At 37.7% G+C, this 144,179-nt stretch overlaps 1 protein-coding gene across 1 annotated transcript; it reads right to left on the bottom strand.

Moving 5' to 3' along the window:
- Positions 1-25,692: 25,692 nt before the first annotated feature.
- Positions 25,693-142,184, bottom strand: RERG (RAS like estrogen regulated growth inhibitor). The gene is made up of 5 exons (XM_053557167.1): positions 141,862-142,184; positions 137,961-138,134; positions 41,384-41,440; positions 29,050-29,123; positions 25,693-27,599 (listed from the first exon to the last, which is right to left on the bottom strand). Exons 2-5 carry the CDS (start codon positions 138,019-138,021, stop codon positions 27,192-27,194), a joined length of 600 nt encoding a protein of 199 aa, XP_053413142.1. The 5' UTR covers positions 138,022-138,134; positions 141,862-142,184; the 3' UTR covers positions 25,693-27,191.
- Between the last annotated feature and the right edge of the window lie 1,995 nt (positions 142,185-144,179).

Below are 144,179 nucleotides of genomic sequence, written 5' to 3'. Positions count from 1 at the left end.
ACGTTATAGTTTTCTTTCGCCGGGCTGCTTTGAGAATCTTCTCTTTCATGTTAACTTTAGTGAAGCTAATTATGATATGTCTGGGAGATGGCTTATTGGGGTTGAATCGTGCTGGGGTTCTGAAGCTGTCTGCTATCTGAATTTCAGATTCTCTAGGCATGTCTGGAAAATTTTCTTTCATAATTTCATGTAGAAGGGCCTCTGTGCCCTTGGCAGCTACTTCATCATTCTCCGAAATTCCTATAACCCTTATGTTGTTTTTTTTCGAATTATCTGAGATTTCTCTGAGTGAGTGATCCGTTTTTGCTCTCCATTTCTCTTCCTCTTTGAGAGATTGGGAGCGTTCCAAGACTTTATCTTCAATGTCAGAAATCCTTTCTTCTGCTTGCTCCATTCTGTTACTGAGGGATTCTACTGTATTTTTCATATCTTTGAGGGCTGTAAGTTCTTGTTTCAGTGTGTCTAAGTCTTTGGTGGTTTTGTCTTTAAATTCGTTAAACTCTTGAGACAATTTTTGAATTTCTCCTCGAATTCCTAATTCCATTTTATTAATCTTGTCTGCAAACCAAATTCTGAATTCGACTTCGGACATCTCAGCCAGTTGTTTATGAATGGGATCTTCAGTCACATCTGCCGTATCTTTTCTTGGGGGGGTTGATCTATTCTGGTTATTCATGTTACCAGAGTTTTTCCGCTGATTCCGCCCCATGGTTTACTCCCTTTGGTTTTTCCCCTGGGGTTTTATCGAGGGCCCGTACAGTGTTGTGGCCTGAGAAACTGGGGCCCTGTCTGGTGTGGTGGAGCAAAGTGGTTCTGTCTTGTTTTCAGATGGTTTCTGTTCGATCCTGTTGCAACTTCTACTCTGGCTTGAAGTCTCAGCTGTGTGGAAAAATCAGCAATTAAGTCACCCCGCCTGCCCACCTCTGGCCCCAGTTGGAAAAGGAGAATCAAACCTTCCTACAATCGCACACCCAGGGCACCGCCTGAAGAGTCCTCAGTCTATTAGCCCAGTTCAAAAGGTCCGAATCAACTGTCTCAATCGGCACTTGTCTCGGGCGGAAGGGTTCAAGAGGTCTCTGGGAACTGGATCACAGGGGCCTGGTGACTCCTCTGACACAGCTCACCCCAGTGCAGCGTGGAGTCAGGAGGAGCCACCCAGCAAACAGAGCAGTCTGGGAAGGTTGACGTCTCCTTCCCCACTTTGCCCCTCCGTTGGACCCAGTCACTGGTATCTCTGCAGATGGCTAACCCAGTTGCCTGCAGTGAACAGACACTCCAGGGGGTTGCACCTGCCTGAATCGCAAGGAAGTCTGCCAGGCCCCCGCAGACTGCCGCTATCTAGCAGGAGGTGATGGGGCCTGACATCTTTGAGTGTTTGATGCAGGTGATGGGAAGGAGGTGTTCACTCAGGCTTAGCCCCGTCCCTGATGGATGCTGCTAACAGAACAGAACAGAACAGACAACTTTGTGAGGTTCTGTCTCTGTTCCTGTCGTCGCCTACAGGAGACGGGCTGTTTTGAGTTCAAGAGTCTTTGCTGCTGGAGAATTGCGTCTGAACACCTCTCTGGGTCGGCCCCGCCCTGGAAGCTTCCGGGTTTGTGAGCCGTGTCACCGGTGGCCTCCTCTGGTTGCCCAGGGAGACAGGGGGTGTGGCCTCAGAATATCCAGAAGTGAGCGTTCTGCCGTTAAAGAAAAAACGGCTGTTGATCTACCTCCAGGGAACTGCTGCTCTGGTGTGGGCACTCAGGCGACCCTTTTCTCCTCTGTCCCGCGCCCCAGAGTCAGCACTGAGCGGCCGCAGTTTGTGCTGGGTCCACACCCCTTAAGAGATCCCCCAAGAATCAGAACTCTTGGGGGATGGGCCCCCAGACCCCGATTGGGAGTGGGGCGGGGGAAGCTAGAGTTTCATTCAGTTTCACGCAATACTACGGTCCGGGGAGGGCTCCTGCACTGCACCGCAGGGAAGTGCCGCCATGGCTTGATTTCCCCTCAGCAGAGTGCCCTCTCCTCGCTCACGTGTCCCAGAGTCAGCGCTGACCTGACGCAGCTCAGGCACTGTGCACTCCCCTCGAGAAATCACCCAAGGAGCCGAACTCCTGGAGGATAGGCCCTCAGACCCCGAGTGAGGGTAGGGGTTCTCAGCTCTCAGCGGGGAGGCCAGAGTCTGATTCAGTCTTGGGCCCCGTATGCCCAGGGAGGGTTGGTGCACTGCACCGCAGGGAAGTGCCGTGAGGCGTGACTCCCCTTCAGCCTGGTGCCCTCTCCTCACTCGCGCGCCTCAGAGTCAATGCTGACCAGTCGCAACTCGGGGACTGTCCACTCCCCTTGAGAAATCACCCAAGGATCTGAAGTCCTGGGTGACAGGCCTCCAGACCTCAGTGGGCGGGAGGGGAGAGCCGGGGATTCAGGGTTGCCGGCAAAGGATTCCCAAAGTTTTATTCAGCCCTATGTCCGGCAGGAGAACGCCACGGCACCCCAGTAGGGGAGGTAGGTCCAGTTTTTAGAAGGTCTCTCCCGTGGAGTGTAGTGGGAGGGCCTTTAATTTCTGCCCGCTTGTTCAATTGTGGGGCTACAGAGCCGGTCTCATGGGGGAGGGGGACTCCCGTCCGCTTGGTGGTGGATTTTGTACCTTTTGTTTGCGTCCTTGTGATCACAACTTGCCTCAGCGGTGTTGATGTGCGTTCTTCAGCCTTCTCTCTTGGTGAGGCTCAAGTCCACCAGGATATTTACTAAATTCCTGTCCCTTAACTCTCCTTCTGGACGGGAGCCTTTGTTGAAAGCTGGCTTCAGTCCGCCATCTTGTCTCCCCCCGTCCTCTTCCATTTGTTAATATCCTCTGCTATTTCCTTTCTTAGGATTTCATAATTTTCTTTATAGAGGTCCTTCACCTCCTTTGTTAGGTATATTCCTAGGTATTTCATTTTCATGAAGCTATGGTGAAGGGAGTTGTGTCCTCAGTTAGCTTCTCATCTTGACTGTTATTGGCGTATACAAAGGCAACTGATTTGTGGATGTTGATTTTATATCCTGAGACATTACTGTATTTTTTGATGATTTCCAGGAGTCTCATGGTTGAGTCTTTGGGCTTCTCTAAGTATAAGATCATGTCATCAGCAAAGAGGGAGAGTTTGACCTCCTCTGCTCCCATTTGGATTCCCTTTATTTCCTTGTCTTGCCTAATTGTATTGGCTAGAACTTTCAGCACTATGTTGAAAAGTAATGGTGACAGGGGACAACCTTGTCTGGTTCCAGTTCTAAGAGGAAAAGCTTTCAGTTTTACTCCATTTGGTAAAATATTAGCTGTGGGTTTGTCATAGCAGCTTCAATCAGTTTCAGAAATATGCCACCTATGCCTATACTCTTCGTGTTCTAGTTAGAAAAGGATGCTGGATTTTCTCGAATGCTTTTTCTGCACCTATTGAGAGGATCATGTGATCTTTGTTTTTGCTTCTGTTAATATGGTGGATAACGTTTATGGACTTGCGTATGTTAAACCAGCCTTGCATCCCTGGGATGAAACCTACTTGATCATGATGTATGACTTTTTTGATGATAAGCTATAATCTATTGGTTAGGATTTTGTTGAGAATTTTTGCATCTATATTCATTAATAAAATTGGCCTGAAATTCTCCTTTTTAGTTGGATCTTTTCCTTGTTTTGGTATCAGGGTGATGTTTGCTTCATAGAACATGTTGGGAAAGATTCCTTCCTCAATTTTTTGGAATAACTTCTGCAGTACAGGAATAAGCTCTTCCTTGAAGGTTTGATAGAGTTCTGGTGGGAAGCCATCTGGACCAGGGCATTTTTTGGTTGGAAGTTTATTTATTGTTTCTTTAATCTTAGTGCATGAAATTGGTCTGTTCAGAAGCTCTACTTCTTCCTGGCTGAGTCTAGGGAGAGGGTGAGATTCCAAATATTCATCCATTTCCTTCACATTGTCAAATTTCTGGGCATAGAGTTTCTGGTAGTATTCAGAGATGATCTTCTGTATATCTGTGGCATCAGTTGTTATTTTTCGTTCATCATTTCTGCCTGAGGTTACTAGAGATTTTACTTTTTTATTTCTAGTTATTCTGGCCAATGGTTTATCTATTTTATTTATTTTTTCAACAAACCAACTCCTTGTTTCATTAACTTTCTGAATGATTATTTTGTTTTCAATTTCATTGATCTCTGATTTAATTTTGGAGATTTCTCTTCTTCTACTGGGTTTAGGCTTAGATTGTTCTTCTTTTTTTCCAATTCTATAAGGCTTATGAGTTTGATGATGCGCTCTCTTTCTGTTTTTTGAATGTAGACATCTAAAGCAATAAATTGTCCTCTCAAAACTGCTTTTGCAGTATCAAAAGCAGTTGGTAGCTTGCGTTGTCATTGTTGTTATGCTCAAGGAAGTTAGTGATTTCTTGTTTTATTTCTTCCTGCACCCAACTGTCATTCAATAGAAGGTTGTTTAATTTCCGTGCCTTCGTGTGGGGTGAATGTTTTTGTTGGAGTTGAGTTCCACCTATAATGCCTTGTAGTCTGAGAAGATACTAGGTAAAATTTAAAGTCTTTTGATTCTGTTGAGGTTTGTTTTGTGTTCTAGGATATGATCAATTTTGGAGAATGTTTCATGGACCAATGAGAAGACTGTATATTCTTAATCTTTAGAATGGAGTGTTCTATATATGTTTATCAAGCATAGTTGTTCTAGGGTCTCATTTAAGTCTCTTATATTTTTGTTTAATTTCTGTTTAGAGGATCTGTCCAGCTCTGTAAGAGGAGTGTTAAAGACCCCTGTTATTATGGTATTACAGGATACCATATTGCTCAGACTGAGTAAGGTCTGTTTGAAAAATCTGGGAGCATTTAAATTGGGTGCATAAATATTTAGAATTGAAACGTCTTCTTGTTGTATTTTTCCCTTGACCAATATAAAGTGACCACCTTTGTCTTTTTTGACTTTAGTTGCTTTAAAATCCACATGTATCTGAAAATAAGATTGCAACTCCTCTTTTCTTCTGAATTCTGTTTGCCTGAAAAATTGTCTTCCAACCCTTAACTCTGAGTTTTAATTTGTCTTTTGAAGCCAGGTGTGTTTCCTGCAGACAGCAAATGGATGGCTTGTGTTTTTTAATCCAGTCAGCCAATCTATACCTCTTCAGTGGGGAATTCAAGCCATTAACATTTATTGAAATAATTGATAAGTATGGTAGTGTTCTAGTCATCTTATTTTATGAGAGTCCATTGCTTAGTTTTATCTTTTACATCAGTGTGGAAGTTAGGTTCTGTCCTTTAATTGCTGAGTTCTTACTTTGCTGTTGATTCACTGTGATTGTCAGTGTGTAGAACAGGTTGAAGTATTTCCTGTAGAGCTGGTCTTGTGGTGAATTTCCTCAATGTTTGTATATCAGTAAATGATTTGATTTCTCCATCAATTTTAAAGCTTAGCTTAGCAGGATATAGGATTCTGGGCTGGAAAAATTTCTGTTTAAGCAGATTAAAGGTAGATGATCATTGTCTTCTGGCTTGGAAAGTTTCATTAGAGATGTCTGTAGTCACTGTGATCGATTTGCCCCTGTAGGTCAACTGGTGCTTACTCTTGGCAGCTTGAGGAATCTTTTCTTTTGTCTTGACTTTGGACATGTTCATCACAATGTGTCTTGGAGAAACTCAGTTAGAGTTGAGGTGACCTGGGGTCCAATATCTCTCTGAAAGGAGTGTGTCAGAATCTTTGGTGATATTTGGGAAATTTTCATTTATAATATTCTCTAGTATGGCTTCCATTCCCTTAGGGCATTTTTCTTCCCCTTCTGGGATACCTATCACTCGTATGTTTGAACTCTTCATAAAGTCCCACAATTCTGTCAGTGAACATTCTGCTTTCTCTCTCTTCTTTTCTGCCTCTTTAACTATCTGAGGTATCTCAAGACCTTTGTACTCCACCTCTGAGATTCTTTCTTCTGCATGGTCTAATCTGTTGTTGATACTTTCTATTGCATCTTTAAGTTCCCTAATTGACTGCTTCAGTTCAACTCTGCTATATCCTTTCCATATTCTTCATATCATTCATCTCTTATTTGATTCTGTTTTGGATTTCCTTTTGGTTATTTTCCACTTTGTCAGCAGTTTCCTTCATTGTTTTCATCATCTGTATTCTAAATTCCCTTTCTGTCATTTCTAACATTTCTTTATAGGTGGAATCCTCTGCAGTAGCTATCTTACGGTCCCTTGTGGGGGGGTTGCTCTGGACTGGTTTTTCATGTTACCAGGATTAATTTCTGCTGATTCTTTCTCAGGAGTTATTTATTTTATCTGTTTCCTTGACCTAATTTTTCTTTCACTTCCTCTTGCTCTTTAAGTTGCTGTGCCTCTGGACCAGGGGTTCAATGAGTCCTTTTGATACAGGACCAGAAGGATGAGAGGGTTAAAGAGCAAGAAGGGAAAAAAGAAAGAAAAAAAAGAAAAAAGGAAAAAAGAGAAAGGAGAGGGGGCAGGTAAAAGGGAATATTGACAAAAGGAAGAGGGGCACAGAAAGAGGGAGACAGAGCAATATAGTAGTACAGTAGGGTACTTTGACTCAACCCTAAAAACCCTGCAACCTCTGGGGATGCCAGGTTGGGTGGTTCCATTGAGGTCAGCAGCTCTTTGCTAGCCTGTTCAGACACAGTACCCCACCTCCACCACAAAAATGCTATAAATCAAACCAAAACAAGCAAACAGAAAACTTATGGGATAAAATTGGGGGAAAAACCAAATAATAGGGGTAGAAACACTAGCAAAAATGAAGTTCTAATTATTGAAAAAGGCAACAATGGGAAATTATATTTAAACTAGAAAAATGAAGAAAGAGGGCAGCGCCTGTGGCTCGGTGAGTAGGGTGCCGGCCCCATATACCGAGGGTGGTGGGTTCAAACCCAGTCCCGACCAAACTGTAACAAAAAATAGCCGGGCATTGTGGTGGGTGCCTGTAGTTCTAGCTGTTCGGGAGGCTGAGGCAAGAGAATCACATAAGCCCAAGAGCTGGAAGTTGCTGTGAGCCGTGTGATGTCATGGCACTCTACCGAGGGCAGTAAAGTGAGACTCTGTCTCTACAAAAAAAAAAAAAAAAAAAAAAAAAATAGAAAAATGAAGAAAGAAAAGAAAAAAAAGAAAAGAAAAATCTATAGGGAAAGTGTTGAAATTAAAAAACAAAACAACAACATCCACCAAAAAAAGAAAACAAAACACCCCAAACAAAGCAGTATATATCTCTTGCTGAATATTGTCTGGGCAACAGGTGATCTTCTGGGTATGAGATTTTAATCACAATGCTGATACGCCTGTACAAGGTGAAGACTGGAGGCCTCTGCTGATTTCTCAAACCCCGCAGGGTGGAGAACCTAAATTTCTCCTCAGCCCGCATAAAAGGCATTTTAAACTGCTAAACTTGACTGAGCAGAAGCTTTCTCAGGAAAGTGCTTGTTGCTGGGATCACTCCTAAAGTGGCTATCCACCTAACCAGTGTGCTAAAACTGGTCTTGCTTATGCCCCGGAGGGCTAAGGCTGCAAGGCGTCTCAGTCCCTGGCTTTAGGCTGCTCAGTTACTAAATTACTAGTGCCCACCTGATCCTTGCTCTGTGACCCTGAGGGCAGAACTTTCCCAAGCACTTCTCCCACAATAGCTCTCTGTGGCCACAGCTGAACACTATTAGCTCTGTCTGCCTCAGTGGCTCAGTCTTGGGCCCTAGACGATGCTTAAAGTCCTCCACACTCTTGCCCAAGTTCTCCCAAGGTAGTTCAACTGAGTGCCAAGTCCAAAAAAACAAAGCAACTCACAGGTAAGGCCTTTCAAGTTTGCAATCTCACTGTTGCTGTACTTATAGCTGCCAGCGCGATTAGACTGAATGAACACATGCAACCACTTGCCAGTTTTCCATTGCTTTTGTCCTCTTCCTGGGGTCCAGAAGTCTCTTGTTGACTCCCTGTGTCCTCAAAGGGATGTTTATGGGCAGATCCCACCAGCCAGAGATGCCTGGAGACTTGTCTCCCCAGGCTCATCGTGCCCAGTTGCAAGGAAGCTGTTACTTGGCCAACATCTTGCTCCTCCTCCTCATTCCAAATCCAGAACTAGTAGATTAACAACTACATGCTCATATGAGAGAAAAACACCATTAAATTCAAGTAGAGATCCGGGGTCCTAGGTGAAAGAAACAGCTACAACTTAAACTTTAACCTTACACAACAGCAAACTATGTACCCTAATTACACATATCCCTATATTAATCTGAATTAAAAAAAAAAAAAGAATAGACTTGAACAACCATAGTGAATGGTTTAAGGAGAAACCTAATACTCAAATCAAGATAATCAAAATCTGTGGGATTTTATTTAGAAGACAATATTATCAAAAATTCTCTCTTTTTCTCTGTCCCTTGAGTTGATCAGTAGTATTTTTTTCTTTTTCTATTTTATAAACAGAGAAAGAAGAGAGAATCTTGATGTGCTGTAAAAATTCCTGGATCCATCCATGCCTGAAGCCACTTTCCTTGTCTTCCCAATCATAGTTAAGCAAGATTGGATAGTTTCCATCAGCTATGACTGAAAATTTACTGACCAATACAGATCATGTGCTTTTATATGTCACAGAAATGACTTTGTCAAAGAAGAAGCGTTATTTATTTAGAAGACTTTGCAGTGAAGGAAGAAAGTAAAATATATTATACTCTCTGCTGAGCCTTGAGGCTCAGAACCTTATGTAATGAAAGACTATATGATAAATATACTTATTAATTAAGTTCACAAAAATCAAACAAATTTGATGGCAAGTAAAGAAAATGTTATTGGGTTTTAAAACCCCCTTTAGTATAAAAGGATGTCTTATATGAAATATCTTGTGTACAATGAATATGTAATTAATTTCTATATGCTATTACTTTCTTGATGGAAATTTTTATATTTCTCTCTTCTCTGCAATTAAATGGTTATAAATGTGTTTTGCATTATTGCATGCTAGTAAGTACTAAGTCTGAGCCACCTTCCATATATGTTCAATACTTTCTAGATTTTCTGACTTTGTGTTTGCATGTCTAGATCTAAGGTCCTTCTGATGTTGCAGAGAAATTCAACTGCTTGAGATGGAAAAAGCTTTGGATCACCTTTTCAATTATTTACCCATGTCTTTCCTAATACATGTTTTAAAAATCTCCATTCTTCCTCTGACAACTTTTAGATCATAGCACAAATTTTAGACATCTCAAGGCATGATTGGACTACATTACCTTTCTCACAATCACAATCTCTGAGCACTTGTTTTTTTCTCTTGTTTCCCTTCATATTCTTGTTCTGACATCAATAATGTTGTTTGGCTGTTTAGCTATCTATGGGCTGTGGGCAGAGCAGAGGGGTTGGTCGGAGCTGACCCCTTGGGGTGCTGCTTTAAGGACATCAGAAATGTATCTATTCATCCCCTATGCCTCATGCTTTAGATGTGTTTCTGCCCAATTTAAGTGAGGAATTCCCATTAAGGGATTCTGAAAAAAATTGATTTCAAGGTTGTTTAAAAAGAATCGCCATTCTAGAACACAAAAGAACAGGAAGATGGGAGATTCTGGTATTCTGGTGAATGATGGTGGTGAGTTCCTTATACGATTTGAATTAAACAGGTGTTATAAAGTTGAAGGAAAGAAGCTTCATTATAAACTTATTTTCATCCCATTTCCAGAAGCTGTAAAAATTACCCAGGTACTTTTGTCAAATCTCTAAGAACCTTGGGGAACCCTGGCTCTGACACAGTAATGTGACAATCTTGCGTATCTTTCTGGAAGTTGCAGAAAACTGAAACAATATATACATAATTTCCTTCCCCTCAAAAATCATAGAGTATTCATAAAATAGGTATTTTATATGTCTGATATAAGTTTCTTGTTCTGTTTCTTTGGCTTTACTGCTGAAGTTGGCACGCATTGATATATATAGTCACCTAGGGAGCTTGTTACAATGCAGATTTCTGGGCTCCACTCTCTGGAGTGGGTCCAGGATGTAAATCTTAAACAAGCTTCCCAGATGACTCCAGTGAAAGTGTTCTATGGGCTATATTTTGAAAAACATTTCCATAGGAAATAAAGTACTTGCCTGTGTCAAGACAGACCAGGGATTCTTACAGTTCTGCCAAGCTCAGGGCAGAGATGGATATGATGCTATTCTATTTGTCTGTTCCGAACAAATTACGACCAAGAGAGTTTCGAGAAAAAGGTCCATTTACTTAATGGAGTCAGAATTTTTCCCTCATTATTTACCTTTGACTCTCTACCAAGGTCATGTTGTTTGCAGCATGGAGAAAACATGTAGCGGATCAGAAAGCCAAGGTGTAGCCTAGGTTTTAGCTAAGCAGAATTCAGAGAGAGCAGTATTGTTTGTAGGCTGGTGCCCAGTAATTACAGTTAGTGAAAAGAGTTGCATTCTATTTTAATTGTTATTGGTCAGATCATTTATCAGCATCATATGTTTGTCAAGCATCATTTTTGTTCCCCACTGTGACTTGTATTTTTAATAGATTGAAAATGTTTACAGTCAAGGTGGTAGTAGTAGCTAGAGACATAGAGATAAGATCATAAAAGTGATCATGTTGATTCACTGCCAAATTATTTCAACTGGCAGCGTATAAAAAAAAGTATCTTTTTTGTTTTTTTTATAAAAAAGTGTATCTTTGTATGTATGTTTGTTTGTTTGTTTTTGTTATTTGTCTTTGTTATTTGTCTGAGAAACTGCATGCACAGTTTCCCTGCTTTGCTCTCACCTATTCTTTAATTGTATGAGTTTTCTTCCATAAGATCTTTCATTTGGTGCTCTGATTGACTTGGGTGCATAATATTTATTATTGCTAGGCATTAGAATAATAGAGCTAAGCTAGCAAACTAGAGACCCACTTTTTGTAAAAAGTCAAAATGGATGTAAAAGTTCCTAATCTTCCATAGAAAAGTTTGATATAGTTGTATAGCTAATTAAATGTCAATTAGCATGAAACATATTAATTTTTGAGAGTAATGGAGAAAGGCCAGCACATTATTAATTTTGCTGTGGCATCTGAGTTTGTTCTATGTTTGTACTGCTCACTTAAGTACTTCATACAATGAAAATATAGTGATAGATGAAAGAGTTTCACTGTACAATATTTGCCCTGTTTTCAACATAGCACTAAAAACAAGCATGTGGTATCACTTTATGTAGTAGAGATAGTCTGAAAATGTGTTTGCAAATTGACTTTTTGTCAAAAAATAAATCATATGCTAAATTTTCTAGAGGTAGGCAATTGTAAAGAATAATTTTGCAATAACATTTTAAAGGTAAAGTCAGAAGTTCCTTTTATAAATTCAGATCATTTAAGAACAGTATGTTATATTGGGGCCAGGATAATGTAAACAAGAAATCAAGATTACATTCCAATCCCATTTCTGTTTCATTATTTTGCTATAGAATTGGGAGCATGGCCTTAGATGATTTCTAAACATACCTTCACTTCTAATGTTCCAGGATTCCAATTTCAAATTATGAGTGTCTGAGTTTCTTTAAAATAAAAGATTCATGTTCAGTAGATGGTAAAATATTTTAAAGTCACACTATCCAATAAAGCAACCACCTTGCCACAGGTAACTATCAACCTCTTGAAATAATGTGATTGGTCCAAACTGAGAAGAGCTGTAAGTGGAAAGTACACACTCGATGTCAAAGATTTGAAACCAAAAAATAGTGAAGTACCGCGTGAATTAATAATTTTTTATTGGTTATATTTTACAATGATGCTATCTTAGATATATTGGGTTAAATAAAATATATCAAATGAATAACATGTATTTCTTTTTTGCTTCAAATGTAAATATTTAAAATTTTAATAATTCAAATTTAAGCAATGAATAATAATGTGGTAATTAGAAAATTTTCACTTCCACATGGTTTACATCATACTATTTTCATTGGACAGCTCTTCTTTAAAGAGATAGCATATCCCACAAAGGAACCTTCCCCCTAAGCAGTCAACTCTTCATTACTGGTGTTATTTACAAAAAGCCTTGATGGTGTAGAAGAAATCTTTTGAAGATAAGATGAAAGCATGATTGCTCAAAGTATAGTTCACAGAACACTAGTCCCACGAAATGCACCACCATGGCCCAGGCAGGTTAGTCAGCGCTGTGCTACTGCACCTCTCTGACTGATTCACAACACTCATTAGCATAGTGAAAGCTCCGAGAACTGCAGCTGTAATGAAATCTGCTCTAGTGGAGTTAATCATTGTTCTCCAAAATCATTTGACAAAGATCCCTTTTTATTTATTAGTGATACCCAGCAACAGTCTCTAGACTCAAGAAGGTCACTTTTGGAAATGCTGTGAATTAGGCGATCACTAAATCCCTTTTGCATGTTGTTATGTGTATAGGCAAGTTATAGGAACTCACCCTGGGAGTTAGTTGTACTTACTTTCCTGTGTATACATGCTTCTTTTCTAAAAAGAAAAATATTCTTCCTTTAATCAATGTAAAATGTTTTCCTTTAGTGTTCTAGACTATTTGAAATGTCACCAGTTAGATATGTTTGTGTTATCAACCATCCTCTTGAAAAGAATTTCTAATGTTCCCTACTCTTCAAAGAATCATATTACACAGTCAAGGGTTTGAGGTGGGGCTACCGGAATGTGTGGGAGGGATGTACAATGCTAGGTGAGGGATGCTGAAGAGATATCTGCTCTTTTTGAAATGTGTTTAATGTATTCCACACCAGGAAAAGTGCTATCTTATGGGTTAAGTAGGCTGCTATGGATGAGCTAGGGAGCCCAAATATGATTTATAACTTGTTTTCCAGGCAAATTGCCTTCAGCATTCCAAAAAGGTAATGTACAAGCAAATGTTAGCAGTATAAACATTACACAGTACTAGTATATAGACTGACTCAGATCTCAGAGAATAAAGTAATCAAATGTCTTGTATTTGTTTCAATGTACTATCTTGCTTTTTGCAGTAAGCCCTTTGTTTCTCCAAACACCCAGAAGACGGAGAGATTGATAGAACAAAGGTTTTTATGACAATGTTTACAGGATGTCACAAATCATAAAGTCATATCAAGCTGTTCTCATCACCCAGGTATGCAGGCTCACGCCTATATCCCTAGCTCTCTGGGAGGACAAGGCAAGTGGATTGCCTGAGCTCAGGAGTTTGAGACCAGCCTTAGCAGGACTGAGACCTCATTTCTACTAAAAATAGAAAAACTAGCCAAGTGTTGTGGCAGACACCTATAGTCCCAGCTGTTCAGGGGACTAAGGCAAGAGGATCACTTAAACCCAGGAGTTTGAGGTTGCTGTGAGCTATGGTGCCACAGCACTCTAACCAAGATGGTAGAGTCAGACTCTTCTCAAAAAATAGAAGTCCTCAAGTCGTCATTAAGCATTTCCCTGGATGAAAATGGGGATTTTATTCTTAAAAATACTCTTACATAAAATAAACCAAATTATTTTCTTTTCTCATAAAACATGTACAGAATAGATGGACACACACATATATACAAGCAGTCTAAACTTGAAATGCCCCAAACCCTCAGTTTTTTTTTTCTTTTAGGAAAAATAAAACTCTTTTGGATTTGCAAGGAAATAAAATGAAATATTTTCTATTGACTGGACATGGCTCAGACCAGGGAACGTGAAGAGGGAGAAAAATAAGGAGAACTTAAATAAAAATATTCTTTTAAAATATGATAGTGATACTTTATTAAGACTGAAAAAGATGCAAAATGTAAACTATGCTTAAGATGTTGGACATTTGTTTTAAGTAGAATTCAAAAAGTCTTTGACTTGGCTTAAATGCTCAAATGAAAGATATGTGTCCTTTTCTGATTTCCACTGTTGAAATATTATTTACAAATAATAAGCTTTTAATTTACAATCTGATCAGTTTTTATAGATGTATATGGTTGTTTAAGCACTACTACAATCATGATATAGGATATTTTGATTGCTCCAGTTTTTCCTTTTTTAGAACTATGTATAAATAAAATCTTATATTTATGTAGTACCTTAGTTTGGCTTTTTTTACTTAGCATAAGCTTTGTATTCATCCAATAGTTTGTTCTTTTTTTTTATTAATGTATTTCAGGGATGAGATGTGCCATAATATGTTTATTCCTTCACCCACAATGGAAAATTAAGTTGGGAGCTAGTTTTTGGTAATTGTGAATAAAACTGCTGTAAATATCAAAGATAGGTCTTTACATGAACATATTCTCATTTCTTTTGGAACAGATTTAAGAATAGGATTGCTGAGCTTTATGTGAAATACATGTTTAATTTTATAATTAACTTCCAAACTTTTCCAGAGTACTGTTCCATTTTACATTACTATTGGCAATGTATGAGAGTCGTAGAATGCAGGCATCTTCACTGACATTTTATTGCCAGTCTTTTTGAATTTTAGGCATTCTAACGGATTTGTACTGATAATACATGGAGGTTTTAATTTGTGGCACCCTAATAAAGATTTGACTATCTTTTCATGTATAATTTGCATTTGCCTATCTTTTTTAGTGAGCTATCTATTCAAAACTTTTGCTCAATTTTTAAACTGGATCGTCATAGTATTGGGTTCTAAGAATTCTTAATGTATTCTAGAAGTAAGTTCTTTGTAAACTTATGCTAGTTTTACAATCCTAGTTTTTTTTTTTGATCATTAATTTTACTTTAATTTTTGTAAAATGTATCAATCTATCTTTATCCTAGTTTTGTCTACTGTTGCATGTTATTAATGTATTTTAGAAGAATGCACTTTTAATTTTGTTCTTTTATTTTCTTCTTTTTAAATGTTGTTTGGCTATTTTAGATCTTTTGCATTTCAATATCAGTTTTAAAATTAACTTGTCAATTTAAAAAAAAAAAGTAGCCTGCTTGGATTTTGATTGATTTTATTGAATGATAAATGATTTATTGAATGATTGAATTGATTTTATTGAATGTGTAAATCAAATTGGAAAGAATTGACATGTTCACAATATCGGGTCTTCCAGACATGAACACAGTACATCTCTCAGTGAATTTAGATATTTAATTTCTGTTGTGTAGGCAACAATTTATAGTTTTCAGGGCATAGGTCTTATATAGACAGTGTAAAAAATATAATATGTTTATTGATGTTATTTTATTTTATTATTGTTAAATCATAGCTGTGTACATTAGTGCAATCAAGGGGTACAATGTGCTGGTTTCATATACAATCTGAAATATTCCCATCAAACTGTTCAACGTAGCCTTCATGGCGTTTTCTTAGTTATTGTATGTAGACATTTGTATTCTGCATTTAGTAGGTTTCACCAGTACCCATTCTAAGATGCACCGTAGGTGTGGCTCCACTCATTACCCTTCCTCCACCCTAACCTCCCACCTCCCTTCCACTCCCTTGGCCCTTACCCCATATTCCTATGCTATAGTTGGGTTATAGCCTTCATATGAAAGCTATAAATTAGCTTCATAGTAGGGCTCAGTACATCGGATAATTTTTCTTCCATTCTTGAGATACTTTGCTAAGAAGAATATGTTCCAGCTCCATCCATGTAAACATGAAAGAGGTAAAGTCTCCATCTTTCTTTAAGGCTGCATAATATTCCATAGTATACATGTACCACAATTTGCTAGTCCATTCGTGGGTCGATGGGCACTTGGGCTTCTTCCATGACTTAGCAATTATGAATTGGGCTGCAATAAACATTCTGGTACAGATGTCTTTGTTATATTGTGATTTTTGGTCTTCTGGGTATATACCTAGTAAAGGAATTATAAGATCAAATGGCAGGTCTATTCTTACATTTCTTAAGTATTCTCCAAATATCCTTCCAAAAGGAATGTATTAGTGTGCATTCCCACCAGCAGTGTAGAAGTGTGCCCTTTTCTCCACATCCACGCCAACATCTCTGGTTTTGGGATTTTGTTATGTGGGCTACTCTTACTGGGGTTGGCTGATATCTCAAAGTAGTTTTGATTTGCAGTTCTCTGATGATTAAGGATGATGAGCTTTTTTCATGTGTTTGTAGAACGTGTGTCTGTCTTCTTTAGAGAAGTTTCTCTTCAAGTCCTTTGCCCACCCTGAGATGGGATCACTTGTTCTTTTCTTGCTAATACATTTGAGTTCTCTGTGGATTCTGGTTATTAAACCTTTATCGGAGGTATAACCTGCAAATATTTTCTCCCATTCTGAGGGCTGTTTGCTTGCTTTACTTACTATGTTCTTGGCTGTGAAGAAGCTTTTTAGTTTGATTAGGTCCCAGTAATGTATTATTGATACTGCTTCAATTGCCTAGGGAGTCTTCCTCATAAAATATTCACCCAGGCCGATTCCTTCAAGAGTTTTCCCTGTACTTTCTTCAAGTATTTTTATAGTTTCATGTCTTAAGTTTAAATCTTTAATCCAGTGAGAGTCTATCTTAGTTAATGGTGAAAGGTGTGGGTCCAGTTTCAGTCTTCTGCAGGTTGCCAGCCAGTTCACCCAGCACCATTTGTTAAATAGGGAATATTTTCCCCACTGAATGTTTTTAATTGGCTTGTCAAAGATCAAATAACAGTAAGTAGCTAGATTCATCTCTTGGTTCTCTATTCTGTTCCAGACATCTCCTTCTCTGTTTTTGGGCCAGTACCATGCTGTTTTGATCACTATTGATTTATAATACACTCTCAGGTCTGGTAGCGTGATTCCTCCAGCTTTGTTTTTATTTCTGAGTAATGTTTTGGCTATTCGAGGTTTTTTTATGATTCCATATAAAATGAAGTATTATTTTTTCAAGATATTTAAAATATGACAATTTAATAGGAATTGCATTAAAATTATATATTGCTTTGGGTAGTATAGACATTTTAACAATGTTGATTCTTCCCAGCCATGAGCATGGTATGTTTTTCCATTTGTTAACATCTTCAGCTATTTCTTTTCTTAAAGTTTCATAGTTCTCTTTATAGAGATCTTTCACATCCTTTGTTAGATAAACTCCCAAATATTTTATCTTCTTTGGCACTACTGTGAAAGGAATAGAGTCCTTGACTATTTTTTTGGCTTGGCTATTGTTGGTGTATATAAAGGCTACAGATTTATGGGTGTTGATTTTGTAGCCTGAGACATTGCTGTATTCCTTGATCACTTCTAATAGTTTTATAGTAGAATCCCCAGTGTTTTCCAGATATACGATCATTGCTTCTGCGAAGAGTGAAAGTTTGATCTCTTCTGACCCTATGTGGATACCCTTGATCGCCTTTTCTTCTGTAAATGCAATGGCTAAAACTTCCATTACAATGTTAAAGAGCAATGGAGACAATGGGCAACCTTGCCTGTTTCCTGATCTAAGTAGAAATGATTTCAATTTAACTCCATTCAATACGATATATTGGCTGTGGGTTTGCTGTAGATGTCCTCTATTTGTTTAAAAAATGTCCCTTCTATACCACTTTTCTTAAGTGTTCTGATCATGAAGGGATGCTGGATATTATCAAAAGCTTTTACTGCATCAATTGAGAGAATCATATAATCTTTATTTTTTAGTTTGTTTATGTGCTGAATTACATTTATAGATTTACGTATATTGAACCAGCCTTGAGAGCCTGGGATAAATCCCACTTGGTCATGGTGTATAATTTTTTTGATGTGTTGTTGGATTCTGTTTAGGATCTTATTGAATATTTTAGCATGAATATTCATTAGTGATATTGGTCTATAATTTTCTTTTCTTGTTGGTTCTTTTCCTGGTTTAGGCATCAAGGTGATGTTTGCTTGATAGAATGTGTTGGGTAGTATTCCTTCTTTTCTATATTTTGGAAGAGGTTTAGTAATATAGGTACTAGTTCTTCTTTAAAGGTTTGGTAGAATTCTGACATAAAGCCATCTGGTCCTGGGCTTTTCTTTTTAGGGAGATTTTGTATAGTTGATGCTATTTCAGAATTTGATATAGGCCTGTTCAACATTTCCACTTTGTTCTGACTAAGTCTTGGTAGGTGGCTTATTTCCAAGTATTGGTCGATTTCTTTCAGATTTTCATATTTCTGAGAGTAAATTTTCTTGTAATATTAGTTAAGGATTTTTGAATTTCTGAGGGGTCTGTTGTTATTTCATCTTTACCATTTCTCATTGATGAAATTAGAGATTTTACTCTTTTTTTCCTGGTTAGGTTGGCCAAAGGTTTATTTATTTTATTGATCTTTTCAAAAAACCAACTTTTGAATTTATTGATCTGTGGTATAATTCTTTTGTTTTCAATTTCATTTAATTCTGCTCTGATTTTGGTTCTTTTCTTCTTCTGGGTTTGGGGTTGGAGTGTTCTTCCTTCTCCAGTTGCTTGAGATGTCCCATTAAGTTATTAACTTCCTCTCTTTCTGTTTTCTTGAGGAAGGCTTGCAGTGCTATAAATTTCCCTCTTAGGCCTGCCTTTGCAGTATCCCAGAGGTTCTGGTAATTCATGTCTTCATTGTTGTTTTATTCCAATAATTTGGTGATTTCCTTCTTAATCTCGTCTATAACCCATCTATCCTTCAGCATAAGGTTGTTTAGCTTCCATGTTTTTGTATGGGTATGCAGGTTCCTGTTGTTATTGAGTTCAACTTTTATTCTATGATGGTCTGAGAAGATGCAAGGAATAATTCTATTTTTTAAAATTTGCTGAGGCTAGATTTGTGGCCTAGGATGTAGTCGATTTTGGAGTATGTTCCATGGGCTGATGAGAAGAATGTGTATTCAGTTTTTTGGGGATGAAATGTTCTGTAGATGTCTGTTATGTCCAGAAGTTGAATGGTTAAGTTTAAATCTAAAATTTCTTTGCTTAGATTCTTTTTGGAGGATCTATCCAGCACTGCTAACATTTCAAGTTGCTCATGTCTGTTAGAGTTTCTCTTATAAATTGAGGTGCAGTCTGGTTGGGTGCACAAATATTAATAATTGAAATCTCATCATATTGAGTATTACCTTTAACAAATATGAAATTTCCATCTTTATCCTTCCTTATTTTGGTTGGTTTAAAGCCTATTGCATGTGCGAATGGAATTGCAACACCTGCTTTTTTCCGCTTTCCATTTGCCTGGGGTATAGATGACCATCCCTTTATCTTGAGTCTATATTTGTCTTTTAATGTAAGATGAGATTCTTGTATGCAGCAGATATCTGACTTGAGTTTTTGTATCCAGTCAACCAACCTGTGCCTCTTTAGAGGATAATTTGAACCATTCACATTAATTGAGAATATTGATAAGCCTTTTGAGAGTCCGGTGGACATTTTTTTTTTTTTTTTTTGTAGAGACAGAGTCTCACTTTATGGCCCTGGGTAGAGTGCCATGGCATCACACAGCTCACAGCAACCTCCAACTCCTGGGCTTAAGTGATTCTCTTGCCTCAGCCTCCCGAGCAGCTGGGACTACAGGCGCCCGCCACAACGCCCGGCTATCCGGTGGACATTTTTAATCCTTTTGCGACTTGCGACTGTGGAAGTTGAAATTTGACCAAAATTTTCTGGGTGGGCTTACTTTTGTGGTGGAGGATTATGCTGGTCATTATGGAGGATAGGTCTGAGAATATCCTGGACAGCTGGTTTAGTTATGGCAAATTTCTTCAACATGTGAATGTCATTAAAGTATTTAATTTCTTCATCATAAATGAAACTCAGTTTAGCTGGGTAGAGGATCCTGGGTTGAAAGTTATTTTGTTTTGAGAGATTAAAAGTTGATGACCATCCTCCTCTAGCTTGAAACATTTCAGGAGAGAGATCTGCAGTTATTCTAATATTCTTCCCCTTGTAGGTAATGGTTTTCTTTTGTCTGGCTGCTTTCAGAATTTTCTCCTTCATATTAACTTTAGTGAAATTAATTATGATGTGTTTGAGGGATGTCTTATTCGGGTTGAGTCATGCTGGAATTCTGAAACTGTCTGCTATCTAAATTTCAGAATCTCTTGGCATGTCTGGAAAGTTCTCTTTCATAATCTCATGGAGAAGAGACTCTGGCCTTGTGAAGCCACTTCATTGCTTTCAGGGATCCCTATAAGATGAGTATTGGTTTTCTTCAAATTATCCCAGAGCTCTCTTAGAGAGTGATCTGTTTTTGCCCTCCATTTCTCTTCCTCTTTGAGAGTTTGGGGGCGTTCAAATGCTTTGTCTTCAATGTCCGAAATCCTTTCTTCTGCTTGCTCCATTCTACTGAGGGATTCTTCTGCTTGCTCCATTCTACTGAGGGATTCTACTGTGTTTTTCAGATCTTTGAGGGATGCAACGTCTTGTCTCAATGTGTCAAAATCTTTGGTCATTTGGTCTTTGAATTCGTTGAATTCTTCAGACATCTTTTGGGTTACTGCTTGGAATTCTAGTTTGATCTTATTTGCTATCCAGATTCTGAATTCAATTTCTGACATCTCAGCTATTTGTTTCTGCATGGGATCTTGTGCTGTGTCTGCCCCATTGCTCCTTGGGGGAGTTGATCTACTCTGATTATTCATATTGCCAGAGTATTTCCATTGATTTCACCCCATGATTGTTTTTCCCCATTGCCTCTGGCCATCCTCAGAGTTGGGGAGGTGTCTCTCCAAGATTATACCCCAGCGGGATCACTCTATTGTTGCTGGATTGTTGTAGGGAGTGACCCTGTGTAGCTCCTCTGGGGCTGCCCCAGCCAGGGAGTTCTGGTTGTCGGAGCAGCTCCGGTGTTTGGCACACCTGAATCCAGGAACAGGGTGGAGGTGGGGGCGGTGCACACAGTTCTTGGAGTGCCTGGCACTCAGTGACTTTGGCACAAAGGTCCCAAGGCTCTACCAGTCTCTGGCCAGGAGAAGGGCTCTGTGCAGTGGCAGAGAGGGCTCTGGAGGGCACACGGCTACCAGAGTCCCTGGCCAGATGAGCAGGCCAGTGTGGAGACATCATTTCTAACTTTATATTTCTTCAGTTGTTTGCAGACAGATCCACAGGTCTTATCTGACCCTGCCCCCGGGTGGGACCCTGACATGTTTCATCTGTTAAAACTTTGATAAGAATTTTTGTGCTTAGGTTCAAGAGGAACATTATTCTATAGTTTTCTTTTCTCATGATTGTTATTTTTTTGGTTTTGAAATACCAGTATTTCAGAGTAATACTGGTATCAGTATAGTATGTTGATTTAGACATTTTTTCTTCTCTAATAAAAGATGTTAGTATGTTCAGTTTTTCTCTAAGCACAGCTTTAGCTTTATCCACAAATTTTGATATTTGATGTTTCCATTTTGATTCTGTTCCAAACATTTTCTAACTCTCAATTGATATTCTCTTTGATCCATGGATTATTTAAAAAGTGTGTTAATTTCCAAACATTTGTTTGTTTCCTAATGATCTTTTTGTAACTATTTTTACTTTAGTTTTGTTAAAGTCAGGGAACATCCTGAAAATTCTTTTAACTTTACTGGAATTTACATTATGGTCTAACATGGTCTGGCTTGGTGAATGTTATCTGTACACCTAAAAAGAAAATGTGTTCTGCTTCTCCCCGCCACCCCCCACCAGTGGAGTGTTCCAGAAATGTCAGTTCCAGAAATGTCAAGCTGGTTGATAGGTTTTTTTATGTCTTCTAGAATCTTAGTGATTTTTCATCTATTTGTTATATCAATACTGAGAAATATCCAACTACAATTATATATTTGCCTATTTATCATTTCATTTCTATCAATTTTTCCTTTATGTATTTTGAAGCTGTGCTACCAAGTGCATGTATTTAGAACTATTGTATTTTGTATTTAGAACTATTGTGTTCATCATGGCCAGATGAACAATAACAAGATCTCTTTTAGTTCTTATCAAATTCCTTATTATAAAATCTATCTTATCCAATATCAAAATGACCACTCTAACTTTATTTTGTGTTTGTACAGTCTATATTTCAGATTGTATATTTTTTAATCTATCTGCATCTTTTTATTTAATATGGATTTTTAAAATTTAATGTGGATTTCTTATAGACAGAATATAGGTGGTTTTTGTTTTATCTAATCAGAAAACTTATGATGTTTAAACTATTTACATTTAATATATTTAATATATTTATAGATATAATTATTTTGCTTTTCTGTCCAGTTTTATATTCCTTTAGTTATCTATTACTGCTTTTTTCAAGAATAAGTATGTTAAATACTACGTCAAATAGTATGACAGTATTTGTTATTCTATCTTACATACGCTATTGGGTTATTAGCTATATCTCTTTAAGTTATTGTGCTAAGATTTATAATATACTCACTGAACATTGGCTATCTTCAAATACTATTATGATACTTTACATATAGCTTCAGAAACTTAAAAATATATTCCTGCCCTTTCTTTGTGTTAATGTTATTATATATTTTACCTTTATATATGTTATGAATCAATAATATATTGTTCTCACAATTATCATTTACAGTGACAAAGAAATTTAAAATACCTTTTGTATTTATACATACAGATTTCAATTCCAGTGCTATTCACTCTTTGTATAGATAACATTTACAGCTGTATGTTTTCGTTCTGCCTAAAAAATGTGCCTTACACTTTCTGGCAGTATAGATCACTGGTGGTAAATTCTCCTAGATCTTTTATCATAGGAGATAGTGTTTATTTTGAAAGATATTGTCACTTGAAAAAGAATTGTAAGTTGGTATTTTTTTCTTTCAATAATTTAAATATGTCACTCCAGTGTCTCCTGGTTTGCATAACTGTGGAAGCGAAGTTGGTTATCATTCTTGTCTTTGTTCCACTATACATAATGTGTCTTTTTCCTTCATTGTCTGCTTTTACAACTTTCTCTTTGTCACTGCTTTTCAGTAACTTGATCTTGATGTATCTTCATTTTTTTCTTTGCTTTTCATTCCTGGAGATCTTTTGAGTATCTTAGATTTGGGCATTTATCGTTTGGAATTTTTTCAACTATTATTGTCAATTTTTTTTTTTTGGTCCCACCATTACTCTCCTTTACTTCTGATAGTCTAATTATGTATGTGTATGTTACATTGCTTGGTTTTATTCTAGAGATGATTGAGGATGTGTTCATTTTTGTCTTTTTAGTTTTATTTCCTCTCTTTTCTTCATTTGGATAGTTTCTATTACTATGTCATCAAGCTGACTGGTTGATTCTTAAGGGCCAAATCTGATTTTAATACTATGCCATGTATTACTATTTTATATGCTGTATTTTCCATCTCTAGAAATTACATTTAGGCCTTGTTTATAGCTTTCATTTCTGTCCTTACTATGTTTATGTATTGGTCTTCCTTCTTGAACATAAAGAATATATTTATTAAAAAAATGTAGCTGTTTGGGCAGCACCTGTGGTTCAAAGGAGTAGGGAGCCAGCCCCATATGCTGGAGGTGGTGGCCAAAAACAGCAAAAAAAAAAAAAAAAGCTATTTTAATTTCTTTTAATTTCTTTGTTGGCTATGTAACGTCTGTCATTTTTTTGTCTCTAATGATTGCTTTTTGTTCTATTAATGCATCGTATTCTTCTATTTCATTGTGTGCATAGTAATTCTGACCTTGAAAGTAAATCTTAAATTGATCAGAATCCAAGTAACTTGATTTTGTGCCAACCATTTTAAGTTGTATCTTTTTGGAGGAAGGCTTTCATTGTATACTTTTGTATAATCTGTTAGTTGTTGTGTATGACTTGTATATTACAAGATCTTTTTAATGTGACTGTACAGAATGCAAACTATTTCCAGCCTTGTATATAGTTGCCCCCCAATTTTGACCTACAGCTTTTCCATGCTTCTTACTGCACTGTTGGGTAGTTTCCTGTCATCGTGTAGTGGTTCATACACAGCCAAAGAATTCTGCAGATCTCCAGAGCTTTATCTCTGTGAAGTTCCCTTTTTCCAGGACTTCTAGCCCACAGATTCTTATCAATTTGACCTCCCCAAAGGCTTATTTTTGTATCTTCAACTCATTGTGTTTGGGTACTTACTTGTATTGCTTCTTGGAACCTGCCACAGGGCAGTAAGCTGATGCATTCATAGGGTTTATGGGCTTACATGATTTCTTACCCTTCTCTTGGGAATCACAGCACAGAATTTTTTGTTTTTCAGTGTTTGAAAACCATCATTTCATATATTTTGTCTGCTTATTTTTTGTTTGATATGTAAGAGTAAATCCAGTCCTGTTGAACGCTATGTTTTCAACACTAAAAACAAAACCCTATCCCCACTCTTTACAAAGTGAATCTTGCATCATTGGAGTTTATAAAAATGAAGCTCGGCTTCCAAACAAGTCATATTAACTTGTTTATAACATTCATTTGTGGAGAAGACTGAGGTATGAGAGAAATAACTAATTTATAGTTGTGCAATATAATGTTCTTCTATAATTACTTGTTGGAACTTATACCAGTGGTTCTGTGATCTTTTTACTGGTCTGGATTTTATTCAAATGTCTAGGATAGTTGCTGGTATTGGTGACTGTGCATTTAACTTCTGTAGTTTTTAACTCAAGAGCAGCACCCTTGTATTTCAGCATGTCTCCTTAACAGCTTGCTTTTAACAGGAATTGGCTGAACTATATTTCCAAGTATAGACATGAGAAAATGAAGAAGGCTCTTATTCTAGAAGATAATAAGGTTTCAAAAATAATTTTTTTTGCTTCCATTTCTCCCATATTATCTAATTGTACCTTGCCGAAAATGAATCACAGCTAAGTTCATTGATTTGATCCTTTAATAAATAGGCACTTGCCTATAGAAATATAAATTTTTGACATTTTTCTTATCTTCTTCTCCTATATTCTTTTTTCTTTTTCTTTTTTTGATTCTTTCCTTCTGTTATCTTTCCCTTTCACCCTAAATATGGTATATGGTCATCAAAAGCCCTTTTAATTACAACATTCTTCATCACCTTTCATGCTTCCATATTTTGGTTCCCTGATATTTCCTTTGCCTACAATATTTTTACTTTCTTTCTTTCTTAGACAACTATCAATATTCCTTAATGCTCAAGTCAGACACTATCAAATAGAGTAATTTGTGTCAAGTTATGTGTCCAACATATATTTATACACACACACACATGCGCACACACACACACACAAACACACACTCATGGAGGGTGCCAACAAAGGTATACATATTTCAAGAAAGAAAAAACTGCATTAAATTTGTAATACTCAAGTAACATTTGACTTCTGCCATTACAAGAGATGCAAGACACAGTATACAAGATAACAAACATTATTGGTATTTATTGAGCATTATAATTTTAATACAGTTTTTCCCTTGTGTATACATTTTTCGGGTACCCTCTGTATAGTTTGAATGAGTGAATAAGAACATAAATTAAACAAATCTTTCCTAAATTATCTGCTTTGGGGCCTTCATCTCTGTAGCTCAAGGAGAAGAATTATATAGTGAATAATAGTATGGGAGCTAGAGTCTGATTCTTCGACTTTTGGTGTTTAAATCCTGGTTTTAGCCACTAAATAGCTATGTAAACTTAGCTAAACTACTTCTTTGCTCTCAATGTCATTATCTCTGAGATTGTGATCATAGTACTACTCTTGTATAGAGTGATTATGAACATTTGGTAACACATAGCATGCATAAAATAGCACATAAGCACTCCAAAAATAGTATTATTATCAAGAGGAGCTAATTTTAAAATATGAGTTTGCTGATTCTTAAACTCTGCAATTCAGTTGTCCCCTTAAGTCTCTCCTCAAATTATGAACTTTGCATGTTATCACAAGAAAGACTACCCAAATGTGACACAATGAGAAAACTATGCTTTTTATTATAGTCACTAAAATAAAATCAATTACACCAAGTTGTCCAAATGTACTGGAGAATTAAAGCTTCCAAACTTTTACAAATTTTTATACATATATTTATAATGCATTTATAAATACATACATATGTAAAAGATACATATTTCTACTAAAATAAAGTGCCCAAATCTTGATATATTGGGGCATAACAGGGACAAAAAGAATCATAAAGTTTTATCAGTTATAGACTGTACTTTCACAATACAACAATCTGTTTTATACCTATTTATTCAGATGTAGTGAGCTTTAATCACCTACTTTTTTTCTGAATTCTAACTGAATTAACTTATCCAAAATATTAGAAGAAGTCATGTTGTTAACTAAATGAATGAAGGGTAGTTTTTTTGACTGTGCCTGGCACAAAGTCTTTGCTCCAATAGAGGGGTAGTTAAACTCTTTTCTCAATTTATCTGGCTTATGGACTATTGTTTTTCTGCTAAGGTGATAACCAGAGGGAGAAATGAATTATATCTAATTCTAAATCCTCTAGTAGCATCCAATAAAGTCAGGGTTTGGTGAAACATTTCTAATATCTTTGCAGCACCCTGGGCTTAATAAGAAAAGACCTAGCAGTATTTTAATTCTGTGTCCTGCTGCCTTTTGTATAATTAAAATCTTGCTTGAGTCAAGGAAGAAAAATTAGGGTGTAATGATTAATAGATCATTGAGTTCTTTCAACTCAAATTGAAATGAATTCTCCACTACAGTGAAAAATGTTAGTGAAAAAATGCTTGAACTTGAAAACAAAATAAAAGGTTAAAGAAAAACTAGATGATATAATTCAGAAAATCCTCCCTTTGGGGGCACTTAATATTCATATAAATGTCATGATGGGTTTTTGTTATTTTTTCAAAAGATATCATTAAGATGCGAATGCACTTAATTCCACTGAATTCATTGAACATTACAAATTTTATGTTATGTGTGTATGCATTGTACCACAATAAAATTGTTTTATGGGGGGGGGGGAGAAAATCTTCACTTCACATGAGAACTAGTTTTCTATTCTCTGTTCAACTATCCTTCCTGAGTTTTTGCCAAATTTTCTGCTATCTTAGACTCTTAAGACAATTTTTGGTAGTTTCTGACAAGAAATACGGGTTTTAAAATGCCTTCAGGAAGACTTTTTAAGCTTAGTAGGAACGCAGCCATTTCAGAATCTCTGGTGATGATTACATGTTCTAACTGCATTGGAGTAGATCTTATTCAAGCAGCAAAGAGAAGCTGTCAGCACTGACATTGCATAAAACACTCTAAAGCTTCCCAATACACGGGAAACTGAGAACAATGAGAAGCCCAGATATTTTCCAGAGTCAGAACAAGAAAAATATTTTATTTTATTTTTGGCAGAGAGAAAAAAAAAGGGGGGGGGGGCAAGAAAGTGTTTCCGATTTCCGGGCCCATCTGAGAGGGGCCTGTGCAGAAACCAAGCTGCCTAACTACTGATCTTGGTGAGCATCTTGTTAATGGCTTGCTTGACGTGGGTGGTGGAGCTGCGCCGCCTGGTCTTGCCCTGCACCATCCTCCTCCGCCTCACCTCTCGACACAACTCGTAGAATATCTCTGTGATATTCCCTTCTCCTGTGCAGGCAGAACATTCGTAGAAGGCACAAGCCAATTCTGTGGCCAGCTTCTCCCCTTCCTCTGTACTGACCTGTCTGGAGTGGTCCAAGTCAGCTTTGTTTCCAACCAAGATCAGAGTCACATTTTTCGGCTTTTTTATCTCATCTAGGATGTTCTTAAGTGGAAGCACTTCCTCGAAGCTCCCTCTGTCGGTAATGTCGTAGACCAGCACAAAGCCTTCCCCCCACCGCATGTGTCCTTCCCTCTGAATAGTGTCTTCCTGTTGGCAAAGAAAAATGGCAGTCAGGGGACCCGGAAGTAATTGACAAGTATAGGTTCTGCTAGCTGTTAAGGCTAGTGGGAAACCCTTACTTTCTATTCTTTAGATCCACTGTCTTGAAGAGGTCTTGCTAGTCTGCATGTACAAGCTTACTTTCTCAGTCAGTTTAAAATAGAAGCATTACTTGTACCCAGATACTTAAAGGAACTGAAAATTTTCTAACTTCAGAGACTTTAACTTTCTGCTTTTAACTTTTTCCTGCCACATCATTAAATCTGTGATCACAAGAACATTCAAGAAATTATAATCTGAATTGAGCATATCATCTTTGTGAGACTTTTCATCACAATTAAGAAATTAATAAATTGACCTCCCACAAGTAGTCCTTATTTACTCTGCACTTTAGGTATGGGAATGACAGCCAAACTTTAACAAGTTGTCTTTTAGGTTTATTTATTTATTTATTTGGTTTGTTTTAATTTCTCTATCTTCAGATTATAGACAGTTAGCCCAAAGGGACAGAAAAAAACAATGGTAGACTGCGTAGAGTCCAATTTTAAACTAGGGATGTTGGCTTTTTCTTCCTATCCCGGATACCTCAAGAATGGTATGTAGTTATTAACAATGATAGCAACCCATTTGAAGTGATCCTCAAAGGGTCCCCTAGGAAGATAGGGTGCATGATTTGAAAAAGCATTGCCTCCACAGGTTCAAATGACTTACTCTGGAGGCTGGTACTTTCTTGCTGTCTCTCTCTTCAGAAGCAGTGCTCCATGAAGGTCAGAAATAAGGAAGTGGGGATGAGATGGAAAAGTATATAATTCATGTCAAGAATACTTCTTAGATTACACCCTTTAATTCAGGTCTTCTTGGGGTCACAGGTCATTGATTTAGCACCACAGAAACTCACTTTCCTAACTGTCATTCCCGTGGTCATTTCTATATGTGGACAAAATTTCTATATGTGGAACACTGACCTCAAAGCAAATGTACAAAGCAAGTATTATAGGAGAGATTCCTAAAATATTCTAGAACAAACAATACATACATATCTCTCTCCTAAAGATTGACCTTACCCATAAGTATATAAGAGGCTCTGAAGATTCTTTCAGTAAGGACACCTGTTTAACTTTGAACATTTCAAAACACATTTGACCATGAAAACCTATTAATATTTCACTGTACCACAAAATATAAGGGAGAGATTCTAACCTAGATGATATGTGAATACTACAGTATTTTCAAAACCTTCTTGAAGCACTAGGCAGTTTGCCTAAGGACAAATACATAGACTCCTCCAAATATGTTAATATAAAAAATGGCTAGGTAAGTAGAGAAAAAAGTTTTTAGGCATGCAAAAGTTGAAAGAAAGTGCTTTAATTTTGTTCATGTTATGTATGTCTCATGTTTATGTGATGCAGAAAATATTTTAGCTGAACTCCTTATTCACCTGACCAGCCGTATCTAGTATCTCCATGGAAACAGCTTCATCATCGATGGTTGCTTGGTGTCGATAGGTTGACTCTGAAGGAATAAGCAGAGAAGACAAAAAAATAAATAAATAGATGATTTAATTTGATCCTTATAAGTAGAAATTGGGTATGGGAGAAGTATTAATATGTCTGTTTTTATAGCTGAAGGGACTGTGTAGTCTAGGAAAGAGAGGCTGGATAGGCAAGAATGTGGGTTCTCTGTACACATAGAACTTTTAGAAATAACAAGTTCTAATTTGGGAGTCATGAGCTTTCTGAGTACAGGATAAGGGAGATCTCTCTGCCTTTTGCTTCTTTATCTTTTCCCCTTAAGATTCCATGTTATTTTTTTGTGAGGCCAGCTGCCTGGTGTTCTTTTCCTTCTAAATTGAGGCCTCCATAATCTAAAGCAAAAGAGTAGTCCCCTAAAATGACTTCTTTCTCTATGCTCCTAAAAATCCAGTTTCTGGAAATCAATAAGGTGACATACCAACAGGAGCGACTGATTTCCTTCCAAGCCTCAATCCTGGAAATGTTTTACAAACATCAGGGGTGGGGAATCTTACCAAATGATGTAAAACTATGAGAAACTTTTGGGGACAGTAAAAGCTGGTTGGACTCCAGAGTTTGGGGGTTGGCAAGGAACTGTAACCCAAAGCAGAGGATAGCTGGGAAACATGAAAGGGAGATGGAATGTGCAGAGTCCTCTCACTCCTATTGCCTCTTCAAAGCAGAAAAATGGCAGCTACTTAGTGCCTTTGGAAGCAGCAGGGTAGTTCCCAAGCCACGTGGCGCAGTGGGGCTGGGGGGAGGAGAAGTGAATAGGTACAAGAAGACTGGGCAGCTCTGGGTACGCCCCCTCATGACATGAATAGAAACTGGAGGTCAAAAGTAAGTGCCAATAGGTGCCACTCTGTATGAAAACTGAACAATTGAAATAAAGAATTCAGTGAGTGGTTGATTGAGCTGATGAGGGTCAGGTGAGGAACTTTCCCAGAAGTATCAGTAAATGATAATAGGAAGAAAAATGATAAAGTAAAATTTAATAAGAGGTATAGATAATAGAATTAGAAATGTTGTTATTTTTTATAAAATGATCCTCAAATGGAGAGAATGAAATAGAGAAAGGTGTGGAAATATTTGAGGTTGTAAGGACTGAGAATTTTGTTAGATTAAAGACACTGAAAACTTATAATTAAAAGAACTAATAGGAGACATGAAGAAAAAAGTCTCCTATCTAAACTCACTGCAGTGAAATTTAAGGATAGCAACAAAGAGAAGTCTAATGGGATTTAGAGCAAAAAAAGCACATCACTTAGAAAAAGACAAGTCTCAAATTGACACTGCACTTCTTGATATTGAAACTGAATTCAAGATGTCCGTGGTGCCAAACAAAAACAAACTATATCAAAAGCAACCCAGAATTACACTAGATGACTCCAGCGTATCAGGGTAATGATAAAGGAAAAAAAAGACTGCAGGCAGGTTTGAGTGAACCAACGCAGTCATCTTATTTTAGAAGATGATGTAATAAAAAAGAAAGACCAGAGAAAGTGAGTTAAGTTTGCAATGCAATAAAAGAGAAGAGGAGAAACGTTAAATTCAAGAAGACCTAGGCGAGAAATAAAAGACAAAACATCATGAAAAAAAATCAAAGCATGGTGCTTGAAAAGATTAAAAAAGGGAAGGAAAAGAATTGACAATACTGACTAGTAAATTAAGAAAGTGAAGACGCAATTAAATAAAATATGTTATAAAAGGAGTAATTGCGTCTTCACATTCTGACCTAATAATAAAATAATACCAAATAGAAAACCAGGAAATGAAACTAACATCTTACAACCACTTAATCTTCAATAAACCAAACAAGAACATACCTTGGGGGAAAGACTCCCTATTCAATAAATGGTGCTGGGAGAACTGGATATCCACATGTAAAAGACTGAAAATGGACCCACACCTTTATCCACAGACAAAAATTGATTCAAGATGGATAAAGGACTTAAATTTAAGGCATGAAACAATAAAAATCCTCAAAGAAAGCATAGGAAAAACACTGGAAGATATTGGCCTGGGGAAAGACTTCATGAAGAAGACTGCCATGGCAATTGCAACAACAACAAAAATGAACAAATGGGACTTAATTAAACTGAAAAGCTTCTGTACAGCTAAGGAGACAACAACCAAAACAAATAGATAACCTACACAATGGGAAAGGATATTTGCATATTTTGAATCAGATAAAAGCTTGATAACGAGGATCTATAGAGAACTCAAATTAATCCACATGAAAAAAGCCAACAATCCCATATATCAATGGGCAAGAGACATGAATAGAACCTTCTCTAAAGAAGACAGACGAATGGCTAACAAACATATGATAAAATGTTCATCATCCCTATCTATTAGAGAAATGCAAATGAAAACCACCCTGAGATACAATCTAACCCCAGCGAGAGTGGCCCACATCACAAAATCTCAAAACTGCAGATGCTGGCATGGATGTGGAGAGAAGGGAACACTTTTACACTGCTGGTGGGACTGCAAACTAGTACAACCTTTTTGGAAGGAAATATGGAGAAACCTCAAAGAACTCAAGTTAGATCTCCCACTTGATCCTGCAATCCTATTACTGGGCATTTACTTAGAAGGAAAATATCCTTTTATCATAAGGATACTTGCACTACACTGTTTATTGCAGCTCAATTTACAATCGCCAAAATGTGGAAACAGCCTAAATGCCCACCAACCCAGGAATGGATTAACAAGCTGTGGTATATGTACACCATGGAATGCTACTCAGCCATTAAAAAAAATGGAGACTTCACATCCTTTGTATTAACCTGGATGGAAGTGGAACACATTAATCTAAGTAAAGCATCATAAGAATGGAGAAGCATGAATCCTACATACTCAATTTGAGTACAATGAGGACAATTAATGATAATTAAGGACATGGTGGGGGTGGGGAAAGGAAGAGCAGAGAGAGGGAAGGAGGAAGGGGGTGGGGCCTTGGTGTGTGCCACACCTTTTGGGGGCAAGACACGATTGTGAGGGGGACTTTACCTAACAAGTGCAATCAGGGTAACCTGGTTTCTTGTACCCTCAATGAATCCCCAACAATAAAAAAATAAAATAATAAAATAAAATAATATTATGAACTTTTAGCAACAATTTCAAACCCTGGTAAGTAATTCTAGGAGAAAAATGCACAGATTGGTGCAACAAGAACTAGAGTCCTTGATTGGATCGATAACCCTTAAATAAATCCAAATGCTGATTGTAGGTCTCTCCCCACAATAAAAAGCAACTACGCCACGGTAGCTTTATAGATTTCTTTCAAATATTAAAAAGTTGTTCTAGAAAATTGAAAAAGTATTGCTACCCAATTCCCTTTATGGAGAATTATCCTAACTCCAATAACAACTACTACAAGAGTAATGAGAAGACAACAAAAAATGAAAAAAATTATAAGCTCATTCTGTATTTAAACATGGATTTAAAAATTCTAAATGAAAGATTATCCTATTGAATCAACAGTGTAATAAGTATGTTATGATTAAGTAATTTATTTCAGAAATGTAAATAGTGTTTAAATTCTATTGATTCTATTTAACACCTTAACCAGCTACGGGGGAAAAGCACATAAATACTTTATACATGGAGAAAATATTTTTAATAGCTTGCTACCTATTTATGATTTTTTTAAAAAGTGTTTAGAAAACTGAAAAGGGAAGAGATTGCTTAACATGATAAAGGTTATATGTCAAAACCCCACAGGAAACATCAAATGTATGGAGACATTTTAGACAAATTACCTTTCAATACAAAAACAAGAAAAATATATGCTACATAAAAATATAATCCAACATGGATGGCAAACTCCAGACAATACAACAAAATAGAAAAAATAAATAAGAGATTGAAGACTAAGAAAGAAAGTTAACCATTATCAAGATTATGGAATTAAAGGTCAATACATCAGGCAGTGCCTGTGGCTCAGTGAGTAGGGCACCAGCCCCATATGCCAAGGGCGGCGGGTTCAAACCCAGCCCCGGCCAAACTGCAACAAAAAATAGCTGGGCATTGTGGCAGGAGCCTGTACTACTTAGGAGGCTGAGGCAAGGGAATCACCTAAGCCCAAGAGCTGGGGGTTGCTGTGAGCTGTGACGCCACAGCACTCTATCGAGTGCTGACAAAGGTTATGAAAAAAATTATAAGCTCATTCTGTATTTAAACATGGATTAAATCGAGGGCGACAAAGTGAGACTCTGTCTCTAAAAAAAAAAAAAAGGAAATAAAGGTCAATACATTATCACTAGCCTTCTTCTTTGTAAGCAAACTCCACCTAGGAAGTATAAGAGAAAACACAAACTATTTTCAATAGCAGCAAAAGAAAATATATTATCTAGGGAGTAATAAAAAATGAACAAAACTGTCCAGTAGAAATCATTATGAAATAACATAAAGACTTGAAAAAATAAAATTTCCAAAAAAAAAATAACAGGCAACAATTTTTTAGAAGACATCAATCCCCCCCCAAATTAATCTTGATTTTAGTACAATTCAAATTAAAAGTCTAGTTAGACTTTTTGAGGAGCTCCACTAACTCATCTAAAATGACATGATGCAAAGTATATAATAAACTGCCCTGCTAAACAGTGTGTGCTAATATCAGAATGGGAAAATTTACCAAAGCCTTAAAAACAGACTCATGTTTATGTAGGACGTTGGCATATAACTGATGTGACACCACAAACTACTTGGGGAAAGAGTAAATTTTCAGTCAATGGTACTGGGATTAGAATCTATAAGGGAAAATGTATTATTAAATAGAAGAAATAAAGTTAGGGCTCTATAGCATGTATTTTTAAAAATCCAATTAGATTAAAGATTAGATTAAATTCTCCTAGATTTTAAAAGTAAAACAAAGTTAAAAAAGTATGAAAATATAAAAACTCATTAAAAAAGTATGAAAATATATAAAAAGAGAGTAAAAATAAATAGATCAACATTAAAATGAAGAATTTTTTGTGTGATACAAGTTAAGAACTGGAGATCATATTTGTAACATTATAAACTAAAATTATTCATATCTGAATTATAAAGGAACTATTAGAAATTAATAAAAAAGAAGAGTGAACAGAAAAGAAATACAAGCAAACTATACAAAAGGGAAATACACAAAGAGGAAGCCCAAACAGCTAAAATATATATAAAATTATGCTCTACCTGGCTATCTACCAGGGAGAAGCTTGTAAAATTATTTTATGAGCATAATATTGGCAAAAATAAGAAAGTTAGATGAATACAATGCCAGACTAGTTTAGGAGGTGGTTTTTCATACCAGCCACGGGGGTAGACTGATGTGGCATTTTGGAGGTCAGTCCACTTTTATTCAATGTGTATATGCCCTAATGATCTCAGAAACATCAGCAACACCTAGGAACTTGTTAGATATGCAAATTCTCAGACCCTACCTGAGGATTATTAACCAAGGATTATTAGTCAGAGTTCTAACATGCCTTTTAGGGGATTATAATGCATACAAAAGTTTGAGAACAACTGATTTAAAAGAATGATTTTGACAGTGATGTTAGCAGTGGTTCATGTTAGAGACAATTAAGGTGTTTATCACCAAGAGGATAAATGTGGGCTTGGCGCCCGTAACTCAGTGGTTAGGGCACTGGCCACATATACTGGGGCTGGAAGGTCTAACCTGGCCGGGTCCTGCTAAACAACAATGACAACTATAACAAAAAATAGCCAGGCATTGTGGAGGGCACCTGCAGGCCAGCTACTTGGGAAGCTGAGGCAAGAGAATCGCTTAAGCTCAAGAGTTTGAGGTTGCTATAAGCTGTGATACCACCACACTCTACCAAGGGCGACAAAATGAGACTCTGTCTTCAAAATAAAAAAAAAAAAAAAAGAGAGGATAGGGGCGGTGCCTGTGGCTCAAAGGAGTAGAGCACTGGCCCCAGATGCCAGAGGCGGCAGGTTCAAACCCAGCCCTGGCCAAAAACTGCAAAAAAAAAAAAAAAAAAAAAGAGGATAAAGGTGGCTTGCCAAGGTATACTATGTAAGAAACTAGAATTATATGCTGCAACACAAACGGATCTTTGAATATCTCATTCAGTTGGTTAAAAATAGATATATTACACAATAAAATTTATATAAATTTAAAATATATACATCACAGAAAAACCCTTTTCTTCTATATATATAAAGCTAGCACATATATTTGAATAAGAATTGTTCTAAAAATGTTACTTACGTTAAGTTTTTTAATTCCCACAAATATTTCATCAAATATATATTCCTATTAGTTCCTTTTTACAAGAGGAAATTGAGACATAATGAGATTAAATGACTTGCTCAAGGACACACAGATGGTAAAATGGTAGATGTGAGATCTGCGTCCAGGAAGAACGGCTTTGGAGTTGAGATTTTTAAATGCTATACCCAGTGTCAAGTACGTTAGATTACAAACAAAGGGAAAAAGGAGGGAAATAGATATCAGAACAAGGGATTCAGGTAAAAATAAAGTGGAATAATACACAGGCCTTATCTATAGGGTGTCCATCAAGTTGTGTGCAATTTAAAATGGATTATGGAATTAAAGGTCAATACATAATCACAAAAACGGCACACTATTTAAAATCACACCCAAACTTTGGATACTCTGTATACAAAAATGGCACAGCCCCATGAGAAGAGTCATATGATTAACATGATCATTAACTCAAGTCTTTGAGATCCCCCCCACCCCAACAAAAAAAAGAACCATGGAAGTTACTGCTCCCATCGATGTGGCCTGCAAGCCAGCGTTTATATTACTTTTTTTAATCTATCCACCTCATGTTTCTGACTTTGATTTCATCAACTATCTTAACTTTTTTGACCATAATTTTGTTACTTTGCCAAGTAAGTATAATCTGTCCAAAATATAGACTGCAAGAAGGCAGCCTAAGTGGCATAACCCGGCCTCCTCCCTGCCATGAGGGATATGTACAGCGCTCATTACCACGGGCATGCCTCGCCAGGGCACGCCACTCAAGTATTTTCCAAAAAGTAAAATTTAAAAACGAGATTATGTTCAATACGTGTGAATAAGTGTATTTTACATCACTGTCATTCTCCTAGAGCATGGGGTCCGTGCATAGTGTTATGTTTAGTGATCCTCAATCTAGAACATTCCGTCCCCTTGCTCTTTTTAAACGGGCTTTCTATGATTTAATGCTCTCAGTTAATCAGTGACAGCCACTGCTTGTCTCCAGGGGTTCTCTCCATGGGCTCCTTCTTGTCTTCAGCGCCCCGGCTAGGCAGGAAGCAGACGGGACGGCATCACGTGTGCCGCAGGTCCCTGCCCTTTGCATCGCTCCCTCCACTGCTCTTGACCGTCCTTTGTGCGACTTCCCTTTTTAAAAGACTGGCAGTAGCCCTGGAGCCTGGAAAACAGAGTTCTGGGCTCTCTTCCATGTCTTTGCACCAAAAGTTGTCTGAGAAACAGGGACATTTTTCTCTGTTCCTTCCGTGATAAATAGGGTATGTAGTTAAACCACAGAGGGCCGCAGTAGGAGGGAAATAGAATGTAATAAAAATTGTATGAAGTTGTGTGATTCTTTGCCTATTTGTTAACTGAAACAAAAAGGATGAAATGCCGGAAATGATGGAATGTCTGTGGCAGACACAGCAGCAGGGGGTAGCAGTGATTTCATCTAAGCTGAATACTGGTTTCATACCATTTTGAACAGTTTTTCTTTAAACTTCTCTCTCTTTCTCATTAGAAATCCATTCTCTCTACATGTAAAACAGTGAAAGTATTTCCCACGGAGGCAAAATGTTATACATCTCTGCGCTCGCTTTTCCAGAATTAATTTCTAAATATATACTAATTACTTTTTGGACTTCGACTCCACTATTCATTTGAAAACACAAAAGAAAATGTGTTTGTATTTAGTTGGAAGTAGGAATACTTTTCATTTTGTTCATACTAACAGAAAATGATCATTTGAGCCTTTTTTTTTTAAGGGTAGGGAGATGACTGTTTAGGAGATACTTCCAAATGAACCAGAATGTTATATACTGAAACACAAATATTAGTTTCAAAATGGAATTCAGTATATTAAAATTTCACTGTATATGGGAGATACATGATTTCAAACCTGCATGCAGTAACATTTTAATAAATAGTAGTAAATTTATTAAAATACTGTAGGAAGAGTTGGATATTCAAAAGGATGCTGTATGTGGTTAATCCCTTAACTAATTTAGATTTTTTTTCCAGGTTTAAACACATTAGTATGGACACTTGGCCAACACACTAACAATAGCAGTTAGCAATGTTGATTTATGCTAGAATGGAAACTGTACTGACTTCAGCTCTGTTGCTGTTCTGACCACAAACTAGCCATGTAATCTTGAGTAAATTTACTTCTTTGGACCTGTATCCCTATTTGTCAAATGATCTCCAAGATCCCTGCAGTGCCAATATTAAATAGTTCTGAGTTGGTTAATGCTGCTTTAGTATCCAGTGGAGAGAATTTTTCCTGGGTGTGTCTCTTGTCTTTTTATGAGCCTTTCTAAGCAGAGGCAAGAAGGCAGGTAAGAAGAATCAATCACAGAATCAAAGTGCCAGTAAGTCTAATGTCTCCTGACTTCTCCCCTCCCTCCTGCCTGAGCATTTATTAAGCAGTTTCAAACACAGTGCCTGGTGCCTCTGATGTATCCCATGGTAGCAATCACAGGCGGTGAAATCAATCTGTCTCCTCCTCGCCAAATGCCTCCAAACACACACACACACACACACACACACACTTATACACAATCACACACAATCTAAGTTTTTGTCTGTATTCCTTGCTATGACCAGCGTTTTTAGAGGGTAATATGATTCTTGGAGGTGGGGATTCAGCTCTTGCTTGGGATCCCATCAGAATATGGATCCTGTTGTTCTACAACCATAACGTTGCAGTCACCACCCGCAGGGAGTTTTCTGGGGTACATGGTCCAAGTTCCAAATCTTATAGCCTTCCCTAGTGGTTTTCAAATGAGGTTCATAGACCAGGGCTGGCAGCACACACAGATATTATTGGTCCATGATAAAATGGGAAAAATATAAATGACACTAAAATTGTTCAATAATTCGACTTTTTCTTAAACTATATCCTTCTAAACACTTTGAGGTTAACATATTTCCCTTTTTATGAAGTGTGGGTAGAAGTAGTATGCAGGTATAGTGACCCCTTCACCTTTTGCCCCTTGCTTACACCACTAATTAAATTCTCAATATAGTTCCTCTCTATAAAAAGCAAACCAAAAACAAAAAAACAAAACATTGGGCCTGAAATTTAAAAGTCTGGGGGGGTCACCTGCTACTACAGTAGCAAGCATTTTCTTCACTGAATTATTTCAAAGCAGTACAAATTCCAATTTTTTTTTCATACGTGGAAAGGTGTTTATGATGAAGGGGCTGAATTCAGAATTCAAGTCTGCTTTTAGTAAATATGCCACTTTGCTTTTAAAGGTACCTATCTCTTTGGGTTATGATTTTGAAACTTTTCATTAAAGCAGGGACATACTAAACAAAGCATTCTGTCTTCTCTAAGGCAGTGTGAAGGTAAGCCCAGGAAAAGCTAATTTCCCTTGAATCAAAGGGATTGGAAACTCCTCTAGGCTAGAACACTGGGTGACTTTTAGCGTCTGCCTGCGCGCACACACACACACACACACACACACACACACACACAGAGTCTCCAGAGGGAGAGAGTTAATGAAGCCCTCACCTCGGAGTGAGTCATCTATCTGTTATTCCCGAAGTTTGATGAAAGTGCTTGTTGCTTAGCAGCAGCCATCCTTTTTAAGTGGTACAGCAGAAGGTCACTTAAAGTTTCATTATTCTGAGTGAAGGAAGCTTGCATTATAGATCCCCGATGCAGCCAGATTTCAGTTAATAGCAGTTGTTTTTCAGAATGAATAAATCAAAAAGGAAAGTAGCTCAGCTTAGACTAATTAAACATAGTACCATTAGTTACTGGAACACATTCAGAGAGAATTCAAAAATTTCATGAGATCATCTTTAAAAGCTTCATCTTTCATTGAGATATATGGGTAGAGCAACAAAATTAGCATTTTCCTACTAAACTCCCATAAATCATTAAGATTCTCAGATAATCTCTGTATAAGTATAATCTCTAATACAATAATCTCTGTATAAGTAGTGAAACTATAAGAAGAGAATATTTACTTATGTGGGAGAAATAAGAATAATTTTGTAAAATAAGGTGCATTTTTAGATGCAAATATATCTTAAAATTAGAGTGTGGTTATATTTAAAAACAGGTTACAAATTTTTGACATGAAAAGCTAATTTAAGGCTGGGCGTGGTGGCTCATGTCTGTAATCTGGGAGACTGAGATGGGTGGATTGCCTGAGCTCAGGAGTTCAAGACCAGCCTGAGCAAGAGTGAAACCTCATCTTTAAAAATAGCTGGGCATTGTGGGAGGTGCCTGTAGTTCCAACTACTTGGGAGGCTGAGGCAAGAGAATTGCTTGAGCCGAAGAGTTTGATGCTGCTGTGAGCTATGATGCCAGGACACTCTACCACGGGCGACAATGTGAGACTCTGTCTCAAAAAAAAAAAAAAAAAAAAAGGAAAAGAAAAGTGAATTTATTTGAAAGTAAAAAGAGAAGAATAAAGTGTAAACGTGGAAACATGCTATTCTTCTACATTTAAAAATTGAATATTACAATAAAGATGTGAATCTTCTCAAAATAATTTACAGTTCTAGTACAATTTGAACCAAAATCATGTTATATTATGACAGAGTTTCTCAAATTTACCTGGAAGAAGAAACTGGAGAGAGTAGCCAAGATAATTCTGTAAAAATATCTTCTCTACTAAGCATCAAAATGTTCTAGAGAGAATATAATTAACAAAAAAGTATGCAAGTCTAGAATTGTTATAAATGAAAAGACAGTGTTTGGAAGTAGTGAGGAAATATAGTGGAAACTCCAACAAGAGTGGAGACTATTTACTAAATAGTAGGAGGAAAATTGGTCAACTATTTGAACAAAAATGTTGGACCTTCACCTTGTATTTCTCATGAAAATAAGTTCCAGATAGATTAGAAAGTCAAATAAGGGGGGTGGCGCCTGTGGCTCAAGGAGTAGGGCGCCAGTCCCATATGCCGGAGGTGGTGGGTTCAAACCCAGCCCCATCCAAAAACCACAAAAAAAAAAAAAAAAAGTCAAATAAGAAATCCGGAAACTATGAGATCCTTCTCTATTTCCTTCCTTTTTCAGTTTTCCCTCACAGCACGTCTCATTCTCTGACATATATTAGTTTGTTGAGTCTTCTCTCTTTACTAGACAGTATGCTCAGAAAAAGCAGAAAAAACTCTACTGACTGAGTTATTCTCAGCATCTAGAATTATCTGACACATAGGAAGCATTTAATAAATGCCGTAGAACCTCTGTAAGTCGACCACCCCAGGAACTATAACAAATTGGTCAACACACGGAGGTGGTCAACATAAGGAGCTAGGTCTACTGTACTAATACAGACATGTGGTGCATGTCTGGTCTATGAAAATTTGATCGACTATAGGAAGTGGTCAACATAGGGAGGTGTCATTTATGGAGGTTCTCCTGTATCTGTACATGAATGAAGAAAAACAACAAATGAAGGCACAAGGCAGGAAGAAAGCTCCCTTTTAAAAGGAACATAGGTAACAACACCCCCCCCCAAAAAAAATCCAAGAATAGTTTTGCCCACTTTTCATGCATCAATATTACCACTACTTTCAAGATCCACAGACATCAAAGTTGCTTCTTTTTTTCTTGTTTTGCTTTTTTCAATGGATGTTGATCAGATTTATTGGAGAGGGGTGGGGAGAAACCTAGCTTATGTTTGCACTTTTCTAGCATCAGTATTCAGAAATTTTACTTTGCTGTTATACTCTTCTCAGCAGGCCATTCCATCCCTCAGCAAGTCTGCCATGTTCATTTCGTCCTATTTCTCCCAGTTGAATGAAGCTGCATTTTTCCAATTTGGGTGAGCAGCAGATTGTACCCATTTCCTTCTTGCCTTTGATTTGACCTAATCTCTTCATCTAGGCATTAAAATTCTGCAGGGTTCTGAGCACAGATAGCATGAAGCACACATCTAGCCTTTTTGAGGGTTTCTTTGCATGATTCAATAAAGCACTTGCAAACCAGCTGAAAGGAGCTTAAAAATATTGCAACAGAAAACGTCATTTCTTTCAGTCTACAACTTCGATTGGAGAGGAGAATGAAACAAAATTTGACCTACCGAGGGTGGGATCATATTCCCAGATGAACCGTTTGGTCAGAAATCTCACTACAAGAGCTGTGGAAGAAAAGAGCAACATTTCAGACAAATTAGTTAATTTGCTTAGTGTTCTTATCCTTTTAAGGAAATGGAAATGGTCCATAAAACCTTTTATGTGCTTTGTATTTCCTTGAGATATAAACCCAATAATTGCTTCTATGTTATTAAAATGCTTTTCCAATTCCACAGCCTAAAGACTGTCCATAATATTTTAATGGTTTTATTGTGCATTAATTAACAGCTTAAGTTTGTTCCATTACTTACCAAGTTAGAAACAAAACAAACAAAAAGTACCACAACGTGAAAACTGCTCACATATAAAATTTTCAGCAAAACAATCAATTCAGGTACAAAGGGTCATAATACAAGCATCTGAAGCTTGAATATTGGTAAGAATTGAAAAAGGTGAGTTAAAAATGTGATAATTTGCACTGTAATGGAAGATCATGAGCATGTAATCTGTATCATAAAAAAGTAGATATTCACAATCAAGGATTTTTTCCAGGGATTCATTAAAGGTCATCAAAAGCAACTCTAATAAAATACAGTTAGAATCAGGTTCTGGAACTGTGCTAAGCACTTTGCTTGCACGATCTCAGTTCTCATTCGATCTCTATGAGGCAGGTAGTATGATTGTTCCCATTTTTCAGGTAAGGAAACTGAGGCTCTGAGAGGTTAATTAATTTCACTGAGCTCATCTAGCTAGTTACAGACTGGTAAAGATTTAATCCAAGAAGTCTGTTAATTTATTCATTGTACCAAACTGAATGTAAATCCTAGGCCATCTGGATAATATTTAAGTGGAAGATGGGTTGGAGAGAGAGAAATGCTGAATTATGTGGCCTCTCCTGCCCTTAAAAATTGATCAGACACGTGATGAACATTTTCTAACACTTGTACTATAGTTGAAAATGGTTTTAATCTTTTTCAAATAATTTTGGAAGGTGTTGTCATAGACACTTTAAAACAGGAATGAAAGTACTCAATTCTTTTCCTGGAGAAAAATCACATGTATACAACTGGTATATAATTTTAGCAGACTCATCAGCTCTCCAAAGACCCTGTGATGTCTCCCTGGGATCCCACTGACCTTAACCAAAGACTCATTGTCTATCATATTTTATAGTTTAAAAATATCTATTAGTATATTTTTATTTTTACTGAATGCCTTGACTATAGTAGTCAAAAGATACTCTTTGAGGAAATAAAAGAAGTTAGTTGAAGGTTACTGCCAGTCTTTATCTACTATCACCTTTTAGGATCAGCAGAAGTACATACCTCCTACCACAAAGTCTTACAGAAGAGACCAACGTGCAGAGGGCAAGGAGGCCTTTGCAAAACAGAGCTCAGCTACACATACGTGGTCTCCCTACTGGTAGCTAGAGACTGACAACGGCAATGTTCTTTCTAATTACAGAGTGTGAGGCTGAATTTGAGCCAACATATTTGCAGTGCCTAAAGTAGCAAGGCCACTGACCCCTGTAATACTTCCCACAGTGAGTGCCCTTGTGGTTTTATCCGGGATCTTCAGAGTCTGTCACTATTCACTCTCTTGAGACTGAGATTTTTGGTTTTTGCATGTAGGAAGTCATAAGCACTAGACAGATATTTTTCTTTTTTAAAATTAGAAAAGTTAGTACACATTGAACTGCTTGTGGAATTTAAGGAGTTTCATCTTGTGTTAGAATATGTAGTTTTCACTCAACCCAGAAAAATTAATTATCTTCAGGAAGGAGCCATTAATAGTCACAATTTTTTTTTTTTACATAACTGAAGTTTGAAGTTCCCCAGTTTCAAAATCATTTAAACTTTAATCATTTCTCAAAATCTTTTGAAAAATGTATTAGGCATGCCAGGCCTTTCTAAGCCGAGTATACTGAACATAATTGAATCATTTTATACGACCAGACCTTGGTTAAGAACACTGATGAGTTGCCTGTACAATTACACGGCAGCAGTACTTTCTGAAGCTGCAGTGTGGATGAAACAAAATAACCCCAGACTTTTTGAACAGATGTAAATTTTTCCTCCGTCTCATGTATCATAACTGCCGCCTTTTGCTGTCATCACTGACATACTTTAAAGACCCATCTGCACTTCTATTTTGTTAGTTTTATTATACCAAGGACTGATAAGCTATATTTAGAAATTTGTTATAATTCTGGTTAATATAGGAATAAATTAGCTCTGGAGTTAGGGAATAAGGAACCTTTTATTTTGATATGAACATTATTCTCGTGCATCTTTGAGACCTCGTGTTTACCGTTAAGTTGTTCCCGCGGCCATATGAGTGAATGCTTAAGTTTCTAATAGTCAACTACCGAAAAATGGGTAACTTTCCAATAGTCACTGCCTTCCAGTGAGCCAATGTGGCTGGGCTTAATCCTTGCAATCAATCTTAACATTTTCATTGCTCTTCTTTAAGAGATGCACCTAGACTATATTTTAACAATAGAATCATCAGTTTTCAGAAATCAGTTTATTTCAAGTCCATTAAACAAAATCTAAAACCACTTCGAAAAATTGACTTGTTGGATGTATATTCTTTGAAGATGTGTTTTCATGTCTCTATCACAGATTATTTACAAAAAAGACTTTTGGTATACTTTTAAGTGTTGGGTAATATTTTAATTAAAGCCTTTGGCTCAAAGGAGTAGGGTGCCGGCCCCATATACTGGAGGTTTAAACCCAGTCCTGGCCCAAAACTGCAAAAAAAAAAATATATATATATTAGTCTAAAAAATTAAAATAATAATTTTACACCTATAGAAGTGTTAACTGTCAAAGGCTCTATTATTATTAAAATTGTGATATTCAGGCTTGGTGCCTGTAGCTCAGCGGCTAGGGCTCCAGACACATACACCAGGGCTGGAGAGTTCACACCCAGCCTGGGCCTGACAAACAACAATGACAACTTCAACAACAACAACAACAAAAATAGCCCGGCATTGTGGTGGGTGCCTGTAGTCCCAGCTACTTGGGAGGCTGAGGAAAGAGAATCACTTAAGCCCAAGAGTTTGAGGCTGCTGTAAGTGGTGGCACCACAGCACTCTACTGAGGGCGACATAGCGAGACTCTGTCTAAAAAAAAAATAAAAATTATGACATTCACCATTTACTGATATAATTATCAAACTCTACCAGGGTTATCTAGTTTCAGATTTTATTATAACTTTCTTATGGGATATGATTATCATATCTCATAATAAAGCTGTAGCACTTCTCACCTGCTCCACCGTGCTCCTTCTCTGTGTGTGGTTTCACCAGTGACTCTACAAGGGCTTCCTTAACTGTGGTTTTACTTTGTGCACTCCGACACCACTCTCAGCTCTGCAGCCAATGATTTTGTTAAAACCTAAGCCATCTTGTGTCATGTCTTTGCTCAAAATTCCCTCTGACCTCATCCCATTGACCCAATTTTTATTGCGTGCCTACTCTGTACCAGTGTCTATTCTAGGTGTTTGGAATACTATAGACAACAATTCAGACAAATATCTCTGCCCTGATAGAGCTATCTTCTACTAGGAAGGAGACAGATTAAAAATAAAAATAATAAATACATTGTATAGCAGAAGGCAGGAGGAGAGGGCTAAATTCATACCTAACAGGTACAGAGCACACTCTCTGGTAAGGGGCACCCTTACAATTTTGTTGTAAACTGTACAAAAGCCATTTATGTAACCAAAACGTGTGCCCCTGTGATATTCTGAAATAAAAACAAATAAAGAAATAAGTAGATAAATAAATAAATAAATAAATAGATTAATAAATAAATTACATAGCATGTTAGAGGTGGAAAGTGGTATGAAATAAAAGAAATAGATCAGGGGGTCAGCATTGAGAGATAAGGGTGTGAGAGCTGTTGCTTAAGATAGGGTGACGTCCACTTTGAAGATGAGACATTTGAAAGGGATGAGGGAAGATGTCTGGGGGAATAGAGTTCCAGGGAGAAGAAACAACTGGTGCAAAGGCCCTGAGGCCTTTGAGTTTAGCATACTTAAAGAACATTAATGAGGCAGTGTAGTTAAAACAGAATGACCAGTGGTGAGTCTAATCAGAGATGAGGTCATTTCCTGTCATAGTTCAGTCACTGCTAATACACTAGTTCCGTACTGCAACCACCATCACTCCAACCACCACCACTAAAAATAATAATAGCAACACACAACTCAGATGTTAATGTACTTATTTATCACTGTTTTGCTTGACTCCTTTAGAATGCACATTGCATGAGGACATGGAATTTGTTTCATTCATCATTTTTTTAGTGTCTAAAACATATCTGGTGCATGACAAAAATACTTGTTGAACAGATGTAAAAGGGATGCCAATACATGGCATAGTTTATTCTGCTTTAACATTTAAATAATAACCAGGCATTGAGAAAGTAAGCAGAAAAATTGACTCAAGGGAACTTAAAACATAACCATGCCATCTTTTTATGATTTTTCTTAAAAGGTTATATATATAGATATATAGATATAAAGTGGTATATATATATAATATAATATATATATATAATCTGAAATACCTTACAGTGGATATTTCACAATCCTCACACAAATTATACTTCTATCATTTATTAAAATTGTTACCACAAAAATGGAACTCATTTTAAATTTCTGCCCTCTCTTCATTCCAACTATCCTGAGCATAATTTTTTTTTTTGAATTAAAATAGTGGTATGGATAGTCTTTCCTTCCACCTGGAATCTGATTTAAGGCCTCATTCCTTCAGAAAGTTTGACATATTTGATTAGTTACTGTTAAGTATCTGTATCCTGAAATATTTTATTTTCTTCCCATTGCCTTGGAAACCCATACCTTTCCACTAAACAAGCCAAACATGTCCAATGGTTATTTTAGGAAAGAACATTTTTTCCCCTTTTGCCTAATTTATAACCTACTTGGATAATTCTTCATCATACGCGGTTCAGTTTTACTGTTTCTGGCACTAAGAATTTCATGAATATTAATGAAAGCTGGCTTCTAATAAAGTGGTGAATTCAGCAAGTGGAGTTTATCTAAGGAAATATTCTTAAAAGACGCTTACTATATTAATTCAGTGTGATGATATTCCATTCATAAGTGAGAGCGAAAAGGCAAATTTGCTACTTTAAAATAGTCAGGTTACTTTTAAAGATTAATAAGCCTGGGCTGATTACTCAAAATAATTCTTGATGTCATTGGCAAGAAAAGTTTCAGACATCAAAAGTGCCAGATTTAATGGTCAGAATAATATTTTAAAGTGAAAATTAATTAGATATTATCTGTATAAAAATCAACTTTTAGTAAGAAGTGAACTTTTCAAGGTAAGTGAAAACTAACACACATGCTATCCATATATTCTGAAAAAAATTAAGAGATGTAAGAAAGATACAGATGTTTTAGGCTCATAGGAAAAGAATTTCTGCTTCAATTAGGAGTGTTTCAAGGAATACTGCTCATCACCTGCACATCATGGATACCTTTGGAAAATTGCCTATAATCCTGGCAACATACCCAATGAAAACTCATGATTTAATATATTCTCTAAGACAGTGCTATATTCATATAAGAATGAAAAGTTATTATAGATTTGTATTAAGTGACTTCTATTTTCATTTGGTAACTGCAGGACCTTCACAAAAAATGTATAGTTAACCTTTAAATTGTAAGATCAGGTAACTTTGAAATACTTTTTAATGGCCTTTCATAAGACTTTATTAAATTTAAGGCAATTCTGTCATAAAGAGTTTAAATATTTTTGTGAAAAAGAAAATTTTTTGTTATGTAAAAAGAAGGCAAATATGGATAATCACAGTCCATTAGGGGTTGTGATATGTAGTATATTAAACACTCTTTATCCAAACGATTCTTCTCATTTTGATTTAACAACCAAACTTCTCAATATTTAATAGCAGGAAGTGTTAAAGCTTAAAAACTACATGACAACTTTATAATGAATTTGCACAATATCCTAAGTGTGAAACTTCTTAAAATTTGGATGGATCCAGGAGGCAGAACATCTTTCTTCCCCACTTCTCCTCATTCTCCACGTTATTATAGTGCCTACCGTATAATTACTCGACCTTAATGCCAGCAAAAATCATGAGGCAATGGTGTACATTACCAAGCCCATGTGGGTTACAAAATGAATGCTAAATGGCTTTCAGTTTGAATTTTATGATCTATAGTTAAAAGGTCATAATACATAAAGTGCATTTTAAAAAATAATGGAAAAGGGAAGGATGAGAGATTTTAATACCATTTGGGAATTGTTTACTCACTTCATTAAACATGACCTCAATTTAAACAATTTCATAAAAATTACAATGGAAAAAAGTTAAAAATAACCCAACAGTGTTATTATCAACCTTCATTTATTGTTTGCACTATGAGGTAAGATGCTATGCTAGATCTTTGCAAATATATCTTTACTCTCCACTTCTGCATAGCATAGAATATGTAAATAGAGATAGGAATAAGGATATTTGCATATTGATGAAGAAGCCAAGGTTCAAGTTGTTTACATTTCCACCTGAAAGACCAGCTCACTCTTGTCTGGCCACAGGATCTGCATTCTCTCTGCATCATCCTGACTCACTAAGTTCAAGTTTGCTGTTGTTTGTTGTTGAGACAGGGTCTCTGTCGCCCTGGCTGGAGGGCAGCAGCATGTTTATTCACTGTAGCCTCTATCTCCTGGGCTCAAGTGAGTCTCCCACCTCAGCCTCCTGAGTAGTTGGGACTACAGATGCATGCCACCATGCCTGGCTATTTTTTTTTTTTTAGAGACAGTCTCACTTTATCGCCCTCACTAGAGTGCTATGGCGTCACACAGCTCACAGCAACCTCCAGCTTCTGGGCTTAGGCAATCCTCTTGCCTCAGCCTCCCAAGTAGCTGGGACTACAGGCGCCTGCCACAACACCCAGCTATTTTATGTTGCAGTTTGGCCGGGGCTGGGTTTGAACCCACCACCGTCGGTATATGGGGCTGGCGATGGGCTTTTGCTATGTTGGCCAGGCTGGTCTCAAACTCCTGGCCTCAAGTGATACTCCCTCTTAAAGTGCCGGGATTACAGGCAAGAGGCACCATGCCCAGCCCAATGCTCTCTTTACAGATGAGGAATTTGCCAACAGAGAGCTTAAAGGTCTTATTGGCATATTCCTCTATTGTTAGTAAATCCTTAATTTGAAAATTTTCATGGAAAATGTTGCATGTACTTTACATGTACAAACATCTTCACCCATGCATACATTCTTCCATTCTGAAGAAAACATATCATCTAGTCTCACTGAACACTGAAAAGAATGAAAACCTGGTAACAATAAAGCCTGAAATGTCTTTAGAAAAATGTAACATAAATTTCCAAACATTTATTCTCTTTTCTTGCCTCAGTGTGGAGCACTGACACTGCTCTCTCAATTCTGCAATAGCTGGTGCTCTAACACAGACGCAGACAAGGTAATTATCTTCCTAATACTGTTTTGTTTCATCCTCTTAATTGAGTTGCCTGTCTGCTTTTTGCAAAGTTTATTGTTATTTTTTTAAATATAGACAGGGATCATTACTTATTTGAGGTGTTCCATAAATACTTTCAGGCTGATTTTGTTTTAAGTTGGCAGCTTTAAAAGTCCAAATAAACTAGAACTAGTCAGCATATGTAATAGGCAATTCAGAAAGGAACTAAATCAAGGAAGGTGGAAAAGAAAGATATATTTAGAATGCAATAGAATCTTCACAAGATAGCATTTCTACCTGTGGTGATTAATCAAGCATCATCCTCTCTCTAAAGCTTTCCCGGGCTTTCCCAAACCACTAATCCTGCTGTATGTGACATGAAATTGTCACTTATTTCTTCTCTGTTATAGAATGTGTATAGCTTCCTTGTAAATATCCATTTATATTCTTGTATGTCTTACAAACTGGGAGTGATCTGAGATCAGAGATTAAGGCTCGCTCATCTTTATCTCTAGTGGCCAACATAGTGGCTGATACATGGTGCACACTCAGTAAATATTTGAAAAATAAATAAGAAAACAATTAAAATTTGTGTAAGTTATTATTGAGCTCCAATATTGCTTTGTACTTGAGTATAATGTGTTTTTATTACTCGAAAAACATATTCTTTAAAGTGGAACTTCCATTTCTTGAAAATATTATCAGCCACTTCTCAGCTTCAATGCCTGGCCAGATGTCCATCTGTTCAACCTACCTGGCAGACCTAAGAAAGGCAGGACCCACCACACTCCTCTTTTAGGCCCAAGAGGAACCACTGCCCTCATAACACCATCAGCCCTAAATTTAACTTCAATCCCTAATTGGTCAAAAGGTTTCAGAGAAGTTAAAAATGAGCATTACTCATAAGGATAGAATCCTACCCTAGACTTATGGAGATAGTTTATTGTTGGATGAATTAATTTTGTAGAACTAAGTATCCACTTATGAATCATAGCAGCTGTTGGATTTAAATGTGTATAGAATCTTAGAAAATGATAATAGTCGTCTTAGTTAATTTTCTAATAAACCTACCAATGGAAATTGTTAACTTTTAAAGATCAAAAGGGAGCCTAAATATATACTGGATATTGGCTACAAACTTATTTAATTCTCATAAAAATTCTTAAAAGTGGAAATCAGTATTCTTACTACACATATAAGAAACTTAAATAGAAAGGTGATAAACTTATTTATGTTTATACAGCAGTTAAGGGATAGAACAGAGATTGAACCCAGTCTTTACCTTAAAATCCATGCTTTTTCTAACACACAAGCTTACCCCTATATTTTAATATTTCTACAGATATGATTTAGTTCTGCAAGATTGAAATTTTTCTACATGAGCATACATACACGGAGAAGCATGATTTGAGAAGTAAATTTTCTTGGTACTGACTAGATTTCTTCTTCCTTAGTGGAGAAAATACCTATGACCAGAAACCACGGCAACACAGAAAAAGCATATGAATTTCAAGAAGCAAAAAGAAACTTTTAGATAAATAAGATTTATCTGCGGAAAACAGTTAAGTAGCTAATGATGCCCAGGTAAAGGGGTTTATTATATAAGCAAATGTTTCCTTAAGAGTCTCCTCAGTCATTAACAAGTTCCTTCTTTCAACAACAAAAATTAGAATGTCAGGAACCATTTCAGTCAATGAAAAAGTCCTCAAAGCTAAGATGCAGTTCCTACTCTTAAAGAGCTGAGAGTTTGCATCTGTGTTTGTCTCCAGAAAAGTAAAACGATGTGGGTAATTTAGAATATTATCTAAGTCCTGTTTCCATGCCCAGCATTTGTATAGCAAGAACTGGGCAAAAGGGAGGCCAGAGTGAGGTGAGCCTGATTCATTTTAGGGCCTCAGGGGGAGCCACAGTTGTGTTTTCTAGAGGAGAAACTGCAGTGGATAGAATTGAAATGATATGTGTCAACCTCATCACTGTTTCTATTCCCGCTTGGAGACAGCTATCCAGAGGATCCCCCTAAAATATAAGAGGAGTTCAGCTTGTTTTCTTCCATCCCTCACCTGAATCTCTATTAGCCTTTGTCAAATCAAGTCTGCAAATCAATTTTCCTATTCTTTCTCTCTGGGTCCAACACTTTCGGTCCTTCATACTTCTTTCCTGGGTCTTTCCTCAACCACTAACCCTCAAGTCTGTGTTTTTCTTGTCAGCAGTCTCTTCCTCTCTTTTCCGTGACTGCCGCGGCCACTTTAAGGAAACATGGGCCATTGTGCCTCAAATGAAGACATGAAGTATTGAGATCCCAGCATGGAGCCCTGGTCTAGTAAGCCAGGTGAAGACCAGGACAGCTCCCTGAAGCTTTGTCTTTGCTGCTTTTGGTGATGGCTGAGACCAAGAATATGCCAATTTGGAAGCTCAGGACCCTTAGTTGAAGGGGACTGCAAGCTGTTTCTAACTCCAGCTGCTATACTAGATGGGAATGAAAATGAACTGGATAGAAAATGGCATGTCAGAAAAACTCCAGAAAATTGTGTGATCTGAAATATTAGATCCTAAAAGAGGAGCTCAGTGCAAAGATGTATGTATGCACAAAAACCAGATTTCTGCTGTTAACTAACTTTAAAAATTTTTATCCAGTTGTATCTCCCATCTAATCTTTCTCTCCTCTCCTCACATGTGATTTTTACACACATTCATTTAATCAAAAATATTTATTGAGCACTGTGCAAAGCACTAAAGAAAATTAGACTGAGAGGATTCCCTAGGCAAGACATTAGAAATGACTTCATAATAGAACCATATTGGGAGCTGAGTCCTGGATGAGTTGAAGCTTGCTGTTTTAGGGAGAGCATTTCAAGCAGATGGCAACCACGTTCAAAGGTCTAGACACAGGAGAGCTAGTTCAGTTAGGAATCACATGAAGTTCAGGGTGCGTAGAGTGGTGTGTGGACGGAGCTATGTGGGGGTAGGTTGTGAGGTTCTTTAGAGCCTGGACTATGACAGAGCTCATAGGTCATACATAGGAGCATGGCTTTTGCTCTGAAGTTTTGGGGCATATAGGGGTCCTGAGTAGGAAGATGGCTCAATCAGGGGTCCTCAAACTTTTTAAACAGGGGGCCAGTTCATTGTCCCTCAGACCGTTGGAGGGCCGGACTATAGTTTAAAAAAAAACAAACTATGAACAAATTCCTATGCACACTATACATATCTTATTTTGAAGTAAAAAACAAAATGGAAACAAATTCAATCACACCACCTCATGTGGCCACGGACCGCAGTTTGAGGACTCCTTAGAAAGTTCATTAATTACAGGTGGAGAGTGAGGGAGAGGTACTAATGGAAGAGTTCCATAAAATATGAAAGTCTGAAGGTAACATTATTCTTTGAGGCAGAATATAACGGGAAAATGAGTTAAAACAAGTGATGCTGGACTTGAACATGTTGAACATGAAACATTAATGAAAACATATAGATGAGTACCACCCATCCACTCATTCATTCTTTATCCTTTCATTCATCCACCATCTATCACACATCCAACATCTAATTTATCAAATTATATCATGTGCCAGGCACTGTCTCATAAGCATCTGACATCACATCCTGAAGATGGAGGGCCTGTTTTTTGCCAGAGTGGCACCTAGTGAGTGGTAAATGCAATGGGCACGGTTAAGATGTCCCGGGTGGACAGTTTAAAGTAACCTGAGAAGACTTAGTCCAGACTCTGTTTTAAGTCTCATCTCACGGTAGCTACTGTTGCTTCCTATGTTCTCCCACACCTGAACTCTTTAAAATATTTAGTTGAACTAAAAAAAATTAACAGAGACAAAAATCTGTTCATTGCTATAGTTTAGGAAAGAGCCCCCTTCTTCTTACCCCTTATTTCACCTGCCCCCCTTGCGCCATTCCCTATAAAAGTCAAAATAAATTGACATTAAAAAAACTCTTCAACCCTATAAAAAACAGAAATTGAGCAATTTAATGGAAATTTAAAATGAGTGCAATATAAAACACATGCTTTATAATGCCAGAAGTTAAAATGAGAAGTAAATTAGTTCCAGATGGGGTGTAGGGATTGCTTTTAAATTACTGTGTTTGTTTAAGCCTGAAAATTTGGACTTGTCCTGCATTCTGACAAAAACATCACTCAGAGAGTCACAGAATAAATGTCAGTGCTCTGTACAGAGCATGTCTTAAGGCTAAATGGTGCAATCTCCAAGAATTACTAGGGGAAATAGTTTTGTTTCTGAAAATCTACCCTGTGAATCCAGCTTCGGTCCTGAAAATGAACTTATTTTACTATGGAAATGGTAAGGTAAAGATTAATGTGATACTAGCAACTGACTCTTAGGATGACACATGAGGAAGGGAGAAACAGCAGTACCATGACTTTTAATCCTCAACTTGTTTGATAGGGACTAGGGATTTGGAAATGCTTATCAAGAATGTAAAAATAAGAAAGTTATAAATTTTCAGTAGAAAATTAACATGTATGATTGAATGGCAATAAATTAAAGAATTTAAATTGAAAGAGATAAGACAAAATAAATTTTGAATGTGGTAGCCAACGAATTTGTTTTGTTTTGTTGTCTGTTTGTGTTTTGAAGGTTAATACATTAAAAGCTATGGGTTCTCTGTCCAAGATTTCAAACAAGTTTCATGTAAGTTCAAAATTATTATTTATATTAATGAAAAGAGTAATGATTAAGAAATAAATTACTAAATTGCATGTTTAAACAGATTTGTCTATAATGTTTGAAGTATTTCTTAAGTAAAGGAAATGGATATAAAATTTGGATTTTTAATTTTTACCATTATATATAAGAGGAAATATATATGGGGTTATTGTCTGAAGTTTTCTTCCTATGTTTATACTACTAGAATACATGAGAAATTGACAACCAGGGCTAAGTGTGGTGGCTCACACCTGTAATCATAGTACTCTGGGAGGCTGAGGTGGGTGGACACTTAAAGTCAGGAGTTTGAGACTGGCCTGAGCAAAAGCGAGAACCCTGTATCTACTAAAATAGAAAAAATTAATTGGGCCTTGTGATAGGAGTCTCTAATCCCAGCTATTTGGAAGGCTGAGGCATGAGGATAGCTTAAATCCAGGAGTTTGAGATTGCTGTGAATTAGGCTGTGCCATGTCACTCTAGCCTGGGCCACAGAGTAAGACTGTCTCAGCAACAACAACAACAACAACAAAACGGAAAGGAAAGAAAGTTACAACTGGAAATGCTTGGACATAAAAGTGACTAAGTATTCCAGAGAAGTGGAGAAGTATCTGGTACAATCCCCATTGGCTCCTCTCTTTTATAAATATTCAAGATCTTACAGGTTAACCCTGTTCTTCACTTCCTTTTCTCCAGATTATCCAGATTGCTTCCTGTTTATGTAGGCACTCATTTAGTCTGAGCCTATGGACCTTCGTCAGGAAGTAACCTCTACAATACAATGTCTCCATTTGCAGCCCTATTCCTGTCTTCGTAGCTCCAGAAGACATGAAACCTTACACAGTGTGGATGGAAAACTGGGATCTGGAGAGTTCACAGTGTGGATGGAAAACTGGCATCTGGAGCAATGAAGGCATAAATGAGAGGAATGTTGGGCAATTGGGCTGAAAAAGTACCCACATTATGAAGAATGTATTAGCCACGCCAAGAAATTTCTAGTTATGCTGAAAATGATGGGAAGCCATAAGGTATTATAAACTGAAAGACGCCATGACCATCTTTTTGTTTTATGAAAGTCCCTGCTGTTTCATTGACAAGATGAACTGGAGTTCATCTTACTGCAGGTAAGATTGGAAACAGAAAGGCTAGTGAAGGAGCTATTCCAGCACTACAGAAAGAAAAAAAATGTAGGACTGAATAGTGACTCTTTTATTCCTATCCTGCATAGGAAGTGTCCAGTCTTAATTGGAAAAATGCAGCATGTGACCTTTTTCAGACTAGTTCTTTCACTTTGCAATGCACATTTAAGGTTCACTCATGTCATTTCTTGGTCTGTCTTAGTGAGAATGTTTCACATAAGCTTGAGTGAAAAAGAATGTATATTTTGCTGTCATTGAATGAAGTTGTCTGTAATTGTCAAATTATATCCAGTTGACTGGTGGTGCTGTTGAGTTGAAATGTGTCCTTATTGATTTTTTACCTGCTGCTTCTGTCCATTTCTGATCAAGAGATACTAAAGTTTCCAACTATAATCATTGATTCATTCATTTCTCACCAAAGTTCTATCAGGTTTTACCTCACATATCCTCACATATTTTGATGCTCTGTTTTTAGGTACATGTACATTAAATAGTGTTATAATTTCTTAGAGAATTGATTCCTTTATCTGTATGTCTGTTTGTCTTTATCCATGATCATTTTCCTTGCTCTGAAATCCATTCTGTCTGAAATTAACACAGCTACTCCAACTTTCTATTGATGTTGGCATGTTAATCTATATGTATCTCATATTTAAATGTGCTTCTTGTGTACAACATATGATTGAGCTTTTTTAAATCCACACTGACATTCTCTGTCTTTTAATTGATGTATTTAAACCACTGATATTTAAAGTGATTACTGATATAATTAAATTGATATCTCTTTTGTTGTGTTTTCCACTCATTACCAGTGTTCTTTGTTTCTGCTTTGCCTTCTACTCTTTTTCTGTCTTTTGTAGTTTTAAATGAGCATGTAATATGATTGCATCTTTTCTCCTTTCTCAACATATCAATTATATTTCTAGTGTTTTCTTTTCTCAGAACTTCTTGCTGTGTCCTTCCATGGTGAAAGGTACTAGGAAGCTCCACTAGGAAGCTCCTTAGGGGCTCTTGAATTTTAAACTTTTTATTCTTTGTGTCATATTAATATGAGGATGCAAATGATTAGTTTACAATGTTTGCATTTGTTAAGTAGAGTCCCCGTTGTAGTTGTGTTTCATGCCCAGGAAGTGTGCCATACACCCTTACATGGTGCCTATTAGGTGGGAGCACACCAATCCCCCTCCCTCTTCACCTCTCCCCACTCTCTCTTCCCACAACTTGAATTGAGTTTTTCTCTTGTGTGGGCATGTATTATTCATCTACTGGCTTCATATTAGTATTGAGTGTATTGGATACTTGCTTTCCCATTCTTGTGATACTTTACTAAGAAGAATGTGTTTCAACTCCATCCAGGTAAGCACAAAAGATGTAAAGTCCCCATCTTTTTTCAAGCTTTAATAGTATTTTATAAGGGCACTAACTGCAATCATGAGAGCAGAGCCCTCATAACCTACTCACCTCTCAAAGGCCCAATCTCCTAATACCATCACTTTGGAAGTTAAAATTTCAACATATAAGTTTTGGGAAAGACACAAATATTCAGACCATAGCACCCTCTTCATTCCTGGTAATTTTCCTTTGTCCAAATTATGCTTTGTCTGAAATTAATATAGCAAGTTTAACTTCCTTTTGATTCATGTCTTCATGGTACCTTTATCAATACATTTGCTTTTAACCTATTTCTTTCAATTCAAAGTGTTTTTATTTTTTTGTAGACAACATATTTATTTATCCACTCTGACAATCTCTTTTAATTGGTATATTGAAGCCATTTGTGTCTGAACTAATTTTTGTCATAATCGAGTTAATATCTGCTATGTTTGTGTTTTCTATTCGTTGCAATTATTCTTGTTCCCTTTTTTCTCCTTGCCTGTTTTTGAGGCTTTCCTAGTTTTAAGTATTTATATAATTCCATTTTTGACCTCTCTTGCCATATTGATTATACTTCTTTAAAAAAAAATTTAGTGTTTGTCCTAGAGTTTGCAATATGCATTTACAACAAATCTAAGTTTACTTTCACAGGCTTCATGGGTAGTACAAGTAAGTTTGTAACAATATTCCCAATCCTTTGTCCAGTCTCTTACAACATTATTGTCAGACATTTCTCATTCACATGCTACAATCATCGAGTACATTGTTACTATTATTATTTGAACTATAGTCACCTATTAAATCATTTACGAATAAGAGACACAAAAGATTTTACATTCATTGTTTTTTTTAATGTTTCTTATTCCTTTTTAATGTAAATCTGAGTTTCTGAACTACATCAACTTTCTGTGAAGAATTTTTAACATTTTTTTTTTCAGGGCAGCCTTGCTAATGATGAATTCTGTCAGTTATTATTTGAGAAAATCTTTATTTCTCCTTCACTTTGGAAGGATAATTATATTGGATATATAATGATAGGTTGGTAATTTCTTCTTTCTTTTAGCACTTTAAATGTTTTATGCCACTCTCTTCTTGTTTTGAGTTTCATTATATAATTCTTATGCTTACTTGCTGCTTTAAAGAAAAAACGCATCTCCAAACCAAAGCTTCTTTTAAGATATTCTCTGCCATTGTTTTTTTATAGTTCAGTATGATATCCCTATGTATAGGGGTTTTTTGTTTTCTGCTTTTTTTTTTTTTTTTTTTTTGGTATTTACCCTACTTCTTGCTCTCTGCGCTTTTATAGATCTGTGTTTTGTAGCTGTCATTTGTTTTAAACTATTTTCAGTCATTATTACTTTAAATATTATTTTTGCTCCATTCTCTTCCAGCTTTTTTTTTCCAAGTATGATTATGTTATATCTTTGACATTATCCTACAGCTCTTAGATATTCAGTGTGTGAGAGAGGTGAGATGTTTATTTTTTTCCATTCTCTTTTCTTTTCACTTTTCATTCTGGGAAGTTTTTGGTTTTGTTTGAGACAAGGTCTCATTCTGTTGCCTAGGCTACAGTGCCATGGCATCATCAGACCTCACTGCAACCTCAAATTTCTGGGCTACAGTGCCATGGCATCATCAGACCTCATTGCAACCTCAAATTTCTGGGCTTAAGTGATCTTCCTGTCTCAGCCTCCCAAGTAGCTGAGACTATAGTTACATGTCACCAAGCTTGGCAAATTTAAAAAAAAGAATTTTTTTTTTTCATTATTGGGGATTCATTGAGGGTACAAAGAACCAGGTTATACTGATCACATTTGTTAGGCAAAGTCTCTCTTATAATTGTGTCCCACCCCCAAAAGGTGTGTCACACATAGTGACTCCCCTGCCCCTCCCTCCTTCTGTTTCTCTGCTTTCCCCTTCTCCCACCCACTTCCCTCCTTCCTTCTCTGCTCTCTCCCCTTCCCCACCCCCCACTGTGTACTAGGTCATCAACTGTCCTCATATGAGAATTGTGTACATAAGATTCTTGCTTCTCCATTCTTGTGATGCCCTACTAATAATAATGTGTTCCACTTCCATCCAGGTTAATACAAAGGATGTAAAGCAGTGGTTCTCAACCTTCTTAATGCCACAACCCTTCAGTACAGTTCCTCATGTTGTGGTGACCCCCAAGCACAAAATTATTTTCTTTGCTACATCATAACTGTAATTTTGCTACTGTTATGAATCGTAATGTAAATGTCTGATACACAGTATGGTCTTAGGCGACCACTGTGAAAGGGTCATTCAACCTCCAAAGGGGTTGCTACCCACAGGTTGAGAACTGTTGATGTAAAGTCTCCATCTTTTTTAATGGCTGAATAGTATTTCATGGTATACATATGCCACAGCTTGCTGATCCATTCCTGGGTTGGTGGGCATTTAAGCTGTTTCCATATTTTGGTAGTTGTAAATTGAGCTCTGATAAACAGTGTAGTGCAAGTATCTTATGGTAAAAGGATTTTTTTTTTCCTTCTGAGTAGATGCCCAATAATGGGAGTGCAGGATCAAATGGGAGGTCTAGCTTGAGTTCTTTGAGGTTTCTCCATACTTCCTTCCAGAAAGGTTGTATTAGTTTGCAGTCCCACCAGCAGTGTAAATGTGTTCCTTTCTCTCCACATTCACACCAGCATCTGCAGTTTTGAGATTTTGTGATGTGGGCCATTCTCACTGGGGTTAGATGGTGTCTCAGGGTGATTTTGATTTGCATTTCTCTAATATATAGGGATGATGAACATTTTTTCATATATTTGTTAGCCATTCATCTGTCTTCTTTAGAGAAGGTTCTATTCATCTCTCTTGCCTATTGATATATGGGATTGTTGACTTTTTTCATGTGGATTGAGTTCTCCGTAGATCCTAGTTATCAAGCTTTGATCTGATTCAAAATATGCAAATATCCTTTCCCATCGTGTAGGTTGTCTATTTGCTTTGGTTGTTGTCTCCTTAGCTGTGCAGAAGCTTTTCAGTTTAATTAAGTCCCATTTGTTTATTTTGTTGTTGTTGCAATTGCCATGGAAGTTTTCCTCATGAAGTCTTTCCCTAGGCTAATATCTTCAAGTGTTTTTCCTATCCTTTCTTTGAGGACTTTTATCATTTCATGCCTTAAATTTAGGTCTTTTATCCATCTTGAATCAATTTTTGTGAGTGGAGAAAGGTGCAGGTCCAGTTTCAGTCTTTTACACATGGTTATCCAGTTCTCCCAGCACTGTTTATTGAATAGGGATTCTTTCTCCTAGTGGTTGTTCTTGTCTGGTTTATCAAAGGTTAGATGGCTGTGAGATGTTAGTTTCATTTCCTGGGAATTTCAAGATACAGTGGATTCCCCAGTAATTTTGATTTTCTGATTGGTCCAGGAAAAGAATTTAAGTTTGTTCCAGATTTTCATTTATTATAAGGATGGAACTGATGACTTATAAGCTCATTACATTGCAAGTGTAAAAAATGGAAAGCTGTTGCAGCTATTTTGTGGGATAAGTAAGGTTCTAGAATTTTCTTAGCTTATTATTCACACCTCTTTGATATCCTTTCACTTTATTTTCATCTCAGCCATTATATATATTCCAACAATTATAAGGTGTGCAATACAAAAAGGGTGTTTTCTGGCCATCACTGACATTGTAAATCTAAAATCAAAATTCAGTTGACAAGTATTTAAGATTTTATCATTAGTTTAATTTCATTTTTTTCTAACTTTTCAAGTTACTTATATTCACTTAACTATGAATATATTTAGTCACAAACTTTTTATTATTCACTATTAATAAATAAATGTGTTACTTTTTCACAGGTAAATTTACATATGTTACCTTTGAAACTAATAATCAAAGAGTCATTATCTTATTTAAATTAGAAGATTCCACATCAGATTCACTTTGCTAATCTTATTTTCTTTATGACACAAGAATATTCTCTTGCTAGCAGAGGTATATTTTTCTAAAAGTAAATTTTCAGGCAAAACCATAATCTTACAGCTAGACAGGAACATAGAATAATGTTTCCATGGTGCTCACTGGAGTCTTTTATATGAAAATTTCACTTCATATTTCATGTTTCATTTCCTTTTTTTCAGAAATAAACTAATTTTGAAAGCTCATCAAATCATTTTTATGCTGATTTATTTTTATATACATGATCCTGAAATGGATATATAGTTGAAAAGGTTCATGTGCTATAATTTGAAAATCAATTTTGGATTGTTTGGTGATTTGTCAATTAGCCTCTCCTTATTTTACTTTTGATTTTTTTTTATCATTTCTCTGGATACTAATAACATTTTGAGATTCAATGGTGAGAAAAGAGAGAGAGTGGGAGAGGAGAAACAAAAACGTAATACCAATCTCTCTCTTCAGATATTGTAGGTAGTTAACCACCTAAAACATTCACTGAAGTGTCTTTACACACATTTTCTGAAATGATACCCTCATCTGTTTATGTTCTCATTTTGAAATAATTGGTACAAGTCTTGATATATATATATTGGTTAAAGTGCACAATTTAACTACCTTTCTTCCAGCTGTTCCAAACCCATCCTTCATAGTGTGGTTAGAGAAGTGAACCACACCATAGGGAGGAGTACATGGGAGATGAAAAGAATAGAGTAACCTCACAGAACCCTTCTTTTGGGTTTTGCTCAGTGATCCAAATCCCTCGGCACAGGGATCCCTTGGTACAAGGCTGTCTGTACCTCTGCTGGGGGTGGGAGTGTCTGGGTGTGTGTGTGCATTAATGTAGTAGGCAATGTTGGCAGCTATTATCAAATGAGTTTACCCTGTAGAGGTGCCAGGCTTTTGCTTAAGCAAACTAAAAGTAAATTCGATAATTAGTAATTCCTCTTCATGGAAAACCTCTGAACAAATACAAAAGCTATGGGTGATATATATATATATATATACATATATATATATATATTACACACTATATATAAAATAGATTTTCTATGAGTTTTAGAGTTGAAGACAACTCCTCACAGATTTAACACATTTCATTCATTCATATAGCAAATATTTACTAACAACCAACTCTAAGTGAGGGATGACTCCCATGTTTATGTCCCAAAGAACTGAAAGAATGAAATGCCATTTCCTGAGATAGGGGAAACTGTGGGTAAAGTAGATTTGAGAGTAAGGAACAAAGTTAGTTTTGAGCAAGATAAATTGCTACTATCTTTTAGACATGAGATGGGGCAATGGGCTGCAAGAGTCTGAACTTGAGTGTGAAAATCCAGGCTAGAGATATAAACTTGCAAGTCTGTCAATATAAAGATGGCATTGAAGCCACAAGTCTGAATGGGGTCACCTTCAGACAGCATAGAAATCCGTGCACCCTGAACTCTGAGGCACCCACCTCTAACTTTTAGCACATGGGGTGATGAAGTAGAAAACCACATGATGAGTGGGAAGGTGAAGTAGGAAGACCAGGAGAGCTTAGAAGCCCAGAAGTGATGCAAAGGGTTTCCTGAAGAAGGGATTGATCAACTTTTTCAAATGCTGCAAATAACTAAGATAAAGAGTGAGAACTGGATTTGGCAGCATGAAATCACTGTTGAGTGAAATCACTGGTGATGGAGCTGTGTGCATGACAGCTTGAACAGAGAGGGCTGAAGAGTTTGTGGAGGAAAGGGTAAAGCTAGGAAAGGGTGAAGCTAGGCTTTCCTGCTGTTATCAAATGGTTTTGAATTACATACAATTCACAAAGACAGATCCATTTTAAACATTTATCAGACACAATTTTGTCTGCAGATGAAATTGTGAATCACACAAATTTAACAACATCTAACTACTCTCTAGTGGTATACCAAATACAGTTTAAAAGCACAATGACAAAAAAAAAAAAGAAAAGACTAGAACAAGATGACAGAAAGTTGTAAAATCAGAGTGAGTGATAATGTGGTGAAGCATTTACTTAAGCATTTTTTAGCAGAAGATTTCTTGTATTTTTTTCTTCTCTTTTTTTCTCTATATGAGACCTTGCTGTTCACTTCCCCAGAAGAAGTTAAGCCAGAGTATAAATGCAGAGACACCAAAGATATTTATTCCTAGATTTTAACATAACAGAAGCCAAGACATCAGCATTAACAATTAAGAGTCTAGCTAGAACTTCCTCTCCCCCACCCATCCCACAAAAATCCCATCCTCAGATGCCTAAGATAAATATTCTTTCTGGACTAGAAGAAACGAGAATCAATGATAAAGGTAATTGAAGAAAATTTTCATGTAGACCTATATCCCGTCCCTCTTAGGCTAAGCAGGAATGTGGGGTTGGAGAAGAAGAAAGAGGCAGAGGAATTCCTAGTTAGTTTTGAGAGGTTTAGAACAAGGGAGAATCTCTCCTCCATATGCTGTCTGGCTCTGAGAGTCCTCCTGAAATCCCTTTGGCTAAGGAGGACATCAGGGGAGGCTCTGGGTGGTCCGGCAGTTGGATCCCAAACAGGGTCACAGAGCAACTCCAGATGGAATGCATGCAAATGTTTGCTTCACGGCTCAGAGAGTGCCACTCATGTGCCATCAGAGCCAGTGGACCTGGGATTTCAACAGCAGGTGTGCCCAAGGGCCTTAGTGGGTGGTAACACAGAGAAATGGCTATGCCTGGCCAAATGAAGACCTTCCAATGCTTGATATAAGCCCTTATAGCTGGGATCTCCCATTCGGGAGTAAAGAGGCAGCTGCAGAACCCAACGGTGGCTGAACTGGCTATAACTTCAGTTAAAAGAAATCCGAAATCACAGGCTAAATTCACATAAAATTGGCTATGTTATGTTTCACATCAGAACACAGAAGAAAATTTGAGATTGAAATTAGGTTGTATTAGAGACAAAAAATAAAGTTATAGTTGTTTTCCATGACCATGATGGTTTTTTTGTTTTAGCACTGACTATGCACCACTATTATCATTTTTTTCTTTATTCCTTTTTTTTTGAAACAAGGTCTTGCTCTGTCACCCAGGTTGGAGTGCAGTGACCCAATCAAAGCTCAATGCAGCTTCAAACTCCTGGAACTCAAGTGATCCTCCTGCAGGTACCACAGATGTGTGCTACCAGACCCAGTTAATTTCTTAAAAATTTTCTAAGAGGCTCAGCGTCCATAGCTCAGTGGTTGGGGCACCAGCCACATGCACTGGAGCTGGTGGGTTCGAACCCATCCTGGGCCTGCCAAAACAACAATGACAATAACAAACAAACAAACAAAAAAATAGCAGGCCATTATGGTGGGTGCCTTTCGTCCCAGCTACTTGGGAGACTGAGGCAAGAGAATTACTTAAGCCCAAGAGTTTGAGGTTGTTGTGAGCTGTGATGCCATAGCACTCTACTGAAGGTGAAATAATGAAACTCTGTCTAAAAAAAAAAAAATTCTGTAGAGATAGCATCTCACTATATTGCCTAAGCTGATCTTAAACTACTGACCTTAAGTGATCCTCCCACCTCAGCCTCCCAAGGTACTGGGATTGCAGACATGAGCCACTGCACCCGTCCTTATGCCAATGGTGATTGATTGAGAAATTTACCCCAGACATCTGAACGTACAATTACATAGAAACGGTGTTAATAAGCTCTTTGGGAACAATTTGTAGTCTAGGAAAAACAAAACACTGGATTTAGGATGACAAAACTGTATTTGAGTCCCAGCTTTGTTACTCTCCCTGGAATCTCAAGAAACACAATAGTGCTTTCTGAGACCTCAAATCCTTATCTGTGAAACAAAGACAGGTAAATACCTCTTACAAGTCTGATGTGATTATCAAATGCCATATATGAAAAAAAGCATTTTATAAATTTAAAATGTTTCAAAATAAAAAAATAAGGGCACTGATATCAACTGCTACAATATGTCAGGTTCCTTGTCTTATGGTAAATATCATATGTATTTCAGAGTTTATATTTAATATGTAATATAATGCTGTATTGTATCAATTATATTATATTCCTGGTTGACCTAGGATAGATTTATTTTACTGCTCTTCTCCAGACATAATTTTTTAATAATGCTCTTTTCACTCTCAAAGTTTTTGGTTTGGATGATAAATTGTATCTATAAGTTGACCACCTCGGTGTGGGAGAGTCCATTGAATACATGTGGTGCATGTCTGGTCTATGAAAAGTTGGCCTTATTAGAAATCAAATCTAGGTCTGCTGACTTAAAAGATCGGGCTGTTCTATTGTGCCACCACTCATGGTTCAATATTACTCTTTCAATTTGCATTAGAACTATGTATGTGTAAAGAAAGCCCTCTCTCTGAAGCATGGAGCATGAGACCCACCTAAGCTGACAGCCAGTTAAGAGCAGAATGAAGGCTAGTCCTTGAATTCCAGAGCAGGCTGTCTCCCAAATCCTGTTTACTTTTAACGATTTGGCCTTTGCACTGGATTGGCAAGCAGTACAAAAATATGCAGATTAGCCTTAAGCAAATCAACTTAGAAATATTATATTAACAATCCCTCTCTTCAGCTTCACTTTTATTATTATTCAAATATTCTTGAAAGAAAAACCTATATCTCCCTCAAACATGCCTTTTCTTTGGCATTCTAAAGCTTTTAATTGTGTCCAGCTTCTAAATTTAATTTAGAGAAATCTAAAAAATATTCTTTGAAAAGGCTTATGTTTGTTTCAGTTAAGCCTGGAGTAAAGGTTCATGCCAGATCTCATTTTAGCAAAATGAATTCACCATTCCCTGGTAAACACTGGATGAAACCTATAATTATACTGGTGAACAGAGAGACTCTCTAGCTATGGTTTGCAGACTGTGTGACTTTATACTAATATTATAAATCACAAAGATTAAAATCTGGATCTGTACGTGAACAACATTTCTATTGTAAAATTTACTTTGGGCAAAGAAAGCATTTTGCAGCATTCTTTCTTTCACTATATCTTTGTCATTATAAGCCAAATGAGATGGATATTTGGGAGAACAATCTTTAGTTAATTTAGGCTGAAACAATCTGAATATAGATGGAGGAAAAGTGGAGTCATTTTATAACTATAGTTCTGCCTATGTATATTTATTTTTAAGAAGAGTGAGTGCTTCTGGACATGGTGGTTAGCACTCTGGGAAGCCAAGGTGGGAGGATTGTTTAAAGTCAGGAGTTCAAGACCAGCCTGAGCAAGACAAAGCAAGATCCCCTTCTCTAAAAATTAGAAAAATTAGCCAGGTGGGTGCCTATAGTCCCACTACTCAGGAGGCTGAGGCAGGAAGATTGCTTGAGCCCAGGAGTTTGAGGTTGCAGTGAGCTATGATGGTGCCACAGCACTCTAGCCCGCATGACAGAGTGAGACGTCTCAGAAAACAAAAAAAACAAAGAATAGTGAGTGCTTAAATTAGCATCCCTTATATTGATAAAAGATGAGGGAAATATGAAACTTTGTTTTCAAATACATGTACATGTAGAATCTGTATCTGAAATCAGGCCCACTGACCCAGAACACCTCCATCAAAATGTGATGACTTGTTTAGGAACCGTCAACAGGAAACCAAATATTACTTCCACGTGATCAACTAAGGGTAAGATCTGAATGCATTAAAAGGGAGAAACACTTGAAATGTGAAGAATGTGGCAAAGTTTTTAATAACTGCACACATTTTAACTCATATGAAAAACTTTAGGATGGATAAAGTGGTATAAATGCCATGACTGTGGAAAGACCTTTAACTAAATGTAAGTCTTTAGAGTTTACGAGATTATTTATACTGAAAAATAATTACGAGTTTAAATAGTGGTTTATTATCTTTATTTATAGTACTGATATTATTGTGCACAAGAGAATTTATACTGGGGAAAAACCTTCAACAGTATCTCAATCTTTATTCGTCATTGGAGAAATCTGAATGCAGAGAAGCCCTACAAACACAATGAATGAAGAACATTTGTCCAAAATATATCTTAGGAAATACTACAGAATCCATCCTAAAATATACTTTATAGATGCAGTGAAAAACCAATCAAAAATTAAGTCCAAATACCCATGACAAGATTTGCAATAAAAAGCACTAAAGCACCAACATTTTTGGACAGTGCTGTAAACCAGAATGGTGATTATAGACAATAACCCAAAGTTAACATAATTTATTTGTATTTTCACCTATTTTCTCTCATTACTTCATTTCAAGCTTCCCCTACATAAATTGAAATCTGATATTTAATTTTTCGCATATCTTAAAATACTAAAATGTATCATCTTTTAAAGCAAAAAATATCTGCATCTTCTGTGAACAAAGTAAACATTAGTGGTAGGCACTGTTGGGAGGGACGGAGGATGATATATAGGAACACAAGATAAAATTTGCACTCCAGGACTTTGCAGTTCTGATAGGGAGAAGATTTCACTAATAACAGCAGAATGTGGCCTGAATTACATATTCAAGGGACAAAGTGTTAGTCTACAGAAGTGGATGGGAGACTCAACTCTAACACAAGACAAAATTCGTACTCCAGGGCTTTGGAGTTCTAATGGAGAAGACATTTATTAACGAAGGAAGAATATGACCTCTATTACATATTAGAGGTACATATTACTCTATAGAAGAAGATGAGAGATTTAACTCTAATGGAAGAAATTTCACTTCCAGGAATTTATACCAAAAGATCTATTGGACAAATGCAAAATAAAATAAATAAAGTAGAATAAAAATGTGTCCAAATGATTCCTACATCAATTTGTATTGAATAGCCAACTGCTTGATTATGCTAATATGCTAATCATCTTTATATTGGATTTAGAGATAATAGAAAATAAAATACTTAAAAGAAAGGGTGTGTGTGTACATAAATGATATCTAAAGCCAGCCTACAAACCTCCACCCTCCTTTTGTGCCCATGACAGGCATTGCTAATTGATCACAGAATAACTTCCTCTGTGCTCTTACTATGCCCTTAGAATCCTTCCTTCTTGACATATTGCTCCTGAGCATTACAACCAAGTGCTTCAGGTGACACAAGAGATGACGCATTTTATTATCCAGGACATGACAGTGGTTTTCATACTTCTTTGATCTGTGGAACTTCCTGAAGGCTGCTGAGAGGGAAGACAGAGCAGAGAGACAGTCAAAGTTTCTCCCTCCTGCTTTTACTATAGCTACAGTGTTAAATATGGGCTTAGAGTGGTTGCCTTTGGATGCAAGATTTGGGGGATCTAGTAAAGTTGCAGTGATGATATATCTCAAGTGTTTTTCTTTTTTTTTTTTTTTTTTTTTTGCAGTTTTTGGCCAGGGCTGGGTTTGAACCCACCACCTCCAGCATATGAGGTTGGCGCCCTACTCCTTTGAGCCACAGGTGCCACCCTCAAGTGTTTTTCAATTGTGAAAATTCATGCAGCTTAACTTTTGGATTTGTGCATTTTTCTATATTTATCAGTACAAGTTAAACAAACAAAATGATAGTTAACCCTTCACAACCAAAGGAAGAGGGCAAGCCTAAACTTTAGAGACCATCAAATCCAGGCGTGTGCTATGTTATTTAGGCTCAACAGGGTAACTTGCCATGTGACTTGGACAAATCGGTGAAGTTCTCTCTTTCATCTTTGTTCATTTTTCTTATCTGAAAGAGGGATAAAGAATATCTAACTCATGTGATTGTCTGAAGGGGCATAATGAATATAAAGAACATAACGTAATGCCTAATATATCAACATAAGACATTAATGATGATAACTAAAATTTATAGGGCCATTCCCATGTACACAGCTCTGTTTTAGGGACTTAATTTTCTCCAGAAAACCTCATGGGACAGGGCCTCTGTTCTACAAAGGAGGAAACTGAAGCCCAGACTTTATATTACTCATCTAAGACTTCATAGTTATTTAATGGAAAAGCCAGAATTGAGATTCAATCAGGCAACACACTTAACCACTGCATTATCTAGCATTATAAGGGCCTATTTCACGGTAGTTATTACCAACACAAGAATGAAACATGGAAGAGATGTGGGAGGTAAAGGAGAAGAATTGAGTGTGGGCTGAATTACTGTTTTCCAGAAAGCAAATGGAAACTCTAGGGTTAAGCTTTGAATTCATTGCTAAATAAAAGGCTGCTGTGATGATGATGATGCAATTAGCATACCTAATTTGAAAGACAGAAGGAATAAATGCAATATTACCATTGCACTTTGTAAATGAACAGTGGTGTGGAAAGGATAATGACATGCCCACCCTCAGCCCACTGGAGCCTGCACCCTCAGGCTATTCTCCTTAGTATGCACTTAGCCTGCAGTCTCCCTTAGCCATCTGTACCCCAAAATCAGGGCTGGCTTTCGTGTGACTAGTGGTGATTTTTTTCCTCCGTATTTTCAGCATTTTCTATAATGAATACACTTTACAGTGGAAAAATTAACTTTAGAAATAAAATGAAGCAAAAACGAAAACCAATCTCCGTAAGGCAATAAGAACCACATGTCTTCTAAATGGAAAACATGCTTATTTCTCCTTTGTTTCTTGGGAGTAGCTTGCCAGACACACAGTCCACGGCTTTGAACCATTTACATAAACACACCCAAGCCAAGTGTTTGCACGCAACAGCTAAATTGCCCCCACACTAGCAATGTAATGACTTTGAAGATAACAAATGGTAGAAACTTCTATTCACTTGCCGAGAATTCATCTCAGGTATTTCTTTCAAACCACAAAGCAGTGACACTTGTTTTAGAGGATAGATGTTGATATTCAAGTAACTTTGAGATAAAACTCTATTTATACAGAGATGGGAGAGAAAGTGCTCAGTGGTAGCTAAAGGGGCAAATCCTTTCAGTGAAATAGCCTAGAAAATGAGTGAGTGGTACCAGATAATTGTTGCCATCCACCAGAGGGCACTACGGGTATATGAAAGCTTTCTCAGGAAACTCTGAACACCCCTTCACCCCCTAATTCTCAGCAGAGAAAGCTAATGTAATTAGGGGAACAGAATTCCACTTTTGTTATACTTGGTTTTTCTGTATTAATCAGGTGATGCTTTTCCTCCTTATGAAGAGATCAATGAATTGCACTACCCTTACTGTTGTGACTCTTTCTTAAATTGCTGTAACCATTTAATTGCCAAACTGTTATTTTATAATAAATGCTGAGTGTGTCTCACATGGGAAACAGTGAGCTTGTCATCTTGCTTGCAGGTTGGAGATTAATGAAGGGCTTCTGAGATAACTGTAAGGAACATGAAATAACCTTAGAATACAGAAGATAGATGCAGTTTTCTTACAGTATTTAATGGTATTCTGTTAAATACTATTGCTGTTTGGTAATGGGAATATTTGCCATGGTAGTTTTGGAAAGCCATCTGAGGAAGGCACAGAAAATTGTACAAATAGAATAAGCAGAAAAGAAAGCAGAGCACAGCATTAGCAAAGCTGTAGAAGTTGAAATTTCATTGCTAGGGAAAATGAACGCTTTTTGGTTAGTATTTCTGGTTTTCTTGCACTGATCTGGAATGCTTCTAAATGCACTGATCCACCTGCTTTAGATAATGACTGATATTCATAATTTCTGAAGCTGTTATTCATGATGGTTTCCTGCTGATTTCAAAAGACTAGAGAAAAACAAACTAGAAAAGCCCTCATTTTGCTCTAAAGCAAACCACTTCGTGGAGATAGAGGTCCTCAATTTGTCCAACCGGAGCCAGGTAAGGTGCAGTAGGGTCTGGCATGGTGTCACTCCATTTGTGCCACTGAGAACCCAAGTTTTCATGCAGCCCTGCCCTAAGAAGGAAGTGTAACATGGATAACCCGAGTTGAGGAATCCAATCCACTCGGAACATCTTCCTGTGGTTTCCCGTGTACTAAGAATAGAACTTTGCTATGAACAAATATATTTTTAAAAGTTAATTTTCTTTTAGAATTTGAAGTTGTATAAAACCTTTTGATTAGACTCAGATCCAGCACTCAAGCCTAATATAATTATTACTTTTTTAAAAAAATGGATTCTTCCATCATGATTTTTTTGCAAACAATAGCACTGCTTTTTACGTTATTGAATTTTCTACTGTTTCTTATGTTATGCTACTTAGGAAAATGCTGTTTTCTTGTTAAATTAGAATGTGCAGACAAGTATTTACTCACCACACATGAACATGACCTCCTCGTAGTCATCACTCTCAATATTTATGGTCTAAGAATGAGGTAGCTCGGGTGAGTCATATATTTACACTTAGCAGAGAGATTAAGAAAAAAATTAGCACCACAATTTCCCTTAAGTAATGGGAAAAAATGTGACTTGTTACATATTTATTTTCTGGGTCAGTGTTTTTCCAGCCATTCCACAGAGCCCTACAGTCACCTAAGGTTTCTTTAGGTTTTCTCGAAAGGAAGAAGGAAGGAAATATGATGAGTGACTGACTTCCAATTTGATAACAATTATCTGCTACTTTTAGAGGACACAGTTAAACCCTGTGAAGGTTACTGTTCTGGACAGTGAAAAATATGAATATAAGTTTTAAATGTTTGAAATGAATGGCCTTAAATTAAACATCTCAAATAACAGAGCCCTTGACATGTCCTTTGCTTATAAAAAAAAAAAAAAAAGATCCTTTACCCCAATCTTTAGACATGTGCCTAAAAAAGGGAGACTCTGGTATTTATAAATAAAAGGGAGACAATAAGATTCAGAAAAATGCCAAGGAGCTCCATGTGGCAATTATAGAGAAACACTCTCCCCAGAAACTGTAGAAATAATTGAGTAGTTTTTGTAATTTGTAGAAAAACAACATCAATGGTGCATTACCTTGGGCATTCTAACATCTAAACAAGACATCTAGAATAAATACATTCATCCCAGGCGAATTATATCATTCACCTAAAATTCACCAGTAGCTGCCAATTGTCCTCTCTGGTGATTTTTCAAAATAGATAGTGTCATGAGTTGAATTGTGTCCCTCCAAAAGATGTTGTGGTCCTAACCCCAGTCCCCATAAATGTGACATTATTTGGAAACAAAATCTTTACAGATGATCAAGTTAAGATGAGTTCATGGGGCTGCACGCTGATCAGTTTTGACTGCATTGTTCTTAAGACAAGAAGGAACCAACCTTGATTTTGGATTCCATCATCCAGAACCACGAGGCCATAAATTTGTGTTGCTGAAGCCACTCAGTTGGTGGTGCTTTGTCAGAACAAGGCTAACAGCACAGAAATATATCCCCTGTACTAGTCTTCCTGCTTGCCATTTAGCCACTGTGCGTCCCTGACGATAATAGAGCAGTTTTGTCCAGATTGCCCCACCACCTGGTCTGGTTCTGAACAACCTCTCACTGTCATCCACATAAGGCAAGTTCCTTTTAAAGTTTGCCAGACCAAAGCAATTAGGAGGGCAAATCTGTTATAAAACCACATGTTGCCCTATGAAGCTGAATATAAATTCTACTTTGATTATTGTTCCTTGTGAAACGAGCAGTGTCCCCAACGATCAGAAAAGAATCAAGGATTGTCTTTCTTCAAGGAAAATTTGGCCAAGTAGCTAGAGTAACCTAATTAATAAGAATTTTGCAAAATGGGAAAAACAATGGAATTAAAAACAGCAACCAAGAACATCCATTGACGACCAAAGAAGACAGCCAGAATGAGCCCTTTCTGCCATTTGGCAAATGAGCTTCAGAGAAGTTAATCAAAATGAGATTATAGTTTCAGACATTTTCATTTGGGGGAAGGTACGTTACAAGAACATAGGCTGTAGACACTGACTCCCCACCCGCTTGAACCTTGCATCACAAGGAGACTTGGAAAATAAACTATTTAGTATACGCATAAAATGATCAATTGAGATGAGAAACTCAGCTAAGAGATAGTAAGACTGACAAAAAACCAAGTATATGATGTAAAACAAGCAATTAAAAATTAAAGGAGAAAAGCAAGGACAGTATTACAATATCTAAAGTAATCTAACACCACTAAGTTTTATACCTTTCATTTCCCAGTGTCTACGATGCACTGTAACTATCAGAAAAATATGCACACACCTGGTGCCACCTGTGTAGGTGTGACCAGAATCTGCCCGATGGAAAATAAAGGATTAAAAAAATAAAATGAGAGAAAATGACACATGAAGGGACAACTGAAGGTTCCAGAAATGCAAATACATAACCTGGTTGATGAAGCCTCCAGCGTAGTCCTCCTGAGCAGAGCTGTGTTTCCACAGGAAAATGAGGGTGGAGGGAATCACAAAAGTCTTGGCTCCCGTCCACCCCGGTGGCCTGCTAACACAGGCCCAGCTCCCCAGAGCACTGGGGTCCCTCTGGAGTCTGCCAGAAGAGCTGTTTTCATTAAAATTGAGTGAGAAGGAGGACAGGGAGCAGAAACTGGGACCTGCCAGGGAATGAGGCTTGGGGAGGATGCAGGGAGGCTGGGGGCTGAGAAAAAGCTTCCTCTTCTGATTGGGAAGTGCTGATAGGACAACTCAGTGGTACCTTAACGCTTATGTTGTTCTAGGATTTAGAGCCTTTCTCAACCCTGGGGGTTACTGCAGTACCCAGGGGACTCTAAAAGCAGCTAGTTAAGCCAGGTTATTCCACACTAAGGCTATAATGAGGTTATGTGATACAGCAGAGTCCTTAACCTGTTTTTCACTAGGGATCACTACCACTTTTTTGGTGGGGGAGAGGACAGAATCTCTCTTTCCTACGTGGGCTAGAGTCCAGTGGCATTATCATAGCTCACCACAACCTCTAACTCCTGGGCCCAAGTAATTGTCCCGTCTCAGCCTCCCAAGAAGCTGGGACTATAGATGCAAGCCGCTAGACACCATGACTGGCTAATTTTTCTATTTTCTTGTAGAGACTGGTTCTTGCTCAGGCTGGTCTCAAACTCCTGGTCTCAAGAAACCTCCCACCTTGGCCTCCCACAGTGCTAGAATTATAGGCATGAGCCACCATGTCCTTTCATGAACAATTCTTATAACATTTTTTTTTTTTTTTTTTTAAGATAGAGTCTCAAGCTATTGCCCTGAGTAGAGTACTGTAGGTGTCATAGCTCACAGCAAGCTCCAACTCTTGGGCTCAAGTAATCCTTTTGCCTCAGTTCTTCTATTTTTTTTAGCAGAGATGAGGTCTTGCTCTTGCTCAGTCTGGTCTCGAACCTGGAATACAAGCAATCCCCCTGCCTCGGCCTCCCAGAGTGCTAGGATTACAGGTGTGAGCCACTGTGCCCAGCCTATGATAACATTTGTAAATGTATAATAAAAACTAAAATATATGTAATTGTAAGTAAAACCAACTATGTTGAAATACCACTATTAAAATATTTTTAAAAATATTAATGCAGTGCTATAGAAATATTTTCAAAATAAATTGGTGATATAGTAATTATATCCTTTATAAACATATGAAATGTGATCTAGCCTCAAGTCTAATTATCATAATTTCACATTAATGATGAATATGAATGTCATTTTGAGCTATCAGCAAGAACTGATATAATTGTGATATAAAATATCTGTGATTTCTCTTGGTGACAAAGGCATGGGTACTGCTAATGCTGTGATTTGCTTCTACATTCATAATAGAAGGCAATGCTAAATATGTCACTTTGCTAGTGAAAATGAAGATTAAATGTTTACCCATGCAAGTTCACAGACACCCTGAAATATATCTGTGAACTCTCATGGGTCTGGACCTCAGGTTAAGAACCCTACCAAAGAGGCTTGTCCATCTTGATACAAAAGTTTGCCAAAATTACCATGTCAGTTTTTATGCAATTGTGTCGCTATTAAATTAACAACTATTCAAAAAGTTGTTAATTTGATCTATCTCTAATGATTCAGAAATTACTTCAAAATCTTTACAAGAAGTAACATTGTACCAAATACTCTTGCCCTGCAGACTTGAGGAATGCTTGTTATGAAACGGCTCTGTTCAGAAAACCTATAATAGTTCTTAATATTTTCTTTCTAAACCAGGATGTGTGACATGTAATGCAAGAATGAAATGGTATTACCTTGCATTGTGAGTCCTCGGACAAAGCAGAGTTGGGCGATCAATATAAGCAATAAGACACGGAGTTCAAATTTATGGGATGGTGAAGTTAGGTAAAATTTCAGTCCATTCTCAACCCTTAAACTCACATTTGGCAAGTCTTTCACTTCTCTAAACCTCAGGTATCTGAGTTACGAAATGAAGGTAAAAATAGCGCCTGTCTCATGGGGATATTGAAGGGATTAAACCAGGGAAGGAGGATAAAGCGTCAAGCTAGCATCTGTCGTAAAGCACACATTGCATGTCGTAAAATGGGAAAATGGGGCCGTCTGCAGATCTGCCTGCGCTCTCTGCGTCTTCTCTCTCAGGTACTTCTCTTGTACCTGCTCTAGAAGGTCCACTTTAGTGGATGGCCCATGCTTTTCATTTTGCGCTATAAGGCTCTTCTGCTGAAGAAGGCAGGAGAAAATAGAGGCGGCCACTTACTGTAGAAAGCAGATGTTCAGGGACAGAATAGCCAGAATAGCTTAGAAATATCTGCCAGCGGCCGATGCAAGTGTAGGTCTGGTATCAGTTTAAAATATTTTGTAATTTTGGGAAATATTTTACAATCTAGCCAACCCCAGTTTTCCTGTGCCAAAATGTCAACAGGGGACGTGCAAGGAGCTTGAGAACTAGCAAGTAATTTTTCAAATGAATTCCCACCAGTTGGGACTGACATGAAAGATGTAATTTATGGTCATTCTTAGGAAACAACCATGAAAAAGTGGTGCTAAAACTTATCAACTGCTTCCTGTTCCTAAAGTGGTAAAGCTAACTTACCATGAGTTTCCCATTTTTACTCCTTTTGGTTCCCTCCATACACTTAGAGATGCAAAATAAATAAATAAAAACAAAAGAAAAAGGAGACAGAACTCTAACTTCAAAATATACAAAGTTCAGTGATGACTAGGAAATGAGAGCTTTTGCTGTTTAATTGAAGAAATTGGGCTTTTCTTTCTCATCACAGTAAAATGCAAATGATTCCCTCCACTGATGAAGATATTTTACTCTTCAGTATTTTTGTCATTTTGGGGGGATGTATTTTCTAACTCAGAAAAAAGCTATGAAAGAAGAATACGTAACTTTTATATTCTGTCCACACACTGTTTATATTGTTTCCCATTTATCGTTCACTCTCTTCTCTCTACATACATAGATATAACATATAAGATATATAATGTACAAACATATATAGTATATAAATATACATACTACATGCGATACATAAATAGATTATGTATTATATATGTGATATTTAAATATATAATATATAAAATATGTCTATATATGTATACACATTTTTCTGTACCATTTGAAAGTAAGTTGGAGATACATACCTCCCTATCTCTAAATGCTTCAATATGTACACTTATAATACAGACATTTTAATGTAAAAATGTAATTATTAATATTAGAAACTTTAATATATAATAATGCTATTATGTAATCTGCCACCCATATTTAGATTTCTTCGATTATCTCAATAATGCCTCTTACAGCTGCTTTTCTTCTCCTTGATCCAGGATCTAATCTAGGACCAAACATAACATCTAGTCATTATATCTTTTTACCCTCTTTTAAATTTAAATCATGCTCCAGTCTTTTTATATGATATTTTGTCCTTGACATTTTTGCAGAGTGCAGGGAATCTTGAAGGGTATGTAGTTTTTAAAGAAAGGCACGCTAAAATTTTCCTCAATTGTCTAATATTATATTTTCTTGGGATTGGATTCAGTTTATGCATTTTGGGAAAATGGATAGAGGGAAAATATAAAGGTAACTATTTAGCACCTGTGACAAATTTCTCTTTGTTTAAGAAAACTGCATAACTGTTTCATTATAATGGTTAGTACAGTTCTCAGGAGTTGAGCAGTTTCCATCTGTGGAGGTCTATCATGTAGTGACGTATTTTGGTCATTTTTGTTTTAAATCCTTTTCTTGATACTATACTAAAAAAAGTAGTGTTAGATTTTATTTATTTCACCAGTCTAAGTACAAAGCACCGTGACCCTATTGGGCAGCAGTGACAGGCCATTTGACAAGCTGACATGGAACACAGAGGGATTGAAGCAGGTGTAAGGTCTGTACAAATATCACTGCAACATTGCTTTTATAGAGGCTACATTTTCAACACTTCTAAGAGCCCCATCCATAAATAATTTAAACACAGTATCTCCAGCATCTGTACCCTTTGGTCAGGAAAGTAGAAAGTATTGTAGAAACATACTCTAACCTAGACTAGAGGGAGGAATGGAAAATATTCCTTGGGAAGTATTATCTAAGCATGGACTTGAAAAATTGCACTACTGTCTTAACCAAAATGAATCTCCTATGAAGCTTTTAGGGTATGGTGAAAGAATGGGAAGGGGGCTGTCTGAGGGCAGAGGAACCCAAATCTCCTTGCTGAAATGGCAACCTACCCTGATTATGCACCAAGTGGACCAAAGCCAATACACAGCCTGGTCAAGGACTGCCACCAGGAGAAAGCAGGGGATGGGTTGATCAGAAAAAAGAAAAAAATCAGATTAGTCTTCCAATATACTAAATAGATCCTCTAGCAAAAGGAGATGGGGAGAGCTTGGGTGTACATACTAACTATACAAAATTTATCAAAAATTCCATAAATTTTTTCCCCATTGTTAGAGCAAACTCCCAGAGCGCTGTCTCTGGGGTGAAGGGATAAAGGTGACTCCTAATTAACACACACACACACGCTATTAGCCATATGCACTATATATCCACTAGTCAAGGCACAAAGGGTAAGACAAAACTGGAGTGAGAAAAGTGAGCAAAGAAAGTTTGTCTTTTCTATGCATATGAAGATCTCTTTTGTTCTCAAGGAAGGAAAATAAAGCATGAAGAATTGTTTTTTTTAAAAAAAAAAGAAGAACCAAATTTACCATATGGTTGCAACTTGTTTTTTCTGTGTTCTTAGAGACTAGCCCAAATCCCTTGTTATGAATATGTGTAAGTGGCCCCAGAAAGATAAGCCTTGCCCATCATCACACAGTCTCTTACTGCCACAGTGAAGAAGGAAACCAAAGCCTTCATACAATCTTGTACCAGATCTTGGAATCTTATAACGTCCATTTATACTGTGAATATTTAAATTCTTCCCATTAGCAGTAGCTTTATACAGAGAGTTTCATGCTCAGGCTAAACTTTTGCTAAGAATTTTGAGTAGCTTTGCTGAAACAATTTGAGTATATTTGATCTTGAGTCCCACATTGTGTTAATGATGATCTCTGGTTTCTATCTTTTGTTGAAATATCACAGAAAGTAGGTGGAGATCACAGACTCTTTCTTTTGCTGTGAGCCAACAATGCCAGAAGCACTACACAAAACCTAAGCAGATGTTACCCCTGCCAGGTGGCCTGATATTCAAAAAGAGAAAGGAATAACATACTAAAAAAAAGTGGATGACTCAGGCAACAGGGAAAAAGAAAGAATGACAATTAAAATTTATAATTTTATTTTGTGACTCATGGAGCTATTTTTCCTGAACTGTATTTCAAATAGTGCCTTTGTTAATTTTTAGACGCCTAAACAGATTTGAAAGGAAAAGGACAATGAACCAAAAGAACCAACGTTCAACATGAATGTGAAAACCTGTGTTTGAAAAGTGAAATGTTTCCAGTTGGAGATAAAATAAAAACATAAATGTGGAACTGGGAAAGAAAGTAATTTTTTTTTAAATAAACCATAGCTGTGTACATTAATGCATTTATGGGGTACAACGTGCTGGCTTTATATACAATTTGAAATACTTTTATCAAACTGGATAAAAAAGCCTTCACTGGACTTTATTGTGTTATGACGTTTATACTCTATACTTAGTAGATTTGACACGTGCCCTTGTAAAATGCACCATAGGTGTGGTCCGACCATTACCCTTCCTCTACCCATCCTCCCCCTTCCCCTCCCCTGCCCCTCCTCTTTCCCCTTCATCTTGGGTTGTGGTTGGGTTATAGCTTTCATATGGAAATGTGGGTACTTATATATTGGTTTCATAGTAGAGTTGAGTACATTGAATACTTTTTCTTCCATTCTTGGGATACTTTGCTAAGAATATGTTCCAGCTCCATCCATGTAAACATGAAAGAGGTAAAGTCTCCATCTTTTTTTAAGGCTGCATAATATTCCATGGTGTACATATACCACAATTTATTAATCCATTTGTGGGTCAATGGGCACTTGGGCTTCTTCCATGACTTAGCAATTATGAATTGGGATGCAATAAACATTCTGGTGCAAATATCTTTGTTATAAAGTGTTATAAAGTGATTTTTGGTCTTCTGGATACATACCTAGTAGAGAAATTGCAGAATCGAATGGCAGGTCTATTTTTAGAGTCCTAAGTGATCTCCAAACTTCTTTCCAAAAGGAACGTATTAGTTTGCATTCCCACCAGCAGGGTAGAAGTGTTCCCTTTTCTTCACATCCATGCCAACATCTATAGTTTTGGAATTTTGTGATGTGGGCTAATCTTACTGGAGTTAGATGATATCTCAGAGTGGTTTTGATTTGCATTTCTCTGATGATTAAAGATGATGAGCTTTTTTTCATATGTCTGTAGGCTGTGCGCCTGTCTTCTTCAGAGAAGTTTCTCTTCAAGTCCCTTGCCCAGCCTGAGATGGGACCACTTGTTCTTTTCTTGCTAATATGTTTGAGTTCTCTGTGGATTTTGGTTATCAAACCTTTGTTGGAGACATAACCTGCAAATATATTCTCCCATTCTGAGGGCTGTCTGCTTGCTTTACGTACTGTGTTCTTGGCTGTTTGCGTTTTTAGTTTGATCAGGTCCCAGTAATGTATTTTTGGTGTTACTTCAATTGCCTGAGGGGAGAGTCCTCCTCAAAATATTCTCCCAGGCCGATTTCTTCAAGTGTTTTCTCTGCACTCTCTTCTAGTATGTTAACAAATGGAAAAACATGCCATGCTCATGACTGGGAAGAATCAACATTGTTAAAATGTCCATACCACCCAAAGCAATATATAATTTTAATGCAATCCCTATTAAAGCACCACTGTCATACTTTAAGGATCTCAAAAAAAAAAAATACTTCATTTTATATGGAACCAGAAAAAACCTCAATTAGCCAAGACATTACTCAGAAATAAAAACAAAGCAGGAGGAATCATGCTACCAGACCTCAGACTATACTATAAATCTGTAGTGATCAAAACAGTATGGTACTGGCAAAAAAACAGAGAGGTAGATGTATGGAACAGAATAGAGAACCAAAAGATGAACCCAGCTACTTATCATCATTTGATCTTTCATAAGCCTATCAATATTCAGTGGGGAAAAGATTTCCTATTTAACAAATGGTGCTTTGTGAACTGGCTGGTGACCTATAGAAGACTGAAGCTGGACCCACACCTTTCACCATTAACAAAGATAGATTCTCACTGTATAAAAGATTTAAACTTAAGACATGAAACTATAAATATACTAGAGGACAGAACATAATTTAATAGATTGTCTCTGCTGCAGTCTCAGACATTTCATAGTTCATTTAAGAAGGAAGAGTGCATTAGAGAGTACCATCGTTTTTGGAAAATGGATAGAGGAAAAATATAAAGGTAACTATTTAGCATCTGTGACAAATTTCTCTTTGTTTAAAACTGCATATCTGTTTCATTATAATGGTTGGTACAGTTCTCAGGAGTTGAGCAGTTTCCATCCTAAGCAGATGTTACCCCTGCCAGGAAGCCTGATATTCAAAAAAGAAAAGGAATAACATACTATAAAAATAACATACGTATAAAAAGTGGATGACTCAGGCAACAGGGAAAAAGAAAGAATGATGGCTCGGCTCCTGTAGTACAGTGGTTATGGTGCCAGCCACATACAACAAGGCTGGCAGGTTTGAACCCGGCCTGGGCCAGGTAAAACAATGACAACTGCAACAAAAAAATAGCCGGGCGTTGTGGTGGGTGTCTGTAGTCCCAGCTACTCGGGAGCCTGAGGCAAGAGAATCACTTAAGCTCAAAGAGTTTGAGGTTGCTGTGAGCTGTGATGCCATGGCAATCTACCAAGGGTGACATAGTGAGACTCTGTCTCAAAAAAAAAAAATGAGAATTATAATTTTATGTAAAATTATACCTTATATATTTTATAATTTTTAATCCTGCTGATATGCTTAGCAGGAGCATATCATAGAACCTAGCCAGGAAAACAGAAGCCACACTAGGTCTTTCAAACAGAGGGCATTTAATAGAGGAAAATTATTGTCCAAAATGATGGAAGACCGGAGAAGCCTAGATCTGAGGAAGCAGGTAACTAAAGTCAAGCACCTGGAGCCTTCCAGGAGTAGCTGAAGGTGGTGGAGACTAGCCTGAGAGAGTTTCATTGTGGGAAGAGCATCTTTGAGCTAATTAGAACTCTAGATGAGATGCAGTTACCGCAGAAGACATTACAGGAAATACTGTGGTTTTCCCCTTCTCAGGATTTAATCTTCTGCTACTGCCTCCCATAGGCCAAACATACTAGAAATGCAAAGGATAAAGGAGCCCAGGAAGTGTAGCTCATTTGAAACAGAGCAAAGCAGGGGAAGGGCAGGAATAGATCAGAGATTAAGTAGGTAGCTGACCAGCACATGGTGCTGTTAGTGAAGTCTGACCTCAGCAGATCTATTGATCTCCAAGCCAATCCTGACTGGAGCAGGTTTACACTGGGGTCTGCGTTACCTTCTCTCTGGAAGGAGAGAAGCTGTCTTACTTCTTAGACAGCGTCCTAAGTAAGCTCCAAACCCATCATCTATTCACCAAATGTTATAGTTCCCCTAAATAACAGTGCTTGGGCCATCCATAAAGTTAACCTCCAGCTCTGCACAGGAGTCTACTCTGAACCTATGAGCACTTTTCTGAGTCCTTGGCAGCCTATGCAGCTCTTTAATTTCCTCTTCAAAATGACATGAGCAAGGCCTGAACCCTCAACTTTCAGCTAGAACATTGACCCCAAACTGTTTGATCATCTCATGCTTTGTGCAGCCACCTATTAGATGTCCTGTGTCACTACTGGCAAGTGTCCCCAGGCTCTGTGTCACCACCCACCAAATTGGATCTCTTTGATATATTCAGCAGCAGAATTTCCCAGGGGTTGTTATGCCCTAAACTGTGGGCGTTCAGTCTTGGAGGCCAACAGAACCTGTTCAGTTCCCTGGACTTGGATCATCCCTGATTCACTCGGATGTCACCCTGGATTTTCCTTCCCCACCTTTTTCTCTGGTATTTGCTATTCATACGACTGTGTTAATCAGCATAAAGTCATCAAAGATGTATGAGAGTTAGATAGAAATAAAACCAAATTTTCTTTGGAACTTGACCTTTTGCCCTGGAGAGCATCCAAAATGGTGTTACTGAAGTGTTCCAGTGAAGTGTTCTCTTCATCAAGCCAGAGTGCCACTCTAAAAATTTTAATATAGGGTAAATTTTAATGTAAGAGTAAACAGCACTCTTGGCACTGAGGATTGTGCTGTCTTTTCAAACTGCTCTCCCAAAACAGATTCAGACAGAGCTAAACGAAGAGAAGGAATGAACTGTACCCAAACCCAAATGGATTTTGAGGACACGATCAGATTCTCAGCTACTCTTGCTTGTCCCCTTTGGCACTTTAGAGCTGAAGATTTGGGGGAGGACTCCTACCAAGTCCTGGCTGCTTTCGACATAGCAGAGTAGCTACCACGCTAAGACAGCCTATTATAGATTTTTTCCTCTGCATGTGGACTGTCAGTACAACTAAGAAAGCTAGCTTGGAAGCCCATATACCAACCACTTCTAGCCAACAATCTTTTAACTTCTGCCAAGGCTTTTTTTTTTTTTTTTTACTAAAATAAAGTTGCTCGGGATCCAAAAATAACATCTGTTGCTCATAGTAACATTTTCAAACAACATAATAAATTGTACTTCCAGAAAATATATACTCTGTGCTTCCCTAAGGGAACCCACAGCTCCCTCATTTCATGTACTGCCTGCCCTTGGGCAAATTATTTAGCCTATATGGGAGGTGGCAAGAGTTACCAGGTGTCATTTAGCTTCATCTGCAGAGTACACTCTGACTGGAGTACCTTTAAATAACAGCCCTACAACAGATGCGCCTGGCATGCTTTCATTGGCTGAATATATTTTTAAACTGGGGTCATGATGCCCTGGAGCAGAAACCAAGGAGAGCCAAAAAGGTTAAACAATTATATCAATATCCATAATGCTTCAAGTACAGCACATTTTTAGATACCGAAGGTTAAGTTCATTTTCTGAATCACCTAATTCTCCCACTCTTATCTCCTGGCATTAATCCACAACCCGCTAACGTCAGGATTTTATCCATTCCATCTCCCTCTCCCGGCCTTTTAAAGATGGAAGATGGACAAGGCCAGAAGCCCTTGGCTCTCAGTCGGCTCCATGACAGTGAGCTTCCTCCATCATCTCTCAGGTATGGGTCACTGTTTACAGGAGATTGGGAAAGGATATGTAGCTGGTATGTAATCATTGTCACTGCTGGAGATAATTCAAAACACTCATTTCTATATACACAAGGTGAAAAAGGACTTAGTTCTGTGAGAACTGTCATCTCCAATTGGAGAAGAAATTCCAAAGACATTTTTATTGTTATCAGCCTCTTAAATGCATGAGAGGGCCCTGCTTCTGCCTCAATAGATTTAGTGGGTACAAGTGTTTTCTGTTACCTGGATGAACTGTATCATGCTAAAGTCAGAGCTTTTAGCGTATCTGTCACCAAAAGAGTGAACATTGTACCCAAGAGGTAGACTTTTATCTCTCACACCCGCATCCCCGCCCTCCCCAGTTTTTAGTTTCCAATGTCCACCACTCACTTTATGACCATGCATAGCCCTCATTTAGCTCCCACTTATAAGTGAGAACATGCAGTGGTTGGTTTTCTATTCCAGAGATACTTTCCTGAGGAGAATGGTCTCCAATTCCATCCAAGTTGCTGCAGAAGACATTATTTCATTATTTTTGTTCCTTTTTATGGCTGGGTAGTAATCCATGGTGTATATAGACCACATTTTCTTTATTAACTCATGAGTTGATGGACACTTAAGTTGACTCCATATCTTTACAATCATGGATTGTGCTGTGATAAATGTTTGGGTGCAGATGATTTTTTGATAAAATAACTTCTTTTGCTTTGGGTAGATCCCCACTGGCAGGATTGCTTGATTGAATGATAAATCTACTTTCAGTTAGCCTGAAAGGCATTGAAAATGAATATGCACTCTCCTGAGCTCGTGGAAAGTTTTTAAAAATAAAAAAATCATATTTATACATTTCCTCCAATTTAATCTAATTCACTGACTCTGTGGAGGTGTGATGCAAAGAGGATGAATAAATGTAACTTTTAGTATTGATTCTCCTGTTCGGCTTTGGGAATTTGGACAAGTCATTCAGCCATCGGTTTTCTGATGATGATGGTAGTGATGATGCTGTTTCTCTTCTCTAATAGATACATTCTCTGAAAATCATATTAGCATATATGAAATGACTTTATGAAAAGATAAAGTGCTTTGCTAATACTAATTATTACTGTTGCCATTTTTGTTGTTCTTGTTATTCAGAATGTTGTGATCAACCACTCTACCCCCTGACCAGAGCCTACACTAGCTGGTTCTTTTAAGAACCCTCCTGACTTTTGAGATTCTATTATGTCATGAGTCCATAGGCTCTCTCATGTTAAGGTAAAAACACTAATGAAAATACAATGTCTTCCAAGTCAGGCAAGTCTTATCAAAGAGACAATGCATAGGCAAGCCTTGGTGCAGAAGAAGATAAATGTTTTTACCAAGTGTAGAGTGTATATAAAGATTACTGAGTGTCTATCTGACTTGGCTTTCCCAGCTGGGCCCTCCTAGAGACCTGAGCAAACCAGAATTTCTCAGACGCTAGACTCAGCCTGTGTGAAATGTGACTACCTGCTAGGTTGCTCTGAGAGAAGAACAGCATCAAGATTGGCCCTCAATCTTTGTTCTACAGTGAAATCAGAAGGGATTTAGATTCTGCATCAGAAAAACCCCACTTCACCCATAGGTCAATGGCTATCTCCTTCTGGAGCAGTGGTTCTCAAAGCAGCCTCAGGAGCAGGGGAGAGTGGGGCAGTGGCTTATAACACGCAGACTGCTGGACCTCATCCCCAGAGCTTCTGATTCAGAGGGTCTTGGATGGGGCTTGAGAAATTCCATATTTAAGATGATGCTGGTGGTCCCAGGATCACACATTAAGAATCATTGTCCTGGAGAAGCCATCATATATTCTGGTATCTAAAATGACCCTTTGAATGTGCCAGAAAACCCCAAGTGGTCTTGTGAGTTTCTGATGGATGCTGGAATAGAGATACTTTTTAAAAGATAGTAGTCAATTTTTAAAAGATAGGAGGTTGAATTTAAAAATAGACAATCTAGTTACATAAATTACATTCAAATAAAGCAAATATTCTTTTTTTATACATTCTCCTCCTTTTAATGTATTTATAAAATCACAAAATCATACTTTTTCCCAACAAAAGTAAAAAAAGTAAATAGTGTTTTAATTGGTTCTTTGCCCAAATAGAGGCCAAAGGCTTTCAGATTGGCAGCACAGATTTACAAATTGTCCTTGGAAAGTTGAAAGATAATTGGAAATTATGGTCCCAAGAGAAGGTAATGTCAATTTTACACCCCAGTTTTTTCTGTCAATATACTTGCACATCTGGCTTCTGATGACCTCTCATCTTGTTAACTAATTAAGCTCTTGGCCTTTTGGTTTTCACACTGAGATCTCCCAAGTCTCCACTTTAATAGCACATTCCATCAAAATTAAAAATGTGTACAATTTCCTACTTTGCTAAGACTACATTTCCTGAGACTTATGTGCTATTTTCAAATTCAATATTAATGATGAATTAACAGGCCCTATTCAGCTGCTGTCATCACTCTGTCCATCTTACTAGCAATAGGACAACACATCAAGGGGGTACTATTGGCGTTGAGTCTAAAACCTCAGGTTCAATTCCAGCTCTAATGCTCACTGGTTCTGGAATCTTGATGAAGCCCCTTAACCCCCCAGAGCTTTTCAGTTGTAAAATGGAGTCAATAATCTGTGCCAGGACTGCTTCAGAAGATCAACCCTGACTAATACAAAAGATCCCTCTCAGATGTGTAGAGAACTTTATTTTTATGAGTTTCTAGTCAGGCATTCATGTGATACCAACTCCTGGCCAGGACTAAACTTTCACTCTTAATGATTAACCCATACTCCTTAAGGAGTCCACAAGGTGGGGACACATTAACAGAAGCCAAAGACCATATAAGCAATAAAAGCATAAGGGCACACATCATCAACTGAAAATGTGTGTGCATGCGTGTGTACGCGTGTGCATGTGTGTGTGTGTGTGTGTGTGTGTGAAAATCAAGGATCAAAATGCAGGAATTCAGGAAGATGAAATGCTAAGACTCAGTTCATAAAGTTTTATATTTTTAATCATCATAAAACCCACTAAATAGAAAGTAGGTGGAAAATATACATATAGAAATAGCACTCATAAATGAATTCAACTCTAATGGGAATAAAACTTAGGATCACTTTAACATAAAGGTGTAATTTTATTTAAATAAAATCAATGGCTTAAATTATTTAAAAATAAATATTAGAAGAGTGGAACACTAATATAAACTATGAACTTGGGTAATGATGATATATCACTGTAGGTTTGTTGACTGCATCAAATGTACCACTCTGGTACAGGATATGAATGGCAGGGATGGCTGGGGATGGGGACAGAGGGTATATGGGAACTCTGGAATTGCAGCTCAGTTTAGCTTTGAGCTTAAAAAAAAAAAAAGTTTTTTTAAAGAAATAAAAAAACTGATTTTCTTAGCACACTCTCTAAAGTTGTCTTCAGGATCACTGCTATCATTTGTATTTTGCAAACATGCAGAGGGCAACAGTCCAATCTCTGAGTATAGTACCTTGGTCTGGAGGCTAGACGCTAACTTTTGGATCCAGACTTTTGCTCTAGATGAACATACTTTGTAGAACATGCGGTGGGCAGCTGAGTTAAAGGAAACCTGCAGAATTCTGCAGCGTGAAGGCACTCTGAGTAGAAATGGCATCTCAGCTCTCGTGAGAGATGCCACAGCTTTCCCATACATTCTGCTTCCCGCCACAGTGAAGTTTTCAAAAGATAAGATCACCCTCAACAACCACTTTCAGAAATCTAAATCACCTCCCTAAAAGCCAGAGGCAGTAAGAATCAGAGTTAATATAAAACCAAGCCCTTTCTTTTTTCCTACAGGATGCCTGTGAGCGCACAAAAAGTTCTGCAGATAATACAAGGCAGTGCTAGAAAATCCTAGCTATATGCTTGCATGGGTTGTTACTCTCTTTGATTTACTGATAGGGAGAACATAATTGATGTATTTATTGTTAATCACTATAGTAACGAGAGTGATGATTTTCAGGTCTTTCTGCTTATTAAGATCCCTGAAAGGGATGCCACTGTCTTGCCTCAGGAAGCGCCCACTTGCCACTTGCCGTGGGGTGTGCATGCATCCACCCGTTTAGAAAGCTGTAATCAGAGCTGGTGACGGACCTGGGGTTCGGTTTGCTTGCTGTAAATGTATGAGTTGATTGATACTACTAATTTTTACTCTACTTTGTGGTCTTTTGATTTTTCCCCATATATCAGTACCTTGAGCCTACAGTACAATTAGTAGACACTGAACAAATACTCTGAGTGATTAATGAAATAAGTCAATTAATTAATTCAAGGTGATTTCAGAGACCAAATAATTCATATGATTTATAGGGTTTGTGAAAGAGCAGTGGCTGGACTGAGGATTGTAGACAGACTGCGGGAAATCCTGAATGGCCAGTGGAGGAGCCACTGAAGGTTTCTCCGTGGGACGGCAACATAAGCAAAGCACACTCACAAAGAATGTGATTGGAAGTCACGAGTCAAAGTAAATACCTAAGAAACAATTGTTCTCTCTCTTTGTATTTTATATTGTTATGAATTATTTTTAATTTAGTTTTAGGTTATTTAGTTTTAGGAGTTTAGCTTAGTCTGAAAAGGTCTTGAAATATCAATAAAATTAAATTGTTCAGTTTCCTAGCGTTCATAGAAAAGGCTATTTAGTACAAACTACCTTAATGATAGGGGATATTGGTTACACATACTAATAACAAAAGAATGCTGATAATTCAAATAATTACATGTAGTCCTCTAATTTTATGGAATAAATTATTTTAACATATATAAGACCTAATATTTTTACTTAGTCTTTTTTTAACTTTAGCTTTAGCTTTATTAAAGAGATATAATTAACAAGACACAGAATTCACCCATTTAAGTGTACAATTCAATGTTTTTAGTGTATTCACAATGGACAGCCACCAACACAATCTAATTTTAGAATATTTTCCTCACCCCAAAAGAAACCCATACTCATTAGCAGTCACTTTCCACTCTCGTTCATCCCCAGCCCTCGGCAACTACTAATTATTCCACATCTAGATTTGCCTATTCTGGACATTTAATATAAACGGTATGAAACAATATATATCATCTTTTGTGATTCATTTGTTTCACCTAGTATTATGTTCTCAAGAATCTTCTATTATAGAAGGAATCATCAAACATTATAGAATGTTTGAGTATGCATTCTTTTTTATACTGAATAATTTTCCATTATTTGTATATACCATTTTGTTTATCCACACAACAGTTTATGAACATTTGGTTTGCTTTTACTTTGGGCTTTTATGAATAATTCTTCTATAAACATCTATGCACAAGATTTCGTGTACGTATTTCTTTCTATTGGATAGTATATCTAGAGGCAGAACTGTATGATCATATGGTAAGTTTAACATTTTTAGGAACTGCCAAATTATTTGCTAAATTTCCCACACCATTGTACATCCCTATCAACACTGTTTGAGAGTCCCGTTTTACCCCATCCTTGCCAACATTTGTCATTGTCTGTGTATTTAATTATAGCCATCCTAGTGGGTGCAAATAATATAGCATTCTGGTTTTGCCTTATATTTACCTAATGGCTAAAAATATGAGCATCTTTTTAGGTGCTTATTATTCATTGCGTATCTTCTATGAACAAATGTGTATTAAAATATTTTGCTCATTTTTAATATAATTATTCATCTTTTTATTACTGAATGGAAAGGTTATATAAATTCTGGGATACAAACCCTATATCATATATTTGATTTGAATGTATTTCTTCCATTACGTGAGTTGTTCTTTTACTTTCTTTGTCATATCCTTTAATGCACAAAATGTTTAATTTTGATGCAGCTCAATTTATCTATTTTTTCCTTCATCACTTATACTTGTTGTGTTCTAAGAAACCAATGCCTAACCCAAATTCACCAATTCTCGTCTTAAGTTTTATTTTAAGAATTTATAGTTCTAGCTCTTATCATTAGGTTGGTGATCCATCCTGAATTAAGTTTTATACATGATGTGAAGTACAGGTACCACTTCTTTCTTTTGCATGTGGATATTCAGTTGTTTCAGAACCATTTGTTCTTAGTAAAATTCTTTGGCCACTGAATTGTCTTGGTATCTCTGTGAAGAATCAATTCATCATAATTGTAGGGGTTCATTTATGGGCTGTCAATTCTATTCCATTGATATATATATCTACCCTATGCCAGTACCACACTGTACCAAATATTGTAGCTTTGTAGTGAGTTTTGAAATCAGGGAATATGAACCTCCAGACTCCTTTTCTATTTGAAGATTGTTTGGATATTCTGGGTCTACTGTAGTTCCATATAAATTTTAGAATAAGCTTGTTAATTTCAGAAAAAATTCTGGGGGAAATTTTTATAGGGATTGTGTTGAATCCATGAATCAACTTGGGGAATATTACCATCTTGCCATCTTAACAATATTAACTCTTCCAATTTATTAATATGGGCATCTTTGCATTTATTTCAATCTTCTTTATTTTTTCAGCAATATTTTATACTTTTCAGTGTGTAAGTATAGCACAACTTCTGGTAAATTTATGCCTAAGTATTTCATTCTTTTTATGTTATGAATTGTTTTAATATTTTAAAAAAATTCATTTTTAGGTTATGGAAATATAATAAAGTTATATAAGTTGATTTTGGATTTTGAAACCTTGATGAACTCATTCATTATTTTTTAGCAACTTCCTTAGAATTTTCTATATACAAGATCATGTCATCTGACCATAGTAATTGTTTTACTTTTTTCTTTCTAATATGAGTATCTTTTATTAAAAAAATACTTTTATGCTACCTTTTATGTTTAGTTATGCAGTAACATTTACTGGTGACTTTTATTCTTCATGTGGAGATAAGCACTTCCTACTTTCAATTCTGTTTGAAGGATCTTTTTAATATGTTTCAAAAGGTGAGTATATCTGAGACAAATTTCTTTTCAGTTCTGTTTATCTGATAGTATCTTAATTTTTCCTTCATTTTTGAATTGTAGCTTTGTTAGATGATGAATTCTTGGATGACAGTCTTTTTCCTTTGGTACTTTAGATATGTTATCCTGCTGCCATCTGGCCTCCATGGCTTCTGATGAGAAATGAGTTGTTAATCTTTTGGAGGATTTTCATATACAATGGATAATATTCCTCTCGGTGCTTTCAAGAGTCTCTCTTTGTCTTTGTCTTTTGCAAGTTTGACTATATGCATAAATGTGGCTTTCCTTAAGTTTATCCTACATGAAGTTTGGTAAGCTTCTTGGATATGTATGTTAATATTTTTTAAATCAAAGTTGGGAAGTTTTCCGCCATTTTTTAAATCAAAGTTGGGAAGTTTTCCGCCATTCTTTTCTCAAATCATCTTTCTGATTCTTTCTATCCTCCACTCACAGATTCCCATTATGTGTATGTTAGTATACTTGGTGTTTCCTAAGGTCTATGAAGACTCTGTTTATGTTCTTTGTTTTTTCTTTCTCTTCCTCACACTGAGTAATCTCAATTGACCTGTATTCAAGCTCAACAACTCTTTCTTTCTAACTAAAATCTCTCTTGGTCCTCTCATCAAGTGAAAGTCTCACTTTTTTATTGTACTTTTAAACAACAGAATTTCTATTTTTGTCCCTATTTATAATTTTTATATTTTTGTTGATATTCTCTATTTGGTGAGATAGTTACCATTATGCTTTTCTTTTTTTTTTTTTTTGTAGAGACAGAGTCTCACTTTACTGCCCTCGGTAGAGCGCCGTGGCCTCACACAGCTCACAGCAACTTCCAGCTCTTGGGCTTATGTGATTCTCTTGCCTCAGCCTTCCGAGCAGCTGGGACTACAGGCACCCGCCACAACGCCCGGCTATTTTTTAGTTGCAGTTTGGCCGGGGCTGGGTTTGAACCCACCACCCTCGGTATATGGGGCTGGCGCCCTACTCACTGAGCCACAGGTGCCGCCCATCATTATGCTTTTCTTAAATTCTTTTCCCATGTTTCATTTTAGTTCTTGGAACATATTTATAAAAACTGATTTAAAGTCTTTGTGTCATAAATCCAAAATATGGGATCCCTCGGGAACAGTTTCTGTTGACTACTTTTTCCTGAATATGGATGATGCTTGACATTTTTAATAACATACTGTGGCATCTGAGATAAACTTCTCCCAATCAAGTTTTTTGTTTGTTAGCATTTTGTTATTTTTGTTTGTTTTGTAACTTTCCTAGACTAATCATGTAAAGGCTGCATTATTTGTGGTGTTTACAGAAATCTCTGTTCACTTAGCTTATTAATTTACAGAAATCTCTGTTCACTTAGCTTATTAATTTACTAATACTTTGTGAGAGATTTCTTTAACTACCTTGGGGAAAAAAATTTTTTCCCAACCTTTGTTGTCAGCCTCTACTTGTGTGTTAGGGTACGCCTTCAATATTTAGGTGGTCAATTTACAACTCTGCCTTAGACTTCACTTCCTGCTTGCCCAGGGCTTCAAAATCAGTCAGAGGTTATTAGACACACTCTCAGATATTTCCTGAGCATGCATTTAACCTTGCAGAAGAATGCAGCCTTCTAGATGCCCACCAGTATGTTACAGCTTTACAAAACCTCTATCTCAGTTTTCTTATCTTCATTTTAAGTTTCTGGACAGGTTCTTTCTGTGATGTTGAATTATTACCACTGATTGGATTGACAAATGCCCTGAGAATTAGGTTTCCTCCCCCAGCAACACCCCCAATCAGGTATTTTGAATCAGATCAAATAATAACCGTAATCTTTGAAGGGGCTTTTCCAAGGATGTGAGATAGGTCAAATAGTGATAGTGCTTTGCACGTAGAACTTGCTGTGGAGCTCCAAACCCCATCTGCCTTTCCAGTGGCCTCATGGTTGCTGTTTATCACAGCTACTGTGATTATGAGGATGCTGCTTTAACAGGCAACTACAGAGCTCAGAAAAGATTACTAATAGTAGATCAAGTTAAAATAACACAACTCTGAAGTTCTTAATGAGGTTCAGCAGTTTTTCTTGAATAATCACTTTTTAGATTGTTACAAGACTTTAGTTAATTTCCAGAGATCTAAAAATTTGATTTTTGCCAGTGTTTCCATTGCTTATATGGCAAATTTATAGAAGTCTTCATTTTGCCATTCTAGAAGTCTCTAACTATTATTATATTTTAAGGGAAACTTGAAACTGAATTTAAACTTTTCATACATTATAAATGATTCTTCATCTTTGTTTTCATCAATTTTTTTAGGTGATTATACATTCTATTTATTTCAAAATGCATGAATTTATGGCATGTGGCAGCATCCTAAATTTTCCGACATTCTTTTAGTATCTTCTTCATACTATATAGTTCCTCATTTTATATAGAGGGTTTATTTTTTTAAGTGACCTGCCTTTCTATCCTTTTAATTTACCAGACATTTTTACCTCGTGGAAGGAGTAAGAGTAAGAGTTCAAGACCAGCCTAAGCAAGAGTGAGACCTCATCTCTACTAAAAATAGAAAAATTATCTGGGTATGGTGGCAGGCACCTATGGTCACAGCTACTCAGGAGGCTGAGGCAGGATACTCACTTAAGCTGGGAGTTTGAGAATGCTTTAGCTATGCTGAGGCGATGGTTCTATAGTCTGGGCAACAGAGTAAGAATTTGTCTCAAAATAAATAAATAAATACTTTTTATACATTTAAAAAACTATATTAACAGATTTATTTATCTATTGTGAAATGCATTACCTTAGAGTACTTTTCCAATATTTAATCTTTAATCTTTCAATAAAAGGTTTCACTTTGTCTCATTAACTAAAGACACACACACACACACACGTGCTCCTTAAATATCAAGAATACAAAAAGAATGTAAATTTACTTGGTCATTTAACTTTTCTAGTGTCTTATTAAAATGTTATCATAAGGAATGAAGATCATTGATTTTATTGAAATATTATCACTTGGTTTTTCTATATCTAAGTGATATACAGTATACATAATCCTTTATTTTTATTTTTATTTCTGTAATATATGTATATTTATTTATAAATTATACGCCTTTATCATTTATAGCAAATACATAATAAAATACATCAACAGAATTTTACAAATGGAAATAATTTACATAATGAGATAAAGAAAAATTTTGAAAGTTTTACTAACACAAAACTTTTTGCTCTTATTAATGAAGGTTATTAATTATAATGTTCTGGTTGTGTGATCTTATTACTCGTGATGACTTTAGACTGACTGTAGCTAATATCTCAAAACATAAGGGCATATGTTGGCATGTTAATTTCTTTTTTTGTTTGTTTAATTGTAAATAAATCTTTCACACACCTGTATCAGTTCTAATTTCTTACAAATTTTATAATTCATACAGAACAATTCTCCCACTGTAATTTAGTCATCTAACTGAAGAAGTTCTTCTGAGATTCATACCTTTGTTTAGTAGAACATCTCAAAGTATATTTCTTTTTGATAAGTTCAGTGACTCCATGTCTGAACATGAAAAGCAGAAAAAATTACAAAGTATATTTTAGAATTGACGACACCTAAGCTGTCAGCTTAAAGGAACTAAGCTGCTATCAATCTTCTATCTTATAAACATCTAGATTACACCTAAAAATCTATAACAAAGACCAAAAAATATTTTGATAGATAGAGCCTATAAAGAACACGAGATAAAGAACAAAGAGAAAAAATGAGAGATCGAAATTGCGATCTCTCCAGCTCTTTCTCGTTCTTTTCAACTTGTGTGGCTTATTTAACAGTTTTTGCTGCTTATTACCATGATCCTACACTTTTCTATTTGTGGCATTAACCAGAGGCACATAGCACATGGAAAAGGAGAGTTGGAAGAATGCATTGAAACACTTAATACTGGAATATCCAGACTTCCACTTTTTAGCTTATTTCTCATAGGCTGAAACCCTTCCCAGGATGACTAAAGGAACAGATTGCTAACACAGAGAGGGAAAGGAAAAAGATAAATATTTTAATTGAGTAATACTCTGCAATGCTCTCACTTTGACCAGGTATTGAGAACTTGATTTTGCAATGTAATACTTTAAAAGTGCAGGGCGGCGCCTGTGGCTCAGTGAGTAGGGCGCCGGCCCCATATGCCGAGGGTGGCGGGTTCAAACCCAGCCCCGGCCAAACTGCAACAAAAAAATAGCCGGGCGTTGTGGCGGGCGCCTGTAGTCCCAGCTGCTCGGGAGGCTGAGGCAAGAGAATTGCTGAAGTCTAAGAGCTAGAGGTTGCTGTAGCCATGTGACACCACGGCACTCTACCCGAGGGCGGTACAGTGAGACTCTGTCTCTACAAAAAAAAAAAAATAATGAAAGTGGTTCTGAGCTCTCTACAAAAATGGCTAGAGGATATTCTTATTCATTTCAACCATTCTTCTGTGTGTGAAATATGTTGCCTCCTCATCTCCAGTGGCACCATTGGATTTTTATGCAATATTTAGTATTAAATATATCTTGGGGTTTCTACTAAAAATAGGAACACTGGGACCTTGGCACAATTGAATGAATTTAAACTATACTTTGCAAAATAATTGTACCAGAAATGATCCATACACTAGGAAGGAGCACAAGCCAATATCCATCTGGTTTTCTTCCTTAATTTTATAGATTATTGTTTTTCTTGGGAAAACAGTATGCTGTCGATTCAGAGTCCTAAATTAGAGTGTCGAGTTCATCTCTCACTAGCCTTACGGAATTTATATACATTCAAAGATATTGAGCCTCAATTTCCTCATCTATAAAATAGCAACAGTAAAAGGTGTTGTGAGAACCAAATCATAAACAGAAATTCAATGACTTCATTGAAAATAGAGTTTGACTCCAACAAACCTCCAGAACATTCATCTAGGCTATGAGCACAGCAACATCCTCCAAGTTCCTCGACTTACATGGACATTCAATAAAGAGACCATCTTCCTAGACGTGCAAAAAAATGTGCTTTTTCATGAAGAGTTTCCCCTGTTGGTACATAATTATTTTTTTCTCTGTGTTTTAACTGCACTAAAAATTACATCAACTATTTAATCTCAGTAGGACTGTGTGTGTATGTGTGGTTGGGGGTGGTGGAAAATGACTACTTCCTTGCTGTCTGGGGATCATGCTAAACCCCACTATTGTCCTTTGAGTCATATAATTCCTTGTAATGACACCTGCATTTTTTTTTTCCTTACGTGATCAGAGATCACTTTTTCAAAAGAAGTTGAGAACAGAAAGGTGTCAAAAGCCACTGCCGTTTAGAGAATGCTGCAACCCAGGACTCTGCACTGCTTGTCTCTGTCTAAATTGAAATGCAGACTTGTATTAAGGTCACTGACATCTGTCACTGTTCAAATCTAGGATAAAAGTTCTGTACCGCTGGAACAATTCCGGCCCCACAGTGCTGCAATTCAATGTATAGATTTTCTGCATTTCCAGCAAAACTTTTAAAAGCATCTGGATTATTCCCTGAATGCATTATCTTTCATATTTTGGTCGCATCTTTCTCCACAAAAAAATTGTTAGGAAACATTTTCTTACTGCCATGTAACATCCAAAAATACAAAGACATTAAGAGACATGTGAGAAATTGCCCACGGGTTTTCTTATTCCAATTGCCATTCCTGAAAGCCACAACAGAGTGACTCACTGCTTTTCATGGAGAAAATTACCAATCAACAGGGAAAGCAGAATGAAACGCTGAAGGGTATAGTGTGGGCAGCTCCAGTTATAGCCACTCATTATCACAGTTTGTTCACTGCACAGAGGGAGCTTCAAAAGATCACAGCTAGACTTTGCACAAGCTCAAGTTACAGGACTTCACAAGTGTGGGTCTAGATAACAGGATCAGGCCAGCCCAAAGTTGGAATGAAAGGCAAGTGGGTTGAGTTCAGTAGTTTTGAGGAGAAGGAAGAAGAGATACGTGCAACCCACCCATATGAACTGATTTCAGAGAAACCAAGTGGAGGAAAATGAAGGAGAAAAGATGGGACAATCGTCTTCCTTAGTTAGAAATTTAACTGTTTTAAACCTAGAAAGTCAAGGAATAGTAATAATAATAGTGCTCTTTTGAAGAGAGAAGAATATTACTCCAGATGCAATTGAGATCTTAGAATTTCAATGCAAAGGGCTGATATATGAAGTCAACAAAGATCGGAATCATAAAACCAAAAACAAAGATGTAGCCCATTTGAAATGAACTCACAAGGCATATGTGGGGCCTGGGAGTCCCTGCTCTGGAGTCCCATTCAGGCTCCCAAGAGTGTCCACAAAGCACTCCCTCTTCTCTTGAAGTCAGAGGTGGGGAGAACTGGGGCCCTGAGTGGAGAGGCTTGAACTACTGGCAATGGCTATGGCATGAAGAGGAGCCCTGTCTCTCTCTATGGGCCCCACTGGCAAGCTTCTGGCAAGCAGTAGATATGAAGCCTGCGGCCAAGAATACTCAAATGCAAACCCCCACGTCCATGAGGCAGACTAATAAGTCTTCCACACTCTCCTCTAACTGGAGGTACAGGCTGAAGTCACAGCAAGTAGGGACAATGTGGAGTCCTTCTATCTCCCGTGACTCTGACTTGCATCCGGCCCTTGCACTACTGATAGAGAAAGCCTTGAGGTGGATCCGTCAGCCTCACTTCTGACTCCATGGGGATGTATTAAATCTTTACTTCCCCTTCTCCAGGAGTGGCTCCCAACTTTGTGAGTAGAAAGGAAAATTTTTCTAATATTCTTTCTCCAAACTGGATAGTAAGACCACACAGCCAGGGTGCATTTAGTTGTTAGGAAGCAGCATGAGTTGCAAAAGTATTTCATATGCTCTAGAACTCCATTGTTCTAACACATACAAATGATTACTAGTGGCAATTTTACTGCATCCAGACATTCATTTTTCCAATTGCTTCCCCGCCCTCTGCAGCCCCAACAAGGAAATGTCCTTTAGTCATCACGAAACCAAATACAAACATCAATAGCTTTACCAATCTGTTTTTGGTTCACTTCTGCAGATGAGATTCCAGTTTCATTTGGAGCTAACACATGACAGAGCAGTCCAAAGAAAGCTCTCAACCTGCCCAGGACAGTGGAGGCCCTTTGGGAGTTTGATAAGGACTGAGTCATGTAGATTTAACACAGGGACCCAACAGTCAGCTTAATAATTCAAACAATATGTGAAATATTAAGCTAGTGGCTTTTTTATGGAATTTCAAATCCAACTGACAAAACTAGCCTGGATCCAGCACGGTGGCTCATGCCTATAATCCCAGTACTTTGGGAAGCTGCAGAGGGTATCGCTTGAGGCTGAGGAGGGGATCATTTGCTCAACACCAGCCTGAGCAACACAGTGAAACCTTGTCTCTACAAATATAGAAAAAATTCACCAGGTGTGGTAGTATGCACTTTTAGTTTCAGCTACTCAGAAGGCTAAGGCAGGATGATCACTTAAGCGCAGGAGTTGGAGCTTACAGTGAGCTATGGTGATGTCACTGCATTCAAGCCCTGGCAACAGAGCAAGACCTTGTCTCAAAACAAACAAACAAAAAACTAGCATGGGTTTTGTTTCTTATTTGTGTTCACAGCGCAATGATCAAAGATTTCTAATGGTTGAGCTTTGTCGATGTAAAGGTCAGTCTTGTAAGAAGACAGCGTAGGTTGTTGGCAGTCAGGGCTACTAGATTTCAAATCCCAGCCCTGCCACTTATTAGTTATGTTACCTTGGCTAAGATGCATGACCTCTCTCTCTTCAATTTCTCCATCTGTAAATGGGGAAAATGTTAGCTATTTCACAGGGTTGTTAAGAGAATTAATTGAGGCCAGGCACAGTGGCTCACACCTGTAATCCTAGAGCTCTGGGAGGCCAAAGCAAGAGAATTGCTTGAAGTCAGGAGTTCAAGACCAGTCTGAGTAGGATTCTACTAAAAAAACAGAAAAAGTTAGCTGCGCATTGTGGTATGCACCTGTAGTCCCAGCCACTGGAGAGGCTGAGGTAAGAGGATCTCTTGACCCCAAGAGTTTGAGGTTGCTATGAGCTAGGCTTACTCCATGGCACTCTAATCTGGGCCACAGAGTGAGACTCTGATTAAAAGAAAAAAAGAGGGAGAGTAAGAGAAAATTAATTAATACATGTAAATTGCTTAGAACAACTCCTGGACATTACAAGAGCTCAGTAAATGTGAGCTTTTATAATTATGTTAGGGCAAACCTATTCTCCATCCATAGAAGAAGAAAGGAAATGACTAAAGTCTGCTGAAGGGGGTTAAGACTATATTAATGAGGAGACAGTAGAGAATAGAGAAGAGGAATTTAAAAGTGATGCCACATATACACCCACGTGAAAAATGCCCTGTGTGGTCACTGCAAAGGTGAGGCTGCATGGCCTTGCTGCTCAGAGTAAGCTCAGAGAATGTCGTTACAACCACTGGCAGGAGCCATCTGGAAATTCAGTCGTGTTCTCTCTTTTATACTTTGAAAAATTAGAGTTCACAAGACAATTTTTTCGAAGAAGAAAGCAACTGGCAGATTACATTGAAGAGGGTCTCCTAGCTTCTTGTTAAAAGAGCTCTCCATCCTCACTAAGCAACTCCTCCCAAATCTTAGCCATAAAGGAAGCAAGGGACACCAGTTAGCTAGGAAGAGTTTCAAGGTAAAAAGTAATCAAATATTGATCCAAAGGTATAATAAGATCACATCATAAAATGTAGGCCTTGTCCGGGTGTGGTGGCTCACGCTTGTAATCTAGCACTCTGGGAGGCTGAAGTGAGTAGATTGCCTGAGCTCATGAGTTCGAGACCAGCCTGAGCCAGAGTGAGACCCCATCTTACAGGGGTATTTGCGAAACTTGGTAAATGTAGAATGTAAATGTTTTGGCACAGTAACTGAGATAACGCCAGAAAGGCTATGTTAACCACTGTGATAAAAATGTGTCAAATGGTTTGTGAAGCGAGTGTATGATGCCCCATGATCATATCAATATATACAGTTATGATTTAATAAAAAAAAATAAATAAATAAAAAATAAAAAAATAAAAAAAATAAAAAAATAAATTCCCGCAGTTGTGGGGGATGCCTGTAATCCCAGCTACTTGGGAGGCTGAGGCATGAGAATCACGTAAGCCCAAGAGTTTGAGGTTGCTGTGAGCTATGACACCACGGTACTCTCCCGAGGGGGGCAAAGTGAGACTCTGTCTCCAAAATAAATAAAGAAAGAAAGAAAGAAAAGAAAAGAAAATGCAGGCCTTAGTTCTTCTCTTTTCATGCAAACCAGAAAAAACTTCTATAATTCTAGGAAAGATGAGTCAACTGCTATTGCAATAACAATTGCTAAACTGAGAAACGCACGCTTGCTGCATGTTCGTGTTGATTCCAGAGTGACATCAACAGGAAGGGAGACAAACAGTTCCTCTTCACATTCTGACCTAACAATAAAGATCTTTCACTTCCTGATGACCTAAAAATATTTTACAGACATTATCTAATTTAGAAGGTATTAATGGGAGATTCCTATCCAAACATTTTAAAAAGCTAGGGTAGAAAGGTAGGGAGGGGTGAGGCCTACTTTGTGATGAATCTTTGAACGTAAAAACAATAACTCACCAATAATTGCCTTTAATGGTTTAGAAAATGTCTCCTGATGCATGATGCCATTTAAATTTTAACACAAACCTGTGATATAAGCAGGTGAACGTGTAAAAGTCTGCAATCAAGAAAGCACCAGAGTGTTAAAATTGACCAATCAATTGAGCCTAGCATTTTAAAAAAGTAAAGGCTGCTAAATTAAAATAATTTTGTATATAAATTCAAATTTTGTGTTATTTTCCTGAAATATGTATTGATGAAGAAAAATATTTCTTTTTGGCAGCCAAAAAATACAAGCATTTATCTCACTTTTTAGTCAAAGAAAATCAATGAAGGCATGAAATCCAGTATTCAATCCAAACTTCTACTTTAGGCATACAATTTCTAACCCAGGAAGAATACTTTCCCTGATGGTATGTAAATGCTGACAGCATGTTTATTTTAAAATCTGTCACTCTGAGATGTCAGAAAACTAGGAAGCTGTTTCAAAGAATGCGCCTTTGTATATCATTTTAGAAAAGTGATTTTCTTGCATTTTGTTCCAAATCCAGAAAAATAGCACAGCTCTCACAAGGCCTGTGAATAGTGTAGAAAGCAAGGGCTCATCTTGATTCATCTTAAACTTACTTGTTTCAGGGTTAACCTGCTGTGAACCCATCATCCTCATCATCCAAGAAGAATAGAATAAAGCATCTATAAGTAAACACTTAATATCTCTGCTTGCCTATCAATTTTTTTGCAGGGAGCCAGGTAGCCTTTCTAAAAGCAAAGTGTGTGATGCCTGGCAATTTTTTGTTGCAGTTGTCATTGTTGTTTAGCTGGTCTGGGCTGGGTTTGAACCTGCCACCCTCCGTGTATGTGACTGGTGCTGTAACCACTATGCTATGGGCACTGAGCCACTAATCTTGTCCCAGAGACACAACACAGAGAAATCTCTAGCCAAAGGCACAACATTAATTCTTTTATAGAGTGTTCGCCCTTATCTAATTCTGGGCCAGGGTGCCTGAGTCCCAGCTACTTGGGAGTCTGAGGCAAGAGAATCGCTTAAGCCAAAAACAGTTAAGGACTCTGTCCCATTCACAGTAGTGCCAAAGAAGATGAAATATTTCCAGAATCCACAGAGAACTGAAAAGTATAAGCAAGAAAAGAACAAGTGATCCCCAGCAACAATGAAATCCTCAAATGTGAACAAAGAGCATCTGGACTCCTTGATGGTTACAATTATATTCTTGTAATGATAGGAAGTTTGAGTTTGTAGATGCTTGCCTTATGTTGCTGATTTTTCTAATCAACCCAAATTATTTTAGCTCCTTGACATCTGACCCCATCTGGATCCCCTTGATTGCCTTGTCTTGCCCGATTAATCCCAGTACTCTGGAAGGCGGGTGGGTGAATTGCTTTAGCTCAGGAGTTCAAGACCAGCCTGAGATAGAACGAGAACCTGTCTCTAAAAGAAATAGGTGTTATGGTGGGGGCTTTGGTGGTGGACACCTGTAGTCCCAGCTACTTGGGGGGCTGAGGCAGGGGGATCACTTGAGCCTAAGAGTTTGAGATGTTGGTTCACTGATTTCCTGGCATTATTCTGCACATCTTTCTCAAAGGAGCCATCCCCGTGTGTATATGTATACAAATATGCACACAGCAAATGAATTGGTATTATTAGCAAAGAATGTCTGACTAATAGTCTACCACTTGTCAAAGTTGTACTCATATTTCCAGTAGCCCATTGAGGTAGGTAGGGGTCTGCTTTGCCAAAAGTCCTTGACAGGGATTTCTGTGGGTTTAAGGACAAAGTGGTAGATCTGATTTCCTAATGTTCTAATATTTGACAGAAGGGGTCTTGCTTTTGCTCAGGCTGGTCTCTACAAAAAAGAAAAATATTAGCCAAGCATGGTGGTGCATGTCTGCAGTCCCAGCCACTCAGTGAATTTATGAAAAGCTACTCACCTCTGCTGTCACTCTCCAGCTCCTGCTACCAACAAACACACATCAATCCCAATGACACTTAGGAGTCAGAAGGTCATAGTGAGCACAAATTGGAGAAGGGAAGAAATGAATCATTTAATGCCATTTCCTCTTCCACACCATGAGTCTCCAAAGCCATTCAAGAAGAAAATACTCAGACTTCCATTTCTATTAATGTCAATCTCCTCCTTTCAAAATTTCTACCTTTTATAGTTTTTATATTGTGAATAATATATTAGTATGTCAATGACAGGTAGTAATTCCAAATGTACTTGGTTTGCACAAGAAGGAAAGACATTTCTTCGTATGAAACCAGTTTTGCAGGGAAGAAAGACTCGATTATACTCATGGATGTGGCTTGCTCCTCTAAACTGGCTTGCCTCTTAAAAAACAAAAAAGGGAGGGGGATGTCACCAATGAAAATTTTTCTAGACACTATGCATAAACCAGAACGTCTGAAATTTTTAAATCCAGTAAACCTTTTGCCCCACGCATGCTGAGTGATCAAGATGAGTCTCATTCGTCAGGAATGCACAGAGATCCAGATCATTATTACAAGCTGTAAACCTGGGAACACAGTGTGTTTGAACTGATGAATTTAAGAGCATCCACCGGCAGCAAATCATAATGACAGAAGGTGTGTCATAAGAACCGTCAAAGACTAATTGTGAAAAATGTTCTGTTGCTGAGTCAGTTTGTGGGAGACTTATTCTCCCCGTAATTCTTACTTCTTAAGAAGGTCAACCCCCAGTGCTTTCAGAATTTGAAATGAAGTACTCAGGAGGTCTCTCTTAGATCACATAATTTGAAATGCCACAACAAAGAGTGGGGGGCACGTACAGAGAAAGACATTCTGTTTTCCTGCTATTTTATTTTCCTTTAACCTAATGTAACACCCCAGTGGAAAATGGCAGAAAAGCAGCTCCAGTGATTTGTCAAACACAGACTAAGTACGGCATAAACAGCTTCAGTGTGATTCCCCCAGTATTTGCATCATTCCTGAGCAGGTGCAGTCTCAGGGAAGGGTGTGTGCCCACAATTTTTTTTTTTCCTGATGGCTATGTTTATATAATAGTCACTTAGATCTTATGCTGATTGCCACACTCATAGGATACACATAAATTGAACCCAGGTTCTGCCAAGTTTCAGCAACTAGAAGATTGAACACAAACTATTTACTTACTTTGCTCCTAAGATATGGTCTATATTCCTAAAATATTATCCTTTAACAACCAAACCTCCAACACATTTCCTTAAAAGGGACAGCATGGGCTGGGATGAAACTCTGTGACCTACACCTTGATATCTGAAGACCTTCATTAATTTTCCATTATAAAAAATATGCCTCTTTGATCTTTTTTACAAGGAGTGAACAGGTCTATGGTGATTAAGGTAGCTCTATTTGCCTGATTATTTTTCTCTCGGTATAATTTGGCCCTGAGAGATCCAACTGCAAGTTAGCCATGAATATAAGAGAGCATATATGTTTGCTGGAGAAAATAAGTGTTAAAATACTGTTTCCTGAGAAGCTGCTAAAAATTTCAGAAATTTCATTAAATAAAGAATTTAATCTCAGTGACTTGGTTTGGGGTTTAAAAGCACATGGAGGTTATCATATCATCTCTGCTAATTCCTTTTTTCAATCTTTTAAACTAAGATTAATGGAGCAAGTTTTAGGAGTTTTCAAATGTTTATAAGTTTATACTGACAACTCTTTTCAGTAAGTGTGAGTTGTTCCCAATTTACAGGAGGAAAAACTGAGTCTCAGAGTTCAAGTATCAAGCCTGAAGCCACAGAGCTACCCAGCTGCAAAACACAGTAATCCCACTTCTCTGTGCACTCTGTCCCCTTTATTGAGTTGTTTCTAATAAATTAACAATTTCTACAAAACGTCTGCTTAGGATACCGGTTGAACACATACCCTAGACTCACAGCAATGAGTCACAATTGATGGGTTCTGTGCACCCCTCCTCTCTGCCACTCCTGCTTGAGTGTGGAATTTGTGACTGATTTCTAACCAGTACAGTATGGCACAGGCAATGGGCTGTCACTCCCATGAGGATGTTACATTACATAAGCCTGGAATGAGCATGATTCCCCGGCTTAGCTTTGAGGCAGCCTCGCTGGCATGTTGTGAGAGGGCTGCGTGCAGAGGAACTGTGGCACCTCTGGGAGCTGAGAGGCCCCTGGCTGGAGGTAAGACAATGGGAACCTCAGTCATGTAGCTGCAGAGAAATAAATTTTGTGAAAATCCTAAATGAGTGCGGAAGCAGATTTTTCCCTAGTCAAGTGTCCAGAGAAGAACTCACCCCAGTTAACCTTGACTGAAACTCTTAGTGAAGAACCCAACTACCCCGTTTCCCCGAAAATAAGACATCCTCTGAAAATAAGACCTACTTACAGGAAAGATAAGAAGTCCCCTGAAAATAAGACCTAGCGCATCTTTGGGAGCACACCTTAAAATAAGACACTGTCTTATTTTCGGGGAAACGGGGTAAAATGAGCCGAGACTTCTAGCCCATGGAAACTATGAGATAATAAATAGCTACTGTGCTAAGTCACTAAATTTGTGGCAATTTGTGATGCAACAATAGAAAACTAATACAAGCATCAGCTATCTTTACAATATATGGGTCTTAGGCATACAAGGTACAAGGGGCTGTGCTAAACATCTGTGAAGATTTAAAGAGTTTAACTGCTTTTTCTGTGGTAATGCACTTCTGAACAATGAGAAGTCAATCTGCATAATGATATTCATCTGTGCCAATCTATTATAAAGAATATCCTTTCCACTCCTTCAAGGAATGCTGCTGAAAGCTTCTCTATGTGGCGTGCAGGTGTTCCAGAAGCAGTCAGCAGCACCTGAGTCCTGCGTGTTTCAACCTGAATGCATGGGCTTCGAAGTTTGGTTGAAAGTTAGTATTCCTTTACTTCTGAGAAGGTAAAACAGAACAGAGCTAAAAATGGTTTTCATCTCCTGTCTTCCTTCACCTTCCTCAAATGTGTCATGAACACTCTCTTGCCTTTAGGGGGGACAGTGATCTGGATCCTCACAGATTCATCCCTCTGGCATAGGTGCTGTGTAGTTCTACACTGAGACTAACAATTAAATTCAGAGCAACAGTTTTGGGGAATGCTTGGAAATCACCCTATGCTGATCAACCCCTGTTTGTATGGGAGAATCATCTGTTTGCTTTTGTAGGGGGGACAAGATACCTGAGCGTCAATTGGCAGAAACAAAGGCCCCATCGTTCTGTTTTCCTCCTGAAGCACCGTTTTCTGCCACAATAGTTTGGAGTTATCTTCCTGCTCTGGGAACATAATATATTAGGTTGACAGCAAAGACAAACTTACAAGAAAAATAGTAATAACAAAGGCTCATTTCCTAAAGCTAAAAATTAGTTGTTCCTATCTGTTTTGGAGACATGTAGCGCAATTAATTCAGTATTTGGAAAATATTGCCATTTGCTTTCATTCTGAGCTATGATAAAGGAGCTCGGCAACGAGTGAAAGATTCAGTTACGCAGTTAGAAAACAGATTTAGAGTTCCTGTTGTGGGCCAGGACCTAAGGGAGCATCTGTGCTGGGCAATGGTTTCTTGCTGAAATCACTAAAGGAACTTCAAGAAATGCTAATGCCTGAGTCTCGGGTGTATCCGAAGGTATTGAGAGTTTTATAAAGCTCTCAATAAGGGAAACAAGTTGGGTATGGAAGCTCTCCAGGAAGCTTGCAATTCTGCTCAGTTTAATGAATTACATTTTGAACCCCTATAAAACAATCAAAACACTTTTCCCTGAGATGCCAATGGCATTTGCCTATCTTCTTGTCATCTTCCGAGTTTCCCTTCTCTGACTACCAGGTGATTTCTACGTTAGGAGAACTAGTGTTTAGGGTCTTCTCCATTCTGACTCCTATAGTGTTCTGAGTCATGCTAACAATTTTTTGTATGTGCATGTGACTAACATATGAAAAGAACTCATTTGTTCATTCATTGGAAAAATATTGAGTATCTACTCCGTTCGTGGTATTATGCTAGGTATTGGTATCTAACTACAGAGTCTAGTGGTAAGAAGGATGGGACTTTAAACCCCTGGCATACTTTTAACCCTTTCCAAGGTAATAGAAGAGCAAGATGAAAGTTACCAAATGTTTAATTAGGTGAGTTGAAGAATGTTTCATGGCTCAGCTAGAAACTGACCTGAGCCATGAAGGATTACTTTTCAACACAATCAATCAAGGAGATAGCTCCCTATAATTAGAACGAAAACCATGTATAAAACTATGGAGATATGAAAGAAAATTGTAAACCCTGAACCACGTACTGTGAGTGTGTGGGACTAGAGGGAGCGTGGAACACAGACGAGGTGTACAAACAGTCTTCACACTAAACAGCACTTTGATGTACTTACCATTTGTTGGAGTGTTGGGAAGAGTCACACAAACATCTGCACCCCCTATAGGGGTTTTCTTATTTAAACTTTGTGACAGACACAGGGAAGAAGTGTAACTATTACCATTTACAAATTAGAGAACTGAGGCTCAGAGAGTTAAGAGTCTTGCTCCTGGGTGGTGCCTGTGGCTCAGTGGGTAGGGCACTGGCCCCATATACTGAGGGTGGTGGGTTCGAATCCAACCCTGGCCAGCTAAAACAGCAATGAGAATTGCAAGAAAAATAGCTGGGCATTGTGATGGGCACCTGTAATCCCAGCTACAGGGGAGGCTGAGGCATGAGAATCATTTAAGCCCAAGAGTTGGAGGTTGCTGTGAGCTGTGACACTACAGCACTCTACTGAGGGTGACAAAACAAAAACTCTGTCTTAAAAAAAAGAAAAAAGAGAGTCTTGTTCCAGATCTGTAGACACTGTTGCTTGCAGATCTCAGTCAGATCTTAACCAGATATGATTCCAGAGCCCAAGCATACTTGTTCCACTGCACTGCCTACCTTCCAAGAGAAAATGAGATCACAAAGCAGGTGTCAAATAGTAGCATAGCCTCCAATGGGAGCTCTCAGCCTTTTCTTATCATCAGTTCAATGTTACTAAATTAATATTCATCTTCCTCCATAGGTCTTAGGTGTGGCCTAGACATCAAGATTTTTTTAAGACTCCTCTGTAATTGTAATATGCACCCGAAACCTGAGACTCAATGGATAAGACACTCAAAATAGAGCAGGGAAGCTCTTTAGGGAGCTTGTAATTCAATCCAGAGCACAGTGACCATGCACTCTTAGCATCCCTCACTCCCTTCAGTCTCCTAGAGTTCTCCTACCTCTCCCCAGGTCAGCAGTTCTCAACCTGTGGGTTGCAACCCACAGGAACTATATCAAAGGCTCGCGGCATTAGGAAGGTTGAGAACCACTGTCTAAGTGAAGACACCTAATTTAGTGTCATGAAACCTCTCCAGCCTGCATGAAAGCAACTGTGTCATTTCCAAGCAATAATAGGATATTTTAGGGGAAAATTCTGAGGCTGGATCCTCTGGAGAAAAAAAATGATGATTTTTAAACTACCTCCCCCTAGTATTACCAGGCAACAGACCACGAAGAAAAGATCACTTAGCATGATGACAGCATCAGGAAGTAAAATTGTTCATTTTTTTCCCGGTCAGCATTTATAGAAATTTATATTGTGTGGATATTTGCTGAGCCATGCAGTCAAGCCAAAGATCAATCTTCATGTGGAAAAAATTCATATTTATTAATAATTCTAAGGAATTGGCGGTGCCCGTAGCTCAGTGGGTAGGGCGCCAGCTACATACACCCAAGCTGGCAGGTTCGAACCCAGCCTTGGGCCAGCTAAACAACAATGACAACTGCAACAAAAAAATAGCTGGGTATTGTGGCCAGCGCCTGTAATCCCAGCTACTTGGGAGGCTGAGGCAAAAAAATTGCTTGAGCCCAAGAGATTGAGGTTGCTGTGAGCTGGGCACTCTACCCAGGGTGACATAGTGACACTGTGTCTCAAAATAATAATAATAATTCTAAGGAATTGATAATTATAAAGAATTTTAAGGAAAATTCTATTGATAATTCTAAGGAATTCTAAGGATAATTCTAAGAATAATTTAAGGAATTTAAAATTGATAATTTTAAATCTTCTCTACTCAGAAGAGGTGAGGTAGAAAATTTTTAAAAAGTTGCTTATCATTCTACTGTTTAGTGAATCTGGATTTGAGTCAAAGAGGTGAGTAAAAACAAGAGGAAAGAGGGGAAGAAGAGAAGGAAGAAGAGGTGAACAAGGAAGACGAGGAAAAACACAGATTCAGGAGAAGTCAAACAGAAGAAAGATTTGGAGGCTGCTTCTTCACCGCCATATGGGATAAATGATGAAGAACAGGCCTTGCTATTTAACAAAAATAAGCTGCCAAACTACAGGACCATGCAGAAAATAACAAAGCCTTTAATTATACAGTGACAGTGGCAGCACTGGGGATTTCCCGGCGATTAACGGAGCAGCTGGGAAGAGTCAGTGGCCCTGGGGACAGCCAAAATGCTCACAGTCAATGAACACCACCCAGGAAAAGCTTCCTGTTAACTTCCCTATTAAGCAGAAAATGGAGGAGAACTTGGGTGCTTGGTTTGTTTTCCTCTTTTTCTTCCTATTAGAAAAAATTAACACAGGGGATCGTTTGGTTTCAATTAAGATCCCTATAGAGATAATTAGACTATCTAGTTCATCTCTCACTATTCAAGTCTCTTAACTATGGATAAAATTTTCCACTGCCCCAGCCCAAACTGGAAGTTATTGACCAAGGTAATTTTTTAAAAGGTAGGATGAGGGGAGAAAAGATGATATAAAAATTAAGCTTTTAGGCTAGAGGTAGAACCAGCTCTCAAGTCAACATTGGGATGAAGGCACAATGATGAATAACTAAGTAAAAGATACTATTCTTGTTGGAGAGCAAAGCCTACAAGGTGCCCAAGACTAAATACAGTACTTTGCACAACCAAATGTTAAAGTTCATACAATATGATTTGGTTGGAAGCTAGGAAGTTCTTTAATTCTGGGGTCTTAACATAATTGCTAATATGCTCTAAAGTTTAACAAAGTCAGCTACAAAAGTGGATTAAGTGCATACATATTTAGTGCTTTTTCTTAGTTAGTTGTCTATTTGTAAAATGGTTGAATACCAATAGGGGTCGGGGGTCAGGATGGCTTGTTTTCACATGTCCCTGACCACCTCCACCATTGGTTTGCAGCTCTAATAGCAAAAGTAAGTGATCTCAGACCTGTTTCTTTTTTTAATTGTCTTAGATGAATTACATTGAAGTGAGATTTATTATAATTGTCTAAGACTATCTGTTGTTCTCCCCCGCATTATCAGGAAGTATACAAATAGTGAAGGATATGAAGACTTAGAGAGTTATTTTCCCACCAGAGTAAATAAGACTAGAGAGCATCAAACCAGGTTCCAGAGTTCCAGACTTAGCATGGCTCTTTAGGCAGTCCTCCTATTTGAAGGAGGAAGAATAGCTATCCAGACAGACTAGTAATTGCTTTCCCACGATCGCAGGCTACTTAGTGGTAAAGTCAAGACTATAACTTCTGTTTCCCACTCCCACCAGTACAACCAACATTCATGTATTTCTACCAGTGATTTTTTTTTGCTTGTTTTTTTCCTCAGATGTCCAGCTTTAACATCTCCTTGGTGAAGAGATATTTATCTTTCATGCTCTAATAGAACAGGCTTTTGATACAGGATAGGAAAGTACACTCTGCCCAGAGATCCAAGCTTGGGTAACCACTGCTACTTGGAGAAGGTCACAGTGTCTCTACAGATATGTTCAGGAACTTACACAAGCACACCAAGCTTTGTAATCTGTTAGCATTCTTCTTTGATCATCTTGCTTGAAGAAATGCCCAGAGAGGAGAGAGTGTAAAGTACATTGATGAAAAGGAATGGTGTTTAGGATCAGTTCATGCTCCAGCACTAACTCCTACCCTGGGCACGTCATTTATCTTCTCTGAATTTTGCCTTTACACAGAAATGGAAATATATTTTTCATATTTAATGTGAAGAAAAAAACAACAACAACAAAAAAGAAAAACAAATTTAAATGTATTGAGCACATCATGGGTGGACATAATGTGTGCATATACCAAAAACATATTAGAAGTGTACTTGGTGTGTAATGGGTATGCGACACAGTGTGAGTTCATTTGCCCTTCTTTAAATTGTTTTTATAGATAAAATTATAGTCCTTAGAAATTAATATTCAAATTTGAGGAAAGGAAGAAATCTGTCCCTTCTGTGGCTTTCTGTTCTGTATTGCAAGTATTTAAAAGAATTCCTGGGACCCCCCTCTATGACTAAGCCGAGAGATCCTGTAATCTTTTTATCAGATTCTTTGATCACCAAAAAAGTACATGGTATCCCATACTGTCCCTCCTCCCCATAGGCCAATAGATCTTTCTATAATAACATAAGTGTCCTATATTTTCAGTGTCCTACCTGGATTATTGCAATAGCCTCCTGACTACTTTCTCTGTTCCTACCCTTGTTTTCAAAATCTGCCCGTAAACACACATTCTGTATTCTTAGCATAGTAACTACAGTAGTTCTGTAAAACATGCCACGTCACATCACTCCTCTGCTTAAAATATTCTGATAGCTTTTCATCAGATTCCATTCAAAGTCAAAGTCTTTGCAGTGACCTCTAAAAACCTACATGGTCTCACTCCCCCAAACATCTCTGGCTCTTTCTTTGCCTCCATTTCACTCCACTCCATTCCACCTAAACTGGCCTTCCTTTTGCACATGCTGTTCCCTTTGCCCGGAACATTCTTTGTCCATGTGCCCACATGACTCACTCCTTTACGCTCCTGTCTCTGCTTCAATGCCGTCCTCTTCCTGAAATTATTCTCTAGCTACTCTGTTAAAAACTGCAACCTTCAACACTGTTTCTAGTCTCATCATTTTTTTAAACAGCTATCATCCTCTGACACACTATGCATTATATTAATTTTCTTATTATGTCTTTTTCCTTTTAGAATACAAATTCCATTTTTGAAAACTTTTTTTGTTCATTGCTCTATTCTCAGAGCCTTAAATGGTGACTTACATAAATAAATATGTGTTGAATAAATGATTCTATGGCTAGAGGATTATTAGGAAGAAGGTCCTTCAGAGGGAGGAATTTGCATGATCTTGACTAAATAGGAGGACCAGGAGTAGAGAGTTCACTGAATCTGCCCACCAAAATTCATGGAAAAGGCAGAAGGCCACAGCCCTCTGGTTATCACCTAAGTTGGCAAAGATACAAACCATGGAGCCAGACATTAAAAAAAAGCCTGCATGATTTCTTAAACTCTGTACATCTTCAGATATGCTATTTGAATAATCCCCTATCCATTTCCTGGTAGTAATTAAAAATACTGCTCTTCTCATCAACATGAAGACAAAAGTTGAAGGTATACCATATAAAGTCCAGCTTAGGCATAGGATTAAAAGGATGGGGTTTAAGGATCCATAAAAATTAAAGGAGATGACAGCTTTAAATAAAGCCTTAAAGCACTCTAGGTCCGTCTCTTGTGTGTGAGGGACATAGGAAGGCATGAAAAGCCAGCTTGGGTCTATGATAGGCTTTCATGGTTTAAACAATGGGAATATCTCTGGGGTGCTCCAACACCCTAAAGCAATTGTCACTGGTAATGGTTATGTATGCAACACAGTTCTGGATCTGTCCAAAGACAGTAAAAATGTTCCTTAATGTGTAAGTCAACCCAGTTCTGATAATCAGAGCCAAAGTCAGTTGTCAACATTCAGAATATCCAGGTTAAGAAAATGTAACCATAAACGATGGGTTAAAAACAAGAAGAAAGTGTCCCTGGTATAAGACCTTGATAATGGACAGGGCCAAAATGAGAAATACAACAGATGAAAGAACAAAGGCATCTGGAGCACGTGTATTCATTTCCTCTTGCTCTATAACAAATCCTGACAAGCACAGCAGCTCATAAGAGCACCACTTACTATCTCATTGTTTCTGTGGCTTGGGGGTCCTATGCTCACTCTTACCAGGCTGCCGTCAATGTTATCAGTCAGAACTGGCCTCATCAGAGGCTTAATTTAGGAAAGATCTACTTTCAAACCCCTCAGGTGATTAATAGATGTCAATTCCTCCAAGTTGCGGGATTAAGTTTCTACTTTTCTGCGTCAGTGGGAGCTGCTATCAGCTCCTAGAAGTCACCCATAATTCCTTGCCACATATCCCTTCCACATCATGGTGGCTCAGTTCTGCAGAGATAGCAAGGGGGTCACTCTTACTCTAGTCTGATGCCCTTGACACTTTCTATTGGTTTAAAGCCAGTTACAGATAGTGCCCGAACTCAAGGACAGGGGACTTGACTCATACTATGAAGTTACTATATTGGTACAACTGTTAACACCCATGCAATCATCATCACAGATACCTAGACAATCACATTTCAGTCACAGGTTGTTGCCATATATGATAGCATGGATTTATGTGTGCTCTAGAGTGACTTACAGATTCTAGTTGTAGGCTCGGTGCCTAGAGCTCAAGTGGTTAAGGTGCCAGCCACATACACCAGAGCTCGTGGGCTCAAATCCAGCCTGGGCCTGCCAAACAACAATGACAACTACAACCAAAAAAATAGCCAGCTGTGTGGCAGGCACCTGTAGTCCCAGCTATTTGGGAGGCCGAGGCAAGTGATTCGCTTAAGCCCATGAGTTGGAGGTTGTTGTGAGCCGTGATGCCACGGCACTCTACCCAGGGCAACAGCTTGAAGCTTTGTCTCAAAAAAAAAAAAATATATATATATATAATATATATACAGATTCTAGTTGTAGAATGGACCATTCTAAACAGTAAATCATTCTGCTCCCTTATCACCTCCATCCAATCAAACATCAGCTTCTGTTAATTACATCTTCTTGACCCCTGTAAATTTGTCCATTTTCTCTCTGAATCACTTGATGTAGTGTCAAGACCATGGCGTTTCCTTGCTGGGGCTACTGCAACAGCCCCCTATGTGGTCTTCCTGCCCCTCTGCCTCTGCCCCACCATCCCAGGATAATCTGTTTCTCAGAGAGAAACCAGAGAAATGTTTTCTAAAATATAAACCTGGTAGCATCATTCCCTGAGTGAAGCTCTTTACTAGCTGCTACCATATTTAGTTTAAGTCACAAACTACTTAACATTGTGTGGTCTCTGCTTTCCTTTCTAGCATCATCTCTCTCCTGCCTCCCCTTGAACGCCACAATCCAGCCAAGTGAACTACTTCTTTGTTTCTCAAAAGTTCCCTGCTTTCTCTTGCCTCCACTCCTGCCATGCTGTTTCTCCTGCCCCAAACACATCCCTATCTCACATTCCCTCCCTCCTCAGTCAGTCCCAACTTAGCTAGTCCCACACTCATCTTCAGTTTTCTTGACTAAGCTCCAAACCTAATTTAAGCATTGCTTCTGTATTTTCCCATAGATCCATGTAAGTGCCTTATCCTAGAACTTATTGCTTTATCAGGATCTGCCTGACTTGTTAGTTACTAAGTCCCTGAGACTAGGATTTGACCTAGTGGCTGCTGAGTAGTTATTGAATGAACAAATGCCAAATTTTAGTGTAAGCACTATCATGTCATTTTCCTTGATGCCTTAAATTCATTTATTTTCCATGGCTGAAAGGTGTAAAGAAAAAGCTAAATATCACTTACTCAGTGTCTTCTTCTTAAAAGATAATTTTAGACTTACAAAAGAGTTGTAAAAATAGCACAGAATAGAGTTATGTCTATCAGTCACGCAGACTTGGGTAATGTTAACCTCTTACATAACCAGAGTTCAATGATCAAAACCGAAAAATGAACCTTGGTACAATACTATTAATATTATCTAAACTGCTGATTTCATTTGGATTTTACCAGTTTTCCCAATAATGTCCTTTCCCCCCTTTCCATCAAGGATCTCATGATGCATTTTGTTGTCATGGTTTTGTGGTCTCGTCCAATCTGTGGCAGTTCCTCTGGCTTTCTTTGTCCTTCATGACATTGACACTTTTAATGAACACTGACCATTTATTTTGGATAATGTTCTTCAATTTGAGCTTGTCTGATGTGGCCCATGATCAGACTGAGGTTGTGCATTATTGAAAAGATTGCCACATAGGTGACCTGCCCTTCTCAAAGCATCATATCTTCACATCAAGATACCACATTCCTAATGATACTTGTTTTACTGCGTAATGTGGTGTCTGACAGTTTTCTTCACAGTAAAGTTACTATATTCTCTTTGTAATTATTAAATATTTACTTAAGGGTAGATACTTTCAGACTATGCAAATACCCTGTTTATGCTTAAATTTTCACCTACTAAACGCATTGATGGATGCTTGTAGAGATTATTCCTCTGGTAATGTTCTATTGCCCTCATGAATTCTACAATTATTAATTAGAATTTTTTAAGGGAGACTTGTTTCTCCTTCTTCTATTTATTTATTCAGGGTATCCATAGTAACTCTTTGGGTTTTCCATATTATCTCTTGGGTTGTAGCCAAGAATAGTTTTGGCTTTATGTTGCTATTTATTTTACTCAAGTTGTCCCAACTTCTGCCATTAGGAGCTCTTTTATTTTAGCTTGGTAGACAAGCCTCCATCCTGTCTTTCATTTTTTCACCATTTCTTTACTTTCTGACACCATAAGATGTTCCATGCTCATCTTTCACTTCTATATCCCAGCTTTGGAGCCAACCACTTCTCTGAGGAATCCTAGTTGGGTTTATGGAGAATTTAAACGAGCTTCTGAGAACACTGTGATGGTCTTAAACCTACACTCATTTCCGGGCTCCCCACACTGGAGCTGTCTCTCACTCCTGTTTTTCTCAAAGATAGACATGAAATGATAGTTGTAGAAATTGATATGGGTCTATGCTATAAAAAGGACACATGGCCCTATCCTATAGCAAAAAGAGTGCTGACTTTAGAGCTGAGAGAACTGATCATCTAGGTCCGGATTTTGACTTAGAGTCTCCTTTGGAAAGCAAAGATGTTTTATGTAAGAGAAATTACCAATATAATCGCAAATGAGAGAAATCTGCCTAAGAACACTTTAGCTATTCTTTCCCCTGAGTGCATTCTCATGTTGCTAAATTTCAGTGGTAGGTGAACGTTTCAGGTTATTATTATCCTAAAGAAAGGAGTGAATTGGTGAAAAGCACCTTGCTTCTTTTTATTCTCTGCTTTCCCACCCCGCCCCCCAAAAGGATTTAAAGCTGAGATTTCACTCTGCCAGCAGGAAAAAAAAAGTAAGCACCTTTACAAGAACAATCAAAACAATGACTCATGAACTCAGTACAAGGATTTAAGATAATTTCCCTGTTTTGAGAACCTTTAGGGGATTGTGCTAAATCACATGCTGAAGGGTGGAAAGCAGATAGTGTGCAGCTGGAGAACATCTATGTTTGCACGACGCACATGGGCAGGATCCAGGCTGGGCTCTAAATAACAAACACTGACTTCCTTCAGCAGCACATTCCAGGCCTCGCTATTAGGAAGCAACAGCAAAAGACATTTAAGTATGATCACAGATGATCATTCAGAAGTCACCAGAAGCTGCTCTCTTGAAACACTCTTTTCCTACCCTCACATTGTCAGCCACTCCCCCACCCTCAAAACATGTACATTTCTCCCCTCAGGACATGAGCTTTTGAAAATAACTTTTATTAGACTGAATGTTTTAATTTGAAGAGAGAGAGAGAGAAGGAGCCCAATCTCCCTAAAAACATTTGTGTTCAGTAAAATCTCTATTATGAATACTACACTCTTTTATTAGAATTCCATTATCTCAGATTCATGCTCTGTATATACAGCCTTGGTGTTGTTTAAAAGCCTGGAGCCCATCTCTTCCAAGAATGTGTTAACATGATGTTCAGTTTTCAGTTGCCAAGAAAGGAGTTCTATTTTGCTTTATTGGTTAAAAGCAAATCTGTTGACAACAGCAGGATTCTGGCTGTGTCCATTTCTCAACCTTTGGTTGCTGAAGGATGTTGGACTGAACTTGTCTGACCACTGAGAACTTGATTAAACTCACAGAGAAATTCTTACAGGGCGGTATTCGATTCCCTAGATGCAATTTCCACAACCATCTCAATGTCGGTATCTACTGTCTCTGTAAAACCAATTTCCAGGCTGCCAGATGGTACACGATATCTTATATCATGAATTCACCCCGTTACATCCATCAGAAATTGAGAGGGTTTTGTTTTGTTTTGCTTAACACCTACATATATTATCTTCCAGCATACATTTTGTGGAAAGGTTTTATCTACTACCCTGTTTCCCCCAAAAATAAGACATCCTCCGAAAATAAGACCTACCCACAGGAAAGATAAGACGTCCCCTGAAAATAAGATCTAGCGCATCTTTGGGAGCACACCTTAAAATAAGACACTGTCTTATTTTTGGGGAAACAGGGTACATAGAAAGCTAGAGAGCTTGTCAAACTAATACTTGCAAAGTGGTTTAAGCCCTTCTGAACATCATTACAGTTATGCTAATGAATAAGTAACTGCTGACATGGTAAGATTATAATTAGCCACCTAGATATGATAGTGGAGTTGAAGAGATTTTCACAATGCCTTCAGGAGTGGTGCTTTGGAGAAGGTCCAACCAGCTGAGAATAAACCAAATGTGGCAGATATGGAATGAGAGTCAAACTCCATAGGACCCTTCCTCCCCTTCCACCTCTCAAACAAGTGGCACATCTCAGAACGTCAAGGGTGCCAGATCAAGGAACAAAAAGTTGGAGCAACAGAGAGAGGTCACTGTTAATCTCTTTCTTGCTCATTTTTTTCTTCCTACTAAGTAGGTGGCCTTCACCCAATTCCATGAATGATTATGTATTCTCATTCTTTAGCCTCTCATGGAAAATTTCCAGTTACCTTCTTAAGGAACTGCAGACTTGGCTGCTTGTGGTGATTTTTCTTTTCTTCTTCTTTTTTTTTCTGTTGGTTTAGTTAATTACCCAAACTCATCAGCATCTAGTTGTCTCAAATTGAACTGAGGTCAAAAGGTGGGAGGAAATCAGTATCAGCTGCCATATGGCACCAAACTGAGATGAGCAGATACCCAGAAGTTGCATCACTAACAATAAACACATTGCTAATGTTTCACCCCTCTCTGCAAAAAGCTTATGATTCAAGTCTCATCCTCTGCTCCTAGGAGGTCAGACAATTCGGTTTGGGAACTCATCCTAGAAAAAGTGCTACATACCTCAATATTGCTGAATATCAGTCACCAGATGGCCAAGGGGAGTCAAAGTGACCACAGTGATATTCACAATGAGGTATGTAACACTTTTTTTAGGATGTTTGTGAACTTAATTGTCCATCCTCACATGCCCAATTCATGGTTTAGATCAGATGCATGGACAACCTAAGGTGAACAGCCACTCAGTTGGCTGGCTTTGTTTTGTGTATCTTGAGATACTATCTGTATCAGCAAGTGGAAGGGACATAGGTATTCAGTATAATTCTCAATGGGCTGCCCACGTGCCCCATCTAAAACAACACCCCAGCGCTGAGTGTGGGACCTTTGACTACCCAAAGAATGTGATTCAATGACTTCTCTTCCCCTTTCAGGGCCACTTAAAGAATGAAAAATATGAGAAAGGGACTGCTGTTCCTCCACAAGTCTACCTGAGTAAGTCCTCTCCAGTCAACAGTTTGTTGAATGAGACTCATCTTAAGGCAAATTAGAAAGCCACCCAGGGGAATAGCTAGTTAGTGTGGATGCAGGGCTTTTATTCATTTATGGAAAAGGGGAAAAAGAACATTTCATTCTACCCAAGTAGTTTCTCTGACTGCAGAGATGACCCCGGCTTCGGCTTCCTGAACTGAGATAATTAACACCGTCAGCTTATTACAAGGCTGGCATAAACATGCCAGAAAATGATACCTTGTCTTAATCATTCTTTGCCCCCAAGGAAGTATTTCTTAAACAGATGCAACCCAATGCTTGGGCTTCATACTAGCACTGTGTTCAACTTTAAAGCTCTGGTGTAAAGGTCAATCAGGTCCTCTGCTCCCAAAACCGTGGACCTTGCACCAAAAATGTGCTTCAAGTCAACTGAAGTAAGCACAAGAATGAGGGAAAAGCTTTTAATGATTGGTAAGCATTTACTTAACACTAAAGACAAAACCCACACCACCTCTCTGGGATGAGAAATCAGTTCTAAAGACCTTTTGAGTAGTGATTTCCCCAATTACTGTCAGTAATTCATTCAAAGATAGCTTTTTATGCATAATTATACTGTACTGGAAAGGAAAGCCTATCCTTATGCATTTACAGAACAGTTTATGTTTTATAAATACTGTATAATCCTTCTTAACTACTGCCACTGTGACAAAATGGTCTCAGGTGAGAATGACTGGGTAAGAAAGACCAGGAACAAGAGAGGCATCTCAAGGAAGCACAGGGCTATTCAATCACAGATCTAGGCTTCAATCTCATACTTAATGATGAGCATTCATTAGGCATCAGGCTCCGTTCTCAAATATTTCCATGGATTATTCTACTTAATACTTATAATGACAACCTGAGGCAGTCTTTTTATTCTCCAGATATTTATTAAGGACCTAGTAATACAGGGTTCCCCCATTCAAGGCTGGACAGGGGACCCCAGTTTTCGTAGGCCTGGGCAATTTCATGAAGGGAATGCCCTGACCTTTTGCCTTGAGCGGGAGGGACTGCCTTCCTTCATTTGTTAATAACATTCATTAATGTTGAAAACATGTTTCTATTTGCCAAGTCCTGGCCAAGTGTAATTCTCAAGACTTAATACTCCTAGACAAAGAGCCCACTGGAGACTTCCCACTTGGGTCTTTCCCTCTGCTAGAAGCTCTAGTGCTTTTTAGTTCTTCTGTCCAGAAGCTCTGGTGCTTTTTACTCCTTCTCTATTCCTTTCTGTCTAATAAAATCCTACATTACCACTGATCTATAATCCCTGGGTTCATTCTTTGAATCCCTGAGACCAAAGACCTACTGAAGAAAGAAATTTGACTACAACATGTCAAACACTATAATCTAGGTGGGGACAGTGCAGAGATTAAAACATACAAAAAACTCCTGCATTCTATAACTTGCATTCTAGTGCAGCCAGGAAACAGTGGGGTCAGGATCTGAATACATGAAGTCTGGCTACTGGACTGTAAAATTATTATAATCAGTGGGTATCATAAAACGAAACCTCTTTTGGAGATCGATGAGACTGTCATAAATTACAAACAGTTCAAAGTCAAACAACTGGGAGATGTTTGTGTTTTCTGACTGATATTACCAGACTACTGGATTGTGGAGCTATTCTCACTTGGAATCACCCAGGCAGGGCCTGAAACTGAGCAGAGCTGGCATTTGGAATCAGCACATCTGAGTTCAGATTCTGACACTGTCGCTTAGTGTATGCCTTGGGCAGGTTGTTAAACCTCTCTGAGCTTCAATTTCCTCATCAGTAAAATAAAGATTACAAAACTTAATTCTTTGTGTTGTGGTGAGCTTATTAAATGAGATACAATAAATGAAATACTTTGTAAAGTGCATAGTATTGTATTTATACTGTAGACTATATTGTATTTATACTATAAACTGTTTTTATTGTTTGCATTCGTGTGCTTTCAACTCTAGACGATAAAACATAAAAAGTTTATTTAAGACATTTTAGGAATGTGAGCGCTGCACCTTATAAAGTCCTGACTCTGTAGATGGAGGCAGAGCAGAACTCTCCAGCCCACCTGTCTTTAGTATGTGAGTACACAGGGTGGGCGTGCAGAAAGAACAAACTGGGCCTACATTGCCCGGGAATACTGTTCAGCTCAGCCTGAGCTGGATGTTGAGTCCCCATTGCCTAATGACATGGGCCTGTGTTACAATTTTGCTTTCTGTAGGCCTGTGCCCTCAGAATAGCCACGCCATGCAGGACCCATATAAAGCAGAGAGGCCTGAATGTCACAAACCAATTTGTCTGTGGGACTATGACCTGGCCTGGCCACTCTATATCTGGTGTCTGGGTTCTTTTTAGTTCCTACCCTCTGCTTCTATTTTCTTTGCTCTCCATTTTCCTTTCCTGCCTCCTGGTGAGGAGGCATTCACTGATAAGTCCACATGGTTTTCTCCACTGTTAATGACTTCCCCTTATAGGTGTACAGCTCCCAAAGGTACCCCCTTCTTGGCCAAGAGGGGTGCACAACTCAACTGAGGCCACACCTTACTCAAGCAATCACTCAGTGTGATTTCCTGAATTTGGAAACTAACCGGCCATGACTCTTCAGGATGTTGGTCATCTTATCCATTTGACATCTCTGATGTCTTATTTGGACTCAATTCCTGAGTTTCAAAATGCCACTTTGAATCTCAGAGTAACAGGCAAATGCATGCACAGACTTTATTTTGTGGAGAATATATTAATTTTCAGTAATGTTTTACTATTGTAATTTAAGCATAAATAGGAAATCAAAAAGCACACTCAATCTTCATGCATAAGAATCCAAGTTATTCTAAACTTAGTGGCTTAAAACAATATAAATTACCATCTTATAGTTGTTACAGGTTAGAAGTCTGACATAGCCCACAGGGTCTCTCTAGAAATTCTAAAACAGGATCCATTTCCCTGCCTCCTTCTGCTTTTAGAAGCAACCTACATTTAATAGTTAACTGTCCTCTTCCTCTGTCTTCAAAGCCAGTGACATTGTATCTCTGTGACCATACTTCCTTTATCACATCTCTCCATACCTCTACCTCTGGCCATGGCCTGGCAAGGTTTGTCATGTGAAATAGGTTGGGCTTACCTGGATAATTTCCCATTTTTATTGAAAAGGCCATGTGGGGAAGGGGTTGATTTTTGTTTTTAGTTTTCTGCAGGTCCTTATATGTCTACTATGTGCCATTTCAATCTTCTTAGTTTGGGTGTAACTCTCCAAGCCTACCGTGAGAGTAGTCACATGTTTTTCTTGCACACCTATATTCTAGTCTAGGGCTTACCACATATGGAGGAAAAACTAAGCAAGAGGCCACATATTGATCCCCTTAGTATCTCAAAATTTTCTATATGTTTAAGATAGTAAAAAAAAAAAAATCACAGCTCATAAGTGGCTTAGGTTCTAATTTTCTGAAGTAGCTGTTTTATTTTATCCTATTTTATTTAGTTTTTGAGACACAGTCTTGCTCCACTGCCCAGGATAGAGTGCAGTGACATCATTATAGCTCACTCAATCTTAAACTCCTGGCCCAATTCAACCAATACTCCAGCCCCAGGCTCCTGAGTAGCTGGGACTACAGACACGTGCCACCATGCCCAGCTAATTTTATTGATAATTGACTGATTGATTGATTTAATAGGGATGGAGTCTTGACATGTCCTTCAGGCTGATCGCCAACTCTTGGCATCAAGCAATTCTACCACCTCAGCCTCCCAAATGATGCCTGATGCCTCCCTGAGTACAGGCATCAGCCACTGTACTCAGCCCTGAAGTAGCAATTTTAGACAACATACACATAGACACAGACATATGCTCAGACTCTCATACACATATTCATCAAATAACAGTGAGGATTTGGAAATTACATAATTTAATCTGGTATGCAATCTAGTAATTTTAGGGTCCAAGAAGTGTAATTTTATTTCTAACTGTACAAATGCACCTTTGCAGAAAAAGCATTCCAATACTGAAATGAATTTCACATTTTTTGGCCATTCCTTTCTTTTAATATGTTTGCATTTGCTCCCCTGTAAAATGAAACTCTTTCATGATAATAAAATTCTTTATAATAATTTTGGGGTCATTCAAACCAGTACATATTAGAATGTTAGTATGTTAATTCTGGGAATGATAATGTAATCCCGAGTAAGGTGTACAGAACTTACAATAAACTTAGCTGAGCAACAGATAAAGCTATTTGCTAGACTGTAAGGAATATTCTCTAGATGGCCAAATAAGATAGAAATGTTTACTTACTGAAAACTGTGAAATGCTATATTGTATAAATAAAGATAACTTTAAAAATCATGTTTCACATTACTCTAAGTAAGACACACGTACAAGAGCTCATGTTTTCTTAATGATAGTTGACTTGAGGAATTTCTTAATTTGAGGAATTTCTACTAAACAAAACTTCCTCTCTACTGAACCTAAAAAAAAAAATGAACTGAGAAAACTATATAGTAAATCCATCCATTTTTCCTTCAAAGCTGTTCATGCTAATTATTTACTCCAAAAAGTATCATCATACTTACATCTGAATAATCAATTACAGAATCAAAACATAATCGGCAACAATGAACGGAAATGGTCCCTTGCTTTTATAAGATGCATCATCATTTTTAACAATATTTATTGACCTAGAAGTCTCCAGCAATAATTAATCGGGAATTATTCATAGATAAAAGATCTCCAGTTATCTGATGGGATCCAATCCCATCCAGTCTGCCCTCATAAAATGTTTGATGCCTTCTGGCATTTTGCCATGTGTAGGAACTTGATTCTTCCAGCTATTTGGTTCACAAGAACATCTTGTATTTCAGTGAAGGAAAAACCACCCTCCTATTGTGATGAATAATGAAGAAAATCTCTGCAACCCACTATTTTTAACACATATCATCATTTAAACATTTCAACTTAACTATATATTTTCTTTAGTGTTGACATACTAGGGCTTTCGCGTTTTTACAAAGCTTCTGAGTTTTGCTTTTGAGACTCTTCCAGGTCAAATAATTAATGCGTCCTCCCTTCCCACTGAGGATACTTAACACGCTTCACATTTTTCACATATTAAACATTATGCTTGCTGTTCTATCTTCTTCTACAATTTCCGTCCTCCTCCCTTAACACCTCCCTCACATACTGCTGGACATTGAAAGCCAAATAAGAAGTTTTAGCATGAAATCATGGGCAGAATTCAGAATAGAAATGTTATTTTTAAAACTGAGTTGAATAACACTACAATATATTTGAAGATCTTTTAGTAGTGTAATCACAGTTTCCTCCATCTGGGTCTTTATTTTCTTTAGCAAGTGAAGGAAAGTATTTTTCATAGATACTGATCAATCTTAATGGGTGGTTTCTAAGTAACAAGGAAGGCAGGACAAAGGAGGGAGGAAAAAAGAAAATATTTGTTGAGCATCTACAATTGTGCTTGGCATTTTGTTAGAAATTTTTAGAATATTATGGGTAAAAGCGGATACTGGAGCCACAGTGCTTGAGGTTGAATCTTATTGGTTCTGTTGGAATCTCCTCACTATCTGGATGACCTTGAGCAAGTTACATACTTGCTCTGGATCCTCAATCTCTTTGCCTGTAAAGGGATGAGAATAGGGTGAATACATGGAGTAGCTATGATGATCCTATGAGTTCACATGTGTAAAGTCCTACAGCAGTGGTTGGCTTATCATAAATGATATACAAATATGAGCCAATCATTAGTATTGTTAATTCTTATTATATCTCATATGGTTTGAGCCCGTAAAAGCCTGATTGCTATTTTCATCATTGTTTGAGGGCAGAGGAGATGAGGACTGATGAACGTTAAGTAAGCTACATACTCACACCATTCATAAATGTCCTCTGTGACCCCAAACCCATGTTCCTGCCACTGGTGAAAAGTGACAACTGATGAGCTAGCCTTGCAAGCTTGAAAAGGGCTTTCTGTCCCAGTGCTGTGTATAAACCTAGCACTCTGGGAGGGTGAGGCAGAAGGATCACTTGAGGCCAAGAGGTTGAGACTGAACAAGAGTGAGAGACTCCATCTCTATTAAAAACAGAGACATTATCTGGGAGTTATGATGACACCATGATACTCTTGCAGGAGTGACAGAGTGAGATTGTCTCAAAAAAAAAAATCTTGTGACTAAATCAGCAAGATCCCAAAAGCCCTTCTTCCTTCCTAATCTTCATTTTTGTTCCTAGTCCTTTCTTTTATCACTTTGCTGTCCTGTTAAACTTTCTTTGCAGTATAATTAATATACAAAACCCTACATACATTTAATTTATACAATTTGATGAGTTCGGACATATGCACATACCCATGATATCATAACCACATTCAAAGTAAGAAAAATATCCACGAGCAACAAAGGTCTCTTATATAACCCTTTGCCTTTTATGTGTGTGTGTGTGTGTGCGCGCACATGTGCATGTGTAAGCACACTTAATATGACATCTATTCTCTTAACAAACTTTGAGGTAAGCAATAGCATATCATGAACTAAAGGCACCAGGCTGTGCAGCAGGTATCTAGAGCTTGCTCATCTTGTATAACTCTAATTTAAACTCATTGAATAAAAACTGCCTGTTTCCATTACCACTGTTCCTGGGAACCACCATTCTATTTTTTTATTTTATATGTTTGACTATTTTATTTGCCTTATATAAGAGAAATCATGCATTACTTGGCCTTCTATGGTTGACATGTCACTTAATCATGATTATCTTTTGGGTCCATCATGTTGTTGCAAACGGTAGAGGGTTTCCTTGTTTTTTAAGAATTTAAACTCCAATTTTATTAGGATTTCAGTGGGGAGATTGAAGAGAAGGTTGAAGAGATAGGGAATATACTAGGATTTACATAAATATTTGTAAATTCTGATGAATGGGAAACATAAGAAATTATGGGTTAAATTTGGGTACCCACAGACTTAAATGTACTGTGCTCCCCATTTCACCTCTTTCGGAACACAGCTATAAAATAGATTTAAGATACAAAATATTTGAATGGAAAAAAAGTCTGGGGCATTGGAACAGACAACCATTATTCATATTACCATGTGTGGTTGAGTCTTCCTTTAAAACGTCCAATTCAACGTGTGTTGCCAAATGACTAGGGAGCTGGCTCAGTTGTTAGATTCTGTTGTAATTTATAGGGTTCTTAGTGCAAAAAGGAGTCAATTACTTTCCAGACAAATAAATATCCACAGTTTTTTATTCTTACATTTTTATTTTTGGCTTCATCTCTTAAATTACTGCCCAATGGCATAAAACAAGAGATAAATTTTTGAAAGATTTAAAAAAAACAGGAAATGCATCACATCTAAAACAGTGGAAACATAAGAACTTTTCTCAAAATTACCATTCTTCCTACACTATCATGGCATATGGTTTATGAACAACTCTTTCCAAGAGCAATTTAGAATTATTTTTTCTAAATATTGGGGAAAGAACAAATATTTGACTTCAATTTGGTTCAAAAACATAAAACTTAACTAAATGGAATATGATGTTAAGAGCCTGAAGTTGAAGGTTCAATTCTTAGGTGTTCTACTGAGCTTGCTTCAGTTGAACATTTGGTATTATGGTCTTAGATCATATGTTTAACCTCCAAACACTTATCCCTGCATTCAGCCCCAATCCATTCCCACTACTGCCGAATAACTCAAAGTCTCATCTTAAATCAAACTTAGTAAATGTAGAATATAAATGTCTTAACACAATAACTAAGAAAATGCCAAGAAGGCTATGTTAACCAGTGTGATGAAAATATGTCAAATTGTATATAAAACCAGTGTATGGTGCCCCATGATTGCATTAATGTACACAGCTATGATTTAATAAAAAAAAGAAAAAGGAAAAAAAAAAGCATGTCACAGTGGTTGAGGCTTACACTTTTCTTAACAAAACTTATCCTACTATGATCTGAATGCCACAGGAAAGCCTCACATGCACTTTTCCCCACAGAGTGCTTTTCGACTCTACTCTTGCTAGGATGTTAAATTCACAAGGGCCGAGAGCCTGTCTTATTTACCACCATATTACCAGTATTCTCAACAGTGCCCAGCACTCAGTGTATATAACTCCCAGAGCATAAGGTAAAACCCTTTCTGATCCTATGTTGGACCTCATCTGACATAATGATTTCCCTGCTTTGCTCCGATGTCAGAAGACATCTGACACTTTTTGTGTGCCTCTCATTCCGTGACAGGAGGTTAGTAACAATGCTGAGTATATTGTTTGGCCCACGAACACAGTTAACCACTGGTTATAGGAAGAAACAGCCTGTTCAACTTAAAAAACTGACAGTTATTTTAGAATACACAAAGTTTATGTATTCCGAGCTGATCAGTACTGTGGATGTTACGGATTTACATGGAGGTCCTACAAATGATGGAAAAATTATTGTTCTGGCTGATAATTGTTGCAGTTGTGAACAGCTGCGACCTTTACTTATTAGATAAGGACAGTGGAGAAAAAGTGCAGACACACCTTTCTTACAGGAGAAATCTCATTACTTAGCTCGTGAGCAATGAGAGAAACTAAAATTCAAGAAAGAAGGGAAGACCATCATCTTCTGACACCAAGGAAAGGCTAAGTGAGAAAATGCATATTATAATGCAAAACGAAAAAAAAAAAGTCAACAAAGGATTGCATGGTTTGCAGCAGAAGAAATGAGAAAAGTGGAAGGAGAGAAACCATTTTTTACTGTGAGACATGCAAGAGGAAGCCTGGACTGAATCCTGGAGATTGTTTCAAGATGTATCACTATCACCCTCAAAAACATTATAAACAAAAATAAACAGAAACACATTAATTATTTTATGTATCTTAAAGTAGATAATAAAATCATCAGGTGAGATCCTATTTTAAAACTGTAGGATCATTACAGGTAATCCAACCTCTTTCCTGCCCCAAATAAATAAGAGCTTCAGAGTAGACAGGTGGCAGAAAAACTGGATTGGGAAGGGTAGGTGAAAATATTTATATGAAATGGAGATTGAGGGTGCCGGCTGTGCTTCAGTGAGTAGGGCACCAGCGCCATATACCAAGGTGGTGGGTTCGAACCCAGCCCTGGCCAAACTACCACAAAGAAATAGCTGGGCGTTGTGGTGGGTGCCTATAGTCCCATCTACTCAGGAGGTGGAGACAAGAGAATTGCCTAAGCCAAAGAGCTGAGACAAGAGAATTGCCTAAGCCAAAGAGCCATGAGCTGTGATGTCACAGCACTCTACCCTGGGCGACAAAGTGAGACTCTGTCTCTAAAACAAAACAAAACAAAAAAAAAACAAATTGGAGACTAAGTACTTAGCAAATTGAACACAGGGATTCCTAACCTATGGTCCCTAGACCAGCAGCAGCAGCAGCATCACCTGAGAACTTGTTAGAACTATAAATTCTATGGCCTCTGAGGCATGGGTAAGTTTGATAGTTACAGACCATTATAACCCAATGAAGAAAATCTTCACCCCAAACCAGCTGTGACTTGCAGCAGTAGCTCCAAACCACATATATTCATCCATTTAATATAAAAGCATGTGTACATACAATGAGTTTCTGTCCAGAATAGACACTGGGGACATTACAATTGATCACTGTAATATACTTTATGTAGCAATGTATTAATACCTTGAGTCCTAAGAAAGGAAGAGGAGACAGAATTAAGAGAGATAAAAACCAATATTAAGCAGGGATCATAACTGTGAGCCTTCCTCCCTGCTCACCTTTTTAAACAAGCATATCTCCTAAACAGAAGTTATTCAGTGAACATGGAAGTAATATAATATGGAGTTAAGGTCTCTTAACCAGGAGCTAAAGACATTAGGCTTAGGTTTTTGTTTGTTTGTTTTGTTTTTTTGACTAGCTGTAAATTATCCAAAAAAGTGACATAACATCACTGGAATTTCTCATCATTTCAATGAGCTACACAATATCAAAGTAGAAAATTCTGTGATTCAATGGGAAGATAAAGGGTCTATAATGTTCCAAAACATATTTCCAGATGACAGAAATTGAGGAGGGGTGACATATAGGCTAGATTCAAAAGGCTCCTGACAAGCCAAAATTGTTGATTAAATCCATTAATATTTAAGAGGGTGAAAATAAGCTTCTGTACCTGAGTTAATCACGCACATACTGTTCAGGTATAGATTTGGGAAGATTTGTCTCAGGAAAAGCACACATAAAACAAATGAACTAAAACAAAACAAAAGGCTTCATTTGCGATAAACTCCCTTGTGCCCCCATCACCCTGAAGGCAACAGTGACCTTAGGATGTCTCAGCAGAAGCAAAGTATCTGGAAGGAAAAGCACCATTGTCCTCTAGTCTGCTTGGGGAAACCACCTCAGAAATGTCTGCACTCAACTCCATGCTCCGCCCGTTTTTAGGTGTATTAGTGAACTGGATCAGTGAGGATGATGCTGTGACTAAAAATCAAGACCTTTGTGGGGTAAATAAAGCAAACTTTTGGTAGCTAGACCATGTAAGTAAGAAAAGACTCAGGCATGAGTTGAAACATGGTTAGCTATCTTCAAGTATGTGACGGGTTATCATAAAGAAGAAGGAGTTACTACCTTCCATGTGACTCTAAGGCAGTCATTTTCAACTGGTGGGATGCAGCGCACTGGTGTGCCATGAAAATTTTTCAAGATCATTAATTAAATTATTTTTGAAAGAAGTTCAAAGCACAGTAAGTATATTCTTTTTTTTAAATTAAGTCATAGATACATAGATCATGAATACATTTATGCCTTTGTGGGATTCAATATATTGATTATTTGTACAAATCGGAGTGCTTACATCCTACTAATCAACATAGCTTTCACCTCATTTACTTAATCGTAGTGTTAAGACATTTGTGTTCAATACTTGATAGATTTGACTTGTACCCTTGCAATATGCTCCATAGGTGTGGTGCCACCATTAACCCTCCCTCTATTAACTACCTCCCTCCCTTCCGATCACCCTCCCCTTCCCTCCATCCTGGGCTATAGTTGTGATTCAACTCTCATATGAAAGTGTGAGTGATTATAAATTGGCTTTATAGTAGTACTGAGTACAATGGATATATATTTTTCCATTCCTGAGATACTTTACTAAGAAGAATATTTTCCAGTTCCATCCATGTATATTCTTTTTTTTCTTTTTTAGCTGTTCTTTTTTTGAGCAACATAATTTAAGTGTGTTGTGGAAGTTTAACTATAGGTTCAAGTGTGCCATGAGATAAAAATGGTTGAAAACAGTGCTGTAAGGGGGTAAAATTGACAAGAAGCTAAAGGAAAGCCTTTCGCTGTAAAGAAGGAAAAGTAACAAACAGAGTTGTGATAGTTTTATGCATCAGTTTGGCTGTAGTATCCACGTACTCAACTAAACACTGATGTAGGTGTTAACATGAAGCTATTTGGCAGAAGCAGTTAACATCAGTACGCTTTAAGTAAAGGAGGCTACACCTGATAATGTGGGTGGGCCTCATCCAGTCATTGGAAAACCTTAACTGCAAAAATTGCAGTTGTCGGAGTGGGAGAAATTCTGCCATAAGATTACAACATTAATTCCTACCTGAGTTTCCATCCTGACCTAAGGACTTCAGTCTTCAGTTGGCATAATCAGGGAGATAATTTCTTTAAATGAATGAATGTGTGTGAGTGTGTGGGTGTGTCTATTGTTTGTGTTTCTCTGGGAATCTCTGGCTGATACAGTTGTATTACTGCCAGTCACGTTGCGTTTCCATCACTGAAGAATTTAAGCACAGGGAAGAAAATGACACTTTGGTCATAATAAGGAGACCATTTAAAATCTATGCCTCTTATTATAATTATAAAGAATATGTGTCAAACCAGATGACACAGTCTAGCTCGATTTACTCATGTATTCCTTAGGACCTAGTAGGTGTCAAATACAGTGTGAGGCTCTGGGATTTAATGTGCCATATCAGCTACCGGTCTGCCTTTTTGCAACATACAAGGATCCTGCACTACGGGCAGAGCACCACGCTAGTCATTCTAGAACACAGAATTGGTGGTCAGCAGATATTTGTTGAATGAATCACTGAATGAATGAGTAAAAATTTATTTTAAGATGATAGGGAAAATATATGTACACATACATATACCTATAGGTTATTTAAGAAATCTTTATGTTGAAAATATTAAAATGTTTTAAAACTTGAATTTTTAGTAGGATTAAGATTCAATTGTCAAAAAGTTCTGTAACATGCCCTTTCCTTCTTCAGTAAGGCATAAGTCTGTTATTCTCCTAAATTCTTCTTCCCTTTTGACTACCCTCTCACATACTGATGCAAAAGGAATTTGACTCAATGTCTGTTCACTTGACTTACTTGGAGCTGCATCCTCTGTCTGCTCTATAACCTGCCTCCCTGTTATGGTCTACGTGGAGAGTCCTTAACAGCCAACTGCCACGGAGGCCAAGAACTCACTGTTGCTGCTTTTCTAAACACAAATGTTCAGGAACAGAAGGGGAATGACTGCCTGGATTTTAATAATAAGAGAATCTTAGAAATAATCCCACATTTGTATCACACTTGTGTAAGTACCCTTAAAGACATAATTTCATTTTCTCCTACCAGTATCACTGCAAAAGAAAAAAAAAAGTAAATGAAATGCATCATGGCACATATGGATAAAAAGAGATGTGGGTGTGTTTAAATGACAATCCTTACAGTCAAGGGGTGTGCTTCTTAAAAAAAATTAGATCATATTTACAGGACATAGTGCAACATAGGCTATTTGGATAACAATGAGAAACTTATTCTTAAAGCAAAAGTTGATTCATCGGTTTCTTTGCACTTGATAGAAGGCTGTATGAAAAGGAATACTACATCACAGGGAAACTTTCTGACATATATACAGGTCACTGAGAACCTTGGATATACTGATTAACAACACACGTGATACTCCCAGAGGGCTTTGCCATCCATTAGTTACTCATTGATTGTTGGAAATTTCATGGAAAAGCAAAGCATCAGGTTTCACAAGGTTCATATTTTAAAATTTTAATGATCATCTCATTTCCTAATACAGGTATAAGATGTTCAAGAGGACGTGGAAAAGAACTGGTTGAAACAAAATTAAAGCCTCCAGTAGCAAAGTCGCAAGAGCCTTGCATAGAGTTGTAAACTAGAATTCTAGACTTGGCTTCGGCTCTAACGAGCTGGGTCATCTAGCTGAGGCTCCCTCTGTCCCACGGATTGCTCATATATGTATATGTGAGCTTTACATATCTGCTCACTCATGCTGAAACTTCCTATTTTAGAGTGTCTAACCTTTACAATATAACAACTCTTATTTTCATGGGATGGAAGAAATGGCTGGTTTTCTGAAACCACATCAATTTTCAAAGGCAGCTGGAGCAACAGACATGCGTTTGCACTGGAAATTTGGCTTCAAGGCCAGTACCACCTTGAAAATTTGGCTGATTTCCCCAAACCCATAAGTTGGAGAAATACCAGGAATAAAAAGGGGAATTACAAGGATGAGTTAAAATTTTCTTCACTTCCCTGAAAGCTGGTCTTTTTCAGTTGCCAAGAAAACAAATTAAGATCAAAATGAAACTGATATATGGCTGGCATTTAACTGCAGGAACAACATTTCAATGAATAAATTATCTATCAGTTTAAAAGAAAAGACAATTACATTTTTAATAATATATTTTAATTTTAAAAAGCAGGAACAGAGATAGGTCCTTTTGACTTTGAAAAACAGTTTGTAATATTCTTTCCCCGTATGGAGTGTCCTCTAACTGTATTAACATGTTTCTTTAGAGAAAAGCCTTAACTAAGAATTGGTGATTGCCAACCTACAATCTGTTTAACTACCCACAAATAAACAATTGATTTTTATCTTTTCCTTTTCTTTGTTTTCTTTTTCTATGCCCTCTTAAGCCCCATTTCTCATCTTTTCTTCCTGAGCATGCAAGTCAGTAATGACTTACAAATTGCCCAGAGGTCTGTTTTTCTGTTTTTGCAAGTAAAGGACGATAACAAATGATGGAAAGCCACAGGTAACCAGATCGCTGTATTTTATGACAACAGAAAATCTGTTTTTTCTAGCCCTACCAAACTTTCTCAAAGCCACCTCCCTCCCTTTGGTCCAATCTTTTAAAAACTATTATTATTGTAACCAACAACTACATAAAGAATTACTGTAACCAACAACTATATAAAGAATCAGTGGGCTTCACTTCTGGTAAATCTTCAATTTCAAAAGCCAAGTAGGAAAAGCTTCACACACACACACACACACATACACACACACACACACTCACTCACACACACAGCCAGGGAAGAGGGAAACATGATCTGCTCCTCTCTATACCTTGACTAATAATAGTTTTAGAAAATTTATGGTTCTATGTCTGTACTCCTATGTTCACTGAAGCATTATTCACAATAGGCAAGATATGACAATAACCTAAGTGCTCACCAATGGCTGAAGGATTTTAAAAAATGTGGCATATATACACAATGGAATATTATTCATCTTTAGAAAAAGTAAGAGATGCTGTCACAACAACAAGGATAAACACAGAGGACATTATGCTAAGTGAAATAAACCAGGCACAGAGAGACAAATACTGTATGAATTTACTCAGGTAGAATCTAAAAAATCAACCTTGTACATGAATTAGAGAGTAGAATGGTGATTACCAGAGTCTGGGGTGGAAATAGACGGGGAAAGAGGAGAAGTTGGCCAAAGGGTACAAAGTAGGAATATGTTCTTCTTATCTGACCTACTGCACAGATAGTGACTAAAGTTAATAATAATGTGTTGTGTATTTCAAAATAGCTAAGATTTTAAATGTTAATTTTACATGTTGCCACAAAAACATGCAAATATTTGAAGTGATGAATATGTAAATTAAGCTGTTTTGACAATAAATACATGTATTGAAACATCACATTAACAATTATTATTTGTCAATTAAATATAAAATAAAACTTAAAACTTGATTGATGGTGAAAAAATGTATACACAGCAGGCTGACAATTAAGATCGTGTACTTGCCAAAATGCATATAACGTTGGCAGCACTGTACGAACAACCAATTCCATGAGGTTTCAGAACCCTCGTATACAAGCGTCTCACAGCTGTGTTTATGTGGACGTGTGGTGGGGTCTTGCAGAGTGGCACCTATTATTGCTGTGTTTTTTGGTATGCTGTCACAAGAATGTAGGAGCTTGAATTAGAGCAATGAACAAATAGTAAATTTCTTGTTAAACTTGGTGAGAGTGGAAGCGAAATTGGGAACATGTTAGTCCAAGTTTAGAGGATGAAATGAAAAAAACAGCAGTGTACAAATGGATTAAAAGTTTTTCTAAGGGGAGAGAATGTGTCACTGATAAAGAGATGTCAGGGCTGCCAGTAATGAGCAAAACTGACGAAAACATTGCAAAGATTCCTGGAATTGTGCATCAAAATCATTGGCAGGCTGTGAAAAGCAGAACAGACGAGTAAACATCAATGGAGAAAGAGGAAAATTGTAATTGAAAATCTTGGCATGGGAAAGGTATGGCTCTTGCATCATGACAATGCACCAGCTCACATGTCATAGTCTGTGAGGAAGTTTTTAGCCAGTAAACAAATAATTGTATTGAAACATCCTCCCTACTCACCTGATCTGGCCCCCAGTGGCTTTTTTCTTTACTCAAAGATAAAAGAAATACTCAAAGGAAGACATTTTGATGACCTTCATGACAGCAAGGGTAACACCCCAACAGTTCTGGGAGCCATTCCAGAAAATGAGTTTTAAAATTGCTTTGAAGGATGGCCTAGGCACTGGCTTCCATGCATACCTTCAAAGGGGAGTCCTTCAAAGCTAACTACACTGATACCCAGCAATGAGATATGTAGCACATTTTCTAAGATGAGTTTGAGAACTTAATTGTCAGACCTTGTATAATCTTAGAACAGTAATGTCCAAAATAATAGCCAAAAAGGATTTCTCCAAAAGTTTAAGATGTGGTTGGAACCTTAGGGAAGTAAAATCTCTGTGGAGTGGGCAGCTGTGGGTATTTCTCAGACCTGTGGTCCCCAAACTGGACCTGAAGATTAAGTATTGTTAGAACGACTGAAAAGCTGATATCTTTTGGAAGAGTCAGTTTTACTCACCGAGTTTTGGGGAAAAATTGTTTATATATTCATATAAACATAGACATATTATAGCTTAATAATACATTGTAGACATTTTATGTACTTAATAACATATCCAAAATAGTCACCTGGCTATGACAGGCTTATATACCACAAATCCCCAAGTTCTTTCTCTTCCTCCTTTAGAAGTTCTTTTAAAACAATGTTTAAGAATCATCCTACTCCACCATTAAGTCCAAAGGAAGGGAAAGAATTGGTAGATAGCTACTAAAGTAGAGATAAAAGTTCTGAAACAAAAAAGTTAGTTCTATAGCAAAAGGAAACTGACCTACCTATGATGCTAGGGATCTTTCTGCTTCTTTTTATCTGATATATATGAGATCTCATAAACCCATTCCTAGCCTTAAAGTACACAAAGAAAAAAATCATATTTAAAATCAGAATTGTCCTCTTCCAACTTGAAAATGAAATGAAAAAAGCTTTTGAAAACTTTCTGTAATTGTGCAGGGGAAGCAGGAAAGAGCAAGAAAATGAGCAAGGAAAATGAGGAAAAGTAAATCACTTCTCTTTTGTGCCACAGAAAAAAACAGCACAAGCTTGGTTGTATCTGGCACCCAGTTTATAGCCCAGCAATCTACATCTATGAACTTAAGCCTTCATGGATGAGTGCATCAATTGGTCTTTGAATGAGTGGATAGCATTACTCAATTAACTTTGAGGCTAGCCCTTTCATGAAGTATAGTTAGCTGTGGCACATGGTATTTCAGTTCTAAAATGAGAATGTCAACTGCGAAACTAAATTTACAATTTCAGTTGTCTTTCTATCAGCCCCTTCCACAGTTACTACAAACTTGAATAATATGAATGCAGGAAGCATTTAAATAAAAAATGTGTGTTTTCTAGGTTTATTGGCAGGTCTTATCGCTTTAATTACTTTGAGCCTGTCAAAACATAGGTAGAAGCTCACAAGTAAGAAAATCTATGCCCTGAATGCCACATTATGGGTGGTTTCACCTCAGCCAGTGAAGGTAAATGTTTACACACTCATCATTTTTTCCCTAAACCAGAAAGCTTACTTGAGGGCAGAATTGCAAGGTAAAATTAGATAAAAGGAAGAGGAATCCTCCCAATACAACAGATTATGTAAATACTGACATATATATATATATATATATATAGCACATACACACACACACTCGCGCACACATACACACACCCCTCACATGTTTTATCACTGCTTTTAAGTAATTAGGACAGTATTAAATTTTGCCCATGCTGACACTTCTACAGTCAAACCATCAACCAAAAAGTTCTGGTAAGTGTTAAACTCTGTTTTAAACCTTTCTAGAAGGCTTATGTATTACCTGGGCTTAGGAAGCCATCTACCACTTCTCAGAAGGACTTTCAAATTCAAGAGTGTTAATGTTGACACTAACATATTTCTGGCCGATTTCCCAAGATCGAATATAAGACACAAGGACTATTATTATAATCACCAGTGGTCAAGTTGTCATCAATATTAACCAGACTTTGGGTTCCAGAAAGAGAGATGAATAAAAAAAGTGTGTGTGTGTGTGTGTGTTTGTATGCGTGTGTGTGTGTGTGAAGGGTATTAAGGAATATAGTTTTTACTTGATCAGCTGTCTGTCTTTTAGTGAAAAATAACATATCCGCTTGAATGTCAGACATTTTTTATTTGTATGTTTTCACCAGAGAATTTAGAAATTAAAGTAAGCATATCTTGAAAAATTATAATATTTGAGCTTTTGCTAGGTGCCAGTTGCTGTCTGAAGCCGCTTGCATGTAACAGTGTATTCGATCTTAGTAGCAACTGAGATAGGTACTACTAGATGCTTTTCATAGTTGAAGAAATTGAAAAGTTAAGTAACTTGCCAAAGTTGCCCAGTTCACACGCTAACTAGCAGGTGGAATCGGGAGTCACACATCACAGTCAGCAGGTAGAATTGGGAGTCACACCTCATAGTCTGATGTCAGGGCTCACCCTCTCAAATGCAAACTGTATCACTCTCTATTAGCAAATGAGCAATATGGTCTTTTTTACTCCCAATTCCAATTTGATACTGAACGTGAGGAGAAGCAGAAGGGACAGTAAGACTTGAAGCTTCTGAAACAATTCACATAGACCCAAGTCACCTATGAGATGCTCAGTTTCCAGGATCTCAAGCTGGCTCCCTGAGGGGTGGTTCTCCTGCAGAGTGTGTAGAGAGAAATTCAATTGTCTGTGCCCATGGGAAGATCATGGCCAGTCCTGGGAGACATTTGAGTAAGTGAGGAACTGCAGATATATTCTAGCAGACACAATTTCTTGCAGACTTAAGCAAAAATTTCTTGTAAGACTGAGACAGTCTCTAGAATAACACGTAGAAAGGTAAATACCTAGAACAATGATTAGGCATAGATATCATATAACCATATTGATAAAGAATTAGAATAAACACAAATTCTATGTTGCTACAATCTACTTTTACATTTGGAAGTTATGAAGCAGTCAGTATTGTTTCTACCCAACTATGGAAAAAGGTCTCAGAATTGTCTCCTGTGCATAAGTCAAACCAGGGCTACTTTTAAAATGTGAGGTGTGGTTACAGGTCTCAGTGAAAAAGCCTAATGCTGAAATAGGAAAACACTGTCAGTCCACAAGTAACAGACAAAAAGGCAATTGTTAAAGGTATGTAGTCTATCATTGTCATTTTCATCTAAATGAAAATAAACACAAATGGTGGAATGAGTGTATTTAAAGTAGATAAAGAAACCAGCCCAAAGCAGATTAATTAATTGGGAATCATAGGATTTTAGAGCTGGAAAGGGTCTTAGTGAGCAATTTCAACCTCTGCATCTTATATAAAACGAAGCTAAGGTCAGCAGGATTTGATCTTTGTGTGCAGATATTATCTTCAGCTCTGGGTGCAAGAAATCATCCTCAAGAAATCGTGAAGTGAGCATGGTGGGAGGATGGCGGTAGTACCCTGCAAACGCTGACTTTGGAGAAGCGGGCAGGTAAAGAGTAGCCCATGAAGGCAGCTGGTCAGGAGCAGGGGGCCACAGGGTGTGATGGCATGGGAGCCTGAGAAAGAAAGATTTTAGGAAAGAATAAGTGGGTGTGGTGAATGGTATTATCAAAAGAGGTCTAAAAAGATCAGAACTGGAAAATGCTCTTTAGATCTGCTAGTGATTGATGAGTGGCGGCCTTAGCTAACGCAGTTTCAATAGCACGGTTACCGAAGATTGCCATGTTTTAAGCAATGAATGGGAGGTTTTAAAAAATGTTACAACAGTAAGGGAAGAACCCACATTTGACAAATGTGAAAAAAAGAGAAGGATGAAGCAGTGACAAAGCATCGCTGAAGGAAAAACAGGAAAGAATGAGAGGAGTAAGCGAAACAACTGGGCGGAAGCCAGGGCCAAAGCTCAGGCTGAGGGGTCAGGTTTGACAGGAGGAGGGGGTGCCCAACCTGCTCTGCGGTGGTGAAGGTGGGAAAGGATAGATACGCACACAGCTAAGTTATAATTTTTGTGTTTAACTTTTTAAGCCACGTGCAGTATGTAAGGATTTAAAGAAAATGCTTTTTGTTTATTGCCTATGGTGAGTCTGGAATGAATGAATAATAAATGGCTCCGGCCTAGACCCTTCACTCACAAGGACTTGGACAAGCTATTTTTGGCTGTTCTTGGCTGTGCGTGCATTCCCTCACACTCCCATCCCTTTATCCTCCCCTCACTGAAACAGTTTCCTCATTCTCCAGATCCTTCCACCAGCTACAGAAATTAGGTTCTCACGCCATTAGGAAACACTAAAGAGATTAACAGGGAGGAGTTTAACTATCTATGATCTTGTGAAGGCTGGCAGTTTCTTAGCCTTGCCAACTGTCTATTTTCCTTGCCAGAGGCAAGAGCAAACAGCAAATAGAAGAAAAGGGTGGTAGCAGGAAAGAGCATGCTTGAGAAAATTAAAAGATGAGAGAGAGAGAAAGAATAGGAAAGATTACTGTTAAAATTAAACCAGAGAGCAGGTTAGCAATGAGAGGTTGGTCACAGAATTAAAAAGTGCTTATGTGTGTTTATTTAAGATTATGTGGATTACCTGTTATATTGGATTATCCAGTTTATTTCCAAATAGTTTCCCTGTACAAACACACCTACTAGATGTCTGTTTGAGTCCTTTCCTGAGAACCAAAAGCTCTGTATGCAAAGTCAATTAAAGTTCCTTGCTCCAGCAAGAGACCAAGGCAAAATGTTGCCCTGAAAAATCACCTTACCCTGACATTTTAGCAACATCGACCACAGCATTCTTTAATTATAAAATTTAAGACATATTTTTCCAGTTGGATATTAGATACATTTTTTACTTCTGCCATTTCACCCTTAATCTTAAAGGAATGCTAACCTTTCCTCTGATGGGGAATGAAAAAGCCTCTGAATCATTGATGTTAGCCAGAATTTGCTAATTTGAGATTCACCAGAGAGGCACTGGCAATAGCTGTCTAGCCTGAGGGCATGCACTCCTACTAAATTTTCAGGAGTCCTCAGATTTTAGAGGCGTTGGGCAATAAGGTAGCTCTGTTTCTGATAAAGATATATTCATTCAACAAGCTTTTATTAAGCACCCAACACATGCTTGACACTGGACTGTTTGCTGAGAATATCAAAGTGGATGAGAGATAAAATCAGCCCCTCGGGATCTCATATAGAAAGAAAAAAAAATTTTTTTTTTAATTTTCACAATCTGATTTTTTGAAAGTTTTCAATATCATTTTTTCAGAATCCTGAGGCCAATGCTATACCCATTGCCTGTGTGTTACCTGCAAAGATATTTTATCACAAATAAGCCAAAGGCACATTAAAGTTGGTTGGGCAAAATAAAAGTTCTAGATCAAGAGGAAGAGACTTCATCTAAAAAAAAAAAAATCAACAAATGGGGCGGCGCCTGTGGCTCAATGGAGTAGGACACCGGTCCCGTATGCTAGAAGTGGTGGGTTCAAACCCAGCCCTGGCCAAAAACTGCAAAAAAAAAAAAAAAATCAACAAATGAGAATATGAGAAATGCTAACTACGCAACTGTCCAATCACAAAAGGCGGTAAACAAAGAAGCTCACGCATGCACACACACTTTAACAACCACAACAAAAATCTTACCTGACTTGCCCACGCCTGCTTTCCCAAATATTGCCAGCTTGACCTCCGCACTTTTAGCCATGATGGGTGTGGTAGACGATTTACTTTTGTTAAAACTGAAACACTGAACAAATCTTTTTGGTTCCGGCCTTTGGGTTCACCATATCATTATAAATCTTGGAAGACTCCACAACCCTTAAAAAACAGAGTTGAGAATTCTTAACTGACCAGAAAATGAATTAATGTTTATTAAGCATCTATTATATATCATATACTTGGCACCATTCACTTTATTAACATTTCCTACTTTGATCTTTACCACGATCTTGTGAGAGGGGGTATAGTAATTTATTGTAAATAATGTAACTAATAAATTCTAGATTTGTGTTTAGATATGGTTGGTTCAAAATATGTGCATTTTCACATGTTAGCATTTTCAAAAGTACTTCCTTGAGAAATATTTTCATAAAGAACATTGATTCTTGGCAGCAATTGAAATAAATACTGGAAGGATGTCTTTACCACCTGTCTGCAAACATTAAATGTGAGATGTGATAGAGTCACTTTTGGATCTCTTTATTTCCCTTTGGTTTGAATAATATACATTCATATTACTCAACTCCACATCCATATTACTCAACTCCACAATTCAGTTTTGCATTTCAAGATTAAATTTTATGTCAAGTCACACTAGATCACATGATCAAGTCATATGACAGACTTGTTCCAGGAAACCCTTTATAATACCCAGATTGTATTGTAGATTTTGCTGGACACAATGCCCTAGCATACAAAAGATAAATGCTATACTCCAAATTTTGATTCCTTTCCTATGACAGCATCCAGTAAATTAAAGTATTGTGTGACCACTTGGTAATAAATATTATGTACAATGTAAGTATATTTGATATAGGTTGGTGCTACAGGAAAATGTTGCCTACATCCATGGCAATGTAAACTTAGAAAGTGCCTTGGGAATCAACCAAGGGAATCCTCTAGCCCTTGAAGAATCTCTCCTTAGGAGGAGAAAAACATCCTGTGCCTGACTTACCACTTCCAGGTATGAGAAGTAGGTTCATTACCTCTAAAAGCTGCTTCGTGTCTCCAATTAGGAGAAACTATTTTTCTTATATTGAGTTCTAATTTGTCTCCCTATGGTTTCTACTCATTTGTCTTGGTTTTCCCTCTATGAAATATCTCAAAACAATTCAACTTTTTCTTTAACCCTTCAAGAAATCTAGCATCTATTAGGGCCCTTTGTCCCATCCTAGGCTTCTACTTCCTAGGAAAAGGAGGACCACTGTGTTCATTTGCTTTTAACGGGTTCTACGTTCTTTTGTTTTTTTGACCCTTATCTTCCATTTTCACCATATGCATTGAAAAATCTCCTCCATACTTCAATCACTCAAAAAATTCAACATCCACTGCATTCTGTTTTGAGATATGACCTGACAAAATGATGCAGCGTAAGTTCTCTGAGATTTTCAATATCCCTTATCTGCACTCTGTGGTTTTACTATAGCATCACCACTCACACATTAAGGCTCCCATCTTCTACATAAACTAAAGACGCCCCCATTCTGAACTTCTTCAATCAATGGCTCCAACCTAAATACAGTAGAACCTCTATAAGGGACTGTAACAAACTGGTCAACATACAGAGGTGGCCAACATAAGGAACTGAGCCTCTTGTACTGATATGTACATGTTGGTGCACATCCAGTCTAAAAAATTAGGTCAACTTAAAGAGGCGGCATTATAGGGAGATGGTCATCTATGGAGGTTCTACTATACAAGACTTCGTTTTTTAAACCCAATCACATCAGTCTTCATAATTCATCCGCTTTTCCAGTCTATAAGGATATTTTTGAAACCTAAGTCTGTTATCTAAATATGTTAACTGCTTCTGCCAGACTTTTGTCATCTACAAATATTTAAAAACAACTTCTCAAGAGAAAGGGAAAAGTGAAAAACCTTCTGAAAAGTGTTTCTACAAAGACATTAACATGTAATTGTTTTTTCATTATATATTTAAGCCACCAACCTAAACCTAACAAATTTTGCATTTGCTGATTTTCAATGTGCCAGAGCTTTCTCTGAAGAAAAGGTCAACATTCACATTAGCTATTGTTTACTTCATCCCTCAAATGAAGAAACTTAGTAATCATTAATAGTACAAAAACCAGAAGCTGAAACATCTGCAATGCGTCCAGTCCCATACTTCTGGCTAAAGATAAAAGAATTTCTTTGCTTGTCATTTTATATGTATTCTTAAGAAAAGGCCCCTATGTTAAGGTTCAGTGCTTCATCACAGAAACATAATACATTGAGATACATTAACTACATATGTTCTAAATGAAAATAGATGCTAGCAAGCATTTTTTTTTAACACAGAACATGCAAGTGTCTGGATCTACTATAAATAATCATTTGCTATTTCTTGCAAAACTGTTCATACCCATGTTTGTAAAATCCAAGTAATTATCTGTCTGATTAATGTTTCATGAAAGTAGCCGTGAAATTTTTTTTTTTAAAAAACTAGCCAAATATTTTAGTAACCCCCCCCCCCAAAGGCCTCAGAGACACAGGAATTTCACAAAAGAAAAAGAAATTTATGGGTTATTTTTTTCCCATTTATAACCTAATAAAGATACAGCTGGTTATTGTCAACCTTTGTGATATGTTTAGAAAAATCACTTAAAGGAAGGCAGGAAACTGACACAAGTTCTTCAACATTTATTTCTCACATGAAGATGCAACAAGTTACATTTAACAAGATAGAAAACAAAGATAAATGTATAAATTGTTGTAATAAGTAAATTGTTGCCAAGTTTCTGATGTTCGATAAAATTCATAATCCAAGATATTCCATATCACGGATCTAAGAAAATTCATTTGTTCTAACTTATGCTGAAATATTCTGACTAGGTCTAAAAGTTGCCATTCACTTTTTGTGTGGACAATGCTTTATTACGACAAAAACTTCTCTTGTTCCTATCACTCCTAAAGGTAAAGTCACACCTACATATTTAGATAAAGGTATAGTGTTTTTTTCCCCAAAACATAAAAATAATTAAAGGAAATGTTCAGAAGAAGGAAAAAAAAAGAAAAAAGCTGGTCTCCAAATATGGAGGTATTATTATGAAAAGCATTTATTGATTCATTCTACACTTGTGCTAAGCCTAGAGAAAAAAAGTAGTTCCCTTTGAAGAGCTTACATTCTGTTAGACCTATGACATTTAGATCACTAATAACCTTATTTATTTACTTATTTAAAGAAAGGTTTAATTCCTAATATATCATTCCCAAGACTATATTTACCAAGGTTCATGCTTTCTACTTCCTCCTGGTGGGGGAGGGGTAAGCAAGCATCTTTGAAAGGTAATTGTGTTTCTAACTTCTGTTTTTATGCTCTCATCAAAATAAAGTGCAGCTGCTTAAGGGAAGCAAAGACCCTAGTTTGGTCGTGGGAATGAGAGTCTGTTTTCTCTTGGCAGTCCTTTCTGTGGCTCTGAAGTCAAGATTTTCTAGTCTCATTGCCAGGAATTCTCCTTCATCTTATCATAACGCAGCACCCAGTGCGCAGGGGGTAACTGTACAAGCCACTTGGCTGCAGCATTGCTCCGAAATCAACAGGTACCTTGCGATGATAAACAAGCCCACTGCGGACTGTAGGTCACTTGCTTTCAATCCTAGGGAGTAAAGGCAGCCTAAGTCAAAAGGGCGTTCTGGTCTCCGCTGAGAGAACGCTGTCAACCCCGGGCGCGGGTGTTTGCATCTCTCTCAGAGAACCCTAAAGCCGTCCTAGGAGGAGGACCCAGTGACCAAGAGGATTGACTCAGAGGCCAAGCGCTCAAGGGCTTAGGTAAGTCTGCAGAAAGTAGTCCCGAAAGAGCCACCTGGACACGTGTGTGACACTCACCTGTTCACTCTCCAGGCCGGGTGAGCCGCGGTCCCCTGCAAGTTCGGAATCGGTGCCCGGAGATCGGGAAGCCCTCCCACGCTGCGCAGCCCAGGCTGCGGGCTGCCTTTCCGAGCGGCTGGGCTGCGATCGCGTGTGGGAGCCGCAGGAGCTGCGAGTGTCGGTGGCCCGGCGGGGGTCTCCTCCCGGGCGCTCTCTCCGACTAGCGGTCGAGGGACTGCGGCAGGAGGCGAGCGCAGCCTGGCCCAGCCGCGGCGCCCGGCCGCCAGGCTGCTGCAGTGCGGCGCTTTGGCGCCCCCTACCGGGGCCCCGGGCGGGCTCCTCCCGCGCTGCTGCCTCCCGGGCTCTGAGCCGGTGCGCGAGACCCGCGCGGGCTCCCCTGTTTCATTGCTCAGTTCCAGGCCTCTCGGCTCACGCATGGGGGCAGCTTTCCTTGCTTAAGACCTTGCATGCGAAGCATCACTGCGTGGTATTTTCTGTGCCTTTCTTTGAATGTTCCTCGCCATATCCTTTTGAAGTGCGTTTAATTATCTCCGTGATACCCAAGAGGACACCAAAGAGGGTAAATAACTAGTCCAAGCCTAATAAATGGCTGGAATGGAATCCAGGCTGGATTAGGAGCAGAAGGATGCTAGGAAAAATATTAATATTGAATTCAATCGAAATTCGTATTTATGTTTTTGAGAACGTTCCAAAGGCCTCACATCCTCCTCACAAGATCAGCATGTATAAGATTTGCACTGGAGTCATATCCCACCAGCTCCGAACCTAACAGAGATAATTAGTGTGCGTACTGTGCTTGACTTTTCTTTCATATGCCTGCTCTCATTTGATATTTACTCTCTCCCCTGGGATAAGATCTGGTATTATAATTACCAGCCTTTCAGAGATCGGGAGGTGAGCTTCAGAGAGGTTCAATGCTTTCCCAAAGACTATGAAACCCTGAGCAAAAGAAGAGGCTATTTTTTTCTCCTTCCATATCTGGATTTTTCTACCGGGATACCAGGTGGCCTCCAGAAAACCAATGCAATATAGAGCAACAGGGGCCTAAGGCAAAGTGAATAGTCTGCAGAATGGCGCTGTTGGAAGGCAGGTAACGTGGAGGCAGTTTCCAGGGCGGGTGCTGACCTGGAAAGTTACTGCTGCCACAAGTCGTGGGTCAGGCCGAATGGATCTGTGGCAAAGGAGGAGTTGCCTAGGAGCAGGGGTTGTCTTGCTTATTCTTTGAGAGCTCAAACCTTGTTTATGAGTTTCCTCATCACTAATTTATCCTCTCTTCCATAGAGGTACATTACTGGATTACATAGATGCCCCATCCTGGATCCATCCTGTGGTTGGGTTGTATTTATTTATTTCTCAGTCTTCTGTGTTAAACCTTGAACTTCCAGAAGCCAGGAATGTGTGTTTGTGTACTCCCAGCATCTACCATAGACTTGGCATATAGTAGGTCTTAAATAATAATTATTGAATGAATGAAGACAAAAAACAAGTTGTGATGACATTTGAGTTTTTTACATGCTGAATTTGGGATAGACTACACAGGACGAAATTGAACAGATGGGTCTGAAGTTTAGGCAAGAGGCCTGGAAGAGAGATAGAGATTTCAGTGTGTCAGAATGCAGATCTTTGAAGCCTGGAATGTGAAAAGAATTGCCCAGGAAGATAATGTAAAATGTTATAGAATTCCAATGGCATGGAATTTTGTGGCATTAAAATGTTCAGGTTTCACCTGTTATTGTCTTTCCCCATTAAATCTTCTGTTCAGGGAAAGATTTAATTAAAATATCTATAATTCTACATATCTAAACAGATATACATATATTTATACATATATAAAGAGAGAGAAAAAGAGATGCTGTCAAAAAATTTTTGAAGACATTTTAAGAAAGGAAAAAAAACCTGTAATTGTAATATTCAAGTCGCATTTGACTTCCGTGATTACAAAAGACACAAGATATAATATACAAGAAAAATTTTATTGGTTTATATTGAGTATTACAATATTTTCTTTTCTTTTTTTTTTTTTTGAGACAGTCTCACTCTGTCGCCCTCGGTAGAGTGCTGTGGCATCACAGCTCATAGCAACCTCAAACGCTTGGGCTTAAGTGATTCTCTTGCCTCAGCCTCCCAAATAGCTGAGACTACAGATACCCGCCACAATACCCTGCTATTTTTTGTTGCAGTTGTCATTGTTGCTTAGCTGGTCCAGGTTGGGTTTCAACCTGCCAGCTCCAGTGTATGTGACCGGTGTCGTAACCACTATGCTAGGGACACCAAGCCAAGTATTATAATTTTAACACAGTGTTTTCTTTTCTTAA

The sequence above is a fragment of the Nycticebus coucang genome, chromosome 12 (assembly GCF_027406575.1).
Source record: "Nycticebus coucang isolate mNycCou1 chromosome 12, mNycCou1.pri, whole genome shotgun sequence".
NCBI classification, from domain to species: Eukaryota; Metazoa; Chordata; class Mammalia; order Primates; family Lorisidae; genus Nycticebus; species Nycticebus coucang.
The sequence above is the reverse complement of the archived record's forward strand: the minus strand, read 5'-3'. Positions and strand labels throughout refer to the sequence as shown.

Excerpts from the sequence above, each read along its gene's own strand:
- RERG (XM_053557167.1), bottom strand. The coding sequence starts at position 138,021 with ATGGCTAAAAGTGCGGAGGTCAAGCTGGCAATATTTGGGAAAGCAGGC. Across the intron at positions 41,441-137,960 it reads AGCAGGCGTGGGCAAGTCAG|CTCTTGTAGTGAGATTTCTG; the intron begins GTAAGATTTTTG and ends TTTCTTCCACAG. Across the intron at positions 29,124-41,383 it reads GGAATATGATCCCACCCTCG|AGTCAACCTATCGACACCAA; the intron begins GTAGGTCAAATT and ends TTATTCCTTCAG.